Source organism: Lygodium microphyllum, chromosome 8 (assembly GCF_053477565.2).
Source record: "Lygodium microphyllum isolate KBCC chromosome 8, Lygodium_microphyllum_v1.1.10, whole genome shotgun sequence".
In the NCBI taxonomy this organism is placed as follows: Eukaryota; Viridiplantae; Streptophyta; class Polypodiopsida; order Schizaeales; family Lygodiaceae; genus Lygodium; species Lygodium microphyllum.
In genome coordinates this window covers 36,990,089-37,134,267 of record NC_141142.1, presented here as the reverse complement: position 1 = coordinate 37,134,267, position 144,179 = coordinate 36,990,089, and the positions used below count along the sequence as shown (strand labels likewise).

General features: G+C 40.5%; 1 protein-coding gene and 1 pseudogene across 1 annotated transcript; both read left to right on the top strand.

Moving 5' to 3' along the window:
- Positions 1-7,149: 7,149 nt before the first annotated feature.
- LOC148032162 (uncharacterized) lies at positions 7,150-7,764 on the top strand (annotated as a pseudogene).
- Positions 7,765-55,348: 47,584 nt separating this feature from the next.
- On the top strand, positions 55,349-140,599 carry SKB1 (SHK1 binding protein 1). Its single transcript, XM_087682800.1, has 23 exons — positions 55,349-55,652; positions 79,960-80,071; positions 81,025-81,134; positions 81,255-81,344; positions 81,459-81,536; positions 82,126-82,235; positions 83,160-83,235; positions 83,328-83,414; positions 99,178-99,262; positions 102,908-103,002; positions 103,143-103,178; positions 103,688-103,756; positions 103,942-104,010; positions 121,400-121,453; positions 123,785-123,859; positions 123,944-124,036; positions 124,148-124,251; positions 138,105-138,153; positions 138,270-138,356; positions 138,458-138,563; positions 138,649-138,736; positions 139,428-139,521; positions 139,613-140,599. The coding sequence occupies exons 1-23, from the start codon at positions 55,518-55,520 to the stop codon at positions 139,694-139,696; spliced, it is 1,986 nt and encodes a 661-aa protein (XP_087538926.1). The 5' UTR covers positions 55,349-55,517; the 3' UTR covers positions 139,697-140,599.
- The last annotated feature ends 3,580 nt before the right edge of the window (positions 140,600-144,179 follow it).

The following is a 144,179-nucleotide window of genomic DNA, read 5'->3' as shown; positions in this document are numbered from 1 at the left end:
TGACTTCTTGATCATGAACCATCTTCCACTCATACTAGCTTTAGAAATTCATCCTTGTAGGAGGTCACTTAAGGAATCTTTCTTTCAAATCATGGCCCTCTAGCAAGAATACTAATGCTCCTAATAAACTATATTCTTCATTGTCTAAGACCTTTAAGTATTCAACTTTAGCCCACCCAGGACATGCTTGGTAACCTAAGGTGATTAACCTTGCAACAACCATCGTATCTAATCCACATTATCATAAAAGTATCATATTAGAGAAAGCAATGATAAAGGAAACTCATTTACCTAAGCACTCTCCTAAACTCCAAAAGTCATGCATGGTTCACATAAGAATGGCCCTTATATCAAGAGACCGCATTTGAGAATGCTTGTTCATGCACAGAGTGAGTTTCTCATGTTTTATGAGAGCAAAGCTTATTCTACCAAAGCCCCGATATTTTCTTAACAAAAATTACAAGTATATTGTTCTCTTCCATGGATGTTCTAGGGTAAAGTTTTATCTCGTTTGGAAAAAAGCTTTGTAAGTTATGTGCATACTCTAACATGAACTTTTATTTTATTTTGGTACTCTACAAGTATCTCACAGTCAAGAACAATGACCTTTTAAATACTCAACTTCTCCTTCAACATCTTTGGGTTTCTCTATAAACAAAGTTACATGCATTATGTCTTGTTTTTTTATTGCTCTATAGTTAAATTTCATATTGTTCAGACAAAGTATGTGCGAGTTATATGCATACTAAGCTTTTCTTTGCTCTTCTACTCCAAGAATCTCCCACAGTGAAGAACAATGATTTTTTAAAAACTCAACTTCTTCAACATCCTCCAAAGAGAGCCACATGTATATTGTCATTTTTTAATGCTTCTCCATGGTTAAATTTCAACTCATTTGGACAAAGCCTATGTAAGTTATATGCATGCTTTGACCTGAGATTTCTTTTTTTTTTATACTCCATGAATCTCAAAGTGAAGGAACAATGACCTTGTAATAACTCAAACAACATCTCTGGGCTTCTTTGTGAAAAGAGTTACAGGTACAATATCACTTTTTGAAAACTACTTCATGGTTAAATATCATTGCATTTGGAGAAAGCATTTGCAAATTATGCATATTCTAAGTTAAACTACCTTTTGCCATTGTATCCTAGGCTTCCATCTTAGCAAGATACACCTATTATCTAGAAATTGACTTCTTTTTAAATAGCCTTAAGATTGAGGGCTACCAAGTTTCTTAAGTGCATTACTCTGTACAGTGATTAAATATAAAATTTTGTTTCATCTGTAAGTATTTTTATATGATATATTGTTGTTGACATCTAATTACGATCAATGGAAAGAAATATCTAGTATAGATTTGAACATTAAGTTTGTAACATTAACAATTTTTATATTTAGAAGTCCACAATTAAAATGCTATGAATAAGAAAAGATTTTGTTAGTTTTTTATCTCATTAGGATAATTTTATTTAGATTCTAAAACCATGGAATAGCATGAGATAGCATCAGTGATACAGTCTCATAGCATTACATAATATTAGAATTGTCTATGTGAAATGATAAAGGGATGCTTGTGCATGAAAATATTATTATACTAATAATTCTATATATGGACAAATTTACTTATATGTAATAATAAAAGCTCATAAAAACTTTCTCATAGGTAACTTTTGTATTTGATTAATATAGATGTCTTCATAGAGGAAAAACATCAGTGACATACTTGCAATGGAGGTCTTCAACAGGGAAAGATAGTAGCGTATTGAATGCTGAAATGACTAGGTTTTTTTGTTGATTTTTGTTGTTTTTGAGGTCTGAATGGTTGGTTTTTAATGAATTTTTAATGATTATTGATTGTTTTGAAAGTGTTTGAGAGTGTTTTTGGATGAGGTTGATTATGTTTTGGAAGCTTATGAAGATTTTTAGTAGAGATATGAAGCTCTGTGATGTTCTGATAGTAGGTTCTGTTTTGTTTTGATTTTCTTATGTATGGAAGCATGAAGTAATGATTGATGAAGGTTGAAAATGTTTAATAGCTCATTGAATGGTTTTTGATAGTGTGGAATGGTTTTAGTATGAGTTATGTGGTTCTGATGTTTTCTGTTGAGCTTCTGTAAAGCCTATGTTCCTGTTCTGTTCTATTCTATATGCCTCTGTGAGTGTTCTGTGAAATGTATGTGTAGCTTTGGAAAAGTTTTCTAGCCTTGGAAAGAGGTGAATGTAAGTTCAAAAGAGCTTAAGGGAGTGGAAGAAGCAGCTGATGAAGACTCAACAGAAGACTGAAGTGAAGTGACTGTAATGAGCTATGAAGAGTCAATGTAGTGGCTTTGGTGACCTTTCATATCAAACACACCTTTTGTAAGAGGCATCCATGACCAAAGAAGAATTACTATGAGTGATTATTGAGTATTTTAGTGAAGATATGATGTATTATTGATAGAGAGAGAGAGTCAGAGATAGCCAATTCTATGCAAAACAATGTATCTACATATGAGAGATTGTGAGAGAAAGCTATGGAAACTTTGAAGATGAATCATATGTGATATTTTTCCATTCAAAGTGGAGTATTCTTTTGTGTTTTCTATGTCTATCAAATAATTCTATGAAGAACATTAAGAGAATGATGGATTTTGTTAAAATTAAAGCCGTGGGAGAATTGTTTCTATGAAGTTGCGCAAATATTTCTTGTTCTTGGTGTTATTTTCTTTGTTGAGATCATATAAAAGATGAAAGAGATGTTTGTTGATGATACAAGATATATTTTCTTGCAATAGAAACCCTATTCCCTTGGTGTTCCTTTTGGGGCTCCATTTTTTTGTGCATAGCCGAGGACATGAAGGAAATGGCATTGCCAAGAAGAGAAGAATTCAATGGATGCTTGCAAAGCTTCTTCTACTACTAAAGAATTGGATATTCTCATTTCCAAAGCCACTTTCCACAAGAAATTTATCCCACAATGGCAAAAACATATTACCATCATGATGTAGACTCTATGTGGTGGACTATTTCCTCTTTCAGTTGAAGCTATAGAGACGTGTATCTTGGTGGCAAATTGTTTGGGAACAAACCAAAGTGTAGAAACAGAGAGAATGACCATCCATGGAAGATCTGGCATTCATTGAGAAGTTTCCAAAATCATCAAATGGGATATCGTGAAGAAGCTTTAGGAGTCATGGTCAATGGAGGTTCACAAAAACAAGAAAGAAAAGAGTTGGTATTTGTTCATGGTTGCTCAACAATAGGACACATGGGACGTATGGTGTACTGGCAACCCATTGGAAGTTGGTGGATAGAGTATTCTTCACAACATACACTATTGAAACCATTAGAAGCTGGCATTACTATAATGATGGCACAACAACGATCCTCAAAAGAATGAGTTTTGATACCTTCAGAACAGAATACCTTCCTCTCTATGTTGGTTTGAAAGTTGAATTTAGAGACGTAGAAAAGAAGGAAGTAGAAGATATATTGGCCAGAGATTCCTTTAGAGACTGAAGCCTCTCTGATTCTATTCTATTGAGTACAGACCAGCTGGTTGGAGCTAAACCCCTGATGAATGATGCAATCAAGAGGTAAGCACTAGAATACTAGAGGTACATGAGAAGAGAGAAGGCAAAAATCAAGGTCGAGAACGAGCTTGTAGTAGAAGCCTCCTTTGACACCTTAAAAGCACTCTTTACAGAAGTCCCCATAGTGACTCAAGGTCCTCTTCCCAGTCAAATCTGCCTTGGAAATATTGATGACAGGCCAGCAAATGTAGTCCCACTGCCCATTTTTTAAGGGAGAGTACAATGAAAACCCTGATCTTCATGTAGCAAACTTTATGGTAGTATGTGTGGCTAACAATGCCAGAACCCCCAAGCATATTAGCAATATTCTCCACCACTTTCAAAGGCATGGCATTTCAATGGTATGAGAGACGAGCAGCAGGAACTTTTGACACATGGGATGACCTGAAGTTGGCCTTCCTCACTAAATTTAGGCGTGAAGGTTTTGAAGAGCAAATGCAAGAGGAGTTCATGAACCTAAGCCAATCCTCTAGAGAAAGAGTGGAAGCTTATATCTCATGAATAGAATCCATCCTGACAGTGGAAGATGCAAGACTATATAACGAAGTTGAAGCAAGGTTGTCAATAACCTCAGGAAGAGAAGTCTTGCATCCCCCCATGCCAAGAATGGTATACCCACCAAATGCAGTCCCATGGACAATTCCCTACCCCTACCCCCAAATACGCAAACAATTCCGCAATACACTACATGTAATCCACAGTGGCTACAGACAATAGTGCCTCAAATGATTGTTCAATCACAATAGCATTGGCCTCAAATAGATCCTCAAATGGTAACTCAACAACAGTAAAATCCCGCCCATTAGAATTAACAACCCCAAGGCTCAATAGGAGCTCTCAATCAGAACCAAAGCAACAGAAGACCCTCCGAATCAACCCAACCAATGTATGTAGTAATAATAGAAGCTTCCCAAAACCCTACTACAAATACTCCAAGAGGTAGAAACTTGAAAGATTACCTATCCAACTCAATCACAAGTATCAAAAATTATCTTATGGATGTGATTACAAAATAGCTACAAGCACTGAAGTTGAATACTATCAATATATCCACTCCTACAGGGGATGGGAGAGGTGTGATGCGTTCTAATACATGGTGTGAAAAGTGCCATCAAGCGGGACATTTGGCCATTGAATGTACCCAAAAACCAACCATTCCTGGAGCCTTCTATTCATACTGTTTGAGGAAGAACCATATAGAGGATATATGCTCTCCAAAAGAGATGCATGAAAGAAGAAAGAAAGATGAAGATGGAAGATTCAACTTGCTAGAATCCAAAATGACAATGCAAAACATTGGACCAAACCTAGGGAGTTCGGTCCTAATTTTGGTCCAAGGAGATTTCCCTCCCAGAGTTACAAAGGACGACGGCAATCTGACGGTGGGCAAAGATCAGAGGTGGAGTTTTACAGGTGTGGAGAAAAGGGTCATATCTCACCAAACTATCCAATCCCTAAATTGTCAATGGACTACAAGTTTTTATGCAATCGATGCAAAGGAGAAGGCCACACTGGAGAAGATTGTCCAAGTCCAACTCCTATGAAAGCTACTTCTAATACCCAACAAAAGACTCAAGAACCTGCTTTCAATTTGGTGGAATTGGAAGTGGCCGCAATAACACATGCAAAAAAAGGAGAAACAGTAGTTCCAAAAGAGAATGTTCCCTTTACCAAGACTATGAAGTTCAACCTCCCTAGGTAGAAATAAAATAGTGCAGTATGGAACAATGTAGTCCGTAGCACTACAGAGCCACAGAAACAGTTGCAACAGCAGGAACAGAGGTCCGGGAGATAGAGGATGCCGAAGTATCTCCAAAAGGAGAAGAAGTGCAGATTTGTCACTCTTAGAAGAATAAGGGAAGATAAAAGTGGGCATGGCCCCATTCCCCAACCAATTGAAAAAGCCTATGGATCCTATCAAAGAATATGATTTGGTCAAAGACCCAGACACTTTTAAACCAAATTTAACATTCTAACAACTGTTGATGTTGTCTCCTAGTTGTCGAAAGAAATTCAAAAGCATACTAACAAGAAGAAGAGGCCTAAGAAATACTCCCTCAGTGGCAACCAAGTCCAACAGAACCTTAGAACCCATGAAGGAAGTAGATGTGGCTAACACCTTCTTAGATCTAGAAACCCCAAAGATTGGCTTGTGGATTGAAGGATGTTTTATAGCAGACACATTGATTGATGGAGGCTTGTACAGGCAAGCACAAGCTCAACTGCCAAGACCCATGGACCGTTTATTGTTCAAATGTTCCAAGCCAAGCACTAATGTCTACCTCTCACATAGCTAACACACTATCCATCTATACGAGTGTGGTGAGCTTATCTCCATGCCCGATCAATTTGCCTCCTCTCTTGAGCACTCACGTCCACCAAGACCCACAGACCGCTTATTGTTCAAGTGTTCCAAGCTGAGCACTAATGGCTATCTCTCACATAGCAGATGCACTATCCATCTCTACGAGTGTGGTGAGCTTACCTCCATACCCGATTGAGTTGCCTCCTCTCTCGAGCACTCTGGTAGCTCCACGATCCAAGTGTAAGCTTCAAGCAAGCTCCACACTCCAAGCTCCATTGCCGTGAGCAAGACAAGAGAAGAGAAGAGAAGAGAAGAGAAGAAGAGAGGAGAAGATGGAGAGCTTCTCTACCACGGTGTCGTATTGCTGCGCATTCGAGGTGTGAAATCCACCCAAAAGTTGTGTGTGGGAGTTAATATTTTGTACATACTTAGTTGTCATGTTTGCATCTTTATTCTACGTGGTAATATAGTAAAGAGGGGTCTTTTCCTACCTTTTCTTTCAACTGGGGTTGCACCTGATAGGTCCTCCTTCAATAATGGTGGGCATGAAGGGATGCTTTCAGCCTAAGTTGAGCATGGCAGATTGGAGAATGCCTTGCGATTGTATAGTCAAATGCAAGAAGAAAAGGCTTAGCAAAGGCGGTGTGTTTGGAAATAGGAAAATCACTTCATGCTGATGCCAAGAGGCAGGGTTTCACTTTAGATACTTTTGTTGGCAATGCTCTCATATATGTGTATGGCAAGTGTGGAGGGCTCACAGAAGCAGAGAATATGTTTATTGGGCTATTAGACAAGGCTCTGCAGCTTTTTTCTAAAATGCAAGATGAACAGGTACCTCTTGATGATATTTTAACAAACTGTGTCTTACAGGCTTGCTGTGAAACAAGTAGGTTGGAGACATGTATGGAGTGTCATTTTCAAATAATATGTGCAGGATATGATCATAATTTACTCTTGGAAAACACTCTCATACGTGCATATGGGAGTTGTGGAAGCATGGAAGATGTACTGGCGGTGTTTTGTATGATTCCTCAGTATGATCTTGTTTCATGTAATGCACTCCTTTCTGGTTATGGATAGGAAGGAAATATTGCAGCATGCCTGCAAGTATTTGAGGAAATGCAACCAGCAGGGATTATGGGTTAACTCCCAGTTTGAAACACGATTTGGTTATCTTAGATATTTTTGGGCGTGAGAAAGAAAAAGCGAGGACTATTTTTGAAAGGGGAATTTTGGAGGCAAAAGGACGACGAAGAAGAAACAATAGCTATGGACGAAGAGGAAAGGAGAAAAAAGCAGCAGACGAGCCAGAAGGAGTTTGGCAGAGTCAGAGGTGAAGAGGAACAGGTTGTAGTGGTTCTACGCGAAGGAATATTGTATTTCAGGGCCATCAGTGATAGTGAACTTAGTTTCTGTTAACTTTTGGAGCTCAAACCAGGTAGTGCTGTTGTCTTTTCAAAGAAACTGCACCATGCTCTGGTTCCTTTGGGATGTGAGACCGCTTTCATCTCTTTCCGCTGGCTTGGATATGAGAGAAGTAGGTCTTTGGGGGAGCCTCTTTTAGTTAACAAGTCATATGGCTACAGCTTTACAGCAGCAACGGAAGGACGGACTGTCTTACTTTCAAGTGGACAGGCTTATGATCCAGATAATGATGATAATTGTGATGTCTTAATCTTCATAGTGGAGGGTTATCTTCTACAGGTTCTTCCATCAAATTTCACACTGGGAGCTCCAAATGTTTTACTCATCCCTGCAGGGCAATCCTGTGTACTATGGAATATCGGTGGTCTGTCTGTGAAGTTTTTCGCCATGCACCTGTGCAAGTTCAAGGATGGAACAGTGATCTCCACATCATTTGGAGCAAGTGGCAAGATTTTTTGAACTTCATATTGTATTTTGTTGACATTGGGTATTCTTTTCATTGCGTCAGGGATCTATTGAAACAATCAATTATAGTGGCAATGACTTTTAACAGGAGCCATGATTTTTGTTGGCCTCATCTCCTTCAGTGTGGTTTCGTTGCTGCTCATGGCAGTACTCCAGAGGAGATTTCTGAATACACTATGCATTCGATCAACGGTTCTTTACTGAGAAGCTGTTCCATCTTAAAGGCAAAATAGGCGTCAGATGAGTTTTGGATTCCATGAAGTGATGCCACTCGTGATGCTGCTCTTGAGAAATTGTATAAAGACTGGAACTTTATTGACCTGAAAGTCCTCTGTTTTCTGAGGTGAATGTCTGTAACAGAGAATTGACACCCTACATCTGTACATAAAAGGGAAATAGGGACAACATTCTGGACCTGGAATCTGTGACTGAACAGGGGCTCTGTGCCAACAGTTTACAATGGAAGTCATGCTCAATTTTTCCACTTGAAATTCTTATTCAAATCATGTTAAAAGCAAGGAGAGTTCAGCTTGATATTCAAAAATTATGACCTGTGTAAATCTTCACATTTTGCTTGTAACAGTGTATTTCATATAGCACTGGAGTTCTCTCTGTCACAAGGAAAATTTTCTATAGGGTTCAAAACTGTTCAAAGGATTCTCAAAGGCTGTGGATGTGAATATAGACAATAATTACCTGTCTGAATCAAAAGAATAAGCTGTTATAACAGAGTTCAGCTTCTCTGATGTAAAAGAGAGAGTTGCTAAGCTAATAAGCTGTTTGTCTCATCAGTCTTCTGAAGAGTTGTTGAAATATAAATATGATTCTTTGTGGAGGCCGCCACTATTGACCTTCTATCCTGAAATTATTCAAAGTCCTCTGTGGTCGCGACTCTGCTTTCGAAAACCCTTCGACAACGGTCCCTCACCTTCACACACTCACTCCCTCACACTCTCACACACTCTCTCTCAAGCACAAGTTCAAGCAAGCACGAAGAAGAAAAAGAGGAGGAGGAGGAGGAGGAGAGCTACTTTTGGCCACACACAAGAATGAGCTTCTCATTCACTTTTCAACTTTATATACAAAACCCTAAATCCTTTTTGGGCAGTCATCCCCTTATCCCCTTTTTTATCTAGCCGGTCGTGGCCTAGGCCCTTTTTTCCATTGTCCTTCTATCTTCCTAGCTTCCTTTCCACCGTCCATCTACCTTTACAATTTGTACGGGTGAGAGCCCGGTGCTCTTTTACAAAAGTATTGACTTGTCCTTTTTCTTGTACATCTTTCTTCTTGATTTAGGACTATTTTGCACTTCTTGTGTTTCTAAATTCTTCTTGGTGTGCCTTTGTCTTCCGTCTCACTTTTACCTTGGCCTTGTCTTCTATTTTTAGATTTTTTAGATTTTCCACCTTGTTCGTTTGAGAGTTAACAAGGCTCATCAATGAATATAATGATGGACATGAAAATGAAAGATCTAGGCTTGCAAGGAATGCAATCTACATAGTGGTTTATCAGATTGACCAAAGGAGAATCAAACCTTTTGGCATTCTTCCATACGTAAAGACCACCCTCACAGGAAGGGATTATTTGTTGACATATCTGGTGGTCAAACCAAATTCCTACAGAACCTCATATCCTCCTTTGGAAAGACCTTGGCTTTTTGAAGCAAGGGCAAGGATGGACTAGCTCAAAGGAACCCTAACCCTAGGCAGAGGACCCAACAAAGTGGTGTTGAAGTTGTATGGATCACAAAAAGGCAATGGATCCATGTCCATGGAAGTCATAACAAACTCCTCCAATGAAGTAACAAATGGTACATCAAGAGACGAAGAGGCTATCAAATACATCTTTTCCAAGAAAACTGAGGCATAGTCCCTAATAGTGGCCACTGTAAGCCAACTACTGAAGAAAGCAAACTCTTTGTCCATGGGAATATACCTCTTGCCTGAACCCGAATTGACTTCTAAAATCTCCTTTGACAATGAGATAGAAGCATGGATGTATTGTTCTCCCTGTTACATGGTAGTCACAAAGATAAAGCCAGAGACAAAGACAGAGACAGAAGTAGAGACAGAGACAGACACAGAGATAGAAGCTGAAGAAGAAGCAAAAGACATAATAGAGAGCTTGTTCTTCTCTTGTAGAGCATCCACAGATGTAGAAACAAAATCTGAAGAGGATGAAGGTGATAATGCAGACAAAGATTATAAAAGTGAGCTAGAAGAGTCAATCCTACTCGCAAAAGGTAAAAATAAGGAAGAAGTTCCTAAAGCCTCAGAAACAAAAGATCCCTTTCTGTTTGATAGAATGATTATGGTACCCTTTGGACAAATTGATGAGTCACGTCATAAGCAAAAGCCTTTATAAGAAATGGATTAAGAAGAATCGGCTTTCTTTCAGCAATGGCTCTGGTCGCCCAAAGTTACCCTTCCTAAGAGAAGATGATGACAATGCACCTTGCCAACAATCCCCAGTTTAGCAGCTCAAATAGAGCACACAAGGTTCTTGTTATGTGACGTTCTTGGATGCATCTTGAGAAGGCAAGTCCTTGAGCCAAGAAGTAACTCCAAGAAGTAACTCATCCCCAACTCAAACCTGAAACCTCAATGATATCGTTTTAGCCTCCCAAAGAGCGAGCTAAGCCTCCAATAATAGTTTCAGTGCATCATTAGAAGAGGAGACTACTCCCTCGAGAGAGTCAGTGGATCTTTACCCAGAAGCAATCTATGGGACATTTGTCCATGAAGTAGAATGTGAAAAGCAATTGATATTTGTGGATGCTCACGGTACTAAACGTCACCTGAAGGTGGGTCTAAACCTTCCAGAAGAAGAACTACTGGTCCAACAAGACCTACTAAATGAGAACTTAGACGTATTTGCATGGTCATACAAAGATTTAAAGGGGATTGATCCCACAGTATGCCAACACCATGTCGACCTAAAGCCTAATACCAAACCCATGAGGCAAAGACAGAGGTGCATGAATCCAAATTATTCTGCCCTAGTGAAGGCCTTATTATTGAAGCTCCTTAAAGCTGAGTTTATTTATCCAATGGCTAACAGTGAGTGGATTTCACCCATTGTGGTAGTACCCAAGAAGAACAAGAAATTGTGAATTTGTGTGGACTTTAAAAAGCTAAATTCCAAGATAATGAAGGATCATTTTCCTATCCCTTTCACATACCAACTGTTGGACACAGTGGCAGGCCATGAGCTTTATTCCCTCTTGGATAGATTCAGTGGATACAATCAAGTCCAAATTGTAGAAGAGGACCAATCCAAAATAACCTTCACAACAGAATGGAAAATCTATGCTTACAGAGTGATGTCATTTGGGCTCTATAACGCTCTTACTACTTTCCAATGAGTGATGATGGCTACCTTTCAAAACCATCTACATGATTTCATTGAGGTGTATCTTGATGACTTTTGTGTCTATAGCCTAATCCGTGAGCATTGGGGATACTTAGAGCAGTGTTTTGACAAATTTTGAGAGTATGGGATCTCTCTCAACCCTGTTGACAAATGTGTCTTTGACATCTCATCCGAAGTTCTTCTAGGCCACATTGTCTTTGCACAAAGGATAGCAAAAGATTATGCTAAGATTGAGAAGATTTTCGCCTTGATAGCCCCAACCAACCTTAAGCGATTGAGGGGATTTCTTGGCCTTGTGGGCTATTACAAAAGATTCATTGTGCACTTTGCGACAAAGGCAGCCCCTTTGCATAAATTCTTAAGAAAAGATGATAAGTTTACATGGACCACTGATTGTGACGAGGCATTCAACACCATGAAGCAGTGTTTGATTGAAGCGCCCATCCTACATCCTCCTGATTGGACAGAGTTTTGTGGGAGCTTTCGCTCAACCGCCAAGACCCCCGGACCGCTTATTGCTTCAAGCGTTCCAAGCCAAGCACTAATGGCTACCTCTCACATAGCCGACGCGCCATCCATACCTATGGGTGTAGTGAGCTTACCTCCATGCCGATCGAGTTACCTCCTCTCCCGCGCACTCCAGTAGCTCCACGATCCAAGTGCAAGCTTCAAGCACGCTCCATCCTCAAGCTCCACACTCCAAAGCTCCATTGCCGCGAGTAAGACAAGAGAAGAGAAGAGAAGAGAAGAAGAGAGGAGAAGATGGAGAGCTTCTCCTCCCCGGTCCCTCACCCTCACACACTCACTCCCTCACACTCTCACACTCCCTCTCTCAAGCATAAGCTCAAGCAAGCAAGAACAAGAAGAAGAAGAAGAAGAGGAGAGCCACTTTTGGCCACACATAAGAATGAGCTTCTCATTCACTTTTCAACTTTATATACAAAACCCTAAATCCCTTTTGGGCTCTCATCCCCTTATCCCCTTTTTTACATGGCCCGCCGTGGCCTAGGCCCTTTTTCCCATTGTCCTTCTATCTTCCTAGCCTCCTTTCCACCACCCATCTACATTTACAAATTGTAAGGGTGACAGCAAGGCGCTCCTTGAATTAGACCATGATGCTCTTGCGTTCTTTTACCAAAGTATTAAGTTGCGCTTTTCCTTGTGCGCATTTCTCTCTTATTTAGGACTTTTCTCATTGTGCGTCTTTGTCTTCCGTTTCTGTTTGCCTTGGCCTTTGTCTTTGTCTTCTGCTTTAGCTTTTCCAGATTTTCCACCTTCATTCGTTTGAGGGTTAACAAGTTCCATGTGTATACTAATGCATCAGTTGAAGGCCTAGGTGCAATCTTATGCCAAAAGGGCCCCTCTAAGTTAGATCGACCTATTTATTATGCAAGCTAAAAAGTAACCGACAGAGAGCAGAACTTCACAGTGATGGAGATTGAGTGTCTAGCAATGGTATTTGCCTTGGGAAAATTCTAACATTATCTACTATCGACACATTTTAAATTCTATGTGGACCATGAAGCCATGTCCTTCCTAATGAACAAAGCTAATTTGAAGGGAAAAATGATGAGATGGCTCCTTTTGTTTCAAGAGTTGACTTTGAAGTGGTTACCAAACCCGGTTGCTCTCATGTCCTGGTTAGCTGATCATCTTTCATGAATCCCTCAAAGCGATGATCAAAAAGAGCAAGATGATCCAAACCTTCCTAATGCTTCCTTATTTCTAGTCGAAACTGTTACCCCATAGTATGCAGACATAGCCAACCTCCTGGCAACCCAACAGTACCCCTCGAGTATCTCGAGCCATGAGAAGAAGAAGCTTTTGTTGGAATCAACCCCCTATACCCTGTTAGGTGGTGCTCTGTACAAGAAAGGCAAGGATGAAGTCTTGCAAAGATGAGTTGCAAGAGAAGAGATCAACATAGTATTGAAAGCATGCCATGACGAGTCTTGTCGTGGACACTTCACGGGAGAGGCGACAGCTAGAAAGGCCTTACTTGTAGGATATTGGTGGCCAACCCTCCACAAGGATGCTTATGATTACTGCAAACAGTGTGATGCTTGTCAGCGAATGGGAAAAGCCTACCAAATTTGGTGACGTGCCACTGCAACCTATTCTTTCCCTAAAGTTGTTTCAAAAGTGAGGGATTGATTTCGTAGACCCCATTGATCTGCCAACCAGACTAAAGCAAAATAGATACATCTTGGTCTGTATAGATTACGTGACAAAGTGGTGTGAAGCCAAAGCTCTAGAAAGCGGAATGATGGCAACAGTGTGGCCCTATTCCTATACCAAAACATCATCACCTATTTTGGTAGTCCCCTAGAGCTCATCAGTGATCAAGGTACCCACTTCCTTAACAAGATCATGGAAGAGTTGACAGAACTGTATAAGATCCATCATTGTAAGTCCATACTCTATTACCCTAGAGCCAATGGCCAAGTCAAAGTTACCAATCGCATCCTCTGCTTGATTCTGACAAGAACAATAGTCGCACATTGTTGTCATTAGGATGATCGACTTACAGAAGCCCTCTGGGCATATAGAACCTCCCATAAGGTGGTGATAGGACAAACCCCTTTCCAGTTGGTGTATGGAACAAAAGCCATCTTTCCTATTAAACTCGAGCTACCCTCTTTGCACGTGGCTATCAAAGAACACTTGGGAAATGACGAGTCAATGCAACGCCGTCTCTTGTACTTGGAGTGTCTCGATGAGACTCGCAAGATGGTCCTATAGTGCATGGAAGCCATACAAGCTCGCAGAAAGATCTATCATGACAGCTTCATTAAGTAGAAGGAGTTCAAGGAAGGCGACTTATTCCTAGCTTATGATTCCCGATTTGGCAAGTTTCTAGGCAAGCTTCAACAACACTGGATGGGTCACTATAAGGTACTTGCCATCAATCCTAATGACTCGGTCCAAGTCTAACAGTCGATACTTCGGATGATCCCTTCCTTATTAATGGCTATCGCCTCAAGAAGTATTACCCTCCCTAGGAATCCTGACAATAACCATCAATAGCTTCCTCATTCCTTGCATAATGGTCGAGACAGTTTTACCTAATGCTCCAAATAACCCTCTTACTAATCCTGATGATATGCTTTCATTCTAATAGCCCCTTGCAGCCACCTTCTCCTTCTCCTTGGTTTTCCTTCCGTCCGATGCAGTAGAGGTGGTGAGGATGGTTCTGATACATGGTGTTCCCGCCAGTCTACTCTTCAACAATAGGCCAAATGATATATATATATATATATATATATATATATATCATGGGAGAAAGGGACTTTGGTCCCTGTCATGCCTACTTATTCTTCGAGAAAAGGTGGAAACACCCTCTGGAGTAGGGCAAAAGAAAAGAAAAGAAAAAAAAAGAAATACATAAAAATAAAACTATTCTAGAAGAAAAGAAAGCAACTCCTTGTCATAACGTGCCTCATTCCAAAAAAAGGTGGCATATACCATTGGGCGAGAAGTTGGCTGTGGAAAAGGTGGTAACATCCCACAGTCCAAGATCATTGTAACTGAACTCTTGCAAAAGAAGTCTTTGAGCCACCTCCCTTGGTGCGTTGAATCCTATAACCTCATTAGTGCTTCCGATTCCTACAACAAACTAAGTTTCCAACATGCAATCTGAAGGGGAGCTACGAAGCTCTACCCCGAGACCTACGGACCGCTTATTGATCAAGCGTTTCAAGCCGAGTGGCCATGGCTACCTCTCACATAGCCGACGCGCAATTCCTACCTTACAGGTGTAGCGATCTTACCTTGATGCTCGATTGAGTTTCCTCCTCTCTCTTGCACTCCGGTAGCTCTATGATCCTTGCAGCAAGCTCAAGCAATCTCAAGCCCTCTCAGTCAAGCTCCATCCTCCATAGCCGCGCGAGAAAAGAGAAAAGAAGATAAGAAGAGAAGATGAAGAGAGAAGATGGGGAGCTTCTTCTCCACGATCCCTCACTCTCACACACTCACTCCCTCACACTCCCTCAATCCTCACTAAGCACAAGCAAGAAGGCAAGAAACAAGAGAAGAAGAAGAAGAAGCTTTGGCCACAAACAAGAATGAGCTTCTCATTCACTTTTTAACTTTACATACAAAACCCTAAATCCCTTTTTGGGCAGTCATCCCCTTATCCTCTTTTTACATGGCTGGCCGTGGCCTAGGCCCTTTTTCCCATTGTCCTTCTATCTTCCTAGCTTCCTTTTCACCGCTCATCTACATTTACAAATTGCACAGGTGAGAGCCCGGTGCTCCTTAAATTAAATCATGATGTGCTTACGCTCTTTTACAAAAGTATTGACTTGCGCTTTTCCTTGTGCGCCTTTGTCTTCCGTTTCACTTTTCCTTGGCATTTTTCTTCTGCTTTAGCTTTTCTAGATTTTCCACCATGTTCATCTAACGGTTAACACAATCCAAGCACCGAACTTGTTGGTTACCTCCCTGGGTATTCCTCTTCATCAACCAATCCACATTGACATCATCAACTAGACAAAGCTAATTCTCATTGACAAACCTAGAGTATTGTGAGCTTTCATCCTAACTGGATGGGGATGTGAGTATAGGTTGCCCTCTGTATTCATCAACAGAGTGTGAGATAGAGGGTGAGGTGAGTGATTAGTCTTTGCCCTTAATATTCAACATAGATGTGAGATATGTGAATGGAGCACTGCACACATGGGATGGGCCTCTCAATGCACAAAGCACAAACTTGTTCCTATGCATGGCACTTTAAGGCTACTTTAAGGCTCCCTGGCCCTTCTTCTCGCACCATATGCCAACACATGGCGGGATGCACAGTTTCAGCATCAATTTCGCACAAGGCATATACCCTCTACACAAGTGAAAGTGAGGATTACATCAATGGGTTTCAAGAATGGGCTTCTCTCCTGTATCTATCAAAAAAGAGTGAGAAAGAGGGGGGACTAAGTGTGACTAGTGTTTCCTCAATCAATTATTGAGAGATGAGGATTAAGGGATGCTACGATACTTGGAGTCACATATGTTATCGTTTTCCTATGCACACACATGATGGATTTCTGCCATCACCATAAGACACATCACCTTATTTTGTACACTGCACAATAAGGCTCCCTAGCCTTCGTGCTTGCACCAATGCCAGACAAGATTAGATGCATTGATGCACCATCAATTGTGCACACTAGCATACTCCCCCTAAACCATCTCCCTTGTGATTTCTAAACTAGGTGTGAGATTTGAGTTTTCATCATTATTCAAATCAAGTGATGTTCATAATGGGGTCAGTGACATTTTCTTTCATTTCATTTGAGTGATCGTGAGCTGACTGCACTATCCTTCACCATCGACGATTTCCCACAATTTCCTCAAAAGAGTTATCTCCTTGGGTGCTTCCGTGTGGTCCCGATCCCATTGGACGTGTGTTGTACACCTTGGTACCTCTTGCAAGCGAGAACGACACAAGACACGACATTGATAATCGAATTCACTTCTTGGCAACATGGGCCAAGTTTTTCTAACCCTATATATTTTGTTTATTAGTGATGGTCATGTTTTAAGTGTGGGGACGTCAATAATTGGTGGGGTCCTAGGTCCCTATTACTTGATTCACCCTTCCCGTAAGGTCTTAAGTGTAGGGACCCATCCTTGCGCGTATATGATGCATACCCTCATGCATATCCCGATTCTGATCATGCATCTATGCCATGACCTAGTTTTACCCTGATGGGGTCTCTTCCCCACCCACCCATCCTCTTTCCTCCTATTCTCGAGGGCGTTCCTTCTCCATTTTCTTTTATCCCTTGATTTTACATTTTTTCATGTGAACCACTACAAGGATTTGAGCTTATAGCTACGGCGATTAGCGACACGGGTAGTGGCGTCGCTATTTCCCTGTGGGCCGACGCAAATAGCGACGGCCCACAAGGAAAAAAAACGGGCCGAAACCGAGCGCGGCTTTACTTCCCGTTTTCGCGTTTTGTGTTTTGAGAGCGAGAGCGAGGGAGAGAGCGACCATCGTGAGAGAATGAAGGAAAAAGACTTGCCGCCGCCGTTGTTCGCAAAGGAGAGGAGGAGCCTTCATCACAAAGAGGAGCCGCCCCACACTCGCCATAACTCATCAGTGAGTCTCCCTCTCTCCTTCTTTTGCTTGTTAAAGGTTTAAATCACTTTCTCTTTTACTTGTTTAGGAGAGGAAATGAGAGAGAAAGAGAGGGAGAGGGAGAGGGAGAGAGAGGGAGAGAGAGGGAGAGAAAGAGAAAGAGAGAGAGAGGGAGAGGAAGGGGGAGGAAATGAGAGAGGGAGAGGGAGAGGGAAAGGGAGAGTGCATTCTCTCTCTCCCTCTCCCTTTTGCTTATTTAAGGTTTAAATCACTTTCTCTTTTACTTGTTTAGGAGAGGAAATGAGAGAGAAAGAGAGGGAGAGGGAGAGGGAGGGGGAGGGAGGGAGAGTGCATTCTCTCTCTCTCCCTCTCCCTTTTGCTTGTTTAAAGTTTAAATCACTTTCTCTTTTGCTTGTTTAGAAGAGAAAATGAGAGAGAAAGAGAGGGAGAGGGAGAGGGAGAGGGAGAGAGGAGAGAGAAAGAGAAAGAGAAAGAGAAAGAGAGGGAGAGGGAGAGGGAGGGAGAGTGCATTCTCTCTCTCCCTCTCCCTTTTGCTTCTGGAGAGTGTTAGGATACATTGTGAGAGGGAAAGCAAATGCGAGAGAAAGAGAGGGAAAGGGAGAGAGAGGGAGAGAAAGAGAGAGACAGAGGGAGGGAGAAAGAGAAAGAGAAAGAGAAAGAGAGGGAGAGGGAGAGGGAGGGGGAGGAAATCTCTTTCTCTTTCTCTCTCCCTCTCCCTTTTGCTTTTGGAGAGTGTTAGAATATATTGTGAGAGGGAGAGGAAATGAGAGAGAAAGAGAGGAAGAGAAAGAGAAAGAGATGTATACTCAAATGGATAGCTTTATGGAGATGTATGTCTACTCAAATGGATAGCTTTTGTCTACTCAAGATGTAGTCCACTTGTGTGTGTATATATTGGAATGATAACATATCCATGATTATGGTAATGGTATGCACTTTGCTTTTTTTATGGGTACCATTACATCGACTCCTTAAGAGGGCTAAAAATTAGTCATACACTTTATAAAGTCTAATTAGGAGATTTAAGATGCACGATAATAGACTTATCGATAATGATATGCAATGTGCTTTGCCATGGGCCACGTACATTGGTGACTCTTTAAGATGGCTTAAAATTGGTCATATCCTTCATAATATCCAAGTAGGGGATCTAATTGTGATATGCATAATTCATTGTTTTTGTATTAACTTTATAGGCATAACAAATTAGTAATCATGCCAACTAGTCAACGGAAGGACTAAAAGAAAATGATACCCTAGCTAATGGTCATTATGGTACTTCATCAAAATGAACCCAAAAGTATTGCTATAGAAGAAGAATCCCTTAAATTGAGCATAGGATATTTTCTTCAAATGTTATGACTATGAGTAGAATTGATTGGAACAAATTTTATAACTATAGTTGATAAATTTCATAGATGGCATTAATTTTTATACATGGACCTAGGACAAAAAAACCACATTACTAAGATGCTTTTTGTTGAGACTGATTTATTATTAGACTAAGAGATCCTCAATGATGCTCATAAATGGATTACTTATACTCAAAGCCCTCTAGTGAAGTTGTATAAGTAATCCTAGTAGAGCCCCTTTAAGATACTCAAAGTACATAACCTAGAGACAGTAGCTAGGTATATAAGGTATAATGGTTGCACAAGAAGACACCTCAATAATTAATTGATCACCACTAAATCCCAAAGAAGAATCGTGTTCCATCCCCTTCAACTCTATATTCACCTCGTGAAGAACTTCATTAATCATAGCATCCATGTCACCAATCTTTTTGTTGCAATGATGAAGTAATATATTCATCACTTTTCCTTTTAGCATCTAAGGCATTATCCAATCTTTTAGTCAAGTCCAAACATTTAGTCTTCGACTCATGAACCTTATGAACCAATGCTTTTTTTTTTACAATAATGAATAATTATCTACCAGGACAAACAAATCCTTGAGCATGGTATATGGCCGAGATATAACATCAATAAATCTCTCAACTATTATGTCCCATGCATTCTTTACATCAATCAGTAAAGCATTTCTTATATCTTGAAGTTTAGATTTCAACACCATGGATGCATCAATATCAATCTCAATGTTTTACAAAATTTGCTTCTCAATCTCTTGCAGAGGCTAAAACCTCTCAAGCAAGAGCTTATGGTCAACTTGCAAGTTGACATACATCTCCATAAAGCTATCCATTTGAGCCTCGTTTGTTGTAATGTAGATAAGATGGAAAACGAAGAAGGTCTTATTGTTCAAGATCGCGAGGCGTATCTTAATCAACGTGTCCCATGTCCTTGCTCTCAATGCAAGTTGGCAATTAGACGAAAACACCGATTGTCTATAGAACACGTACGACGATTTGGCGAGTTTCAATCTGAGATCATTGATCAGGCAATTGTGGATTTTCAGCAAACGGTAATTTGAAGTTAATATTAATCATGCATTGTACTTGCAAGCTAATTGAAAACCATATACAATAAGATTGGGTCTTGTTGGCAAATTTTCTATCCAGGGAGGTGATGTCTCATCCCAAGGGGGAGTGCACCCTTTGTGGCCAATTAGAAGAGTTCGTGGGCGTGCGATGGATGGAGTGCAGGAGCCAATCTACCACTCGCAAGGCCAATCTATACCGTCAATGCCAGAGGAGACAGACAACCTTCCAAACCTACCTACAATCTTGGAGCCTGAGATGGAGGCAATGATCGATGCATTGATTCCCATGGATGTCGAGACTTCTGATCCGCTTAGAGAGGAAGCATCCATACCATTATATGATGGGTGCCAAGTATCTCGGTTGAAGACACTGCTTGCACTCTTAAGTGTACAAGCAAAATACGGGTGGAGTGATACGAGTGTGAGCGAGTTATTCAGGTACCTTGCATATAGGCTTCATTGATTTTTTTTTTACACTATTATTACAAATATTTGTGCTTTTTCAAGATGTTTTATGATTTTTTTAGGTTATTGAAATATCATATATTACCACCTGCAAATACCATGCCTGAGTCTCGTGATGATGCATGACATGTTTTACGGAAGCTTGGCATGGACTACAATAACATCCATGCATGTATCAACGATTGCATACTGTTTCGAGAAGAATACGAGACTATGGAGACATGTCCAAAGTGTGGTGCTCACATGTATCGACAGGACTTGCAAGGGCAAACCATCCCTCAAAAAGTTCTCAGACACTTTTCGCTCATCCCCCGCATAAACCACATGTTTCATACGTCCAGCATGGCGAGCTTAACAACGTGGCATGTGCAGAATAGGTCCACGGATGGAGTTCAACGAATATCAGCAGATTCGCACACATGAAGCCACATTGACTCTACCTTCCCAAGCTTTGCGCGAAAGCTAAGGAATCTTCGGCTCGGTCTCGCAATGGATGGCATGAACCCATTCGGTCTGCGCACTCAACTTCTTATAGTGTGTGGCCTATAGTCCTTGTCAACTACAACATCCCTCCATGGCTTTCTACGAAGAAAGGACATCTCATCCTTAGCTTGCTTGTCCTAGGCCGCTACAAAGTAAAAAATATGGACGTGTATCTTCGTCCATTAGTCGATGAGCTTAAGATTTTGTGGGAGGAGGGGGTCATTGTGCAAGGCGCGATGGTCGGCGATCAACCAATATTCGAGCCATTCTCATGTGGACGATGCATGACTTTTCGGGATTGGGAGAGTGCTCAGGTGAGTAAGCCTCCGTTCTCGCTGGTAATATCTATATTTTATCTCATTCAATCAAGTATTCACTAGGTCGTGGTGTTGGAACAGGTCTAGTTACCTCAGGTTATCATGCATGTCCATTGTGTGGGCCACAGTTAGACTCCCGAAGGTCACAAACCATGAAGAAGATGGTATATCAAGGACACGCCGCTTTCTTGCCAGAGGATCGTGAACTCAGGGAAGGTTTCCTTGGACGACCTCCAACACGTATGAATGCCACAAGCTGGTACGAGCTGAAAATGCTCCACGTGGAATCACATCCAAATGGAATGCGACGGTTCTTAGTTTTCTACGAGTTGGCATATTGGACCCACTTACAGGTCAACCACTTGTTGGATCCCATGTATATTTTCAAGAATGTGGGCAACTTGCTATGGGACCACATCACAGGAAAGAGAGACACTATAGGGGCATGAATGGATTTGAAGGAGATAGGTAAGATGGAGGCGCTTTGACTGCAGTTGAGTGCTGATGGTCACGTGCAACTTCCTCGCGCTCCTTGGGTTTTGTCCACTAAAGAAGAGCGCATTGTGAAGCAAGTAATCAAGTCTATCCGCACTCCGATGGGTATGATGCGTTCTCTCAGGTTCGCATTTTCTAAAGACGACCAATTGTCAGGGCTAAAATCCCATGATTGGCATAAGATATGTCAGGTTTGTGCTACGAATAGAATGTAATTAGCGTGGACATTTTGCAATTTGGAAAGTGACCATTATTCATAATGCTTTCTCATTTGTGGCAGTTTGTCCTACCGATCGTGATCGTAGGATGCCTTACTCCAAAAATTCGCGGGGCCATTTACAAGTTGTCGACTTTGGTGCAATGGATCTCACAGAAAGAGATTAAGACGTCCTCTATTGAATCCGCGAGGCGGGGAGCAGTGGAGACGGTCTGTCTCTTTGAGAAATACCTGCCCACTAGCATGCTCACGATACAAATCCACCTTCTTGTGCATGGACGAAGTGGAGATTGCTGGACCTATCCATACGTGATGGATGTTCTTCCTGGAGCACTTCATGAAAACCCTGAAAGGCTTTGTGCGACAACGAGCTCGACCAGAAGGTAGCATGGCCAAAGGTTGGTTGGTGTCAGAGGCATTAGTGCATATTTCACAATGGCTACCAATGATGGAACCAGACAATGAAATGCTATGGACACTGAAGGATGATGATAGACTGATTGGAGATGTGGTGGTTGGAAATGGGGTAGAAAAAAGAATGGATGCCTCAATGGAAGAGAAGGTGAATCGCTTTTGTATGTTGCACCATGCCTCCATGGAGACGTGGCTCTCCAAGTACCAGATTGCAAGGCAAGATCGAGAGGAAACGCGAGCTGAATTCCGACATAGTACGCGTCATCGACCGATTCGATATCCTGAAGGCATGGAGGAGATGCCGCGGTTTATGTCAACGCGATGGTTGCATGGAGCCTTGACCGCAACATCCATCGAAGGGACAGAGGTCTCAATGGAGGAGTGGGAATTCTCGAGGGGATGTAGTCCAAAGGTGATGAGGGGTTTAGAATCTGTCGTATCTAAATTTTATATGTGACATCTAATTTGAGTGTTTTAATGTACAGTACAAAATATATAGTGTAGCGTGGTGGCGCGGACGGCATTTTCGGGTGGAGCGTATTGACAAAATGCGCTACACAATGGACTGTGGTGTCATGGCAAGGTTTGAGCAAGAGAGCCGACGACAAGCAACGGATCCAAACATGGTTGTGGATGAGATAGAGTATTTTGGGAACTTGCAAAGTATTATTACAGTGGATTACCGTAGCTTCTCCATGATACTATTCAATGTGCAATGGTTCAAAGTGGTACTTGGAGAAGCTGGAGCAACAGTTCGACGAGGTCCATCGGGATTTCTTGAAATAGATTCCGAAAAAAAATGGACGGATTTGCGTGACACCTTTGTGTTGCCGGCCCATTGTGAACAAGTGCATGGAGTCATTTGCTTGCTAATTATATTACAACATGGTTTATGTCACAATGGTTAATCACTCTCTTGTGCGTATTTGTGAATAGGTAATCTTCTAGCCAAACCCCCGACAACCTCGATGGTGGTATGTTATACCTTCAACTCCCTGAAGTGCGAGAGTATATGATCAAAGCGATGTTCCGAGCATAGATGAAGATAATATGCAAATAGAGGGGTCGATATTACAAGGGGTGGAGGCCGTCGAAAGCTTGGAGACAACATCGGCTAACAATGATGGAAATACAGGAGTCCAAGAATTTTTTGAGAACGAGGCGGACTCATTCTTTTGTGGTGACATGTCTATCGACCTTCCAGTGTATGCGGAGTTGTGTCAAGAGATTAACATGGGACCATAGAATACTTCATACTTGGAGCATCCACTTACTCAATCCGTTGACCAATCTCTTATAAAGGTACATAAGATATGCATTTTAAGAGAGATTTTTTTAAAATGATTTATATTACTGTGCTTTGTATGATTTAAATTGATTATTCTAACATCATTTTTTATATGTGCAGGTGACATTTTCAGGATGAGTCGAGGGATGAGCGATGAGGAGTTGTAGGACATCTTCGCACGCATGTCTCCAAACCAGCTCACGAGATTCAGAGAGATGGCAGACCAGGAGCTGTCTCGTTTTTCGTCAGGGCGCTCTGCTAGATCTGCTTCAACGCGATCAGATGCTTTGGCTTCGAGCAGACGATCTCGACGCTCACGACTTGGGCCAGAGGGAGGGAGTGCATCGAGATCAGGGGGATGCTACTGTGGAGACACGGATGTGGTGTCTCCGTCTCGTCGTTCAGCTGGAGCTGTGTCACCTCCAAGATTTGTCATACCTGTGGGGACGTCTACTCCAATTACTCCGGCTTTTGTGCAGCCGTCAGTAGGTGCCACCCCTTTGGATGCCACTCCGAGAGAGATTACCCCCGTTAGTACACGGGACGTAGAGGGGTCTCTTGGATATGCCCAAGAGCGTGGACGCAGATGGGAGAGGACCCATCTTAGGCAGACTCCTAGGGGTTATGGATATGTGGTCGATAGTAGGTCAGGAGCCATCATCATGAATGATGAGGGGAGGAGGGTGATGGCTCGCATGAGAGAGTTGTGCCAATAAGTTTTTCGGCACAACGTCCTGGATCATTGGAAGAACATACTGGAGGGAAGCAAGGACTACATAGTAGCATCCTTGCACTAGGAGTTTCCGGTGCTAGCCGCAGTAGATAGATTCTCTACGGGCTGGATGATGGATTGCATGCGTGCATACATGTCACATAGACGATCCGACGCACGCAAGGCAATCAAGAGTGGGGCTCCAAAGCCTGAGTGGTTAGATGCAGACGACTGGCACCGACTGAGGGAGGAGGCTACAGATTCTTCAGGACGTTGGAGTCAGCAGCGCGAGGCGGCAAGGGCACGACTCGAGGTCAGAGTGGTCCATCATCTTAAGAGTAGCGGCCACATGACATATTTGGAGGACTTTGTAGTTTTTCTTTTATTTTGCTTGTTTGTTTTTTTGAAATATTCTTTGTACTGACAATTATGTTTCTAACAGTTAGCATTTTGTTTTCTTTGCAGCACTCCATTACAAATCGTGATCTGATAGGCCTTGAGACTCAATATGCAGAGAGGCACGGTCTTAATGCATTGATCGACCGATTGTATAGACGCGGCGGCCCTGTAAGTCACTCATCTTTCTTGTCCGTAGTTACCATGAGATATTTGAATGCATTATTGTATGGTGGATTGATGTGTTGTTTCTTTTTCTGCAAAGTCCGTTCGATGCTCCTTTGCGGCAGGTTGAGCTTTTGGGGGACGAGGATTTGTAGCTCGCCCTTGGATCCTTGGAGCTCACACACCTTTATTTTTTAGTCGCATGATCTATGTAGACATTTTCTATGTATTAGTGATATCCTATCATGATTGTACCGATCGCTTTTTATACGATCATGTATTTATTTCATGTATCAGTTTTATGATTTCAGTATACATTCTTTTTGTTTACAAGTGCTTTGTATACAGTAGTGCAAAAACTATTTTGTATGCCTCTCATATAGCACACAATGCTATATGTGGCAGGGCAACTTACTGCCCTGCCGTAAAAAAAAAATTATCCGTGTTACCGTCACTATTAGCATCGCAAATTTACTGGTTGTGTCGCTATTGGCGTCGCTATCAGCGTTGCAATAGCGACCCTCATAGCGACGTTTCTATGGCGTCGTTAATAACGACGCTTTTTACGACGACGGGGGCAAATTTGTTGTTTGTATTTTCGTCACTTTAAACGTCGGTATAAGGTCTATATCTTGTAGTGAACGCACCCAATGTTCATTGAAACCCACATCCAACCTCTTAGCCTTGTTTGTCCCTTTGAATGGAACACTTTTTCTTTTTACAGCCTCCTATTCCTATCAATGGTTCAAAAGTTATTAATTTTTGAAGAAATTTGCATCACCTTAACGTATTCCCATGTGAACATATCTTTTTTGCTTCGAAACAGCCAATGGATGTGACAGCCCTCACCTATGCCTTCCACTCAACATTTTTCCTTTTTACCACCTATCATTTTGAGGTATGGTTTATCCATTATTAATCTTTATGGATTTTCGTGTCTTTTTTATACATCTTTTTGTCCTTTTTTCATGTGAACTCCTCGAAACTTTATTTTGATTTGATAGCCTTTTTCGAACCACCTTCTTGTCCATTATTCATTTTTACTCTACCCTTTTTTTACCTCTATATTTTTTGTTATTAATTTTTATATGTATTTTTGGGCTTTGTTTCATTGTTTCTTCCATGTGAACGCCTCCTCATGTCCCCGGAAATGCATTTTGACTTGATAATCCTGTAGCCACACTTGTCTTGAAATTTTTTCTTTTTATTGCCTTCTTTTTCGATGTATGGATCTTCAATAATTAATTTTTGAGTCGCGTTGCGTGTGTGTTTTTATTGTTTTTCCCATGCAAACATGCTTTACCTCCCCCAAAACTGTGTTTTCCTTTATCCATCCAATCTGACACCTCACTGTGAACCTTTTTCATTTTCATCTCACCGAGTTTCAACCCATGAATCTCTCCGTATTAATTTTTGCGTCATGTTTTGGGTGCATTTTTGTGGGGTTTTTGATGCCAGGAGGCATATTCCACGGTGGATTCCGTGCCACGGTGGATTCCGTGAGGTTTTACGGTGGATTCCGTAAACTTAGATGACCGGGGCTCATACACAAAGAGGATTCTTTGTGCGAGAAGTTGATGGGGACGCCTGTCCTTTTCGGGCGTTTCATTAATTTAGTGTGTACATGGGTGATTCCATAGCGGGTGATTCCGCAAAATGCATATTAAATTAATAAACGTTTATGAGTTTAGAGTGCGCACTCGTAATAAATCAACTGGTTAGAAATAAATCCTAACCTTAATTTAGTGATTCCGCAAAATGCATATTAAATTAATAAACGTTTATGAGTTTAGAGTGTGCACTCGTAATAAATCAACTGGTTAGAAATAAATTAAGATTAGGATTTATTTCTAACCAGTTGATTTATTACGAGTGCGCACTCTAAACTCATAAACGTTTATTAATTTAATATGCATTTTGCGGTCACCCGCTATGGAATCACCCATGTACACACTAAATTAATGAAACGCCCGAAAAGGACAGACGTCCCCATCAACTTCTCGCACAAAGAATCCTCTTTGCGTATGAGCCCCGGTCATCTAAGTTTACGGAATCCACCGTAAAACCTCACGGAATCCACCGTGGCACGGAATCCACCGTGGAATATGCCTCCTGGCATCAGTTTTTCCATGTGAAGGGGTCCTATCCCTATCAAACCCATGTTTTGATGTGATAGGCTGATCCAACATGTCATCCTACACAATTTCTCTTTTTTCTACACTTTGTTTCAGTGGACGAATTTTTCGAAATTAATTTTTGTTTAATATTGTGCCCCGACATCACACAGATTTGCGCATGAACACCTCCTTTTTCGTTTTTTGACCCGCATGCAATGTATGTTCTACTGTCCTATGTCCCTACATGTGGCTACACCCTCTTCCATTCCTGAAAATGCAAAATTTTTAACCCCCACCCGTGCCGACATGTAGGACGGGGGGCACTTGTATTTTCTTCTTTGGTTTTTTTAAAACAAAACTAATTTAAAAAACTTTTAATTATTTAAATTAAACAAAAAATAATTTTTAAAATACCCCCCCCAACCACCCGCGCCCCCACCCTCCATTTTCCCTTCTCTCTCTCTTTCTTTCTCTCTCTTCTTTTCTTTCTCTCTCCCCGATCCCTCTCCTTCTCCCTACCTCCCTCTACCCCCATCTCCTCTCTCCATGTAGTCCCCCTACAACCCCCCATCTCCCTCCCCTCTTTCTTCTCCCTCCTCCTCCCTTCTTCCCCTTTGCCTCCTCCCACCCCTGCCCCTTGCCCCGCCACATTGGAGCACCACCCTCACCTCAATCCGCCCACTGCCCCCGAAGCCCTCCCTCACGCCACTTGCCTTGTTGGCGTCTCCCTCGTTATCTGCTACCGGGCCCTGTGGGCCACCCTATCCCCTTCTCTGCCATTGCTACCGTTGTCATCCGCCCATGCTACGCTGATGTTGTCTTCTCTACCACCGCCGGCGCCTTCCCCTCCTTCGCGTCGTCTTCACACCGCCCTCGCTAGTGGATTGCCACCACTGCCTCCTGCAGACCTCCCACCAGCCACTTCTTCCTCCCCTTCCTATTCCAATTTCTTCCTCCTCCACGCCTTCTTCCTCCTTAACCACCTCCTCCTCCCACCATCCACACGTCCCCCAACCTACCACTCAACCAAACCCAACCCCCCATTCCCCCTAACCCCACCTAAGCCCCCCTTTCTCATCCACACCCGCAGAAAACCTTCCCCCCCCCCCCCCCCCCCTCCCCATAGCCCCCTTTCCCACCATTCACCCAACTCGCAGTAACCCTGCAACAAAAACCCTTTTTTTTTAAAACAAAAAACCAAACCCACCTCCTTGTGGCCCCCACTGCTGCCTTGCGTGTTTTGGTGATTGTGGGTATTTGTGTGTTCTTGCGCATAAGTGGGCATGCTCGTGACACGTTCGTGAGTTCAACAAGCGGTCACGTGCAAGGATACGTGTTTAGGTTTTTTCATACAATGGTGTGTGCTCAGCCATTTCCATGTACCTATTCACACGCAACCCAAGTACCTATTTTTTATTTCAAAACCCACTAAAAACTTGAGAAAACACTTGAAACCCCTTAAAAATTCATATCAATTCATATAAATTTAATTTAAAAAACAAAAAAATAGATTTAAAAACTTTGTCAAATTGAGAAATTTTTTGGATTATTTTTATGATTGCAATGCAAAAAAATTTAAATATTCAAAATTCATTGAAAATTGAATAAAATTCATTAAAATTTAATTTAAAAAATAAAAAATAATTTCAAAAATCAAAAAATACCACCAACTTATTTAAATATTTTTAAAATGTTCCACAAGCTAAAAATACTTTATCAAATTATCAAACTATTATTTTAAGGCAAAAATATTAATTGAATACTTAAATTTATGAAAAATTTATTTTAAATTTTGAAAATAAGATGGAAAATGCTTGATAAGTTTAGAAACATCGTTAAAACTTGACGATTCATTTTTCACTCATGGTCAATCATTGAAATGTCACCATTAAAATTTGGAATTTATTCATGTATGCAATTTAACTAATTTTTTAACAAAAAATAAAAATAATAAATAATAATCAACCCACATCCGAAAATTTTTCTTATGTTGGATTCACACTAGCATCTCCTAACAAAATGTGTTTTGCGTTGCAATATCCCCACTCAACCAATATATATCCCTTTTTTTTTAAACAACAACCAACAACAATAACCAAAAAAACCAAATACACCTACACTAACCTTGACTTGATTTTTTTTTACCGAGGTGTTATTTTTTGTTTTTGTATGCCCACTTTGTCACATCAGTTTTTAGTGGCATTTGTCTTTTTGGACTCACTTGCATCTCGGGACTGATATGTGCGCATTCAGCTTTATTGCATATACACCCCTGCCAAGTATTTCTTCTTCTATTTTTTTAAATTTTTGGTTATCCCAAAACCACAATTAATTATTAAAAGAAACTTTAATCACACACTTTTTCATATGCGCTCGTGCCAAACACACATTTTTCTAATAAATTAAAATAAACCCGTCGTTCACTTAGCATGCGCTTCGTGCGTTATAGACACATCTAAGTTGATTTAAAAATGAACCCATCGTCACAATTGCACGCACTAAACAAAAAAGTGTTAAACACACACACACTTAAATTTTTAATCAATGAATTTTCATTTAGAGACCAAAGTCAAGGTTTGAAGTCGAGGTTATGATAAAAAAGCATCGTTTCACACCAAATAATTTTTAACTAAAGGTTAAGAATGAACTGTTGTTTTCTTTTAAATGTTATAACCTAATAAAATCTCACCCATTCTTAATAACATTATTAAAATGAACCCTTCACTATATTAATTCCCCTACATTGCACATTCTCTTTTTAATAAGCGCGATTCATGGGAATAGGTCACAATAGAGTCATGTCTATAGTCTGTTGTTGTTAATGGTGATTACCAGTTCTAGTATCGTGGCAATGTGATTATTTCTTTTGAGATTTTCCTTTTTGTTTTGATTATCTGGACATGTAAGGGATACAGTATGTCTTATTGTTTTTCTTTTATGCCTGCTACGAGGATTCATGATGTTTAATTGTATTGCATTGCATGAAGCTTTTGGTTGCATGTATATAGAGGTCATGCGGAATTTTTTCTAGGGTGTGGATTGCTTGGGGTTGTCAATTAGTCGGTCGAGTCTATGTTCATTCATTCATATTGATATCTTATTCCTATCTTGTTGTTTTGCAGGCATTCGTTGTGATTGTCTGTGTGTGTGATGTACGTGTAATCTATCTAAATAGTGCCTCATACTTCTCCTCCAGCTCAATACATCCCATTGGTTTCTCATAACTACTCTTTATTACTAGAGTCAGATCTTATTAGCAAAGTGGGCCTAGCTAAGTTCATAGCACTCTCATTGCCACTCATCCTCCCGAAGGATACTGATACTTGTGATCAGTTTCTAGACTCTTATAGTAAGAGGTCTAGCCCTGTCCGCCTAAAAGTTTGGGCAAGGCTCTATCTTTACCCTATTAGGGAGACTCTTTTCCTACTGATAGACAATTGTTCTCAAACGAGGATATCCTTAAATTGTTGTAGAAGTAGACAAAAGATGTGTTGGATCCCAAGAAGGTTCTTACCACTTCTAGCATTAGTATCTCCATGATCTCTAATCATGTGTGGAAGCAACTATGCCAATGTCTCCATGACAGGTTTATGCCTGCAAAGACACCCTCTAATTACCTTTCAAAGGAGTTGTTTATAGCTTCCAGAATGGTATTGAAAGGTGTAACTGTTGATTGGAGTTCCTATCTTTTGTCAAAGATGGATCAACACTTTGTCAGAGCCACAAGGGGTGATGTCACTAATGTTACATTTGGTTCCTACCTTTCTGTCTTCTTGACATATGCCACCCCTCCAAAGGAAGTTTCTACCTTTATAGTTGATCCACCATAAGCACCTCCTCCTATACCGAATACTCTAATGTTGTCATTGAGGGTCTTGATCCTATCCCCCCTATGGTAGTTCAGAGGAAATGCCTAAAACAAGTGGCTAAATCAGCCCCAACTCCTCCTCCAGTCTCCATTCCTGTTCAATTTAGTAGTAAACTACCAGCTTTCCTCATAATGTCGAATCTTTTCAGAGCACATTGTGATGGTACTGTAGAGATTTCCATCCCTTTAGTATAATGCTTGGTATCTGGAGATGCAATCGCCTTCCTATGTCAAGACATTTAGCGTTCTATTGAGCTCTCGGTGACTGCCTGTATCTAGTAGCTCTATTCCTCTTGCTATGACAAAGTCCAATAGACCAAAGAAGAGCTAACAAAAGTAAATGAGGAGCTAGCTTCTACTCATGAACGTTTTTCCGATCTTTGTACCCAAATGGAGTAGCAAACTAAGATCATCGATGCTCAAAAAATGGAAATTTCTATTTTGCACACTAAGTTCGCTGACACTAAAACCCAAGTGGTTAATGTGACTGAGGAGAGAGATAGATTGTTAAAGGAATCTCAAGAGCTTCAAGCTTTGATAGCTGCCCATACAGAGGAGCTTAAATTAGCAGATACCACCCTAGAACAGAGTAGCATCCAAATTCAACAACTTAATGATCAGTTGGTCCAGTCATGTTCTTCTTTACAGAGCCCTATTGTACATCCAATTTCTTCTTTGTCCCCTGTAGACTCGATAGTTCTCCAACAACAAGCCACATTATGCCCTTTGTTCCATGCTAAAGTGGAAAGACTTCAATCCAAGATGGACTTATTATGGTCTTCATTTAAGCAATTTCAGGAGTATGTTCCTCTAGATCACTCATTTTTTGTGCACTATTAGCTACAGAAGTTGGCCTTCTATATTAAGCTCTCAACGATGGATCTACCTCTTCCAGAGGATGGATGGAGTGGAGCTTGGTCTTTTGATTTATTGAGTGAAGTAGTCCGAATGGTTTTTGAAGACTCTGTGACTTTGGATACAATGCTTATGTCTTATATGTATTTGAGAGGTGATATGTTGATTCCAGATGATGAAGATCTAGCTTAATATGTCGGGGATGTGGTCTTACTATCTTCCTTATACGTCAAATATTTGGAGTTGCTGCTAGATGAAATGTTCCAATGTCATTCTTCCAAAGTGGCTGCTTGCCTGACATTTCATGGCATCCAATGATTGATTTTGTAATCCTGAACCAAAGACAGAATAAAGCCTCTATTCATGTGCAAAACATTAACCAACTGAGGGTTGATCTTTTAGCCTATATTTCCAAACAATATCCATTTGATTCCTCTTTCCTTGATGCTTACCATCGATAATCTGCTTTAGGTCCATCCGTTCCTAGCTTATCATGTTATCAACAAATGGCCCATCGATATGATGCTTATTTCTCCCTTTATAATCCAACTCAACAATCATTTTACTTCTCCTTTTCCAACCTCAGGGTACCCCTCAAATTCTGATCTTTACCTATTGTTCTTTCATTGAAGATTGAGTATTTTTCCCTTCTCCGTCTTGTCCTTCCCCATCTATACATATTCCTTCCACATTTCCTGCTTATCAATTAACACCTTTCTTAATTGATTCACCTAAATACTCGGCTAATCCTTCTTTAGCTTATTCCTCATTTTATGATTTTGCCTACCCATCTCTTCATCCTCCTGTACATGTTCCTCTTCCATCTCCTACTACTTTTATTTCTCAGCCCACTCAGTTGGTTAGTGGATATGCAAGGTTTGATCGGAAGATTCCAACAAGAAGAAGATGGAGCTCAGCTAATTCTTTTACTGTACCATAGATTAATTGGCCATTAATTCCAAGGGTGTGGATGACTGTTAGTCAAGCGTATCAAAATTATCTCCATTTTTCCCAACAATATCACAATCTCGAGATCCTTCAATGTGATTGACAACTCACTTTACTTGGTACCTAGCATATATGCACAGGCATTCACATAATGATCAAAAGGCCATTCCAAAGTTATGTATAAATGCCAATGTGAACATTGATTCCCAACAACTAGATGTATTGCATTTTCATGTCATTTGTCTGTCTAGCAGATACCTTGTTTTATTATAAAGGATGAGTTGCCTTCAATTCTTTCAGAATCCTTCACAAACTTTTGTAGATGAATACTTATCCATGGATCGTTTTCGTAATCATCAAGCCTTCAAGAGGGATCATCTTCACTAATACCTCTGGATGTATCTTTTATGCTTCATAATGATATATCTCTCTTTTGGAGGTGCCATTCAGATGGTTGTTTTGTGTTTTTGCTGTGTTAATTTTTCTATGTGATGAGTTTGTGGTGGTTGAATATTGGATTTGTTTGAGAGCTCTCTTTTTGACTATTTGCAGTGATAGTGATGGTGGATAGAAAGCTTAAGAAACAAAGATGTAGAACCTCTTATATCCTTTACTAATTTGTTCTGATTTGCTATTGTTTATAAGATATGTTAATGGATAAAGATATTTTCCTTTCATTATATTCTTTATTAGATACATTTTATAAGTTGGGGTCATGGTTGGGTGGATTATTGAAGTTGATAAAGAAGATCAAGTTGAGCTCTTTGATGAACTTGTATTCTCTTTTTCTTAGGTCGCAAGGACACTCCCTTATTAAGTGTGGGGATATGTTGAATGCTGAAATGACTAGTTTTTTTGTTAATTTTTATTATTTTTGAGGTCTGAATGGTTGATTTTTAATGGATTTTGAATGATCGTTGATTGTTTTGGAAGTGTTTGAGAGTGTTTTTGGATGAGGTGGATTATGTTTTGGAAGGTCATGAAGATTTTCAGTAGAGATATGAGACTCTGTGATGTTTTGATAGGTTTTGACTGGTTTTATTCAACTTCTGTTTTGTTTTAATTTTCTTCTGTATAGAAGCATAAAGTAATGATTGATGAATGTTGAGAATGTTTAAAAGATCATTGAATGGTTTTTGATAGTGTGGAATGGTTTTAGTATGAGTTATGTGGTTCTTATGTTTACTCTTGGCCTTCTATAAACCTTTGTTGAGCTTCTGTAGAGCCTTTGTTCCTATTCTGTTTTGTTTTGCATGCCTCTATAAGTGTTCTGTAGAATATATGTGTGAATTTGGGAAAGTTTTCTAGCCTTGGAAAGAGGTGAATGCAAGTTCAAAAGAGCTTAAGGGAGTGGAAGAAGCAACTGCTCTGCTAAAGACTCAAGAGAAGACTGGAGTGAAGTGATAGTGATGAGCTATAAAGAGTCACTGTAGAGGCTATGGTGACCTTTCATATCAAACACACCTTTTGTAAGAGGCATCCACCACCAAAGAAGAATTACTAAGAGTGATTATTGAGTATTGTAGTGAAGAGATGATGTATTATTGATATATATATAGAGAGAGAGAGAGAGTCAAAGATAGCCAATTCTATGCAAAACAATGTATCTACATATGAGAGATTGTGAAAGAAAGCTATGGAAACTTTGAAGATGAATCGTATATGATATTTTTCCATTCAAAGTGGAGTATTCTTTTGTGTTTTCTATGTCTGTTAAAGAATTCTATGATAGATTTTGTTAAAATTAAAGTCGTGGGAGAATTGTTTCTATGAAGCTACGTGAAGATTTCTTGTTCTTGGTGTTGTTTTCTTTGTTGAGATCATATAAAAAATGAAAGAGATGGTTATTGATGATACAATATATATTTTCTTGTTGTAGAAACCCTATTTCCTTGGTGTTTCTTTTGGGGCTCCATAGCGGTAATTGGACTTGTAATAAATACTATAAGCTAGATTGGATTTTGGTACATCTAAGTACTCGAGAAAGTTTCAAGGTCAAGCATAAGGGTATTTTAGACCTGAGCAAACATTGAAAATGTAGAATTTTAGAGTTCAAAAAAGTGTTTAATGGGACAAGTACAGTAACAGAAGTGTTGATTCAACATGTTTATATGCATAAACAAATTTTTGTGCACGATGAGAAACACATTGCAAAATATAAACAAAATAGTATGTTTCTAAATTTTATCATTATTTATTCTTTTACATTAGATTTGTTTTTTATAATCTTTTGCAATGTTCTAATTCAAATGTGTTTTACTAACAACTCTATATCCATCAGGTCTATATGAATGGCAGAATATAGAATGTTTGAGCAGCAAGATACATGTTTGGCATGAAGATATAGATTCTTTGATCTATGATAATAACTTTGCAAGTCAACTTGCAACTCAAAATATCTTTTTTTATAATTCATTGTATGTAGTAGAAAATTAAAAGATTGCAACATGTCCCATTGCCACCATTATCTAATTGTGAATGGTTGATTGATAGCTTGGAGTTATTAGGAGCATGTAAGTCGAGGATTAAATCTAACATCAATAGTGCTATGAAACCTACCACAGGCTCCAAAGATGTGCATCTTAGTTGGTTTATTCCATTTTCATTGTTTGCACATTTGTTTGGTTCATATGAGATTCTGAAGAAAACAAAGATTGCTTATCAATGCAAGTATTTGTGTGAGAAATGGACGAGTCAACCATTGGGCGAGTCATGGCAGGACAAAAGAACACATTTTGATAAGATGATCAAGTGTAGGGTCAACCAATCAAATCTTACATTCAAGTAGATATTTTTTACTAAATTGTATGCCTTGATTTAATTGATATAGATATTGCTTAGATGAATTGTTGTGTTAATCACTTTTACTTACTATTTTTTTTAATTACAAGTATTTCATTGCTAAACAAACTATGTGCATTAGATTTCGATATAGAAGATGGCGACTTTTATGAGGGGAGTGGATCAACTTGGATCAAGATATCTGAGGTGAGACACATACAGCTCTCATAGAGGTGGTTATCTTGTGGAATAGTCATAATTCTTTTGTAGTCACCGTAGAGAGTCACTTGCCCATCTCTTTTCTAAGACAAGAAATCCAATTAATGTCCAATAAGCCCTTGTGCAACTTCTAATTCAAGTTAGATAATAGAAAGGTTAGGACTTATAATGAACAATCTGTGACATGTAAGCAATCTTCTTCTCTACATATCCTTGAGATAGTGGAATCCTTGTAAAAATACTTATAAAGAGCAAATACACATTTTTAAAATACTTTTGTGTACTTTTACTTTTGATAATTTTAGTTTACTATGATCCAAGTATGTGAGCATATATGTTGTAATCAGTCAATCACGCTACTTAAAATCACAATTAAATTGTAGCTTGGAGTTTTGTAGCCTTTGAAATATTTTCTTTGCATAACGATATATTGTAGCTCATCTCTTCTACTCATTTTTTAAGCACTCGCTCTATTGTTGAAAGGAATGAAAATAAGTTTTGGAAGTATTTAGATTTCTAGCTATTATGTTTGAATGTCTTTTAGGTTTTTTCTTTTAAAAATCTAGTATTTTCTCTAGAAGTTAGACTTGAACATACTCAGTGATCCAAACATATTTAAGGATATAACAAATTATAATGAAGTGTTTGTCTATTTGAGTACATTTTATGGTGGATTTCAATTATTGAAATAAAGTGTTTATGGTTAGGGTTTAATTTGAAACTTTAAGTTTAAAATGTTTATAAAAGCATTTATTTACAACCCTTAATACATAAAAGTTAGATCTCCAAACTCATTTTTACTTTCATGCCATGGCTACTACTCCTACCTTTGTTGCACGGATTAGCTCCACATGCTATGGACCTATAGGAGACTAGATTTACCCAAGCTTTTGCATGATCATAAATCTAGAGAGCTCACTTTTCATGGTAGATCCTAGCTTTAGCATATTGTCATCATTTTGTGATGAGGTGAATCCTCTCACTTACTCCATCCCAAACTCTGCTCTTAGGTGGATTGTAATAGATTTTTTGTATAGTCTATATGCCAAATCGAGCCATGCAAAGGTAATAAATTGAGCTCTAGTGCATGTGGGGCAATAAATCTATACTAGAGCTATACCCACCTCATCCTAGGACCACATCACGATGAATCTCATCAAGCATAATGTAGCTTTTTCCATCTATGTTTTGGTGTGTTGATGTGCAAGAGGACATTGGGAAAGATACCAATGCACCATCTCAGTTGGCATCTACAATATTTTGAGAGGGGGCCTGAGGAAATCACTCTCAATCCAAGTGAGGAGGTAGCATAGAGCTTAGCTATTATATACCTACCTCCCTACCCTAGTGAGATGTTGAGCAATGGGCCACCCCTTACTTCTCTCCATTCTGTCACCATCGATGAAGCTGAATAGCTATTCATGCAAGATGTGTTGGAGATTTTGGAGATAAGAGAAGAAGAACTATATTGTATCATGGTGCGTGATGGACCATATGATTTTATAGATTTTGATGTATAGGATGCCCCATCACATATGGATGAGGTAGCTTGATATGATGTCATGAGCATCAATGACATCTTTGCCATTGTGAGTATCTAAAAGTAAATTAAGGATGTGGTGCCAAAGTATGATATCTCTGACTAGGACTTTGAGCACAGGGAAGCCTTTTTGGTCCTCAACCCGACTACACAGTATCTTCCTAGGAGAGAGATGAGGGTGGCCCAATTGTAGAAGTAAACACAGATGCTCCATTATAGCCGCAAATAGATGATATAAAGAAGGTAATGTTTTCACTTTTTAGCGTAACTTCACCCATAGGGCCTCTAGGGCATGTAGATCCACAACATGAAATTTGACCGAGATCAAACCCTTGCATGATCCCTAGACACAAGCTTGCGAACAGAGCTCTTGTAGGGGTTTGCCAATCCCTGGTCAAATTTCATGTTATGGATCCACATGCCCTAGACGCCCTATGTGTGAAGTTACATCCAAAACTAAAGTATATATCTTTAACAATCCATGAATAGCGAGTCTGATGCTCAACTTATGTGACATAGGACATTATCTATATAGATGAGTTTTCATCTAGGCAAGCTGGCCAATCTAGTGGCCAAGAAAGGGTACAAGACTCCATATTGAAAGAGTACATTAGCCAGCTTGTCAGCGACATAACAGTATTTCATAAGACATGATCTCCTTCTTTCACTCTAAGAACTTCCTAAAGCTGAGGGCGTTGATGAAGGCTGGTCCCTTCAAGATCATCCCGACCAACTCCAACTTGGAGAAAGTAGTGTTGCTTCGATGTTTGAAGCTGCTCTACTTGTTCACAAGTACTAGGTTTGGCCCACTTTTCTCCATGGTGTCCATGGTATGGTTGCCAAAGTTGACGATCCCACTATCATTAGATAGGAACATCTAGGGCAAAATGTATTGTTGCCTATGATAAAGAGTAGCTCTAACCACGAGGAGTCTAGCTCCAAGAAGCCTAAGACACATTAGATGTACTTACTACCTAATGATGTCTCTTTTGCAATATAACACAGTTTGTAATATTCTCTTATATTAATAAAAATTGATAGTGTTGGATTTATATGCAATGTAGTTTGTGATACATATCATTTATTATTTTTTGTATTTGAATGTAATGCTTATTTTTCATATTTATACACAACATGATTTTTTATTTAAATTTAATATGCAGTGCTTTATTGAATTCGTACGTAACATTTATTTATCCAAAGGCACATAAGGATAACTTAAATAAATAAATAAAACAAATAACAAGTGACTAAATAAAAATAAGATGTACCAAAAAATTTGTATTCATATTCATAACAATTTACAAAGGATCCAATACAAGCAGGGTTTTACAAAATTATTTTAGAAGCTAAATTCCATAGATGTTTCATTAGTAGACCCCTATTGTTGATGCTCTCCACCAAGATTGTCCCTCCATCATTGAAAGAATCTCACTATCCATAGATCCCTATCAGTGATAGTGACTCTCCTTCTATGCATTGTTACATAGACCTAGTCTTTGAATAAGTCAATTTGGAAGGCTTCAGCAGCTTCCTATAGTGCAAGGAGGGCCTGGGTAATCCACTGATTAGGTCGATTCACACTTAAACTATTGGGGAAGTGCCTCCTACTATTTCTAATCAATATGTTTTGCATTGTCTTCTACACCACCTTTTGGAATGCAGCCTTGGTATCAAGAGGTGTGTGGTCTTATGATAATGGTAGATCTCTTAGAGGACCATTATGTCTGCTTTCCATCAACGTTTGTGATGATGGCATAATGGTGGTGGTGGTGATGGTGGTGGAGTAGGAGTAGGGGGAGATGGCCTCTACTCTAAAGTTCTTGGGGGGGAATCTCCAAGGAGCTACTTGCTTGGTGTGTGCCATGTCTTTTAGGAGTGAGAACTTGAAACACAGAACTCAAATGGGTAAAATCAGGTGAAACTTTCAACTCATAGCCAAACTTTTTAAAAATCCATAAACTTGAATTAGTGTATCCAAATTTTCAAAAAAATATGACAAGTGATCAAATTAACTTGAAATCTTACATGTGGACTCTTCTAGGACACATCAACCACCCAAAAAAAAAGCCCCACCAAAAGCCTTTGGGACACCTGGATGGAGGCTCACATGTGGGGCTCTAAATCTAAGAAATCAAGGCTCCATATGTGAGCCTCCAGTGCCAAGTGTCCCAAAGGCTTCTAATGGGGTCCATTTTCTAGTTTTCACGAGTTTTTATCATGCCTAGCACGTGGGTGAAGTTTCACCAAATTTTGATTTATAAAATTGATGATTTAATATTTTTTTAGAAATATATTAATTGGAAAATACTTCATTGAGAACAGTAAAAATTCACCGAGTGTGCATACTTGCATAATAAATGTATTCTCGACCAAACTATGCAAATCATGGAAAAAATAGAATATCATATATCGAATATAGTATTGCCAAACCATAAAATATAGTAAAGATATAGTGCATCGACCCAAGTATAATTGTTCACCGACATTTGTGTATGCCACTAGAAAGTGTGGGAAAACCCTTCTACATACAATGTGGCAAAGTAAATTTTATGATAACCTGCACCCCTTAGGAATATATCAAAGCATGGCTCCAATTTTGCAATCCATGTGACAATGCAATAAATTTATCTCTTACCTCCCATTAATGGATAGCTTGCTATCCAATAATAGGTTGATCATGATCTATACCTATTTGATCGCCAAATTTCGATGACATCCTTCCATAGGCTAGCTGCATTTTGATATTGAATTCCATAAGTTTATTGATTGAAACCTTCATTTTAGTTGTTGTTTCAACAATTTATCGATGGAAAACTTCATTCGGCTATTGGATATGACCATTTGTTCCACTCTTAAAAGCAATTATGCATGTTTATGAGCATGTCTAGTTTCATATTCACATACCATATAGTGGAGTGTGCTAAGCTCTCCTTGTATTTGAATCCCTTTAGGGCTTCCTTAGGATGTATTATCCAACATAAAATCCCTAATTTTCTGTGTATACTCCTCCTATGCCTTACTTTTACCTTTGTGATCTATCATCATTGGTGTAGTCCTACATGACCCCTTGTTAGTAAAATGGCTGTAACTTTAGCTATGTAACTCTCATTTCCAAGCTTTCTTGTTCAAATTTAATACTATGATCTCCTCTTCAAGATGAGCATTTTAATGGTATAACTAATTCGAAATAGAAAATCTCACAAACCAGTCTCTAAAATCAAATTGTCTAGTCTTGCACCTTGTTTAGACTTGTAAGTACCCTATTTCCCATTGTATAAGCCCTGTAAGTGCTCTTTTAAGCTACCAAACCCTGTGGAGATCTAAATAGGACATGTGTTGGCAACCTATAACACATGTATCTCACCTTCAATAATAAAGGACATATCTGTAAAATGACCTATGTAAACCTTGCAATGTCTTGTAAATGCCATGTTCTACACTATTTTAATCTTCAAGAGGGTTGAACCTTCATGATCACTTGAATCTTCAATCCACCATGTCAAGTATCTATGTGAGGGATAAATGATAGGATGGGCTTCAAATCACTAGTAGGTGGGCAAAGTTTCCCTTGGGTTTAGTTATTATGCCCCTTTGGGATCTTTATAATGAAGGAGGGTCACCTCTCTTTTATCCCACTATCTCCCTTAGAATCCATTTTGTTTCTCAGTATATTCTCATTATGGCAGTACTATGCAATTCTGATCAACGAAGAATTGAATGTTGGGGGTAAAGGTGCCTCCGCCTAGCTGCCTGTGTATTACTACACTGACAATCACCGCCACTGCACACTACAAGTGGCGGGCGCCCATCACCATCACTTTATTCTTTATTCTTTTAGTGACAGTTTGAATAAAGGAAGGCCCGATCACACATTGTGATTGTTGGAGTTCCCATCTCTCTCTTTCTTGCTCTTGCTCTCCCGCCATATCTCTCGAGTGCAAGCTTCGATCCTTCTCACCTTTCAACTGGTATCAGAGCACGGCTTCCCGACTCTTGAGCTTGGCTCGTGGCATTCTCAGCTTCCCATTGACTCCCTACTCGCATTGGGTCTCCTTCCTGGCAGCCATAGCTCATTTTCTTGAGCTCCTGTCACTCCCCAGCTTCCTGAGCTTCTTCCCAACCTATTGAGGCACCATCAGGGCATTGACATTGAGGTATTGCTTTATTATTTTAGAGATTTATCTCAATCCATAGGTATAGGTAAACAAGGTTTTCACAGGTTGTGGGCAGCCATAGCTCACACCTCTTGGAGCTTCCTTCACCTGGAACTTGCTTCCAGCCTATCAAGGCTTGCTAAGGCTTGGTGTAGGCCTTCTTTGGTCCCCCATTTGTGCCCCCCTTTGGGCCCTATTATTGACACATGGGACAGTAGACCCCCCCAGCCAGTTCACGTTTTTTTTGCGCGTGTTTCAAAATCTGGCCTAAAAATCACTCTTTTTATCATATATCGGGCATTCAGAACCCGATTCAAGCAAGATAAGAGTCTAAGTTGGGATTTTGACATGCTCTGGATGTGATGGTGATGTCGGATTTGCTAAATTCTGATGATAGAATATTCTGCAATAGATTTCAGGTCTGAGACAGCATGTATTTGTATCTACGGCTTATGTGATGCTTCTACTGATGTCTATTGATACCGGATCACTTGTGGATGTTATGCCTCTTATGTGAGACACATTTGGAGTTGATTTAGCTCAGCCATTGACTATTTTGAACAATCCCAGATCTGCCCAAAACAAGGCAGCCACCTATTACTTCAATTTTATGCTTACAAGTCTTGGCATTTGATGCTTGATTATGTCTGGTTGGTGCCTATACATACGGGAATGTATGCCTATGGTTTGCCTATGGATTTGAGCTTGGATTGAGCACTAATTTTTTCAATTTACAGAGGTTATATGCTGCTGGAAACTTTAGGACCGAAGCTATTTATGCTACAGTTGGATTATGCTTATTGGTCACGGGGTGCTCCCGGCTACTCGGTATGATGTTCTGATGTATTTGGACTATGCCACATGTCTTGTTTATACTCTAGAATGCTTTTGAGCTGAGATTAGAGCTCGATTTGGCTTTAACTATCACTTCTTTGCAACTGGCATTTCATCTATGACATGGTTTATGCCTAGGCTACCTGGTACGGGTTATGATGTCTTAGTGAATGCTTTATGCTTTGGCTGTGGATGGCAGTTGTTTGAGCTCGTCTCGACATTCATTTGAGTATTCCCTTGAGCAGTTGGACATTGACTTGGATTTTTCCATTACGACTTGGCTTTTTCCATTATGACCTTGGATGCTATTGAGGCATTGTCTTGGTTACTTGTCTTTGGTACTCTGACTTGGTTTGATTGAGCTGTTGAGCTCGTTTATCCATCTTTTGTGCCAGTGGGAGCATCTTGTATGCTTGACCGACATTGAGCAGGAGGTTTATGCTATTTTGAGCATTTTGCATATACTTGAGACTTTGGGATCTCTTACACTAAAATATTGCATGGTTCATGCACTTATATCTTGGAGTTGCTTTTGACATGAGCTTGGGCTTTGCACTCTTGTGAGCATACACCTATTGGTGTCAAGTCTTGCCAGTGTTATGTATACTTTGCCCTATTGTCTAGGGGGTATGCCTACTCAGTAACGGATGCTTTGGTAACATGTTTGGGTGTTTGCTCAAGATCTTGATGACTGTTTGGTGCTGATTTATGTCTGTTTATGGCTGGTTATATCTTGGTTGTCATTTATTGACTTGGTGCAGTGATTTGGTCAGAAATTGACTCTCATAGTACCCTGCTGTCATTTATTACAGCAAGCATATAACTCTGGATTGACATGGATTTTTCATGCTGAAATATTCTGAAATGATGTACTTTCACTAGTACTTGGTGGGCAGCAGCTTTGGTTACACTTTTCTCGCCATTTTCTCTCGATTTTGGTATTTTTTGGGTCATTTTCTGCAATAAATAGCAAGCAGTTTTAAATTGTCTGCGGTCTTCCAACCTGCATTATGGCGAGTTCGTCCACTAATCATGCTATTTTCAACATCGCTAAGCTTGATGGTACGAATTACTCTTATTGGAAGAGCCAAATTTGGCAGGTGTTGGTGCAAAAATCGTAGATCAAACCATTGAGGTTGAGCGGGCATCCGCCTGCAACTATGCCAGATGAGGAATGGCTTGAGCTTGATGAGTTATGCAAGTCCACTATTGTATTATCTCTCACAGAATAGGTTTATTACAATGTATTTGAGGAAGAACAGAGTGCATGGTAGTTATGGGATAAAATCAAGAATCTCTATGACAAGAAAAATCCAGCGAGTCAGATGTATTGGCTGAAGCAGCTTATGGATCTGCGCATGAAGGAGAATGTGACTATGTCTGCTCACTTGATCCAGTTCCATGCTATACTCAAGAACTTGACTTCGCAGGACATCACTTTTGCATAGGATGTCACTCCTCTTTTCTTGCTTGGTATTCTTAATGAGTCATGGGATGTATTCCGCACTGCATTATGTGCCTCTACTGCTACCTTGAAATTATTAGATGTTGAGTGGCTCTTCTGCAGGAAGAGGTTAACCGTAAGAATGTGGATGCCTCTCGTATGTCGCATGCTATGATAGTTAGAGGTAGGAATGATGGATATGGAAACCATGGCAGTGGCAATAGCCGTGGACGAGATTCTCAAAAATCTCGGTCCAAGTCTCGTGGGAAGTCACGTAGCAAATCCCGTGGCAGGAATGCAAATGTTACTTGTCACCATTGTGGGAAAAAGGGCCATATTAGGCCACAATGCCATGAACTGCACAATGAAAGGCACAAAGATAAAGGGAAAGACAAAGTGCAGGATAAGTCTTCTGATCGCAGCATAGTGCCTGCAAAGTCCAATGTTAAAATTGAAGAGATCAATGTTATGCAGCCTGAGGATGTTGATGATGATTATATCCTTGCAGCTCCTTCTAGTACTTCGTAGATGATAGAGATACACTCTATGTATGCATAGTGTTGGCTCTTGGACTCAAGTGCGTCCTTTCATGTGACACCTTGCTGAGAGTGGTTTCATTCATACCGTACTGTTTCGGGTTCTGTGCGCTTGGGTGATGACAACTCTCTTGATATTGTGGACATTGGTGATATTAGGCTGCAATTTCCTTCTGGCAGCAGTTTGGTTATGTAGGATGTACGTCATGTACCTGCTTTGACACACAGTCTCATGTCAGCTGGATAGCTTGATGATGCAGTTATCATGTATCTTTTGGAGACTCTGCATGGAAGATCACTCATGGCAGACTTGTGATTGCAAGAGGTGCCAAGGTTGGCAGCCTCTATCCCTTGATTGTATCCGCTTCTTCCCTTGATCATGTTTTGTCTGTGGGTTCTATCCCACATGTATCTCTTTGGCATGCCCGTTTGGGCCATATGTCTTTGAAGGGAATGAAAATGCTTTCTGGTTTGCAGTACTTACTGCCCCTTGATTATGCATGTTTTGATTCATGTGAGCATTGTCTTTATGGTAGGCAGACTAGGTCTACGCATAAGAAGTCTAGTAGGCCACACATGAATGAGCCCTTGGCATTGGTATATTCGGATGTCTGTGGGCCCATGCCTTGTCAGTCTATGGGTGGTGCAAATTATTTTTTTACTTTCATAGATTATTTTTCACGAAAATTTTGGGCTTATCCCATTAAGCTGAAATCTGATGTCTTGGCTATGTTTCAGAGATGGCTTGCATTGGTTGAGAACCAGTCTGGGTATAGGCTAAAATGCCTAAGGACAGATAATGGAGGTGAGTATGTCTCACGTGCTTTTGAGCAGTTATGTGATGAGAGGGGTATTAAGCGTCAGTTGACCACGCCCTACACCCCCCCCAGAATGGTTTGGTTGAGCGAATGAATCGAACCATCTAGGAGCGTGTACACAGTATGCTTAGCCATGCAGGCCTACCACAGAGCTTTTGGGCTGAGGCAGTTAGTACAGCTGTACATGTCATAAACAGATCACCTTCTAGTGGTTTGGATTTCCAAGTTGCAGAGGAGGTATGGACTGGAAAACCTCCCTCTTATGTGCATCTCTGTATCTTTGGATGTGAGGCATTTTGCCATGTGCCCAAGGACAAGAGAAGTAGGCTGGATCCTAAGAGTGTCAAATGCATTTTCTTTGGTTATGGGGATGCATGCGAGATGGGTTACCATCTCTGGGATCCGCAAGCGCGGAAAGTCATCCGCAGTCATGATGTAGTCTTCCATGAAGACAAGATGCATCGGCAGCCAGAGATAGTTGTTGAGATCCGGAGGGTCATATTTTAGGAGGAGCCAAGAGCTCCTACACAGCTAGTTGGACAGCCTACAGCTAAGCAGATACTCGTGATCAGGCTATTGGACAGGCAACTGGGCAGGCAACAAAGCCTGCCATGAGACGGTCTACTAGAGACGGACGTCCACCTGATAGATTTCAGCCCCGATGCATTATGTCTTGGTTATAGATTCCGGAGAGTCTAGCACCTATAATGAGGCTATGCCCAAGGGTGATAGTCACTCCTGGGAGAGGGCTATGTAGTGTGAGATAGACTCCTTGCATAAGAATGAGACTTGGGATTTAGTTTCCTTGCTTGAGGGCAAGAAGGCTTTGCCATGCAAGTGGATGTACAAGCTGAAAAGTACCCCTGGATACCCCAAGCCGGCATACAAGGCTAGACTGGTAGCAAAGGGTTTTAAGTAGGAGCATGGTGTGGACTTTGATGAGGTCTTTTCTCCTGTGGTTGAGATGACCACCCTGCACTTAGTCTTGGCTTTGGTTGCTCAGCTTGACTTGGATTTATGCCAGATGGATATCAAGACGGCTTTCTTACATGGGGACTTGCATGATGAGATTTATATGGAGTAACCTAAGGGCTTTGCAGAACCTGGCAAGGAGCACCTAGTGTGAGAATTGAAGAAAAGTATTTATGGCTTGAAGCAGGCACCTAGGGAGTGGTATCATAAGTTTGATGCCTTTATGCAGTCACAGGGCTACAGCAGGAGTGCTATGGATTCGTGTCTTTACACGAAGAAAGCCCATGATGGTTCTTTATTGATTTTAGTACTCTATGTGGATGATATGCTAATAGCAGAGAAAGCTCATGATGAGCTAGATGCTCTTAAGGCTCAACTCAAGAAGAGCTTTGAGATGAAAGATTTGGAACAAGCTGCTCACATACTTGGTATGCGCATTAGATGCAACAGGCATCAGGGACTCCTCTACTTGTCACAGAGGGAGTACATTCATAAAGTCCTTGAGTGCTTCCGCATGCAGGACATAAAGCCTATTGGCTGTCCATTGCCTTCTTATGTGAAGGTATCATAGGCAGATTGTCCTTAGACAGATGAGCAGAGGGCCTAGATGGCCAAGATTCTCTATGCATCTACAGTGGGCAGTCTTATATATGCCATGATAGCCACTCGTCCAGATATTGCCTTTGCAATTGGTGTTGTGGCACGCTATATGGCTACACTTGGCAAGAAGCATTGGGATGTCATGAAGGGTATCATGAGGTACCTGAAGGGCACTGCAGATATGTGCATATGCTATGGCAGCCAAGATACAGGAGTCATGGGGTACACTACCTCTGATTATGCAGGACATGCAGATAGTAGGAAGTCCACTTTCGGCTATGTATTCACCTATGCTAGAGGTGTTGTTTCTTGGATGTCCAGGGTGTAGAAATGCACGGCCCTTTCTACTACAGAGGCTGAGTATGTTGCAGCCACTGAGGCTTGCAAGGAGGCCATTTGGTTGGGTCGTTTGGTTGCTGACCTTGGTATTGATGCTATCCCTACACTGTTCGGATTCTATGAGTGCTATTCAGTTAGCCAAGAATCTGGTCTTCCATGCAAAGACAAAACACATTGAGGTGAGGTATCACTTCATACGTGGGGTCGTTGAGGACAAGTCTGTTGATCTTGTCAAGATCTCGACTGACTAGAATCTTGCAGATATGCTCACGAAAAGCCTCTCTATAGAGCGATTTGCCTTCCTCAGGAGGTTGATGGGCGTGAGATGAGATGACGTCTTTCCTCATCCTGTTGTACATGTATACATGTTGTACTGTCTTTATCTTTTTCTTTTCACTCCTCACTAGGGCAGATTAGCCTTTAAGTGGGAGGTTGTTGGGGGTAAAGGTGCCTCCGCCTAGCCGCCCATATATTACTACACTAACAATCACCACCACTGCACACTGCAGGTGGCGGGCGCCCATCACTGTCACTTTATTCTTTATTCTTTTAGTGACAGTTTGAATAAAGGAAGGCCCGGTCACACATTGTGATTGTTGGAGTTCCCATTTCTTGTCTCTCTCTTTCTTGCTCTTGCTCTCCCGCCATAGCTCTCGAGTTCAAGCTTCGATCCTTCTCACCTTTCATTGAAAGTGCAATATAAATTGGAAAAGTGGAATCAAATGGGACAAGGATTAGGGATTGAGAGTATCTCTTAGACTAGTGACTCACTATCCATTACATTACTTAATTTTCCATGAAGAATAAACCAATCACAATTAGTTAGTACCAATTTTTTTTTTGCATAAATGGATTCACTCATACTGATGCCACACCTTGAAAGTTCCCCTTAAGCAATTATAGATTTCTAGTGCATCTAAGTATTATTGTTAGAATGTTAATAGGCTCTCAATTGAGTATTTGCAGCCTTTTTCTTATGGCTGGCAAAGAATACATCTATATTGGTGCTAACATATTTTGATTCTTCTTTCTTAAGATTCATAATCCAATTTAAGCATTCTAAAAAGACTAACCGGCTCGTTTTCCCTATCATATATAGGCACATAGAATTATTAGGATCTATTACTCTTAGATATGCAAGTAAATTTGTTCAATTTTATGTATGAAAGTTATGTGTGTCTTATGCTCATAACAGGCCCAATACTTACATCCCAAGTCTAAGACACATGGTGCAAATAAAGCAAAGAGAAAGCCATCTATGATATATCAAAGAAATATAGTACAAAATGATAAAATAACCTGGTAAGCCCTATAATTTACTAATAGATCTAAAATTATTGGCTTATATCTATGATGCATATGGCAAAATGATAAATCTATTGATCCATTGAATGCTTGGATCAATCTTGATATGCATGGTCCATCTACTTTTTAAGATTGAACTTATGAGTAAACATGTTTGCACCTTAAATAGTAATATATAGTTTAATATTCAATTCAATTATATTTATTACAATTAGAATCTATCTTACATCATGATTATAGTTCTTTTTAAGCTACTACTCAACTTTATCCCAAGTCTAGTAAACTTGATGTGAAGAATATCAAAACCTAATGCAATTGTTAAATGCACCTTATTAGTCATATAAAATTTGTAATGCAATAAAATCTTTGGAAATTACTTGCTTTCATCTTAGTATCCATATCCCAAGTTTACCTTGGCACAAGAGAATACCAAGATTGAATGCAAGTATCTTATACTTACATTAAGCTTAATATATATGTCCCAAGTCTTTTAGAGTTGACATTAAGACATAACAAGATTGAGTGTATGTATTTAATGTTTGCATTAAGTTTAGTATATATGTCCCAAGTTTTATAGATTTGACACTAAGGGATACCTAGATTTAGTACAATAATTTATGTTGTCTCAATTTAATCATGAATCAAATGACTATTTTCGAGCTTAGTGCATATAGCCTTTGTCATACAATTGAATAAAGGTACTCTAAATGACTTAGCATCAAAGAATACTAGAAACTATTTCAAGCTTATGGAATATGCAAGCTAGTAAAAATATGTTGTAATCTAATCAAAGTATGCACCCAGTGTTTAAAGTTATCAATCACTTTTTATAAATGCTAATTATATTTCAATAATTATATCAAATTTTACATATAAGAAAGGGGTACAAAATATACTTTTGATATATATCATATAAGTGTAAAAAAGGGGTTATATTACTCTTATACAAGTCATAAATAGGGGGCTTTTCAAAACTCTTCGCTAGCAACTAACATGTCTTCTTAATAAAGAGTGATTCCCCCAAGTTACTATAGTGGTATCAATGAAATTAGTCCCCCGATATAGTTTTGAATAGCTTAATGCTATCATGTTGTTATGTTTGTGAGAAGACTCCTTGATATAACAATACAATGTATTTATTCTATGTAGTGATTTGCATAGCTTTTGGGACAAATGTAATCTTTTTTGAATTTGATGGTTACTTCTATTTGATAGTTAGTTATTATCTATAAAGACGGCATCATCATCTATTATAGATAGGGAACTCTATAACATGAGAAAATTTTATGGCAACTTTAGTTTGTGAAAAGTTTAAACCCAATATGTTCTAATACGAAAGAAGCGGTTAAAGCCAAAAGGAGTTATAGATGTCAAACCTGTAAATATATCAGAAGAGGACTAGAAAGAGTTGGGTGCCTTATTTAAGTCCACTACACTACTCCATGCCTCGAGTGCTTCACAAAGAGGAGAAGATGAAGAAGAAGGAGAAGAAAGAGAGAAAAGGACGGTGGTTGATGAAAGTCACACAAGGATGCCCTCCACTATTGTATGAGTTAGAATAGGTCCTATCTACTTATGAAACATAATAAAAGCACACATAGTGTTTTGCTAACTCCTTGAAGATGATCAATAAATCTATCTACAAAATAGTTGACATTGGCTCTATGACATCTACTCCAACAAAAGCCACAATCATTGATAAGAGTGTTGGCTTCACAAGAGGTCAAACTATTGAGCCAGATCCAAAAACTATATAAGTCCCCACACTTAAGCAAACATAAAACCAATGTAACAATGCCATGTCTTCCATTTGGCATGAAGCCTAACACAACATGTCAATCAATCTACCAAATGGCAATAGCCTTGGTTACAAAGACTAATCTTCTAACCAATGATTACTTTGTCTAGTGTTAGAGACTACCTTTGAAATGCTTGCAAGAGCTTATAAGATGATTGACTTGGGGATTGCGAAAAAGAAAATGCTTGAAATTGTTTCCCATTGTCAAACCACACGGGAAGATCACGAACATATCTTTTGTAAAAGCATATCAATTCAAAAAGACTTGCTTGAAATGTTATCTAAAAATAATGGCAAAGCATTGAGGCTAATTCCTAGTTGGTGGTTACGAAAATTCAAGATCACTCAGAGGTTATTGAGCTCAAACAAATGTGTAACTCTCAACACAACTATTGACATTGCTTGTAATGGCCATCAACTCATGACCAATGTAGAGCAATGAAATGCCATCAAAGCCCTATAATATGACCCCACCCATTATGATGGTGTCTTTCTTCAATCCATCATTCTTTCATGAAACTTGATCTACCCTCTAGAGCTAAAGAATCATCCTCTCTTAGATAAGCTTCCCCTAGAGCAAGAGTTACATGTCACTAGTTGTTTCAAAGGATAATCCAATAAAACCACTCACCTTTTGCATATATCTAAATAAATTTATTCTCCTTTTATAACACACACACCAACACCACAAACCCATACTCCCAACTAGGAAGTTGTGCACCATTGTTGTTGACCTACAATAAGTCAAATTCATGCAATAGAATCCCAAAGGGCCTCATGGAAGGCATCATGTTACGGGGCATTACAAAGCAAAATTTGAATGATCTCTATATTAAAATTTTCATGGAGTTGATTATAAGGGCCTAAGGCATACCTCATAGGCCATCGAGAGAGCCCACAAGCACGAAAGCTAAAGCTGGCATGATAGAATATGGTGCTACCCTCACCCAAGTCATGCATATACCCTTGCAAGCATCACTTGTTGTAGTTTCACTATTGCATACTCAACAATCATAGAGTCTAGTGTGCATGAGGGAGGTGCGACTTTAACAACATCCAATGTAGAAAAAGGCAAGAAGCAAGGCACAATGGAGCAAGGGAAAAGACAAAGAGGAGAAGAGACAGATACAAACACAAGTGAAGAAGAAATGGAAGAAGAGACAAGCATAGAAAAAAAGAAGAAGACACACTTGACCAAGTAGGAAAAGGATGCAATCAATTCGGCCTCAAAAGGATCCCCAAAGGAAATGCAATGTGAAAAGGCTACTCTCTTAAAGGAACAAGAAGGCATAATCATACCTATGTGTCTATCATCCATGAGGACATGCACAAAAGATATGAAGACCTACACAAGGGAGACAATGATATAGTTATAAGAGTTAAGGCACAAATGGCAAGAGGAGCAGAAAGCTCTAGTGATGAAGGGAAGGAAAAGGCAAGAAACGAGACCACAAAACCATAGTAGGTGATGATCACCATACAAATTGAGTTGTTAGAGCTCAAGAAAGGGAAATCCACTAATGAGGCCATGTCCAAAAGGGATGGAGATTGATCAAATGTGTCAACAATTGATTCCTATGAGTGGGGAAGTTGAATAATACACATAGGATAAGGCCTAGGTAGTTAGGGAAAAGTAGGAATTGAAGAGCATATTTGGATGAGGTCACAGAGGCTTATCAAAAGTTCTTGAGACAAACTGCCCAATAATATCAAGACATCCATGGCTAGTTAGAGAGTAAGGATGAAGAATAAGAAATAAAGGGAAAAGAAGTAGAAGAAATGATGGTCCATATCCAAAACCTAGTAGAGATATAAAAGCAAAAGGATAATGTTGAGACATAGATGGGTAAGTATTGGGCCTAAGTGAACTAAGCAAGATCCAAATTTGCCACATTGACAAGGGAACTTGCAAAAACCCAACAAGTTTAAGCTTAGCTTCAAATTGCCTTCATTAGCCTTTAAGCTACACCTGAAGTAGACCTAACAAGAGCTGTTGCCAAAATTAAAGGGGTAGTTGAGCAGGCTCACATCGACACACTCCATTGTATGGCTCCAAACCTAGCTAGCACTCTTTTCCATGAGAGCCAATACATGGAATAGGTAGTGATATGCAACATGTCATATCCCTCCAATAGAAATGACCAATTTAAGAGCCCGAACAAATCAAGTGGAGGAGCTAAATGCTCAATTGGACCTCACCACTACTACATTGGAGCAAGTAGACTTTAGCATAGAGTTCAAGCTTAGAACTTGTGAACCACCAAGGATAGCTTATTGGATCACCTCTGCCACTCGGGCTATGATGAGCAGGACTTAACACAAATGGGCCTTTGAATACCTACTTCTGCTTTCTCCATCTATCACCACTAGCCCACCAATGGAACTTACCCTAGAACATTCATTAGTCATGACATTCCCAACTAACATAGTAGAGCATCCAAATTTCAATATACCTCTATAAGGAGCAAGTGAAGAAACTATAGACTCAAGTAGGCCATGGAGGTCAACCCTAATGACCAACCAACTTATGAAAGAATGGTGAAGATCTTAGGGGGCCAAATAAAAAAATCAGAGATCCCCCAAGAGATGCTAATGTAGGAAGATTAGGAAGAGGGCTAGGAGGAGATGTTGCACTAGTACTACCAAGAAAAGCAAAGAGTATTTTAAGGTCTACAAGGATCAACAAAATGAGGAAGCTCTATATGAAATGCATGTCAACTTCAAGGCAATCAAAGCAATTGCCTTAAAAGGAAGTCCAACCACACTTGGCCAAGAAAACTAGAGTGGAAGTATCACATCCTCGAATTTGATGAGCAAGTATGGTTTTCCTTTATTACTCACCACCCAGTGAATGAGCTAACCTACTACATTACCCATATCCAAAAAGCATAGCAACTACAATGAACAAGAGCATGGAAGGTATGAATTTTCCAAGATCCCCAATATACAAGCAACTGACCCCAACGTCATCGAGATCTAGTTTCCTCATCTATCAATTTTGTGAAGAAATTCAGTAATTACCCTAGCCCAACATTCATGACCACATACAATTACTAATTCTCAACAACTAAATTTCTTGTGTGATTTGTTGTCACTAAATTTTGGCTATCATTATGTTGCTAATACTTTTGATTCATTAGACCACTTTGCTTGTGCTTTTCTTTTGTTAGTTTTGATTTTGGTTAGAACCACGTATTATATTGCAAGAGTGTAAGATAATCATGGGCATATTTCTATGAGAGCTTACTCTCTCTCTTCCCCCTCTCCTTATTGTTTCATAAACGCATTGTTTGCTATCTAGACACTTGCATGGTTGCTTATACTAATTTGGGGTTGATCAAAGCCAAGTTTATGTTGAATAAATATCTCCAAAGCTGATGTATATGTTGTAAATGTATTGGATTCTTACCTTTATGGAATACAAGATGTTGCATACATGCTTTATGCATGTTTGTCTAGCCTATTTCTACTCTCTCATCTCACCTCATATTTCCTTATCTTTAAAATGAAACTCATCTCCTTCAAACCTAAACTCTTTTATCTTGAGACTTGGTATCTATTGGCCATACATGACAAATTTATTGAAAACACCTTAATCGTTAGAGTTAATTAAAACTCAAAACCTATTGTAAAAGGCAAAAAACATAGCCTTTTCTCTTTCTTTAATAGCAAAACCTAAACAAACACAACAAACTCTCTTCCTTTTCCACGTCTCTGCTTGCTTTAGCCTTATGCGGATCTGTAGCCCTCTTGCTCACCCTTGAACACTAAAAATGCAACCTTAATGTCACACTAAAATATGCTTTTTAGATTTTCCCAATCTCATCCGGCCCTTCAATGTTGCTCTAGTACCATGTCAAAGTAGTGAATGAGGAAGTGTATGACTAGACTGAAAGAAAGAAGTGAACATATAGAGAAGAGAAAGAGACTATATATTGTTGAAGACAGTTGAGTATGAATGTTGAATATTGAAGGTAGACATATATAATGGGTTGCTGGAGTATCACCAACAATTGAAGTTCTCTCTCAACTTGTAGCAAATTGAAGTGAATGTGACCCCCAAGCAAGGTAGCCATACAAAGACCGAAAAAATGAATAAAATAAATTAGGCTAGCAAATTGAAAATTGGTTGAAAGGTGGTGTATTGCTCAATTGCACAATTAAAAAATAAAAGAGTTAAAAAAATACAACAATATGTTTCTTGCTATGTGGCACAACATGTTTGCCCAATCTAGGCTGCTTGTCCTACCTAGAAACGTGCCAAACTGCTGGTGGCTACATAAACTACTACCTAACCTACTCTTGAACATGATCTAATTACTTAAACTGCCCTATACCTGCTTGTGCCCATCCTAGGGATGACCAAATCTCTAATAAATGAAGCATTGGATAGCTTTACTAAATGCACCATTTTAAAGATGATCAAAATGCAATCACATAGATTATGTATACAATAATTTATTGAGAGCAAAAACTTTTAAAAATTTACTTACTGTGCATGGGTAGGAACTCTAATCCACATCGTTACAATGACTAAAACAATATTTGCAAACTCTTAGGCTTCCTAAAAGATGTTGCTTGGGGTGAGCTTGGAGGATGGGCATTAAGAGAGTTGTTGCTACCAAATAATGGATTTTGGCATCCTTCTACTCAAGGCAATCAAAAGAACGATGACAATGAAGAAGGGGAGTACGGGATGGCTGCACCCTCATAAAAATGCAAGTGGCATAGCATTGTTATGGCCTACATTGTCTCCGTCACCTCTCATTTGAGAGAGAGAGAGAGAGAGAGAGAGAGAGAGAGAGAGAGAGAGAGAGGAGCATTTACACTTCAAGATCCTTTAAAGGAGATTGGATGTCGATCGCTATGTCGCCCCCCACCAAGATGATGTTGGTGGCCCCCTATGTACACTTAGCTATCCTTGAACATCGACTCCCCCTCCAACATTTGTTGCCTTACATCTTGCATGCCTTACTCTTGAACACAGGCTACACCTAAGCATTGCATCCTTCATGCTCAACAACTTTTGCATTATGCCCCACCTCTTGTGCTCTATTCCCTAGTGCATACAATATAATATTTAAAATAATCAAAGTGAAGCAGTGATCATTTACAATAATGAACCCTAGGGGGTAAGGGCCAGCATTTGAATCAAATATCCAAACTTAGATAGTAGGGCTAGAGTGAACATTTGATATCAACAACCAATATTGGGTTTTGTGCAAAATGGGCTAGGGCTAACATTTGATGTCAATAACCAACTTTGCATAAGAAGAGTGATATATTTGCACATAATCAACCCTAGGGGCTAGGGGCCAACATTTGGATTCACTAACCAATCTTAGATTAGGTGCTAGGATTAACATTTGATGTCTACAATCAACCTTGGAAAGTGATACATTTCGTGCAATAAAATTAAAGGGGCTAACATTTGATGTCTACGCCAACCTTGGGGGAGCTATCATTGGATGTCCAGATGATGAACCAACCTTAGGGGAAACTAATATGTGGGCGATAATCAACCGTAGGGCTACGAACCAACTTTAGGGACACCAATACATGGGCAATGATGAACCTTAGGGGCTAGGGCCATGAGCACCCGTGTTTGCAATAACCAACCTCAAGAGGCAGCTATGTTAGTTTGATGCGCGACCTTGCGAGATAGTCAGGACAGGTTTTAAAGTTAACGCGCAGGGTTTTAGCGCGCGCGCAGAGAGAGAGAGAGAGAGAGAGAGAGAGAGAGAGAGAGAGAGATGCCTCTCGGTCAGAGAACCGGAGACAACAGCGAGTCCCGCTACTGTGGAGCAGTGATCGATTTCGATGCCGACATCCACTCTGCCCTCACTCACAATCTTGCCGGTGGCTTCGACTTTGTCATCGCCCCCCTGGTAATGTAACATATCTCTCAATTTACTCTCGGTATGCTACTAGCGCTGGAGCAGTGGATGAAGCTGTAGCTGTATGTGTACCAAATGCGTGCGTGTGTGTGTGTGTGTGTGGGCTGAAAGAAAACTGAAACTCATAGTTATTTCCAGAAAAGGACTATAGGTATTAGGAATGATGCAGTATAGTTCAATATAGATAGCAACAGCTCAAAAAACATTGTCAATTAAAATTATCTTAGTCTGAAGGAGTCGACATTTGCCAAATCAGCAAGGGATCAGAATGTGTCAAAGAGATATCTGTATTATGGATGACATTGAGTAAAATTTACAAAAACCAGCAAGCTGAAGATGCGTGTCTGTGTTCACACTTTGGACTATGTCCTTATGACAAGGATCATGGAGGACTGGTAGCCCACCACCATTCACAAGGCTTTCACACAAACGACCTGGCATTTTGCTATAAAAGAGAAGCTTCATTCTATTGAACTAGATCAGACCAGGCAGTTGGTTCCTTGTCCTCCTAAGAGGAGGAACATTGGTGTTGGTTTGCAAGAGGAGCTTGATTCTATTGAGTGGAATTGGACCTAGCAATTGGTTTTGTGTCCTTCTACGAGGGATATCATCCGTGTTTGTTCATTGTGTTGAAGTTCCTTGGAGAAGCACAAGCCAGGAATCCAAGGGATGCCTATAGAAGGTGGGCTTGGATTATGCAAAGCAATTTGCTTTGACCACTTGGATATCTACCATCAGGATGAATATACACGTTGAATAAGTGCAAGGCTATCTCACATATGAACATGATCATTATTGTTTCATAAAAGCATTGTTTGCTATCCAAACACTTGCATGGTTGCTTATACTCATTCATGGTTGATCAAAGCCAGGTTTATGCTGAATAAAGGTATCCAAAGCTGATGTATATGTTGTATATTATTGGATTCTTGCCTTTATGGAATACAAGATGCTGAATACATGCTTTATGCATGTTTTTCTAGCCTATTTCCACTCTCTCATCTCATCTCATCCTTCCTCATCTTCTCCCTTGCAGTCCATCTCGATTAGCCCTTGCATCAGATGGCTATCAAATCAGCATCCCTCCATGTCCTAGTGGAGGAGATCTAAGGTTTCAATGCGCTAGGCAAGGAGGATTATGTCTATAGTGTGTGGAAGGCTCTCTATGGCCTTAGGAACCTAGGGCTTAATATCAACAAATTGACCATTTCTTTCTTTAGCATGGCTTCAAGACATCAAATCATGACCCTAACCTTTACTTTCAGTTGGAGGTTGGATAGTGTTTTATTATCATTTTGCATGTGGATGACTTGATTTTGACAGAGAGCCATAGAATGGCGGTTGAGGGGATGCGGGAGATACTCAACAAGGAACTTGATATGATTGATCTTGGTCTTCTCTATTCCTTGCTAGATCTTGAGGTACACCAGCTACCCCAAGTCATCTTTATCTCACAACAACATTATATCTCCAAGGTACATATTGCTTTCAAGATGCTTGCTTGGGAGACCATCTCATGCCCCACAGACCTTGAGTCTAAAGTCTCCTTTGAGGGTGGTCTAGAGTTGGCATTGGCATCATCCTATTGCTCTTATTTCTTATTTCATGAGAAGCCTCTTTTGTCCCATTGGTAGGCTACTCTTCGAGTCTTGTGGTACCTATAGGGTACCCATTCACACTAGGTACTCTATGGGGAGGGAAACACTTTTTTAGGATGGTTATATTTTGACCAGGCAGGTGACATTGGCACTAGTAGATCCACCATAGGCTATGGCTTTTCCCTTGGATCCATTGTGATGAGAAGAACTCATTGAATTAATTGTTTGGTCCCTTCCTCTCTTTGAGTCGAAAAAAGTGGCCTATTGTTGCTGTTTCTTCGTCAAAGGCAAAATACCATGTAGTCTATTCTTTTGCTTAAGAGGTAGTTTGGTTATGAGGGTTATTAGTAGACATTGGCTTTCCTTGAGAGGGACCTACTTTGTTTGGTAGGTGAATCAAAGTGCTTTTCCCATTGCGAAGATTCAATGTTTAATGCTCATACATTTTATATATCTTGGCTGAAAATGGCAAAAACTTAGGCCTAAAATCTGTAGGACAATGGGCTAAATGTTCACAGTTGAAGCTTACCTTTTGAGAAGAGAGCTTTCAATGTTGTCAAGGTGACCATAGGTTGGTGTACAACAATTGGTGTAGGTTTATAGCAGTTTGAGAACTTGTAACAATCCAAAATGTGTAGGGAACAAGTGACCAAAACACACAGTTCGAAAGAGGATTTTATCTTGCTTGTTACTTAACCTACCCGAAACGCCATTTCCAAGAAATGGAAATGGCCAAAAATAGCCATCTTGTTTCTGTAGATTCAAAGTGCTGTTTCTAGAAACTATGCTATGTGCCAAAAGGAGCAGGAGTAGATAATGTAGTTGTTGGAGATATAGCCTTGCTTAATTGTCCATGGTTGCAATTGCGGCATGCTATGGTTTCTTAGTTGGTAAATCTTGGCCCTTAGTATGACACTTCTTGTCTACATGGCATGAACACTAGCATTGTGTATAAAACGTATTCTTTTAAGGAAGTTGTTGCCAAGGGGATTTGGTTTCATTGATTTTGTTTGAGGAAGGAGTGACGCTCTTGTTTTGGGTTGCTTTTCCATCTTGAGAGTTTTTGCTAGCTCTAGATTTCCCCTTTAAATAAGTGGTTACTAGAGTGCCCTTTGAAAGTAAGAATAGGACTTCTTGTGGATGTGATCATGTAGCCTTGTGGAATGCAAGAATTAGCATTTAAACTCATAGAATCTTGGCAATTGGAATAACGAAATGATGTGATGTATAAAGCAGAAGTATTCAGAAGGCAATTGTTTAAGGAAAATGTGACTTGATAATCATTTACATAGTGTAAGAATTAGCATTTAAACTCATAGAAGATTGGCAATTGGGATAATGAGATGATGTGATGCATAAAGTGAAAGTATTTAGAAGGTGGCTTGTTTAAGAAAAATATGATTTGATTGTCATTTGACTTTGGTGAGCCAAGAGGCGAATTCAGCAAGTAAGTATCTATATTCAACCAACTTGACTTTGAGATCATCCCCTTTGTAATAGAAAACTCTTGCAACTCATAATCTAGATTGATGTGTTGGATTTGATCTCTCCATGCATAATAGTCAAGGAGATGACTCCAACGATTGGATGCCTGGGGAAAGTGCTATAATTGCAAGTCAAACCAGGAAGCAATCCGTGCATTAACTCGCTGTTTGCTATAGGATTGCGAGCTCTCCATTGATGAATATGGTTAGGATTGGCTAGTGAGGGTCTAACATAGGCTCTAAACAAACTACTAGGTCTCAAAGAACCTGAGACTCAAGCATTTGTTACATAAGGTTAGATCAAGTGGTAAAACTAGACTTGTTGAAACAAATCTTATTCATCAAGGCATTCTTGGTCGTAGCAAATTGGAGTATTACTATTAAATGAGTAGGTTGGGTAGGATCGGGGAGTGGAGTATACTTGGGGAGAGTAAACACAGAGTGCCCATTGTGCAAGTGAAATGTGTGTACAATGGATACATTGGTGGGTGTGGGTAGAATGGGCATGGCATGTAATCACACGAATAGCCCAAGGAGGGGAGATGGGCAGATTGCAAGCAAAGGATGGCTTGAATTAGAGTGACCCATGGGTTGTGTGATCATGCGCCATAAGCAAAGGATGGATATCCCTACACCTAAAAGATTGATAGAATGTGTGGTGCATGTCCAAGGGGAGTGAGGGGGATATCCGATACCCAACATAGCGGTCTTAGGATAAACAAATGTGCTCACTTGCAAGTGGAAGGTACAATGCTAGTGGGTGGTATGAGAATAATGAACCAAGGTGTAGAGTGGCATTCATTTGTGGGTAGCTAACATGTGGAATTAGTATTATGAACAATGATCCTAATCCTATTATGCTTGATGCATATATTTCTACCCAAAGCTATTGAAAGCACATGAAAGAAAATCCAAGCTGTTGTAAGGAGGTGAAAAATCTAAGTGAGGAATAAAAGAGGAGGAATGGGATGATATTGTGAATGAGTACTACCAACTCCGGCTCAAATGAAGCAGGCTTACTTGTGGAAGTACATCTACTTTAAGTTGCTCCTTGATCGAAGTTAACAAAATCAAACCTTTCATGATTTGGATTGTGCACACCGGATGAAGAAATAGGGAAGGGTTTTGTTTCATACGACTCAAAAGGCATACAAATGCGATGCTTCTTGGTTGTGATGAAGAAGATGGGTTGTCAGTCTCATTGCGAATGCAACATGTCCTTGAGTGGAGAGGTGGCTAATCTCACCGACTTATCCAAACTCATGTGCCAAGCTCCTAGGGGTGCCTTGAGAATAGCGGTTTGATATGCACGAATTCTTTGAACTCCACTTCTTTCATGAGCCCTATACCTCATAAGGATGAAGAAAGAGATGATGCATTGTCCTTCTTATTGATAACATAATGTCTTCTTAGGGCCTCTAGTAATGGAGAAATTGAAGAAGGCATTGTAGCTTCCTAAGAGGGAGGAATCTTAGAAATTGTGAATTGGTGTTAGAAGTGGGTGTAGCAACAAAAGCGCAGAAGACAGTTGAAGGTTGCAGAACATAAGAGAGAAAAAAGAGAGATTGCTAGGAAAGAGAAACATAAGAACATTGAAAAGAGAAAGCTCAAAGATATGCTCAGAAAATGGAATCCATATGCCAAGACATGAGACAATCGAGTACAACATAGGGTCAATGGCTGTGTGGGCATTGGCACTAGCTCCCCCTCTCCGATAGGGCTTGCTTTGGAAGTATGCAAGTGATTAATAATTGAAGCAGAGAGCCTAGATAATAATAGGCCATTAATGAGGAAAAGTCAGCCATTATAAAATAAGAAAATAATGACTAGTTGGCTAGCAAAAAATGACTAGCGGGCCATAAAACAAGGGCCAAAAACTAATGCCCATTGCACAACCCAAAAATACCTAGCCCACGGTACATGCATAGACTTATTCATGAGTTGACTAATTGGCTAACACACTCAGATCATGGGTGATTTAGTGGTACAGTATAATATACAATGATAATGACTCATCATAGTGCATACAATAAAAACCATTAGAGTAGGACCATGGATACCCGAGCAATGAGTCACCAGCCTACCACCAAGGTGCCTTGGAGCAAATTTGATGTCGATGTCAATTGTACTAGCTCTTGAAAACAAGAAGAATCATAGCCGCTCTCTATGTCTATTAACAATGTCTCTCCAATAGCATACATGGCTATCCTGTTAGCAATATCTTTGAGCATATGTGACCATGGATTCGCCACCTTTGGCTAGACTGATATCAATCCCAAGTTTAGGATTTTAAAGCTTACCTACCTCACAGTCAATGTAGAAGGGAAGTCCCTCTCTAGATCCTTTGCATTCATCACCCTCTCACTCTCTATGGCATTGGAGAGTTGAGTGATGATCACATCTCACTACCCTCTCACATTGCCTCTCTGACATTGGAGGCTTACCTACCCCATATCATTATCCTCTCACACTTCCTTTGTGGCACAATCGCATCTTGGATTTTGCCTTTGCCTTTGCCTTGGCCGGAGGATTGGAGTCAAAATTTGAGGATGAAGATGATGAATCATTGGAGGAGTTCATATCCTTTTTCTTCTCCTTTTTCCATAGAGTTGCTAACTCTTGGTAGTCCTTTTGTAGATATCCCTTTTTCTCATAGTGATAGCATTGTGCCTTTGTTTTTTTTTTGTGCCACCCCTCTCTTAAGCTGCAAATGTCTCATCATGGCCACCATGTTGAGATGAAAGCCTCCCTTGTAGCCTCAAGGATACCTCATGCTTAAGTAGCATCAAGGTTATATGAGTGAAGCTCATTGGTTGTGAACATGCCTAGGCCCGGGAAGCATTGGTACTCCATTAAGCTCTAGAGGGAGCTTATGGAGTACAATTTTCACTAGATGAGCCTTTGTAAGAGTGGATTGAATTAATGTCAGTCTAAGGGTCAATAATTGCTCAGGGATACTTGGAAGACTAATTGGCCTAGCTAATTTAATTGTTGGTTGGTGAAATTAATTTATTGAGTATTAGAATAATTATTAATTTAATTTTTAAAATTAATATTTTAAAAAATTAATTTAATAAATTGGATAATACTAAAAAATGGAATTAGAAGATTGCACTTTGCAAAACTTGCCCATGCAAGTGGGAAAAACGTTTTTGGGGATTTTGGAAGTCTCTTCCAATCATTGTGAGAAAAGAGAAGGCTATTAGAGAGTAAGGAGAGGCTGGTGATGTGATTTGTAGCCACTAGGGATTAATACTATAAAAAGTGACAACAATTTGAAGTCCTCCAAGAGCAATGACGTCATATAGAAGGAGGCAATAGTTGTTTTGGTGGTCCTAAGCTATAGGTGATAGCTTCCATGGTTGTTTGAGCAGGGCAGAAGTAGCTTTTCAACGTTTTTGTAATAAAATTTTGCAATCTCTCTCTTTATAACATTCTCTCTTTTCTCCTAGTCATCTCTCAAGTTATCTCAGTATCTTCCAGTAGTTTGAGCCATGAGAGGAAGAGATTTTAGTCAATCTTTGTTGTAAACCTAATTTACAGTAGAAATTAGGGTTTGACAATGACCTTGGGATATGTGCTCAAAATTAAGGTCCTAGGACTTGAATTTTAATAGTTGAAATTAAGAAATTTCAAGGAGATTCAAAAGGCTAGCCAATCGATATTAGATGTGGGGCTAAATTTGTATTTTAAGAAGTTGGGTGAAGGCTTATTTCCAAGTAAACCAAGGGCAGATTGGTTTGGAGGCTTGTTGGTCATTTTTGACATTAAGAGGCACTTGGATTAGTGGAAGAGATCAGAGGATCTCAGTTGTACTCCATCCATTTGCAATAAAAGTTAAAAAAGTATTGCAAGTGGTGCCAATTTTGGGGTCAATAAGCTATTCATTATTCAAGATTAAGTGGTAACATTTGCATTTTGAGTTTATGTGAATTTTATGTTTGTTGTAATTAGTGTTAAATCAGGTTATCACCGTCCTTTCAAAGAAGGAAGGGTAGTTTCAATGGGTACATTTAATTTTGGGTAGAGCCAAAAGGGTTGAAATTAATTTTTAGATTTAATTAATTTAAAATTAATTTAATGTTGGATAATTTTGGAAAATGGGTTTAGAAGATCCACTTGGCATAAATATCCATGCAAACTAAGATAACATTTTTTGGGCTTGGTTTTAGCCATTGAGTTTAGTCAATGGCTTCCATTTTCTAGATCATGACCCCAATCTTTATTATAAGGTTGAGGGTGATAGGTGTGTGTTGGTTATCTTGTCTGTTGATGACTTTATTATCACAGGGAGTGACTCATAGGAGGTTGATCGGACTTTGAAGATATTGCAACAAGCGTTTGACATGACAGATCTTGGGATCTTACACTTTTTCCTTGGTTTGAAAATTTATCAAATGGCATAGGGCATCATTATTTCCCAGCATAGGGTACATCTTGGAGTTATTTTTGAGTTTGGTATGGCTGCATGCTGGTCTATTTCTTGCCCCATGGACCTTGAGTCCAAGTTATTGGCAACAACTGATCCCCTTTCAGATGCTACCCTACTACAGGTGTCTTGTTGCCTCTTTGATCTGGTTGATTCACACTTGCTTGGATATATCTTTTGCGGTGGATTCATTGTTTTCTTCATGAATACTCCTGCTCAAGCTCATTGGAGAGTTGCTTTGTGCATTTGTCTATCTATAGGGGACTTGATCCTATGGGATCATATATGGCAAGGGAGACACTCTTTTTGGATGGAGCGACTTTGATTGGGCAAGTGATGTGGATTCCAGATGGTCCACTATAGGTTTTGCTTTCTCCCTTGGATTAGCCAAGAGCTCTCTCGTAGAGCAGTAAGAAGTAGCCTATTGTGGTGTTCTTCTACATACATAGATTACCATGCCCTTTGTTCTACTATTATGGAGGTAGTGTGGCTCCGTTGGATATTGGCGGAGATTGGCTTTTTCCAAACAAGACCCACTCAACTACGTGTTGACAATCGAAGCGCTAGCTTTGGCTAAGAACCTTGTGTTTCATGCTTGTAGAAGCACATTGAGATTCGGTACCTTTATCCTCAAGAGCAGACCATGGATTCCAAGGTGGTTTACTATCCCACGGAGGACAATGCATCGGATCTCTTCACAAAGCCTTTGCCCAAGGCTTCCGTGCTTCATCACATGAGATTGTTGGGCCTTCAAACACTCTCAGGATCTAAGAGGGGGTGTTAGCTTGCCTATTTTGGGTTTTTTGAGTTATTCATCTCTTGGCTTGAAGCTTTTGTCAGAGTGTGGTGGAGACATAGGAGCTCTGATAGTTTAGTGTGTGTGCACATCTTAGTGCACACTTCTTGTGTCAATCAATCATAGTCTGTGCTGCTTGCTAGCAGTCCTTTCTGGCCCAGGATGCTACAATTTTGCTCAGGTAGCCACACCAGCATTTTTTGTTTTGTTTATTGCTGCTGACTGCAGTTATTGTAGGTCGAACAACATTTATGACCACATGGACAGCAGTTGGTTAGTTTTTGGGGACTTTGGCTGTATATAGCTGTCCCCCACACTTGCCTGGACACATTCTTCCGTAGATTGCTGATTCTCCGATATTCTTCTCCGTCTTTGATACTTTTGTTGGCATCATCATTCTCAGCATGATTTGGTGCCATTATTGTATGGAAATGCATTTCTCAAGGTAGGAAACGGCTAACAAATGTTTCTTACCTTTTTAGGCATTTCTTATAAACTAGAAAAAAGGTAAGTGGTTGGAAAGTGGCTGTTTGGCCCAAAAAGTGAGCCCTATCATGAAAGTACTTTTTTTCTTTGTGAAAGCACTTGAAAGTGGTATTTTTGCCTTGCAATCATGCCTTCTACTCAAAACCTTGGGATTCATGAATTGTGATAGGTTGCAACCCTTCCAATTAGTTTGTGATAGTTTACACTCTACAAACTTGCGAGGAGCTTACGATGCCTTTTCGAGCTACAAGATACAACTCCTCGTACTTGTAATGCAATAGGCAAAAGCGCCTCTATAGCTACTAATGAGGATCTAAAACCAACCTTCCTTCTTGGAAAGGGTGGTAATTCCTTGATTAAGCACTTAACTATAGCAATCGGCAAATGATATGACTTGAAATGCACAAATTACCTCAATAATCTTAGATATTGGACACCCAGTTGGCCCCAAAACTAGCGTCCCTTTTGGTATTTTTTAAACTTGATTGCTAATGGAATGAATATAAGTTGAGATTCACAATCTCCTTTGCTGTTCCAAAAATCCTTTTTGTTGTAGCAACAATCAGCAATCAATTCGAGTCAATTGCTCCTTGATTTTTCACCGAGGATTTGTACGAATAGAATCTACAGTTGGCCAAATGCTGTCCCAAATTACAATGAATGGGCTGGCATATGAATTCTTGTCAATTACACAAATTTCAAGTGCTGAATTCAATATACAATGCCTCCACCAATTGGCTTGGATTCTGAGCTGGCTGTCAAGCCCTAATTTTTGCAGAAATTCAGGGTTTATAGTCGAGATCTTGTTGCCATCCACCAAATTTGGCCGAGATCTACTCAAAATGGCTGAGAAATGCTGAGAATTCTAGAGAATGGGTTGGAGAAGGTGAGAGAGAGCCAAGATAAGAGAGAAATCTGATTTTCTTCGCGAGAAAACTCTAAATTTTGCCTATTGCTTGCTCCAGACTGCATTTAATGCAGTTATCTACTGCCAGACATCTTCAAAATGCTGTCACTTGATTAGCAATGCTATTGTCAATCCTTGCAAGGTGATTCCTTGTTGTCCCCTACTTGTTGAGGCCCCTAGATGGCTGTCGTTTGCAGCAATTTGCTGTTTTTTGATGAGAAAATGGACCAACAGTTCTCTTTCTCTCTCTCAAGTTGTAAATGAATTGAATGGCTGATACCCAACCTCCAAAAACGTTTTCTCAGTTTGCATGGGCATTTTTGCCAAGCGGTAATCTTCTAAACCGATTTTTTATCATTGTTTAGCCATTTAATTAATTTTTAAAATTAAATAATATTAAAAATAAATTTCAAGCCTTTTGACCTTGTCCAAAATTAAATGTGCCCATCCATAATTAAATTGGCTAGGCCATTTGCAATCTGGAGTGGTTTCTTACCTCTATCAACCCTCAAACTAGCATTAATTAATTAATTAATGCTAGTCAAATAATCCTGAAAATTAATTTCGGCCCTTTTGACCCTGCTTAAAATTAAATGTGCCTATCCATAATTAATTTGGCCAGGCCATTTGCAACTTAGAGTGGTCCCTAACCTTTGTTGATCCTTAGACTATCATTAATTAATTAATTAATGCTAGTCCCTAGTGTCGCCACCAACACTTATCAACCAAGTAATTGTCCAGGGTCAAAAGCGACACCAGCTGACCCCCAAAGCCCAGCTAGCATACGTTATCACAACTTTTGCCTTTGACATCCACTGCATCATTGGGATCCTTGACTTGTTACCATGAAATAACAGCAATAACTTAATCAAATGTTATTAACAAGATTAAAGCATCTCAAAATTTCACGTCCCCTTGATAGGATCTACTTAAGAGCTCCAACTTTAGCAATGAGAGTGATGAGGATGAGGATGAGAACATTGAGGACAATGAGGAGGACATTTGCCATTAGTCATGACTCATGATACGTTCTCTAGGACTTAGGATTTACTTTTAGTAGTTTTCGTAATCCATTTATGTATAGAATATTGGACAAGATTCATGAAGCTTGGGGCTTGTTTGACAATTAATTCTATGGTTCTATTCATATTTGCTACTTTTAATGTCTCCTTTTAAATATTATGCTGACAATCGTTGATAATTATGTTAGTAGTAATAAATTAAAATGTGATTTAGAAATGGTTAATAACATCTATTTTCTTGAAGATTTGACATTGTTTACATGCTCATGGTATACAACTTGATCATCGGTCATGTAGCTAATGGATAGGTAGGATTATTGCTTTGATTAATTCATGTATATGGATTTTATAATCCATTGTTGATAATTATGGTGATAGTTATAAATTGACATGTGATTTAGAAATGGCCAATAACATCTATTTTCTTGAAGATTTGACATTGTTTGGATATTCATAGTATACAATTTGATCATTGGTTATGAAGGAATCGATAAGGTACGGAGATCAAGGCAGACAGTCATTACGCGTAGTGAGAGAGACAGAGAGAGTGCGAGAGAGCAGAGTATAGAGTGAACACGTTTTTTGGTACAATGACAAAAGTGTCCCACTTTAGGTTTTAGATAGATATATGTATGAAAGTACAATGTGCTAAGAGTGTGTTCACACCCGTGCACATATAAAAGGCACGATGGTCCTTTATTCCCAACAATCTCCCACCTAAAGGCAATGTGCCTTAAGAGGAGAAAATAATCAGCTAAGTCTAAGTATGTACAAAGCTGAAATAAATATATCTATCCAACTCCCATCATCTGCGGCAATGAGCAAACCGCTCTGTTGAAAGAACCTTCGTGAGAAGGTCTGCAGGATTATCATTTGTATGCACTTTGACAAGCTCAATGCTCTTGCTGTCAAGTACATCTCTAATGAAGTGATACTTCACCTATATGTGCTTTGTCTTTGCATGAAAGGTAGGAATCCGTGCTAGCATGATAGCACTCTGACTATCACAATGGAGAACATGTAACTCTGTGATGTCAAGCTCTCCCACCAGACGTGAAAGTCATAAAGCCTCTTGCATGCCTCAGTGGCAGCTACATACTCTGCCTCTGTAGTAGACAATGCAATACACTTTTGTAGCCTGGAGATCCAAGAGACCGCTCCTCCTATGAAAGTAAACACATACCCAGAAGTGGACTTCCTGCAGTCCGCATGACCAGCATAGCCTGCATCCATAAAGCCAACAACAGATGCCTTCTGCTTTCCAAAGCAGATGCACAACTCCTTTGTGCATTTGAGGTATCTCATAACACCTTTCACTGCATCCCAATGCTTCTTGCCAGGGGTTGCCATGTATCTGCTAACCACTCCCATTGCAAAAGCAAGCATACATCAAACTGCCAACAGCTGAAGCATATGGTATCTTGGTCATTTCAGCCTTCTCATCATCAGATGTAGGGTTGTCCTCTGCAGTGAGTTTCACATATGGAGGCAATGGAAACCCAATTGTTTCCCCCCTTCCATATTGAAACGCTGCAAAACTTTGGAGATATGCTCTTGCTGAGATAGATAGAGTAAGCCTTTAGATCTATCTCTGAGTATTCGCATGCCAAGATTGTGATTTGCATCACCTAGATCCTTCATGTCAAAGCTGTTAGCCTTCTCTTTATCATTCTCAGTCTGTCATCTCCTGGTTGTGAGCTCCTGTCAGAGTCTGGCAGGAGACAGAGGAGCTTTGTCAGTTCATTTTGTGGCTGCCCTGGTTAGCCAGCAGCCTTGGGTGTCATACAGCCCAAACTGGGCTGTTTTTTGTGCAGTCTGCCCATTTTCTGGGCAGTCGGCCAGATCTGGCCAAAGTCGGCCAGATCTCGCTGGTCGGCCAGTTTTCTGGCCTGGGGCTATAAATAGCAGCCCCCCCAGTCATTCCAGCATTATGCTCTGCAGGTTCAGCACTGCCTCCGTCATCTCCGTCTCCGGCATTGGTGCTGCCACTGCTTCCAGTCTGTCTTGGTCCCCTCATTGACGCTCCGGGCTGCGTGCAGGGACTGCTCTGTCCATTTCAGTGTATTCAGTATTCATCTCAGTCAGTGCAGACTTTCTTCCTTCATTCTCTGCTTTCTCTCTCCTCTCCTCTGTGTTCGTGTTCTTCTTCCGTTGCGCACTCTCACATGGTATCATCGCCTGATTGAGAGCACGGAGGACATACCCTCAGGAGTGAGATACTCTACTGCTGCTGCCAACAGATCAACAACTGCCAGGCAACTGCTATAGGAGGCTTTTCAGCCTGCGTTTTGCTGCCCACGCTGACTGCAGAGGCTGCCACGTCATCCAGCGATGCAGAAACCCTGCGTTTTCCACGAGGCTGTCCCTCCTGCTGCTGGGCGACCTCCCTACAGGCTGCATTTTGCTGTTCTGCTGGTCGCTTCCACTCCAAGCTGCACTTCTCCTGCTGGCGACTTCTATCCGGGCTGTTTCCTGGTGCTGGTGGTCTCTTCTCTGGTGCTCGACATCAAGTTATCTTTGCGTTTTGCAGATCCAGGTGTTTGTAGGCACTCTCTGCCTGCCTCTTGGTGGTTGGTGACCACATTGCTGGTCCTATTTCGACAGCGGCACAACTTTTTTGGTATTTTGCAGATTGGAAGATGTCTTACCAGTTTTCAGACTTTGAAGACTCAGAGGATGAACTTCTCTCTCATCATTCCTCTGAGCGGAGGCGGGATTATCGTGAAGTTCGACATCGGGAAGAACCTCCTCGCACTCGTCCTTCTTCAGTCCATGCATCTCAGAGGGTTCCATCTACCGCGAATTTTTCTTTAGTGAAGACTGCTTCAGATGTGTGGATGCCTTCTTTGATTCCCTCTATTCAGGTGCCGATTCTCCCTTCCTTTCCAAAGGAAGATAAGTTGGATGGTTCCAACTACTCCCTATGGTCATGCAAGGTGGCCTGCATCCTCGATACCTTTGACCTTTGGGAGCTTGTTTCTTCGCCTATCGACCGTCCCCTCGTGGATTCGTCCGATGGCACCTCGATGGATCGTGCCGCCTTATGGGATAGGCTCAACTCTCGAGCCCGTTCCTTTCTTTTTATGAGTCTCCATGATTGTGTTCTTGTACATGTTCACAGGTTACAGACCGCGGCGGAAGTGTGGACGAAGCTTGCGTCTTTGTATCAGCACAAGACATTTGCCCACAAGATTTCCTTGGAGAAGAAGTTGCGGATGCTCAGTCTTGATGGTTCTTCTTCCATGAAGGAGCACATCACGAAGATGGAGGATATGCGAGGCGAGCTAGCCTCTCTTGGTCATCTGATATCGTTTGAGGATATGGCGATGATTCTGTTGACTCAGCTGCCATCACCCCGTTATGATGTCTTCTACACCAGCCTCATCACTTTGAGGACCCGTGAGACACTCCTATGGGAGGAGCTTTCCCCGCTTGTCTTGGAGCATGACGAGCGACTCAAAGAGGTGGGAGCCAGTGGCTCCACCAAGGCATTTACAGCCGGCACAGGTGGCGGCAAGAAGAAGAAACAAAAGAAGGAGAAGGCCAAGGACAAGGAGGAGGAGGAAAAGAAGGATGCGAAGGAGAAGAAGCCCAAGTGTCCCCATTGTGGGAAGGGCACTCATCTCGAGGAGAAGTGTTGGCAGAAGTATCCCCATTTGAAGCCTAATGAGAAGGACTCGAAGGCGGCCCCAGCCACAACAGAATCTGCGTTTGTGCATGTCTTTGTTGAGGAGGACACTGCCCTAGCTTCTACCACACAGGAGAAGCCTTGGCTCGTCGACAGTGGAGCATCTTCACATATGACCTTCCGTCAGAATTGGCTTCAGGATCTTCGTTCCAGAGGGGGTACAGTCACCATTGGTGACAATTCTACAGTTTTTGTTCGAGGCGTGGGGACTTTACCTATGTTTTCTGACAGGCGGTCTTCCTCCGCCAAAGTTCTCTATGTCCCTGATTTGGGTTTTAACCTATTATCTGTGCATGGCCTTACTCAGTTAGGTACTCGAGTCATTTTTACTTAGGATGCAGTCACAGTGGAGGATGCTTCTACAGGTGATGCTCTTTGGACAGGTACACAGGGGGGTGGGCTTTATACGCTCACAGCCTTGGCTGCATGGACTTCCCATGAGCTTGGGCATGCTTTGGCATGCTCGGTATGGTCATTTGAACCTCGATTCTCTTCGCCAGGCTTCTAGGAGGAAGATGGTGGAGGGACTTCCTGATTTCCCTCCTCTTCACACTTTGTGCCCTAGCTGCTTGAGGGGCAAGCAGCACCGGCAGCCTCACCCGCAGGTTGCTTCTAGGCGGGCTACTTCTCCGCTTGAGTTGGTTCACACCGACCTTTGCGGACCTATGGGCACGGCCTCCCTTGGGAAGGCCAAGTATTTGATGCTGCTTGTGGATGTCCGACTTTAGTCGTTATGTGTGGCCTTATTTCTTGGAGTACAAGAGCGAGGCGTACTCCCGTTTCTGTGAGTGGCAGGTGTTTGTGGAGACCCAAACGACTTCCAAGGTTCGTGGCGTTCGAGCTGATCACGGTGGTGAGTTCACTTCTCACCTTCTCTCAGTTTTGCAGGGATCATGGTATTCGGGTGGAGTATTCCCATCCGAACACACCATCAGAGAATGGTGTGGTGGAGCGTGCGAATCGGACCATGATTGAGATGGCCCGATCTATGCTGGAGCATAGGAGTCTTTCTCATTTCCTTTGGGGTGAGGCGGTGGCTACAGCGGTGCATATTCGCAACCGCTCTCCGACTTCGGCGTTACAGGACATGACTCCGTATGAGGCTTTCTTTGGGAAGAAGCCTTCCCTGTCCCATTTTCGCATCTTTGGGTGCGATGCTTTTGTCCATGTGGACAAGAAGAAGAGGAAGATGAAGTTCGACTCTAAGTCGAGAAAGCTTATCTTCGTTGGTTATAGTACGACCACGAAGGGATATCGGCTCTATGACCCAACGACGCGGACGGTTGAGGTGAGCAGGGATGTGATCTTTGATGAGGCTTCGGCCTCTGAGGATCCGCTTGATGGTTCCATTACAGATGTTTCTTCATCATCAACGGACCCCCCCCCCCCCCCCCCCCCCCCCCCTTCTCTCCCTTCACTTCCTTCCAGGATGCCCCTTAGCACCCCCCCTATTCCTCCTCCTTCGGCTTCCCTTTCCCCTTTGGTGGATGTGCCTCCGTCTACTACGAGCTCTTCTACCGCCACTTCGGGATCTTCACGGGATATACAGCCTTCTTCAGATGCGGAGGATCTACCTTCACTCGGTGAGGGGAAGTCCCTCTCCGATTTGGGTGCTTTGCAGGTTTCGGAGACCCCCCGGTCTCCCTCACAGCAGCAGGAGTCTCTCAGGATTCCTTTATGGTATCGCTGGCTCATGCAGGATTCAGGTGTTACTCACTTTCCTGCTTCTTCTACAGGTCCACGTCGATCAGCACGTTTACAGGCCCAGCGGGACAGTTCACTATGTGTGAACTATGCTCTTATGTCACAGATTCTTCAGGATTGCGAGCCTTCCACTGTGGAGGAGGCTCTTGCACAGGATATTTGGAGACAGGCTATGCAGGCCGAGCTCGATTCCATCGAGCGAAACCATACGTGGGAGCTTGTTCCGTGTCCTGCGAAACGGAAGGTGATTGGTGTGAAATGGGTCTTTAAGACCAAGTATCTTGCAGATGGCTCCTTGGACAAGCATAAGGCTAGGCTTGTTGCCAAGGGTTTTGCACAGCGTGCAGGGTTGGACTACTTCGAGACTTTTGCTCCTACAGCCAGGATGTCCACCATCCAAGTTCTTTTGGCTGCTCTTTATCATTCTCAGTCTGTCATCTCCTGGTTGTGAGCTCCTGTCAGAGTCTGACAGGAGACAGAGGAGCTCTGTCAGTTCATTTTGTGGCTGCCCTGGTTAGTCAGCAGCCTTGGGTGTCATACAGCCCAAACTGGGCTGTTTTTTTGTGCAGTCTGCCCATTTTCTGGGCAGTCGGCCAGATCTGGCCAAAGTCGGCCAGATTTGGCTGGTCGGCCAGTTTTCTGGCCTGGGGGCTATATATAGCAGCCCCCCCAGTCATTCCAGCATTATGCTCTGCAGGTTCAGCACTGCCTCCGTCATCTCCGTCTCCGGCATTGATGCTGCCACTGCTTCCAGTCTGTCCTGGTCCTCTCACTGACGCTCTGGGCTGCGTGCAAGGACTGCTCTGTCTATTTCAGTGTATTCAGCATTCATCTCAGTCAGTGCAGACTTTCTTCCTTCATTCTCTGCTTTCTCTCTCCTCTCCTCTGTGTTCGTATTCTTCTTCCGTTGCGCACTCTCACAAAAGCTGCCATGAAGACTTTGCTTCAATGAATCCAAGGCATGAGTATCCTTGCTAGCAATCAGCATGTCATCAACATACAAAACCAAGATAATCAGGCTGCCATCTGCTGCCTTCTTGGTGTACAAGTAGTGATCCACTTGACTTCTATGAAAGGCTTGGGATTGCATGAATGTATCAAACTTATGATACCATTCTCTTGGTGCTTGTTTCAGCCCATACAAACTCCTTTTGAGTTTACATACCATTTTTTCTTTCCCTTGTTCAACAAACCCTTCAGGCTGCTGCATGTATATGTCTTCATGCAAATCACCATGTAAAAACACAGTCTTTACATCCATCTGTATGAGCTCCATATCCTCAACTGCAACCAAGCCCAAAATGGTTCTCAATGTAGTCATCTTGACTACAGGAGAGAAGATCTCATCAAAGTCAATTCCATGCTTGTGTTTGTACCCCTTTGCAACCAATCTTGCTTTATACTTTGGTGAGGAGCCAAAAGTGACTTTCATTTTGTAAACCCATTTGCATGGAAGGGTTTTCTGCCCTTTAGGCAACTGCACCAAGTCTCAAGTGCCATTTTTTTCAAGAGATTCCATCTCTAACAGCATGGCTTTGTACCATTTCTTGCTGTCGTGCCTGTCCATTGCTTCCTTGAAGTAAGACGATTCACCACAGTCTGTCAATATGACATACTTAGCCACATTAATTGCACCAAGAACAAATCTGTCAGGTTGTCTAGTAGCCCTAGACGATCTCCTAACCCAATGATCATTGTTTGCTAGCTGTTCCAGCAAATTTTCATTTTTAGTATGCTGTCTTGGCATTTCGCCTGCAAATCAGCATTAACAGCTTGTTGTCTTGGCTGTTCCTGCACACGTAATGGCTCATTTTCATGGGCAATAGCTGGCTGATCATTTCCTGCATTTACAGGTTCATTTACAGTAGGTATTTGTTGCCGTACAACGGGCACATTTTGCTGTCCAAAAGGTATTTCTTCCCGGAATACAACCCTACGGACCTCCTCAGTCTTTTCGGGTTGTTTGTGCATGCGATCTTCCCGGAAGATAACGTCATTGCTGCGTATTATTTTCCTTTTCTCGGGATCCCACAATTGATACCCTATTTCACCCTCGTCACCATATCCTAGGAAAATGCATTTACAGGACTTTGGCTCAAGTTTGTTGTGTTTTTCTTTACGAATGTGCACAAAAGTCTCGCAGCCAAACACTTTCAGATGAGCATATGAAGGTGGCTTGCCCGACCACGCTTCTTGGGGAACTCCCCCCCCAAAGACCTATTTGGTGACGGATTAATCAAGTGAACGACTGTCATAACAGCCTCTGCCCAAAAACCATGGGGTAATGCAGCATGAGACAGCATCGTACGGACCTTATCCTGTATGGTCTGATTCATACGCTCTCTGCAACTCCATTTTGGAGTGGATTATGAGGGGCAGTGAGCTCCCTCTTTATCCCTTTGCTGTCACAAAATGCTTGAAAGGCTTTGGACACATATTCCCCACCATTGTCAGAGCGAAGACACTTAAGTGTCTTATTTGTCTGATTTTCAGTCAATGCCAAGAATTTTTTAAACTTGTTAAGCACTTCATCCTTGCTACGAATAGGGTAAACCCATACTTTCCGTGTAGCATCATCGACAAAGGTGACAAAATATTTCTTTCCCTCTAAAGGTGATCTTGGCATTTGACATACATCCGAATGTACTAACTCTAGAGGAGAAGATTTCAAAGAAAGAGACTTTTTGTGAGAAGTTTGTGCATGTTTGCTATAAATACAATGATCACAATGCTCAAAATCAACATAACGAAGACAAGGCAAGTAACCCAAACGAGAAAGCACTTTCATTCCTGTTTGACTCATGTGTCCCGACCGGCTATGCCACAAAGAAACACTTGGCTGCTCGGTCACGGCAACAACATGGTTACGCACACTAGATACATGAAGTGGATACAACGTATCACTCTTGCAACCTTTGGCAATAACCCTAGATCCCTTACAGATCTTCCATTTTTCATCACCAAAGGTGGTATGAAAACCATCATCATCTAGGTGCCCATGCTGATCAAGCTTTTCTTGAGCTGAGGTACATGCTGTACATGCTGAAGTGTAAAGACAGAGCCATGCTGAAACTATAACTGCACACTGCCAATACTTGCAATCTCACATGCATAGTTGTTCCCAAGATGGACAACACCATGTCGACCCCCTGTATATGCGGAAAACCACTCATGATGAGGGGTGATATGAAAGGAAGCACCTGAATCAAGAATCTAGGTATGCATGTCATCATCTGTATCTGTAAGTAGAGCATGTGCACCAAAATGTGAAGAGACAAAGAGTACATCACTCCCACTGTCACTGTCATGAGTGACTACATTCACCTCTTCAATTTTTACATTGCTCTTCTTAGGCTGATTGTCCTTATTCTCTTCCTTGCAATCATTTGTCTTCTTGCCTTTTCCTTTCTCTTTCTTCCATTTGTAGCAGTCACGTTTAAAGTGACCCTTCCTGCCACAATGATGGCATTCAACATCTTTGCCACGTGATTTACTGCGTCCCTTGCCATCATATTTGCCCTTTTGCTGTGATCTGCCCCTAGTATGCAAAGCACTGTAAGACTTACTGGATGCATTGTTCTGCTGATTCATCTTTTCTATAAGTAGAGCACTCTCTACATCAACATACAAAAGGATCACATTAGAATTGCTCATAGCAGTCTTGAATGTATCCCGACTCTTTGGTAGAGTGCAAAGCAAGAAAGTAGCCTTAAATTCCTCATCAATCATGAACTTCAAGGCAACCAGCTGGCTGAAAATGGAGTTAAACTCACTCAAGTGAGTAGACATTGCTGTACCTTCTTTCATACGCAAATCCATAAGCTTTTTCAGCCAATACATTTTACTTGCAGCGCTCTTCTGTGCATATAGTTCTTCCAGTCTAGTCCATATAGCATATGTAGAATCCAAACCTTCAATGTTGAAGAGCAAGGCATTAGAAATTGATAGCTCTATGGTTGAGCGTGCAAGCTCATTCAACTCATCCCAATCGTCCTAATCCATGTCCACAGGCTTTGCCCCTTTAGTTTTGATCGGCTTTGCCTGCTTCTTTTGTAACAGGATATTGTAGCATTGTTTTTGCCACACTGCAAAATTACGTGCGCCTTCAAGCTTCTTTATATGCATCAAATTACTGCTGTCATTGCTGCCAGCCATGGTTTTCAGCTCAAAAGTGACCAAAAAACCAGTAAATGCAGGCCCAAATTGTCACCCAAGTGACCAAGGTACAAACAAGTACCAATCGGCAATAAATGACCACACAGAAGTACAGATTTCAGATCTGTAATTCAGTTTTCAGAAGCATCAAACTAAGTGCTACAGCATCATCCAACTGATTACAGCTGTTCCAAAGGGCATGTGCATCACATTACATGAGAAATTCCAAAATTTCAGCTGCCATTTCTGTTGTACGTGTACCCACGGGCATAAAATTTGACATGAACGGTCAAAAGCCCCAAAATTTTGTGCTCAAAAGCGTCAAATACACATCTGCTTTTCCTCTGTCATGCATAGGACTGTCCAATTTTGCCAAAATAAAGCAATTTCAGCAAAACCCCCAAATTTTACCAAGTGTTGATGTCCAAATTGCGTGGAATTCAACCTGCATATACATAAAATGACCAAATGCTGCACAAATATTGCCCAAATCGCAAAAGCCCCATATTGCATGGGGTCCAATGTGCCTCAATGTCGAGAAATTGGGTCAATTTCAGCCCAATTTGTGCATGTACATAAAAAGCCCCAAATGTCGGGGACAAAATGTCACAAATTCCTGCAATTTCTGAGATAAATATCACTGTTGCATCTTGCGTGCATGAAATCTGGACAAATCCCCAAATTTTCCAAGTCCTGCGTCCACTAATTTCAGTGAAATTGAAAGAATTTCACTAAAAAATGTGAAAAGTCCCAAAATTCTCGGACAAATGTGCACCGACTTTGCAATTTTTGAGTTAGATTGTCCAATTTTGTGTTGGTATCCCCAGATTCGAGAAAAGCCCCAAATTTTTGAGCTGATTTTGCACAGATCTGAAGTCTTGTGCTTACGCGCGTGAAACCCCGTCAGTGGGTGAAGCAATTAAAAAAAGAAGATTGAATTTTGAAAAAATCTGACGGGGACGGGTCTGTTGACCCGCCATTCGTCGCTTGACCGTCATGCCCGCTGGTTGGTCGCGCTCGTCAGCGCCCGATGCAGTCCTGTCGCGTGCAGCTGTCGCCTGTTGCGTGTCGCGCAGCAGTTGCTTGATGAAGCTTTTACATCTCCTGCTGAAGCCGTCATGTGCTGAAGTCGTCAGCGCCCGCTGAAGCCGACGACTGCTATCCTCATCGGACTCCTGCAACACACGAGCCTGCCTGCAACTGCTACTCGTCGACTGCCTCAGCTTGACTGACGATCTTCTGCAGCACCTATAGCACCTTACGGTCTGATACCAGTTTGAAGGAATCGATTAGGCATGGAGATCGAGGCAGATAGTCATTACGCTCAGTGAGAGATAGAGAGTGCGAGAGAGCAGAGTATAGAGTGAACCCATTTTTCGGTACAATGACAAAAGTGTACCACTTTAGGTTTTAGATAGATATATGTTTGAAAGTACAATGTGCTAAGGGTGTGTTCAGACCCGTGCACATATAAAAGGCACGATGGCCCTTTATTCCCAACAAGTCATGTAGCTAATGGATAGATACAATTATTTCTTTGATTATTTCATGTATATGGATTCTATAATCCATATTGTTAGCTATATAAGTAGGAAACGTTTTTTAGACATTTCCTATAAATTAATACTGCAGGAAATTGGAAACCTGTTTCCTACCTTGCCGTTTCTGAAACTCCTAGCTACTATGTTTGGTGCTCTCGCTGACACCTCAAGCTATGTGCAGGGGCTGATTAGTCCACACTGTTGTATTCAGCATTCATCTTCAATCAGTGCAGATTTCTTCCTTCTTCTTTTTGCTATCTCCTTCTTCTTTTCTCATTGTGCTCGTGTTCTCCTTCCGTTGCATACTCTCATAGATCTTGGGCTGTTTTAATGCTTTTCCTTGCAGTTGTCAACATCCTTTGCATATTGTGTAGGAAGATGACCACACGGACTACTTTTTGAGGTCGATGGCAATTAGTTGTTTTACTTCATAATCGTACATCAATATAAATGGACTCTAGCTAATAGCTGAATGCTTAGTATTGTTATAACAAAAAACTCAATTTTGAGAGATATAACACTCCCATTTAGATTGCCTATGGGAGACATGCATGTAGTATATTCTCCATGATGTGATTTGTTCTCTCGGTGTGTCCATTAGTCTCAGGATATTATGAGGACAACATGGACAATCAAGTGTCCACCCTTTGGAAGACTATTTGCTAGAAATGGCTAGTGAACTTAAAATCATAGCCATTAACTATTTCTTTAGGCAAACCATAAAATTGGTGTAAGCGCTCAACAAAGAGACTAGTTGTCTTTGCCAAAATGAAGCGAGCCATTTTTGTCAATTGGTCAACCATGACCCAAATTGCATCATGACCTTGATTGGTACATGGCAATCCTAGTACAAAGTCCATAGAAATGCTACCCCACTTCTTATAGGGAATTTGTAAAGGATGTAACATCCTTGTTTGTTTGTGCTACTCAACTTTATTAAGTTGACATTGCATGTAAGACTCACCCAAAGTCTTCATGAGCGGTTCAATAAAATTACTGAGCAACCAAGGCCAAAGTTTGGTGTATACTAGAGTGTCTTGCGCTCTGCGTGTCATGACTCATATAAAATCTTTTTGTGGATATCCTCATCATCAAGTGCACACACTTTGCCTTGTTTAAACAGTGATCCATTACAAATGGAATACATTTGCATCATCTTTCTCTCAGTAGCCATCTTTCAGGTGTCTAAATGGCTGTAATAGCTAGATTTAATGGCTGAAAGGGGGGTGTTTTAATAATTAATGATATTTTCTAAGGTTCGTTAAACTGGGCAGCCCAGTAGCATAGCTGTCCAGTTACAGCAGCCCTGAATTGGGGACATGCTTTAATTAAAATGTTTGATTTGTCAAAAGACTGAAATTTCCTTGTTTCTTTTTGGGCAGTTTTTAATGTACATTTTCCTTGGAATGCTGTCCTTGTATCGAAATAGGGAGAGTTACATCCCAAAGTTAGGGAATGCCTGCAGTCACATTCCTCACTTTGTTATCCCCTTGTTTGAGATGGTTAGGGGACATTTGTAAGAATAAAATGGTTAATTTTTACAAACAATATGTTCTTTTCCTGAGTTTTTGGGCAGTTTCAATGCACCAATTTCCCTCCTTTTGTGTGTGCACACATACACAAAGCCTGCCTGAAAATTTTGATTTCAAACCACCACATACACAAGTTTTTGATGATTTCACATTCTCCACTTTAAATTTATTTTGAAAATTTGCTGTTTAAGTATAGTGATTTATTTTTTAATGTCATCCTTGTTACTTGTCTCTTGGCTGTCCCTTGTCATGTCCCTGTTCTTGTCCCCCATTAGTTGGTGACTATGATCACATGGTTGGCTACCTCCTGAGGAATAGTTTCAATTGTACCTTGCTTATGAGCAATCTATAACTCTTGCATGAGCAAACTTCTAATAGCACAATGCACATGCCATTAGTTTCTGAGCTACTAGCAAGTAGTAGTCAAGTGGCACATGTCATATGACATTGCTAAATGTTCTCACATGTTTTGCATAGAAACCTCTTTGTATGATACATAATACATAACATTACAGCTTTATCATATCATATTGGTGTCATTAGTAATCAGGCTTAGGGTTTTTGATTGATAGTATGGTTATTGTTTTGATGAATGTTAAGACTTGTGTATATGGCAAACCCTTCTTCATATGCATGAAAATGTGAATGAATACTTGGTAAATGCCAATGCCTAATGCATAGTGAACCATAATGCTTACACAAAATTTGTGAAACATGCTTTAATTGTGTTTATATTGATATGGTCTGAGCCTATAAGTTGTCCTCTTTGCCAACTGAAATTTACTTTTGTAAACTTTATAATTTTAAATATGGGAGGTGGCATAGAGTATGAATCTATTTTATGAGGCACTTATGTTTACCATCCTTGAAGTTGTAAAATTATAGTTGCTTTTATGAACACTCTTATTTGTCTGAATGAAGTTTTAGTAATGTATACCTTGTTTCTTGCTGTGCAGATTGATCCTCAATACAGACCAAGCAGAGACCTATACAAAACAGGAAGGATACCACCATTTGCAGGATCAGATTTGGTTCTAACTCCAGCTCAATGGAGCAGCCATGTGGTAGGTATGTATCTTCTCAACAGGAAGTGTAGAGGAGATAAATTATACAGGTGAAAGTCAGTCACATCTAAAGAAAGCAGCTTCAAGTCAGGAAGTGGCAATCACCAGGTGTATTGAGCATCGGATCACCTTTGCTGTACATGATTTATGCCACTGTGATCTTTGCTCACATTCTCTCAACATGATCAGATGCTTTAACCAGTGGTGACCAAGCTGCCCATAAGAAATCTTGTTGATAAAGTTCCAGTGGGGAGGAGGCAGTTGTAATATGACATTTGTGTCCAGGTACCAAAATGCTGGTTGAAACTATTGACTCTGAACTATCAACTGTCTTATTGTAGTGGAAAGCAAGGTATCCTTTGTTAACAGCTGCTGCTATCTGGGACCAAAGATTCTTGCTATGGATTGTGTGGAGGGATGACTGGAAAGCACAAGTGAAGGCAAGACAAGATTGGAGAATAACCAATTGATGTACACAATTGTTATGACAAACATATCAAAGGTCCATATGTGGATAAGTCACTGGGTTTGTATTAGAATCAGAATCATCAGAAAGTGTGCTATTTCGTGCATGGAAGGACCAGGCCGGAGAACTCATGTTGGTTCTAAAGACAGGATTGGAAAATAACCAAAATGATGGACACAACTGTCATGACAAACATATCAAGAGTCCATACGTGGATGGGTCCTTTAATTCCTATTAGAATCACAACCATCGGAAATTGTGCTGTTTCTTGTAGTTTTGGCATGTAAGGATCAGATCGTCAGAAAGTGTGCCACTTCTTGTAGTTTTAGCATGGAGGATCAGGTTGGAGAACTGACATTGGTTCTAAAAACTTGTGATCAACTGCCCTGTGGAAAAGCCTGTGGTCATTGGATGTTATGCTTTTGCTTTTGATACTTATCATGGTAAATGGTCCCCATAAAATTCAGTAACATTGTGATGTATTCTGACAGGAAAGATTAGCTCGTGGATAGACCTGGATGCAAGTGATGAGCTTACAAGTTCAGACAGTGAAACTGCCTTGAAACAAGAATTGGGTTGGGCAACACATCTTTCTTTGCAGGTGGTATTCTGACTCTCATTTTAGATGTGAAGATGAAGGATGCTTAGGAGCCTTGGGAACAATTTACTCTGTGAACTAAAGTGATGAATATTTTTGGTGTTTATTTTCTCTGTACTCTAGGCCTGTCTACTACCAACACCTAGACCTCTGAAATGTGGAAATTATGCCCGCTGTGTGAACCAGAGTTTGCAAGGCTTATCAAATATGCAGGTGGGATGGTTTGGTAGATTTTTATTTGTTCTTTTAAGTAACTTGATTGTTTTCAGCTAACTGTGAAGTTAAATCCAATTGCTTTGTATACTGAGGATTGCTGATTGCTCTCAGCTGTGGTTGAGAATACCACTTGTGAGTCCGGAATTGCAAGAGGCTGAGGGAACACCAAATGAGGACACCATATTTTTGGTGAGGAAACTGCTCTTCATTATTTTGATTTTGAAATTTTTGTTATACGCTTCCGAGGTTCAGCATGTAGACTCAATGACCAAATGTTGTGTAAGATTTCATCTCTCAGTTTTATTCAATATTTGATTGATGAACATATTTAAACACTGTGTTAGCAATTTTGAGCAGCCTAACTCTTAATGAGTCAAATCACACTCTGCTAACCCAAAAACAAAAACATAGCCATAAATGCATTGATTTCCTGGAAATGAGGGCTATATTGCCGTGGAAAGCAAAGAATTTATTGCAACTGGTCTTCAGAGGCTTGGCGTAAATAATTGGTTTGCATGTTTGTTTGCATCTGTACACTGGGCTTCTGGGCTTGGTCACTGTTCATGAAGTTTATCTCAGTGCAGAGTGTAAAATATTTGGCTACAGTATGCTGGGGCTGGGTTGAATTACACATGGCACTAAGTTATTTTCAAATTTCCCTTGCTAATACTTTCTTTGAGTTCCATATGGTGTGTTGTTAGAAAGAGCTTTATAGAAGTTTTAAATATAGTCATTGCTTCTATCCAGTGACACATTATGTTTGTATCAATCGATATAGAAACGAGATCCTGTGTCAGGAAAGCTTGTTAGCGACTCATGGGAGTGGTGGAACATGTTTCGCTTGCTATGTGAGCACCACAGCCATCTGTCTGTTGCTCTTGATGTAACGTAAGTGTCTCTGCTTGGACATATAAATTTGTCTTGCAAGAGTGGTATATTGATGATGTTTGTGTCATTGTGTCATACAAAACAGATAAGTTAGAACTGTAGCAGGAGCTGGAAGTTTTGTGTTATTAATGTGGTCGACAGTGTATATGGTTAATGTGGAAATCTTTGAGATGCTGAAGCTGCCCTCTAAAACTAAGATGTAGTATGATGTAAAATAAGTAGCTTATTGACTCACTCTCCCCAATGCATTCATTCTTATACTTAACAGTTATCACAATTAATGTATGTTTTGTCCATCTGTAGCTCACCTATTGAAAAAACTCTGTTTTGTCTTTGCCCTAGATACTGTCATCAACTACTGGCATCTCAAGCATCTTCTGATGTCCTCCTCTTGTTGTTGGCTCTACTGTGGCTGTGATCTCGGTTAAATCTCATGCTTAAGAGCCTCAGCAGCATAGAAAAGTCATTATAAAGAGAGAGGACAGGTTTACTTTGTGAATCTAAGAGATGAAGCTTATTATGGCCTTGGATGATCCAGATTATCATGGCTGTTCTTACTTATTTAATGATTTACAGAATTGCATGTACACGAGATGATTTGTGTGAGTTTTCCTTTTGTTTGAGACTGTTGACAAGAATATTTCAATGCAGCATAATTGATGCACTGTGTTGCATGTTTTTGATTGACAATGAATGCATGATTTTTGCACACTTTGCACATATGGTCTTACACGTCTCATTAATTGCTTGCCTGCAAGGTGCCTTGGTTTATTAAGTAGATAAGCTTCTGCCTGCCAAGGTGAATCATTTGTTGAATTATCTGATAAGGCGGTGCAGCCTCTATTCTAACACTGCTATTCAAGAAACTTAATGTTTTTTAGGCTTCTAGCCAAAGACTAATTGAAGTGCAATGTGAACCTGCAGAGCTTCTTTACCTTCTCCAGCATCCATCAAACGGTGGTTAGGGGAACCTGTGAAGGCTGCTATCTTGCACACAAGTGTATGGCTTGAGATGCTTTATTTGTTGCATTGTCAGGGGCGAGTTCCAATGACCACAATAGTGCTTTAACTGTGGGTAATTCTGTTAACTAGGCATTTTTAACAAACAAGAAGGGGTACCCTTGCCTTTCAAAGCGTCATCAGAATTTTCTTGCAACACTTTTTGACCACTCTGTGCAGGTCAGTGTCTCTAAGCTTTATGTTTGCTTCATGCTTCATGCTGTTTTCAGATCCTTTTTGTTCATCACCTGTATAATATGAATTTGAAAGTGACTTTTGTATTAACTTTGAATTTAGGATTTGGAAGTTGAAAATTCTAGCTTGAAGTAAAGTTTTTTTTACATAAAAGAATTACTGTATCTGAGGAAGCTAAAGAATTTGTACAAGAGAACACTGGATGGGTCAGTATACAATACTTAAAAAGCTTGTTTCTTTTAGTCTGATAACAAAAAGATCTGCATTTCAAGACTTTCTTATGTTAACCTACATGCAGGTTACCTTGCATTTGAATAAAGTGCAACTGACTACGGAGTCAGATTTCTCTTGCATTGTTAATACGTCCAATTGCAGAGTCATATGTCCCTTGCTTTGTCAGTTTGACCAATTGAGAGTCGTATGTTCTCTTACTTTGTTAGTAGACATTGCAGTGTATCTACCTTTGGAATAGTCTTGTGGTGCTCATGAGCACATAGGGACCTAGCTCCTGAGTAAGTTGGGGGGAATGTTGAGTAGAGTTTTTGACTTGTAATTGTGCATATCTTTAAGACTAGCCTCCATTTAAGTTGTAAACTAGTCCAGCAAGGGCCTCTTTAAGACAATGTGAGTTACATTTGTGACCAGCTTGTAGTGTTCCCTTGATCTAGCAGGTCTCCAAAATGCACTTGCACATGTAATTGAATTCTAGTGGATGGGGGACTGGCTTAGCACCTACTACCTAGTCAGTGAGAAAAGCCTTGCCTAAATTGGAGGGAGTTTGTGTGAGGGTGTTTTGTTGGTTTCTAAACAGATACTCTCCGTTTTAGGGTGCACCAAATGAAGCTAGAGCTTGTTACTATCCATCAAAGGGTGCACTGAATTAAAAGCTGGAGTCGGTCCCTATAAAAGTTGTTCAAGGGAGGTGAGAGAGGCGATGTGAGGCTAAAATGCATTGTTGCAAAGGTAGCATCTTTTTGAATGGTCTCCAAAGAATAAAGGGGATCTTGCGAAACATAGAAATCCTGGATGAACATACCATCAGAAAGAGAACTTTGGACTGGTTAGTTGTCTGAGGCCTCTCTTGAAAGTATCTGGATGCTGCTCTGATATTTGCATTTGCAATGCTTGAATTTTTCTTAGCCAACATGATAGCAACTTGTGCCCCCATCTTGACTGCCATTACAGATGGTCCAATGGCCTTAGCTCGCTGAAAACAAGACCTGTCTACTGATCCAAAAATTTCAGTAGACTTGCAATTGACTTAGAGATTAGCATTATCTGATGTCCAAATCTCCTTTGTGAGATCAGCAGTATGTGATGTGAGGAGAATACCTTAGGGTTTGCAGAAAAAACTCAAAGGTTGATTAAAACCACTGAACTCAAGGAGACTCAAGAAAACATAAAACACAAAAGTGCAGAGTGAAGAACTAACTCAATGAACTGAATAAAATAATAATGTCCAAAGAGGGGAAGAAAGCTCAAATCACTATCTCTGTAGGAGTGGGCTGAGCGAAGGGAGTCAATGGAGACAGCTTCCAGATGATCCTGGAGCAGTACAACACCAAATGGTGGAGGATGCCACCACAGTTGGAGAAGAAGGAAATGCCGCTGTAGCAATTCCCAAAGTGGGCACCAGCAAACATAGCCTCTGGAGGAGAAAACACAGCTGTTTGGATGGTTGGGAAGCAGACAGTCTTAAGCTAGAAAAGGAGCACTACTGCCACACAGCCCTTTGGAGGAGTCATAGTGCTGCATTTAGCTGTCTCCAGCTGATGGCAGCAGGCTACTCACATTCTACAGTGTCTGGACAGACTCCATGATGACATCAGCTCCTGTTCTGCCCTTTCCAGCTATGGCACTGATCCGATTTGGTGATAGCGGGTTGCATACAAGTGTGTCTTCACGATGACATCAACTCTTGATCTGCCCTTTCCAGCTATGGCACTGATCCGATTTGGTGATAGTGCGTTGCATACAAGTGTCTTCCATGTCATGCTTAGTTTCTCCCATTCTACACTGTTTAGGGAAGGTTTGAGGGTGGAGAATTGAGGCTGAAGTTGAGCCATCAGGGACAGCAAAGGGACCTGATCTACAACACTTTCTAGGCTTGGAACAATAAGGCAATTGCTAGGTCATCACGAGAAAGTGAGAGAATTTTCTCTGATTTGTTCTCTGCAAAAATTAGGGTTTCTCAGCTGTCTAAGAAGCATGGTGTTAAATCTCAGCCATGCAACAATGGGATTTTTGGAAATTTGAGAAATTATAGCAGATTTGAGATGGATTGCTAATCTACAGCTAGGGTAACTCACATGCAAGTGTAAAAGACCCATTTTGTGCCCGCTTGGGCTAAAACAAGGTGCAAATTTGGGGATTTTGATGTTGGTCATTGTTTAGGGTTAGAAATGCAGAATTGTCTCTCTTTAGCCATTTCTTTGTTTGATAAATCCTCAATCATTCTCAGCCATTCCTACTAGGTCAAGGGTGGGCAGCAGTGTATTGACTGGCAGAACCCTAATTTACATCAGAAATTAGGGTTTCTCAACCACCTCGAATTGTGTGCCCATTAATTGAAGATCTAGTATCCAAAGTAGGAGCTATATGTTGGGAGTAAAGGGCCATTGTGCCTTTTATATGTGCACGGGTGTGAACACACCCTTAGCACATTTGTACTTTCATATATATCTATCTAAAACCTAAAGAGGTACACTAGTCTTTTGTACCCAAGAACATCGTGCATCTCTCTCTTTGACTCTCACTCTCTACTTTGCACTCACACACACACACACACACTCTCTCTTTGTGTTGAGAGAGAGCATTGCGTGTCTCGATCATCGCGCTTTCTGTCATAAAAAGTGGTATCAGAGTAGGCAAGGAGTGCATGCTTCTCGAGACAGATTTGCCGTTCTGATGTGATCGTGCTTCTCAAGGTGTAGTCAAGCGTGAGCTGGGTGAGCAGGTGATTGCCATGTGGACAGTTGACGGGCTGTTGGAGAGTAGCCGGGCATGCATAGTGGTCGTGTGCAAGGAGTGACCAGGCGTGCTGGTTGGGTGCAGTCGGCTGCTGCAAGAATGACGACTGGCGATAGGCAGGCGACCAGGCGACGACGGGCAGATGCTGACAGGCAGGTCAACAATTTTTTTCTTCAGAAATACCCTTTTCTCTTTTCTCCCTCATCAGGCGTTCACATGCAAAGGCACAAAGTCAAATTTTGCCAAAGGAATTTGGGGCTTTTCTTAGATATGGGGACTTTAATGCAGAACCGGACAATCTGACTCAGAAATTGCAAAATCGGTGCACATTTGCTCGGGAATTTCGGGGCTTTTCACATTTTAGTGAAAATTTTTCAATTTCAGTGGAAGTTGTGCACACCAGACGCGAGAAATTTGGGGATTTGTCTAGATTTGATGCGAGCAAGACACAATAGTGATATTTGTCTCAGAAATTGCAGGAATTTATGACATTTTGCCTTCGACATTTGGGGCTTTCATGTACATGCAAGAATTGGGCTGAAATTTACCCAATTTCTCGATATTGATGCACATTGGACCCTGTGCAATTTGGGGCTTTTGCTGTTTGGGCGAAATTTGTGCGCATTTGGTCATTTTATGTACATGCCTGTTTAATTCCATGCAATTTGGACACCTAGCTCTTGGAAAAATTCGGGAGTTTTGTTGAAATTGCTTTATTTTGACAAAATTGGCCTATTCTATGCATGTCAGAGACAGTGCAGATTTATGGTTGATGCTTTGAGCACAAAAATTTTGGGGCTTTTGACCGTGCATGTCAAATTTTGTACCCGTGGGTGCATGCACAACAGAAATTGCAGCTAAAATTTGAGACTTCTCATGTAATGTGATGTATTTGCCCTTGGAATAGCTGTAATCAGTTGTGGAGTGCTGTAGCACAAGGTTTAGTGCTTCTGAAAATTCATTTGCAAATCTGAAATTTTTGCTTTTATGTGGTTATTTATTACTGGTTGGTACTTGTTTGTACCTTGGTCACTTGTGTGACAGTTTGGGCTTGCATTTGCTAAATTTTTTGGTCACATTGGACTGAAAATCATGGCTGACAGCAGTCATCTCATGCACATTAAGAAGCTTGAAGGAGCACATAACTTTGTAGTTTGGCAAAAACAATGCTATAATATCCTGTTGCAGAAGAAGCAAGGAAGGCCGATTAAGACCAAGGGGAAAAACCCTATAGATATGGAACATGAAGATTGGGATGAGTTAAATGAGCTTACACGCTCAACCATCGAGCTATTGATTTCTAATGCCTTGCTGTTTAACATTGAAGATTTGGATTCTGCCCATGCTATTTGGACTCGATTAGAAGAACTGTACGCATAAAAGAGTGCCGCAAGCAAAGTTTATTGGCTAAAAAAGCTTATGGATTTGCGTATGAAAGAGAATACAATAATGTCTACTCACTTGAGTGAATTTAACTCCATTTTTAGCCAGTTGGTTGCCTTGAAGTTCATGATTGATGAAGAATTTAAGACTACGTTCTTACTTTGCACTCTGCCAGAGAGTTGGGATACATTCAAGATTGCTATGAGCAATTCTAATGCGATCCTTCTGTATGTTGATGTAGAGAGTGCTCTACTCATGGAAGAAATGAATCGGCAGAACAATGCATCCAGTAAGTCTTCCAGTGCTTTGCATACTAGGGGCAGATCACATCAGAACGGCAAATTTGATAGCAAGGGACGCAATAAATCACATCGTAAGAATGTTGAATGCCATCATTGTGGCAAGAAGGGTCACTTTAAACGTGACTGCTACAAATGGAAGAAAGAGAAAGGAAAGGGCAAGAAGACAGATGATAACAAGGAAGAGAAAAAAGAGAGTGAGCCTAAGAAGAGTAGTGTCAAAATTGAAGAGGTAAATGTAGTCACTCATGACAATGACAGTGGGAATGACGTACTCTTTGTCTCTTTACACTTTAGTATACATGCTTTACTTGTGGATACGGATGATGACATGCATACTTGGATTCTAGATTCAGGTGCTTTCTTTCATGTAACTCCTCATCGTAAGTAGTTTTCTTACTATATAGGGGATAGACATGGTGTTGTTCATCTTGGGGACAACTATGCATGTGACATTGCAGGTATTGGCAGTGTGTGGTTGTAGTTTTAGCATGGTTCTGTCTTCACACTTCAGCATATACGGTATGTACCTAAGCTCAAGAAGAGCTTGATTAGCACAGGGCAGCTAGATGACGATGGATTTTATACCACCTTTGGTGATGGAAAATGGAAGATCTATAAGGGATGTAGAGTGTTTGTCAAAGGCTGTAAAAGTGATACCCTGCATTCTCTCCATGTATCTAGTGTGCGTGACCATGTTGTTGTCATGACCGAGCAACCAAGTGTTTCTTTGTGGCATGGCCGGTTGGGACACATGAATCAAATTGGAATGAAAGTGTTTTCTCGTTTGGGTTACTTGCCTTGTCTTCGTTATGTTGATTTTGAGCATTGTGATCATTGTGTTTACGGTAAACATGCACAGATGTCTCATAAGAAGTCTCTTTCGTTGAAATCTTCTCCTCTAGAGCTAGTACATTTTGATGTATGTCAGATGCCAGGGTTATCTTTAGGGGGAAAGAAATACTTTGTCACCTTTGTCGATGATGCTACATGGAAGGTATGGGTTTATCCTATTCGTAGCAAGGACGAAGTGCTTGACAAGTTTAAAAAATTCTTGGCATTGGTTGAGAATTAGACTGATAAGACACTTAAGTGTCTTTGCTTTGACAATGGTGGGAAATATGTGTCCAAGGCCTTTTAGGCATTTTGTGACAACAAAGGGACATAATCCGCCCCAAAATGCTATTGCAGAGCGTATAAATCTAACCATTCAAGACAAGGTCCGAACAGTGCTATCACATGCAGCTTTATCTCATAGTTTTTGGGCAGAGGTTGTTATGACAGCCGTACACTTAATTAATCGGTTACCAAATAAGTCTTTTCGGAGGGGGGAGAGTTTCCCAAGAAGCGTAGTCGAGCAAGCCACCTTCGTATGCACACTTGAAAGTGTTTGGTTGCGAAGCATTTGTGCACATACGTAAGGAAGAACGCAACAAACTTGAGTCAAAGTCCTGTAAATGTATTTTCCTAGGATATAGTGATGAAGGTGAAATGGGGTATAGATTATGGGATCTCGAAAAAAGAAAAGTAGTACGCAACAATGATGTTATCTTCCAGGAAGATCGCTTGCACAAACAGCCCGAAAGAATAGAAATACCTTTTGGACAGCAAAATGTACTTGTACAACAGCAAATACTTGTTGTAAATGAACTCGCAAATGCAAAAAATAATACTGTAAATGATCAGCCAGCCATCGCCCATAATGATGAGCCATTGGATGTGCAGGAACAACCAGGACAACAAGTTGTTAATGCTGATTTGCAGGCTGAAATGCCAGGACAGCAAGCTAAAAATGGAAATTTGTAGACTCAACAGTCAACAAACAATGATCATTGGGTTAGGAGATCGTCTAGGGCTACTAGACAACTTGATAGATTTCATAGCAGCTAAGAAACCCATTTCTTTGAATTTGAAACTTACGAAACGTTTCTTAAAGTACGAAACGTTTCTGAAAGTAAAAAACGTGGGCGTTATTATTATTATTTATTTTTCTGGTGAGTTGGAATCCAAAACATGGTTTTTTTAAACAAAAACTATTGGGCAATGTTAAACATGATGATGATGATGTGTAACAACTCGTGAGGGTCTCAAGATTTTGAATGAGAGACTCATTTTTTTGTGATTTTATTTAGTTATTTGACTTTGTCAATCTAGTATCTATTCTTGTCTCGAGATTTGAATACTATATGACTTTAGTCTCATTTATGACTTATTTATGATATATTATGATTCATTCTCGATTTTGACATTTTGTCAGTTCGTTTTGAAATGAGAATCATGATGTTGCAACTTGACTCAGTCCATATTATAGATAGGCTATTTACATGTTAATTTTAATTTTCTTTGTATGATATGTATGAATCATAATGTTTGAGTTCTAAACCATAGTATAGCTCGTCCAAAGACTAACTTTGACATAAGTGACAAGTCAATAATGGATCATGGATATGTAATGTATAATGTATTATTCTCAATTGACTTTATTATCACTCAAGCTCAATCAGCCATTCTTTGTTTAAGAGAGAGTTCCATAGAGGTTTAGAACCTCTTTTTCCGGTCAAAACTATTAAAAATCCCTATTAAAAAAAACACACGTTTCTTATTTTACCCCCTCTTGAAAGAAACTTATGAAACACGTTTGTGACGTTTCGTTTCTAAACGTTTCTAACGTTTCTGGTTGCTATGATAGATTTGTTCCTGGTGTAAATAATGTGGCTGATTATGTCATGTTGACAGACTGTGGTGAACCGTCTTGCTTCAAGGAAGCAATGGACAGATATGATAGCAAGAAATGGTATAAAGCCATGTTGTCAGAGATGGAATCTCTTGAGAAAAATGACACTTGGGACTTGGTGCAGTTGGTTTAAGGGCAGAAAGCCCTTCTATGCAAATGAGTTTACAAGATGAAGGTCACTTCTGGTTCCTCACCAAAGTACAAAGCAAGATTGGTTGCAAAGGGGTACAAGCAGGAACATGGATTTAACTTTGATGAGATATTCTCTCCTGTAGTCAAGATGGCTACATTGAGAACCATTTTGGGCTTGGTTGCAGCTGAAGATATGGAGCTCATACAGATGGATGTAAAGACTACATTCTTACATGGTGATCTACATGAAGACATATATATGCAACAGCTTGAAGGGTTTGTGACGAAAGGGAAAGAGAAGATGGTATGCAAACTCGAAAGGAGTTTGTATGGGCTGAAACAAGTACCAAGAGAATGGTATCATAAGTTTGATACATTTATGCAATCTCAAGGTTTTCATAGAAGTCAAGTGGATCACTGCTTGTACACCAAGAAGGCAGCAGATGACAGCCTATTATCTTGGTTTTGTATGTAGATGACATGTTGATTGCTAGCAGGGATACTCATGCCTTAGACTCACTGAAGCAAAGTCTTCATGGCAGTTTTGACATGAAGAATCTTGGTGATGCAAATCACATTTTGGGCATGCGAATACTCAGAGATAGGTCAAAAGGATTACTCTATCTATCTCAGCAAGAGTATATCTCCAAGGTTTTGCAGCGTTTCAATATGGAGGGGGGGGGAAACAATTGGGGTTCCATTGCCTTCATATGTGAAACTCAGTGCAGAGGACAACCCTACATTTGATGATGAGAAGGCTGAAATGGCCAAGATACCATATGCTTCAGCTGTTGGCAGTTTGATGTATGCTATGGTTGCTAACGTTGCATTGCCTTTCCAGTGGGAGTGGTTAGTACATACATCTCAAACCCTGGTAAAAAGCATTGGGAAGCAGTGAAAGGTATTATGAGATACCTCAAAGGCACAAAGGATTTGTGTATCTGCTTTGGAAAGCAGAAGACATCTGTCGTTGGCTTTACGGATGCAGACTATGCTGGTTATGTGGACTGCAGAAAGTCCACTTTTGGGTATGTGTTTACCTTCACAGGAGTAGTCTCTTGGATCTCCAGGCTACAAAAGTGTGTTGCATTGTCTACTACAGAGGCAGAGTATGTGGCTGCCATTGAGGCATGTAAGGAGGCTTTATGGCTTTCATGTCTGGTGGGAGAGCTTGGCATTATAGAGTTGTTCTCCATTGTGATAATCACAGTGCTATCATGCTAGCACGGAATCCCGTCTTTCATCCAAAGACGAAGCACATACAGGTGAAGTATCACTTCATTAGAGATGTACTTGATAGCAAGAGCATTGAGCTTGTCAAAGTGCATACAGATGATAATCCTGTAGATCTTCTCACGAAGGGTCTTCCAGCAAAGCGGTTTGCTTACTACCGATAGATGATGGGAGTTGGATAGATATACTTTTTTTAGCTTTGTACATACCTAGACTTAGCTGATTCTTTTCTCCCCTTAAGGCACATTGCCTTTAAGTGGGAGGTTGTTAGGAAATAAAGGGCCATCGTGTGCCTTTTATATGTGCACGGGTGTGAACACACCCTTAGCACATTTGTACTTTCATATATATCTATCTAAAACCTAAAGATGTATACTAGTCTTTTGTACCCAAGAACATCGTGCATCTCTCTCTCTGACTCTGACTCTCTACTCTGCACACACACACACAGACACACACACACACACGCACACGCACACACAGTCTCTCTCTCTCTCTCTCTCTCTCTCTCTCTCTCTCTGTGTTGAGAGAAAGCATTGGGTGTGTTGATCCTCGCTCTCTTCGTTATAACACTATGGTTAAAGAAATTGTAGTTTATCTGGAGGAGAAAGCTCCAAAGAAGGATGATAAGCATAAAAAGAAGAAATCGATTTCTAGAGCTTTAGGACAGCATGAGTCACCAAATGGTGAGGGGATTGAGCCTCAAATGACATCAAATACTAACAATGAGTAGAAGCAAATGTTGTCTATGAGGCAAGCACATAAAGAAATACCGCAAGGCACTAATTGTTGGGCCCAATCGAGTGTTAGTTGTCCAAGATTTGTGATAAAGTAATTGTTTCACATTTGTGAATTTTATGCTTGTTGTAAATTTTGTTAAATGAGGTCATCTACCACCCTATTGGAGAAAAAAGGTTGAATATGGTTCTATTGCAAGATCTATCTCATGGGGACGTATATTTTTTATTGCCTAGCTTTGGCATAATTATTTGTTCACATGTGAGGTGCACATGTGAATTCAAATGAAAATTAGAACAACTTTTAAGTTCAAAGGGCTTAGCACATTAAACGTGGATGGATTGTGGCCGTTAATAGGTGGGGACAAGAGAACTACTTATTGCTAGCCATTAATTAGTTGTTGAAAATTAGAATCTCGAGGCTGAGTTTGCATTAGAATGTTGCCACTTGTCATTCAGAGAGAGAACTTGCAATGCAAGCCTTTGGGAGGTTGTGTGGGGTTGGCTGAGTTTAGAAGGGTGACCATTCCAACCAGGCAACAGTCGAGAGAGAGTTTCAAGTAGGGAGGAGTTTGCAAAAAATCAAGCGATATCAGATTGCCCATGCGCGATAGGATAGAGGTAACAACTTTCCTTCTCTGCTTGAGTGAGAGGTAGTGCTAGAAGAGGAGGGCTCACCAATTGCATTGGGGTTTTACTCCCCTTTTGAAGCTCTCGGCATGTATTAGCCTATATCTCAATGTACCACATATTGGAGTAATACAAGATAAAGAAATATAGTAGGAGCACTAGTTGTTTGGGCCAATCAAGTGTCAGCTGTCCAAGATTTATGTGCTAAAGTAACTAATTCAGATTTGTGAATTTTATGCTTGCTGCGAATTGTGTTAAATCAGGTCATCTACCATCCTATTGAGAAGGAAGGTTGGTTTCACACACAATGCCAACGCTCGGGCCATGGTGACGAGGAGTGTCGTACTAAAGGCTTAGGGTCTTCCAACTAAAAGCAAGCCTTTACTGCATTTGAATTCATGGGTGATATTCCCCTTGGACAATCAAGAGGATCCTCCTCCAACTAGTGCACCTACTGCTCTTGCTCATGCTTTTGCTCCTTCTTGGCCACCTTAGTGGTGCACTACCTAGGTCCCTTAAGATACTTTAGGCTAGTCTAGCATTACTTGTTATTAGAACTCTGAGTTCATTTCATTTTAGCTTTCTTTACTTTTATTTTCAGCATCGAAGTATCTCACTAGAAACCTTAATTTGCAGCTTTTGATCTCTGTTTGGTACATATGTTTTGGGTTTTGTATTCTAGTTAAGAAATAACATGCAGGTTTGCATTGGTTCTTCCTAGGTCGGAGACATGGGTTGATAGCCATTCCTTTGTGGTTTCATCTTCTTTTGAGATTAGCTCTTCTACTAGCATAGATATAATTATTTCAACAAAAAAAAAAGTCAAAGTGGACTTACATTGCCTTTGTAGGTCCTGGTAGGCCTAGTTGACAAACTTTGGGGTGGCCCCTTGGACTCTTGAGGTAAGATAACTAATGTCTCCATAGTCTTGGTAGGTTCTTGGGTAGTTGATTTTCACCCATAGACTAATGCATTTGCTTTTTTTGGATGGGACGTCTCAAGGTATAGATGGGGTAAGCTACACTTGAAGTCCCTTTTAGGTTCCAGTTTTGGGCTTGAGAGGGGGTGTTAAGATAAAAAGGAGCATTTCACATTAAAATTTTATTCGCTCATTTAAATAACCCCAAAACTAAAACTTAATGCTAAAAAGAGTTTTTGTGTTCCATAAGCAAACTCCACAACTTGGTTGATTCCTCATCTATAAATAGGTGGTGTGATCAGGTACTTGCTATCTTGGTTATCAAATTCTAGCCCCCACCTCCTTCCGCATGGTTGTCTAGCCTCTCTAGCCACTATTGCTCCCACCTTCTCCAAACACTCGTGCCTTGATTCCAAGTGCCCCCTTGAAACGTCCTTCTAGGATCCAACCTACACACGAGAGACCACACAAGCCATATCCACACATAAAAGGGAGTGGACACTCACCTCCTGGCCATAGAGCCTACCCTTGAGCTTGGAAGCTAGCAACACGTCAGGTTATGACCACATCCCAAGGGTTGGTGTCCCATACCACCAGCCCACACCATCCCAGTGTACGGATGCGTTGGCCAATGGGGCAAGAGTCCAAGAGTGGTAAACACACAATGAATGTGCGCAATAGGGCCTTGAGTCCTATCAATAGGACTCGGCTGCCCTAACCCGAAAGTGCCCTTAGTGCGTTCTTACTAAGTCACTTCATGACCAGTGTGATCAATGCTACTAGTGCCCATTGGGATGTCCAAGGATGTAATAGCCCCAACCCCCTCGGATGAGTCGTATTGCTGCAATTCGCCGTCTCCTACCGATGCTTGCATCTAGTTTACATTTTGCACTGCCCAAACAAACTCCACGGTGATGTCAGCCCTTGTTTAGCCCTTGTTCAGCTACGGTTCTAGTTCTGGTGCTGGACAGCTGCATTTTTGGTTGAACAAAGTTATATTGTTGCTGCCTGCCCTTGAGGTCTCCATTAATATGAGATCCTACAGGCTGCATTTTGCTGCTTGCTTGCTTGAATTGGTGGTTATAGCACTTGGGATTCGTCTTCAATGGACATCACAGTCCGACTACTCACTCAGTCCACTTCCACAATAATCGGCTGTTGGACAACTCTGCATTTGAGCATTTTGTACACAGATTCATTCATTTACTTGAGAATTATCTTTCCTCTATATCTGCATTTTTGTGTTTTTGTTTGAGTTATTGTATTTTAGTCATGCTCATACATTCTGTGTTTTCTTAGTGCAAACCCTGGCATATCTTCATAGACAGCAGCATGAATAGGTGAAAACGTCGGTAGTGAACTGTTTGAGGGATGACATCAGCCAAGCTGGTCCTAAGAACATTATAACATAGTAGTTTTGATGTTGGAAATACCAGCCAGAAGGCTGCAAACAGGTTGCCTGCAGCTGGAACAGATTGTGTAGCAGGGTGGCAGTTGGCCGGCAGCAGGGCAGCCTGTTGATCAACAAAATACAGCAGTTTGGAGTTGTGGCAGTTGGCAGCAAGTGGAGCAGTCAAGAACAGGTGGACAGCAAGGGTGGGGGTGCAACAACTATAGAATATGGATGTGGGGTGTGCAAAGTGGCTGCACAGACCCCTATTTATAGACACATGAGTCAACCAACTAGCTAGGGTTGTGCTTGGACCCTTCGGGTATACAAAAAATTGGCACCCATACATTTCAGGGATATTTAATATTTAAGTTCCAGGGATGTTCATGTCAAAGAAGTGTGGAGCAATGGAAGCAAAGAGACATTGCTGATATAGATTTCAATGAACACCAAGCATAGAAAAGAGAAGTTGCAACAAGAATACAAGAATGCAAAGGAGAATAGACTCAAGAAATGGAATCCATATACCAAGGCTCAAGAAGAGTATCAGATACCCAAGCTATGCACTCTACCAACAATTTAATGAGCCGAAAAAAGGGGATTAAAGTTAATTAGCCCTTTGTTGCTTGATGTGTGATCTGCACTAGTATTTAAGATCTTGCATGGGTGTCTAGCGTGTGTTTGCTTTCCTTTTGGTGGTAAAGGTGCTGCTGTATTCTGATTTATTTATGGATAGATAGACAACTGGTTTCACCAAAATCCAAATAAGAAAAAGTTACCGCTGGTAGATTGGCAAATGTTGATCTGACGTGCCCAATCTATATGACTTGTTTGTTTGTAGTTTTAGAAAGCACACCCTTGTGGTAAAATACATGAAAGTGGAGACTACCTTCTGAGATGTCTGAAAATGCTTTAACTGCCATGTATCCTGGGTTTGGCATGAATGTACTGCATACTGAAATGGCATGCTGAATGTCAAGTTTTATGTTGCAGAAATACAAGACTGCCTACTGCCTGTGCCTGCTGCCTGACCGTAGAGAGTGGGGTCAAAAGATTCTCTAGGGGTTTTGGGCACTGAGCTTGATCTCGATCTTCATGGGAGTGCTTGTATGATTGATTTGTGCAGTTTGATTGTTTCTAGTATACGTTTGAATGATGTTTTGATTCGAAGAGATTTAAAAAATTGGATGCCTAGGTATTAGTTAAGTAATCGGAGGTCTCTAACATGAAATGTCAATTGCCACTCATCTTCATGATTGTGATCATATTGGAATTGTTGCCTACATGAGTGTGCCATCTATTTCTAGGACAATAATGAATATATGGTCCATTGCTGTGTGCTCTTCTGGCTTTAAGTCTTTGCTGTAACCTTTTTTCTCAAGACAATGCTGTTTTTAAAACTTCTTGTCCAAAAGAATGCTTTTGTGGTGAAATATTGACCTTTTTCTATTTCCTCCACATTTTTCACTAAAAGCAAAGTCTCAAAGTCTCCTCAAATTGTTAAACAGCCAAAAAATACCTTTGTTCTGGCAAAACACGAACCAATGAAGTGTTTCATTCTCGTGTTGTCAAACAAAACTTTTAAGGCGAGGTTTTTAAATTTAAAAAGGATGTTTCTGGGGATATGTTTTGTCTTGAACCATCCTGCAGTTCTATCCAGAGTGTGTATTGGTTTGTTTTGCTTTCGTTTTGTCTTACTTCTCTCGCGGGCTATCCTATGCCCATTGGCTGCCTGTTTCAATTGCAGCCTGTGACCTTGTCAAGCCTGATTTGGCTTCAGTCTCCTCCATCATTTTCTCCATCACTTTCTCCTCCTCCTCCATCCCTTTCTTCTCCTAGTCCATTGTGTTGTCCTCTTTCTCCTCTTTGTACACTTTCTCCTTCATCTCTTTCTCTTCGAACTCCACTTCCAAGTCCTATCTCTTACTTTTTCTCATCTTTCTTCATACTCTTCTCGTGGCTCATATTCCTTCGTCTTACTTCCCTCTGCCTTCAGGCTTGAACTTGGATCTTCATGGCTCCACACAATGATTTTACCCAAGATGTTTGGGAGGATATTCATCCACCATTATGGAAGATGCGAAATCAAAATTGTGGTTTTACTTTTAGTTTGATCTTTTCACTTTTACTTTGAAGTTTGCATTTTGTGAAATGTATCATACATGTATTACAATATAAAATGATTCACGAGTCTTGGTGTTATATGTACATGTTTGTGATTTGTGAATCACGAATGCTAATTTCTAAATGAGTAGAAGCTAGATGAAATAGATATTTATATTCTAGGCTCTGAACTTTTAACTTTTGAATCAAGGATCTAGGTCCTATGTACTAATAATTTTAATATAATTATAATAATTTAATTATTATACTTAATAGTTTTCAAAACCTTGAAATGTGGAAATCTCGAAACCTCAAGGCGGTCAGCGAAATGAAACCTTGAAATCTTGAAACACGAAACAAGATGCAATGTTTCTGGTGTCTATGATTCAAACTCTAAAGTGCCTTAAAACTGTAACAGTCCATGGTTAAAATAAGTGGATGCAGCAGCAAATACATCTATCTAGTACATTAGTAGCCTCAAAGGTTTTGGGATGGTGCAACAGTCATTAGCAAATGCAAAACTGTTCAATCTTTGAAGATGGGCAGCCCTGGATCAATATAATAGACTTTTGTGTTCAAAAAATGGGAGTTATTCTAACTTTTGGGGAAAATACCTCAAGTAATCCAAGAGTACAAAATACTGACACATAATGCAGGTGACTCTTACATAAAGATACACGTGCAATTGCTGCTAGTTGCTGCTACGGAGGTTATCTTAGCAATGTGCTTATATGACTGTTTGCTTGTTTTGTTTGAAGAAATGTACCCTCCTGAAAAAGTTGAAGTGTGATGATATAGTCCAAAATCTCAGATAGATGGGCGAAGTGTAACTAATTTTGGTTGGCAATTTTAGTGATCCACAAGGTCGACAACCTTCACTCATGGGGTAGTGCTTGAAAGAGATTTCTCCTGGTTTGGAGTGTCTTCATGGGTAAGGGTGGAATAATTCATGTGAAAAACTATCTGGAGCTTCATCAATAATATTGTGGACTCAGAAAGCAGAGCAGTGTTTGTGCTAAGAGTTATTGGTGGCAGGTTCTTATAATGGATAAAAAGAAATGGCAGAGGCTTATAAAAGGAAAATTTGCCCTTAATGCTCAATTGTTTGTTTTGATAAATTTTTCTTCACATCCGATCCATCTCCTAATTTTTTTTTGAGTTTAGTTAAGAGTGTTGGTATTAGCTAGCTACAACGTACCCTTTTCTGTTGTTCTGCAGGTTGCAATAGTTGGAGAATGTTTTCATCAATTGGATGAAATGGATTATGAGGCTCCTCATTCAAGTCTGACCAATGGATATGGAGGTACAAAGCAATTCCCAGATGAAGTTTTGCAGTAATAAATTTTTATAAGAGTTGGCATTTAGATATGTAAAACATCTCAATGTACCCGTTTTGTTCTGCAGATAAAATACTTGCACACACTTTGATCTTACACTCAAGCCAAATTTTTGGGCCTGCCCAAGGGCCCACTATTTGTTTGTTGTAGGGCTAATTCTCCTCAAGGAAAAGGGCTGTGACAAGCTGTGACTGCATTTCCAGCCATCAGTCATGGCTGTGTTTGGCTTCCATCCAGTATGCCTGCTGCTGACCAGCTGTGCCAAACATCGTTAGTTTGCTGCCAGCCACCGTTTCCATTGCTGTGGTTACAAAATTATAGCTCAAACAAATCAAGCAAACATGGAAAAACATCAAAGAGATGAAAAAGTCTGAGACGAAGGTTGAAGATCTAGATGAGACCCTTGACAACATTGGCTATTAATTGATCATGGTGTGGGAAAGAGTGCAAGCTGTGGTAAACAAAGTAGGCCCAAAATCTTAACATGAAGCTACAAGGAGATATTGCCCTTAGGTGGGACTAAGAGGTTGCCTTTGGATTTGAAGAAGCACAAGAGAGGGCCGACCCGTGCCTAAAGCAGATGAAGGCTGGCAAAGTCCAAGAGTTGAAGAATGGAGACAAGTCAATTAAAGAAAAAAGAAAACATAAGCAAAGCCAAAACTAGAAGAAGGTAACATTTGAAGATGACTTGAAGAAGGTAACTACCCAAAAGATTTTTCCATCTTCTTCCATGACTACAACCTGGAAGGAGAAGAATGCTACCTAGAAGACTACCCCATCAATGACCAGCCTGAAGAAGGAGCCAACCCAGTTGAAGAAGAAGAAGAGGAAGAGATGTGCAACTATGTGAGAGGAGAAGGATGGAAGCTAGATGATGTTGGGTTGAAGTTAGAAGACATCATGATGAGCTTAGGATATAAGAAGGATGAAGATGGATGGACATAGAAGGATGAGCGCTCACACCCATAGGTTACGACCCAACTTGAAGACGAATTAGCCATAGGAGTAGTGTTAGAGAAGGGAGAGGAGATGCGTGATAGCCAGAGTCTAGAAACCCCTCTCCTTGTGGAGATTGGGGGTGAGGCTAGGTGGCCCCCAGTTCCTTTTGATAAAGATGAGGATGAAGTAGATGAAGAGTTACACTTGGAAGATGAGAATGGAAGGGTGATATCATCTTGGGAAGGGAATCCTCTACATGGAGCCAACAATTCATTGTGCAGGGGTGAGATCCCAAAGTTAGAAGAAAAGATAGGTGATGGAGAAGAGAAAGGAGAGGAAATGTCGGATCCTAATCATGAAACACCTCATCCCCATGAAGAAGAGGTAGATGTAGAATAGTTAAGAAAAGAAGATGAAGACAAGAAGAAGGGAGAGGAGATGCTCCATCCAAGTCAAGAAACACCTCATCCTCAACAATCCCAACCTCAACAATCAACCAACCCAACATAGTTCAACTATGATAGACTAGAAGGAGAGTTTGTTGATAGGATCTTGAAGACATGGGAAGAGATAGAAGAAGACCAAATAGACAAAGGTGGAGGAGCCAAATTGGATGAGAAAGTTGGGAGAGCTAGAAAGCCAAAAGAAAAAGAGCAAGGAAAGATAGAGCTAGGCATGAAGGCCAAGGAAGAGAAGATAGAAACAACTAGAGAAAGAAAGAAAGAAAGACAGAGAAAGAGGAGAAAGAGAAGATAAAGGCGAAACCAAATGCCAAGAAAAAGAGATAGGCAAAGGCCAAGCTGAAAGATGAGAAAGAGAATTCCTCCACAATCCCCTCAAGCCACACAAGCGGTTAAGGATGAAGAAAACCATTTGTATGGTCCAAAGCCACACACTCCACTGAATTGGATAAAGATAGCATCAGTTTCAAAGTTCAAACTGATGCACTTCAACCTTGAAGCTGCAAGTCACTTCCTTGACACTGAAGTGGTCATCCCAACCAAATCGGATGAAGCAAGGAAGCAATTGTGCTTCAACAATGGAGTCACCAACTACTCCTTTGAACCCCAAGAGGTGAACCCTTGTGTATTTGAATTGATGGCGCCAGAGGATGAATCCTCCAAACTATCGACAGTGCATATAAACCCTAATCTGCAGGTGCCCGTAATGAAGGCAAGTGTCATATAAGAAATACTAACATTGAGAGATATGCTGCCTTTGAGCTGTAAGCTAGCATAGCCGTTGGCATTCCGAGGCAAGGGGCTGTCCCCTAGATGGCCGGGTAACAAGCCCTTGCTTCCAATTCCACCTGCACACAAAGATGGCACCCATGCTGAAGTTTTCTCAAGTACTTACCCCACCCCTGTTGAAACCCACCACTACGCCTACCCCTCGGGAATGGTACTTGATGGACATAATATGACAGCTACAAGAAGAAAATTGAACCCTAGAAGAAGAGGTTTAAAAATTGGAGAAGGAGATCACCAACTCAACTAACTAGGTAAATGCTGAATTGCAAAAAGAAAGTTTAATACAGGAAGTCATTTCTCAAATTCTAGAAAAACAGCAACAAGAATGGATTGCCATAGAAATGAGAATAGGAGGCCCAAAGAAAGACTAGTATAAGGTTGAAGTCTTTGAGAAAGAGGAGATAGATAATGACATTTACATTAGGAGCATGCAATGTTACAAAGAAAGGTATGTTGAGGCATCCCATTCATTGACATCAGAGGTCTTGTGATCTTGATATAAGGAAGGCGTTGGTATTGAGATACACAGCTGTGCAAGAAGAGATTAATGTGATGTAACAGACCTATTTATTACAGGTCACTAAAATGTGGATGGTGGATGAGCTTACACACGCAGATCAAGAATGGGAAGCCCGAATTAGCCAAAGTACATGAAGCAAGGAAGCAAGGAGAATGGGGGGTCTACTGACGAGGTAGAGCCATCATTGCAGAGTTTTGGGCATCCAAATTGGAAAATGATTGAGCATCTATGAGTTTCTAGGTGGAAATTCTAACATCTTGTATTTTCATCCTAGTGAGGCTGGATGACTTTATTTTGGTGTTTGCTTTCTATTTTCATTGTGATTATACCTCTTCGCACAGGCACAAACACTGATGTATCTGATCTTGGCACAGGTACAAACACTGATGTATCTGATGTTTCTTTTAGGTCACTTTGGCTCTACAGGATGTTAATATAAAAATGGCACCACACACATACCCCACCCCCACAATAAAACCGACAACATATGGATACATGACTCTGTCCCAAAGCTCTTAAACAGCCAAACCTGTCTACTATCACAGTGTAGAAGATTTTCAAATGTTATATCACATTTCTTTCAGTTAACTGTATAAGCATGAAAAGCTTGATGAAAATCTTTGTAAGAGTTGTCCAAGTTAAGTGTGAATCTTGAATGCATGGCTAATTGTACGGTGCATTATTCCTTTTGCTCATGATAATTGTAAACATTCAAACATGCAACTCATGGCTGGTCTCATGAGCCCACAATTACATACATTCATTGTTCCAAGTAATATCTAACTTACTACTTGATTTACTGATAGGAGTTTAACTGTCATGCATATAAGTGTTTGCTATGTTTTGTGCATTGAATTATCGTTATGTAATGCTCTCATTCTTTGTGTGTTTTTTCCTAACAGGAGTCTTGCCAAAGCATCCACTGAAACTTTACCTGGAATATGTTGGCCATCTGTACCGTAGGATGCCTCCTATCAGTGAACAAGAGAGGTTTGAGGTAAGGTTGCTTACAAATAGCTGCTGTTTTGATTGTGTACTGTCAACTACAGATGCTTAGCTTTCTTTAGCATGAATGTGAAGAATTACAATTCAAAACCTATGTTTTCATGGAATTTCTGAAATGACATTCTCTCTCAGCTAGGATATCGAGACTTTTTGCAAGCTCCACTTCAGGTACGCTGGCACACACTCCTACCCTTTTTAGTTTGCAGTTGTGATACTCGGGCTCTCATTTAGTGAAAATTCATGGGCTTCATACTTGTTTGCATAGTATTTGGAAAATGTCATGACCACTTGCATTTCATCTACCACCTGCCTGTCACTGTTTAGAAGTTGGATTGGTTCAGTGCAGTCCACTCCATTACTTGTATATTCATTGCCAGAGTCAAATGAGACAATTGAATCCTGTATTTATGAATTGAAATAACCTGCTACACTATAATTATGATGTCTTTGTCACCCATAAATACTTATTTCTTTGTACATCACTAGTGGACAAACTATGCTCTACCTCCCACACCACCACCACCACCACCACCACCACCTAAGTGTTATTAGGTTGTGGAAAGTATTGGAAGAGTTACCTGTGAATCATAAAGGTGTAAAGGTATTCACCAAAAATGATGTACAATGTTATCGTTGAGAACTTAGTCATGCTGCATTTCATGTTTGTTTTCTTGCAGCCACTGATGGATAATTTGGAGGCACAAACATATGAAACTTTTGAGAAAGATACTACTAAATACAGTCAGGTATTGTATAGCATTGGTTGCTTGCTTTAATGACACAGATATGCATTTCTTTTGACTCTTTTTAAGACTACGGTGTTATTGCTTCATAGATGTCATGTTTAATATTGGTCTGCCTTGTAGGTAGGGTTCTAAAATTGTGCCCACCACAAAGTCTAACATGTTTTGGGACTTGGAATTTTGGACAGTATCAGAAGGCTGTTCATGCAGCTTTGCTTGATCGTGTGGCGGACAAGGATGCTTCAATATCCACTATTGTAAGATACAACAAGTGTCTCTTTGCCATCTTTTGAGTGTGTATGTGTGCACCTGTGCGTGCGTGTGAATGCGTTGGGGGAGGTATGAATTGGGCCTGTTTCTCTGTACATTGAAGTATCGCTATACTGATTTCAGCCAGAAAATATGAGTCAAAGGGCTTGTGACTCGTTTGGTTAGGTGTTTGAAGGTTGAAGTAAGCAGCACATTACAATCCTGCTTGGAGATTGGGTGTAGTTTAGTGGCTGCCAGGAGTTTTGGCACCGTTTGTGTGGATGAATCTAGAAAACCTTCATCAGTGATATAGTTTTCCTTGCCTTTTGTGTGAAGTATCTGGTTAGGACAGTAAGGCTGCTTTGCATTGAAAAGTTTTTTGTAGGGTAGATTGACCAGATCATAATCAATAACCAACTGTAATCCCACAAGTTCATTCTCCAAAATCTTACTCAAGGGCTTAGATTGGCCTGCAGAAAACCAAATACTGAATTCCATTGACAACTGTTTATAGATTTTTCTCTCCCTGTATTAGCAAAGCATTGAAAAACATTTTAGTCAGTATAAACAGTTTAACTCTTTCTCTGTGCAAGAAATGTAATTAAAAGAGAAGCACTAGAATGCTTGTGGCTACAACATAACAATTAATCTAGAAGACATTACATATCTGGAGTATTTGGAGTTGTGAATGTCTCATGCTTAATTCAGCGAAAATCATTTTCAAGTTGACCAATAACAGAAAACAAAATGAAATCAATCAAGCAAGAGGATGTGATCTTGTAGCCTTTACCATGCATCTTGCAAGTTTTCTTGCGGTTTTGCTAACTTGTTTGTTTGATTGAATGTGCAGCTGTCAACAGAATGTGAATGACCTCTTAACATTTTAATTAAGCTCACATACAACATTGACTAAAATACTTCAATTCTCCCACCCTTAACTCTGGGCATGGTGACCATTGCACCAGTAGTGACGAATACGGGAACTAGGCATTCAGCAGACTATATTTTTGTGGCACAAGAGCAGGGCCAAGAATCAAGTTTAGAACCTAAGAAAATTTTGGACCTTTGAATTCCCACCTAGTAGCTTCAGTTAAATACCAAGTCTCATGGTGATGACTCAGTAGCTTGTCATTTAGAAATCTCAATAATACCATTTGCAGCTCTTCTCTCTTAGTTTTGGGGTAGCTGGAATTCATTCTTGGCTGTGCATTCAGTTTGATAGCAGATTTGAAGAGTTTCAGCTATGAATGATTCAATTCAACCTTGTAATGGCCTTGGCAGCAACTGATCTTCTCTGACATGCATTATTAACACTAGAAATATGAAAGGCTCTGAAAGGTAAGCTAAGATTTTCAAAAAAGTTGAAACTACCCAAGGTAAGAACTGCACATTGTGTATAATTTTCCTTCCAAGAGATGTGGCTTAGCTCGACGTCTTGTTATCTAAGAGTTCTGAATTTCAATAGCAAAAAGTTGAAAGAAAAGGCTAGCTTCTCTTTTTGAGTGCCTTACTTTCTCCATGTCTCAAAAATTGGAAAAGTTATCCATTTTGCTTTTGTGCCCTGAATTGGCAATCCAAAACTTAAGACCTAAACATGAATACACAAGCTATACATGATCAGGAAATGTTTGAATTGTTCTTAGCTCCATGGGCACCAAAGAATTTGGTGTTATTTGGATATACTTCCCCAAAATATTTGTTTAATATGTTTAACTTAATCATGATGGTAGGTACTCAAATGAATTTACTAATCTGCATGCTCAACGGAATTGAAGTTATGCATAAATCATATCATTGATCCAATATTTGATCACTGCTTATATGATCTAGCTCCAAACTCAAAGAGAATTTTAATGAGTTTGGCAACATGGCCAAGCTCTCAATCTAAGAGTGATTTTGGTTGAGCATGGCTAGATGGCCAATCTTAAACTCCCCTTCAACAAGCTCAACCAAACTTCCTTTGAGATTGAGCTTTGCCATGTGGCTAAATCTTATGCCCAAAGAGTTGAAATGAGCTTGGCCACATGGCCAAGATTAATCTAAAAATAAATTAAAAAATAGAATGAGAGTTTGATTAAGCCACATGGCAATGTTTATGTCAACTCTCTTTGAGATTAAGCTTGGCTATTTTAACTCTCCTTGGGTTGTAGCTTGGCCACAAGGCCAAGCTCAATCCAATTCTCTTTGGATTTAGAGTTTGGTCTCTTGGCCAAACTCATTTTAGTTCTCTTTGAGATTGAGCTTGGCCACATGGACAAGCTTGAGTTTTAAACAAGGCATTCTAGTTCAATTTGAACTAATAGGAAACTTAAGGTATTTACTCTCATGTTTATCTTAATTGTTTGTTCATCCTCTTTCACAAAATAGCATTAAGTTTTGCAAACAAAAGAATTGCAAGTAACCTTGATGGCATAGTTGTCTTTGTATGTCGTACGATACTCATTGTACCGTACGATCCATACCATATCGTACGATAAAACATGGCCACTTTTGCTGCTCTGTCTGCGCGTCCTTCCACATTCTGCTGCACTTTAATCCAGCGCGTTTTGCTTGCGTGGCACTTTTTGGGGGGGTGGGGTGGGAAGCCTTAGCCGGGCCCTCCTTTAATTCCATCTAGTTGGCAGCCCTCTTTGACCCCCTTTTTGACTATTTGACCCTTCTCTCATCTACAAAAAGATGCTCCTCTCCTCTATGCTTCCACACCAATTCAGCAAGCATTTACCATTCCCATCTTCCTCTCTTGGATCTTGAATCCACTTTTCATTTGTTATACTCATCTCCCATTCCCTCTTTCCTGCACCCTATCAAAGCATTTGCCATTCTTAAATCTCATCTCCCATCCCCTCTATCTTGCACCCTATCAAAGCATTTGCCATTCTCATCTCCCATTTCCTCTCTCTCACTCGCTCTTTCGACTTTGCCCCAACTCTCAGGTCTCTCCCTTTCTTTCAAGTTTCAAGTTTTAAGAGTTGGGACTCAAGCATCTCACTCACTCTTTTTTTTTTTCGTAATTCACTCACTCACTCTCTCTCTCACACACACACACACACATACACACACACACACACACACACTCTCTCTCTCTCTCTCTCTCTCTCTCTTTTCATCCGTTATCAGTACCATGACTCATGAGAAGCGTGAGGCCTTTAATTTGCATGCGATCCATGTGGAGAGGGACACAAAGAAGTCCAACACTCACCATTGGACATGCAAGTATTGTGGGAAGTGCTATATAAGTGGTGCAACTCAGCTTCTCCAACATCTTTGCAAGACGGGGGGGCAAGTTGCTCCATATAAGGAGATCCCTCAAAATAAGGAGATCCCTCAAAATATTGCGGAGGAGATTCTGTCCAAGATGAAAGGGGGATCCACAAGAGGCGGAAGTGGCTTATTGACACCAACTCCTATGCTTACTATTAACGAGGAAGTATCGAATGTCACAACTCTATAGAAACAGAATTTGTATCCTTTTTCATTAATTTATCTATATAATGATTTATTAAATTTATTTCCTTTGCACTAATTAGATATAAAGAAAAGTGCATTGGAGCTGGCCACTGATGAGTGGTCACAGATTATGGTGGACCCACACGGTGGGTTAGAGAAAAGATAGTTTACACTTCCACCTATATGACCCAATTGGGCGCCTGTGACTAGAACTCACGCATATCAGGGTTAGACTCGCACACAGAAAGGATTGATGCCTTGAAGTGTGGGCTAGATCCACCAGAACAGATAGTTACAATCAACAAGATGGCATGATCATGAAATGCTTGTATAATGTGCATGTGTGGGTTGAAAGCTTGAAATGCACATTTCTCTGCATAGGAAAGTCACATGAAGATTCGGATACCCTTTTTGCGATGTACACGGAAAAAGCTTTCATATGATACCCATATTGGGGGGGTCCCTAAATTCTAGGAGATCCCTAAATTTTAGGAGGTTCCTAAATTTTAGGAGCCTCGAATTAGCCTAAAAATGCTAGTCCTAAAAAATAGGGATGTCATTCTAAAAATAGTAAGTTCTGTACTCTAATTGTGCTTACTAAATTTGGTTGTTTCTATTCTTGACAGTATTCAACCCAAAAAGGAAGGCCATAGAGAAGAGACAAGTGTCAAGACACTTGTCACACAAGTTTCCAAGTGTCCCACCACTTGTCACATCTCATGACATGTGGCTGGACACTTGTCTTGTGCTACTCCACTTTCCCCTTTTGTACTAGCTCTCCCCTCTCCTATAAATAAGAGCTCGTTTTTCTTCATTAAGCATCATTTTTCTTTGCTGTAAACTCATGTACAACACCCACAGATAGCTAGAAACTGCCCCCATCCATCCCCATCATCATCCCCCACTTCTCCATTATCAAATTCCTCCATATTCCCTCTTCTATCACTGCTGTTTTACAAGACAGCAAGCCTGTAAATTCATTACAACACCTCCTTCTTGAGCTCTTTCTTCCATTTTAGCTACAAGAAGTAAGCTCTATCCTTGTACTGCTTATCAACGATGGAGAAAGGCTGAATTCCCCTTTTTCTTCTCTCATACTGTAAAGAAATCAGTTCTTATCATTGCATAATAGATAATGCATGTGTGTTTGTACATCTTTGCATGATCTTGTGAGAGTGAGAATTACTTCTTCTCACTCTCAGGTTGATTGTAACTGAGCTCTTCCCTAAGGGACTTGGGTTGAGCAGAAATACATTCCTTCGGGGGGGGTTGCCCATCTTCAACCCTCAATCTTGTCTCCATTACTTTTACATTTTTATGGCTGTAATTTTGTGAGTAATTTTCATTTTCAGCTTTAAGTGTTCATTCTCTTTTCTATTAAATCTTGAAAACAAGCAAATATCATAATTGTTAAGCATACTACGTTGTTCGGGGCGTTTACATTGAATGTGGGCGTATCTTCAACCGATGCTTGAGAGGCCTCTACCATTGGTGGTGGGAGACTCCGCATCCGCATCCGGCTTCGGTAAAGGACAAAGAGTGAAGGCTCATGCGATGCCGGAGAGACAATCCTCTCTCTCAAGTTTCCGATCATGTGCGTGAATCAGTTGTTTTTCTTAGAGAAAGGCAACACCTTGAGGACATTGAAATTGCACACATGGTGATTCAGTGCAACCTTGCATTCAATGTCCTAATGCAAGAGCAATGGAAGAAGATGGTAAAAGCCATTGCCAATATGGATCGATGTGAAGGATGGACCGGTGTTAATACAACATGAGGATGAAAAAGATTCATGAAGAGAAGGAGAGGATTGATAGAGCCCTTGATCTTATTCGGGCCGCATGGATAAATTATGGTTGCTCCATTCTTATCGACGGATGGAGTGATCGTAAGGAGCGGTGCATCATCAATATACTTGTCTCATGTCCACTCGGCACTTACTTTTTGCGGGCTGTAGATATTGGCAAGAGGGGGAGGAAAATGATGGGCGCATTCATCTGCCGTCACATTTGGCAAGCTATCATTGAGGTATATATTTGTCATTGCCTTTTAAATTTGTTTCACTTTCTTTCATTATTATAATTGATTTATGTATAACTATCTATCTCCCTATTTTAATTTCTCTCTAATATTTATCTCGATTCTCTCTTTTTTCTCGGGCCCCAACCCCATCTCTCTTTATTTTTGAATCTTGAAAGTCGAAACTTGAAATGCTAAACTCTCAAGTTTCTCTTTCTCTCTCTAACATCCAAGTATTGTTAGTATACTTGTAATTTGTAAGTTGTGGTTGTAGGTGGGCCCCTTAAATGTGGTGTAAGTTGTTACTGACAATGTATCGAATTGTTGGTGTATGGGTTGTCTGCTTGAGGTTGAGTTTCCCATGATTATGTGGACTCCATGTGCAAGTCATTGTTTGAACTTGCTCATGGAGAATATTGGGAAACTCAAGTGGGTGAAGAGGGTGGTGTGCAAAGCCACATTAGTTGTTACCTTTTTTACGGTAAAGGTAAAGGTACTTGCGATATATCGTGAGCATAGCATACTGGAGTTGAAGACATGTGGTTATTGCTAGAGTATCTTTATGAGGTGCAGTCCACCTTATAGTAGACAGTGGTGTCTACTCTATGAAATGAGTGGGATGAGCATGAGACAAAGGAGGCCAAAGCCATACAGTGTGAAAAAGCCTAAAGTGTGTTATCATCCAGCTTTCTTATTGATCTACAGAGTCAATGCCATATAGTCATCAATATTAGTGTCCATAGTATGGATAGTTGCAAAATATGGGATTTTTGGATAAGTTTAGCTTATTTTTGATATTTTAGATATTATTTCTTGTAAATATCCAAAAAACGCGCATAAAACTTCTAGAATAGAGTGACATTCAAAAAGTAAGTTTTTCAATGAGCTTTGGAGATCTCATGAAAAAAGAAAGGCTTTCGAAATCGCGTGGCGGATGATTGCAGTTTACAGATAGCAAGCAACACTCGGAATGTGGAGGAGTAATCTGGAAGAATTTGGACCAGGTGTTTCGGGGTTTTATCCCTCCTTTCAGAGTCAACAAAACCATCAGCTTTGCCGTTTGAGAAACAGAAAAGAAACTAGTGTTTGATGCACGTTTTTGGTCTACCAGGGAGCTCCAAGAGATCTAAGGCTTAGAGATTGCTTCTGAGTAGTCCCAGACAAGGATTTTGTTTATCTTCTCAGGTTCTATCAATATATAGTGTTTATATTCATTGAGCTTTGTTTTTATTTTGTGTATCTCTTGTCTATTCTTTTTCTTCTCTTCTATCTCCTATTCTCTACTTTTTTCTCTCTTTGATTCTTTGTGGATATGACCTTTTACCTAAAATTCCTTCGACAACACTTGTGCCTTAATGAGCAGTTTTGGCAAAAAGTTCGTGTTGTTGTCATTGTCATGACTCCCTTTTATAGGGTATTATGGATGAGTGATTGCAAGGGGTTTATCATGGGTCTTCTCGTTTACTTCTTTAGAGCAATATTGGTAGAGACACGTACTTGTACAGTGATCATAGAGATATAATGTGCACATGCTTTAGAGATAGCAGAGAGGAGATGGATATGGATACATAAGCCCCTCCATGGTTTTGTTGCATTGGTACATCCGGCCTACAAGTCGGTGGCGGTCATGTATGATAGAGAGTTCCGTTCAAACCAGCTTGCTTATTTGACTCGTATAGTCTCTATGGATGACCACAATGCAGTGCTGGAGAAGTTAGCATGCTATGCAGATCAAAGAGAGCATGTGGCTTTTGCTTTTTTCACTTATTGGAGCAGAGAATCACTTGTGAAGCCTTTATTTAAGTGGCAGAACTTTGGATACACATTGGAGACCCTTCAGTCCTTAGCCACGAGCGTCCTTGCTCAGGATTGCTCTTCGGGTGCATGTGAGAGAAATCGAAGTGTATATTTTCTCATTCACATAAAGATTCGCAATCCGCTTAGCACATGACCGTTAGAGCAGCTAGTCTATTGCTGCACTAACTTATGCATGATGAGGGCTATGATGAGCATGGTTAGTCAGAAGTAGGTAAATATTAAACTCTTTCGCATGAATGTTAATATATTCAATTTGATATAGGTGATACTTTTTTGCGTATACATTAGGAGGTGAACGAGGAGGAGGAGATGATTTTTGTAGAGCTTTATAGAGAGATTGTAGCAGCAGATACTCTTGATACTCACAGTCAGCGTGCTTGTGGGCGAGGAGTTCAAGTAGGTGGTAGTAGGGGCATGGTCATTCGACGCCCTCCAACATTAACAACAGGTGGTTCGAGTGGCTTGTAGACATATGTAAAGTGAGTCTCTAGTAGCTCACATGTTGTGCCTTATGATGACATTCCCCCTTGTCTATACAGTCGCCACTAGGGAGCCATTATTTGATGATGATGGTAATGTCATCTGTGAGGATGCGTATGAGTGTATCTTTGTATCCGATACTGAGGAGTCATCTTCAGATTCTCTTGATGAGCACTTAGATGGTTTTGATGATGATGAAGATGATGATAATGATAGTGATGCCTCATCATAGATTCATAGGTCTCTCTCTTTTTTGTATCTACTATCATTGTATCCATATGCATGATGCCACTATGATACACTAGAGTATAGAATATAGTTGTATTGCATCTTTTGTATAACCCATACGACTGCGATATCTATCCTTATGTATTCATTTTATTTTGTAATGAAATGACTCTTTACATTTTAAAGATGTATTCTATCATTTAATGATTTATGGTTTTAAAAAAATCATGTTAATTTTTTTCATACTAATATCCTATCGTAACTTATTAAATCATAATATACGATTTAGTATCATATTTTATCGTATCGTACCGTATTGTATTGATCCGGGTTTTTTACAAACCAGATTTCTACCACAAAATTTTGCCAAAATCCCTATCAAAAGCCTTACCTATAGCTTAAACTTTGCATCTTATCACTTTGGGTTTACTCTTCAAGTACTAGGTATGCTACATTGCTTCTCAATTATGATAACTCTAGCAAGTGGAAAAACAAGTTCTTAGAAGAAATGTTAATGTAAAGGGTAAAAGGGATGTGTTATCTTAGTGATGATGGAAATGGATTACAGCTAGGGGTTGAGTGAGTGCATAGATTTTCTCAAAGGACTAAGCTCCAACTACACTTGGATTCCATCTGCATCACCAAGATTTTGGATCTATCACTATCATTAGAAGACATCTTACTTTTGTACAAAAGTCAATGTCCATATCATGGTGTCATTTGGATCTTACACAAAAGCTTAGAAGCATAGACTCCCTTTGTCAGATTATATATAAGGAACTAAAGTCAAAGCAGCTTTTGAAAGCTGTTTTTAATAATTTTAATAAATCCCAAGGTAAATCAAATTTCAAGAAAATTTTCACGTTGCTTGACTGGTTTCGACCTAGTTTTCAAAGTTGTAGAAGAAACTTTTTTCAGATTCTTCACTGATTTGAAGTTAGAAAGGTGTAGACCGTTGGTTGGAGATAATTTTATCGTATCGTACCGTATTGTATTGATCCGGGTTTTTTACAAACCAGATTTCTACCACAAAATTTTGCCAAAATCCCTATCAAAAGCCTTACCCATAGCTTAAACTTTGCATCTTATTACTTTGGGTTTACTCTTCAAGTACTAGGTATGCTACATTGCTTCTCAATTATGATAACTCTAGCAAGTGGAAAAACAAGTTCTTAGAAGAAATGTTAATGTAAAGGGTAAAAGGGATGTGTTATCTTAGTGATGATGGAAATGGATTACACCTAGGGGTTGAGTGAGTGCATAGATTTTCTCAAAGGACTAAGCTCCAACTACACTTGGATTCCATCTGCATCACCAAGATTTTGGATCTATCACCATCATTAGAAGACATCTTACTTTTGTACAAAAGTATAGACTCCCTTTGTCAGATGCTTATATGTATTTATATATATATATGTGTGTGTGTGTGTGTACATACACACACACACACACACACACACACACACACACATATATATATATATATATAAGGAACTAAAGTCAAAGCAGCTTTTGAAAGCTGTTTTTAATAATTTTAATAAATCCCAAGGTAAATCAAATTTCAAGAAAATTTTCACGTTGCTTGACTGGTTTCGACCTAGTTTTCAAAGTTGTAGAAAAAACTTTTTTCAAATTCTTCACTGATTTGAAGTTAGAAAGGTGTAGACCGTTGGTTGGAGATAATTTTATTCTCTCTTTTATCCTTATCACATCAATTTTTCATTTTATCTTTTTTGTAAATATATTATAATAATGTGTTTCAAGTACCTACCTCTTAAAATCTAGCTTTCTTCCTCTAGCTTGTATATTATCACTCTTACCTTATTGCATGATGATTAAGGTAGAGACTTGTCTCATCTACTATTTTTCATATTATCAAAGATGCCATACATAATGTAAAATTATGTTAATCAAGAAGATAAGCTTAATCTAATTTCTCATGGAGGCTATATAAAATGTCCATGGAAATCTAAAGACATACAATCACAAACACATGAGAGCACTCTAGATTACCAAGCCCAAAGGAGAGTCACTAAGAGCACATTATGCAACACTCTCATACTAGTCCATTTCTTTGAGGTAAGCTACGAGTGAGTCTCTTTTTTTGTATAGCATTCCATGAATACATAATGAGAAGCTTCCTCTATCTTTTTTTCTCTTGTCTCTCTCTCTTCTCATCTCTTTCCCGCTCTCTCATATTCTCAATATGACGTCTAGATCATATCGTGTGCAGATCATATATACTCTCTTTTAATTCTCGCTCTACATTCATACTTAAAAAGTAAGACTTGCCATATGCTCTATTGATGGGTAATCCTTATTTTCTCATGTTATATATATGTTCATATGAGAAATTAGTAGCCATCATCTCTCTTAATCTTCCATCATCTTCATTTTCCTTAGGTTACAAATTCTCTTTTGTGAAGTAATGTTTTGGTTCTTTCCATTTACTTAGGAAAGGGATGTCCTAGCCCATCCTCCCTTTGGTTAGGTGATGCCATTCTTTAGCTTTCTTAGTGAGGATTGTAGGTTGGGTGGGAAAGAGACAATTCACTTATCTTTTGAGCTCTCATTTTAGTGTCTCCGTTGAGAAACTTTTGAAGCTACACTCTACAATTTCTATGATGTAAGAAATATCTAAGGAGTTGTCATCTTCTTCAACGAGTCTTTGTCAAGGGATTACTAAGAAGGAATGTTCATCAAATCTTATTCAAGGGATTCATTGCTCAAGAGTACCACTATGGTCTTTAAAAGAAGCTCAAGAGAAAAATAATCTGTATTGGTAAACGACACGTTTGCGGATAAAGCAAGTTAATTATACACACTCTTCTTTACTATAAGAGAAATCTTGCTCTCATCAAGTCTCTAAGTCAAGGCATTGTATTGAGTGTTTTATGTCTAGTGTAAAGACACTTTCTAAGTAGCCTCGTCTTGTATGCGGATAAAGCAAGTTAATTACACACACCCTTTTTTACTTCAAGAGAAATCTTGCTCTTATGAAGCCTCTAAGTCAAGGCATTGTGTTGAGTGTTTTATGTCTAGTATAAAGAGACTTTCTAAGGAGCCTCGTCTTTAAGTGGTGCAGATGTTTTCAAATTCTGGGATTAGGAAGTTTTTGGAGAGAGAGTTACACATCAATGGTGTGCAATATTGGCGAGAGACTACATATGATGATGCGCTTCAATTACTACTAGTAAGAAGGCTCAAAGTACTTGAGAAAGTAGCTATTAAAGCCTAAGAACTTTACAAGGCTGATGATGGTAACACCAAAGGTAGGCTAATCACTGGTGAGTGAATCCTTCGCATTTCTCGAGTGGTGGGATCTAAGAGACCAGAGCTTCAGCAATACGCTTCATGAAAGTTTGTAGTGGAAATTTGTAGTTGATGGATACATGAATAATCTTATTTTCTACAACTTTCAATTGGTTCAAAACATTAGGGTGGATGTTTGTATTAGTAGTAAGATAAGTTTTTAGCAAAGGTTGGTCTTTTATTTTCGAGCCGAGAGGTTGAGAGAGATCTTATTGTTCCTTGACCGCATAATATTTCATATTTTGGATTATAATATCTCCTTTAATGTGCACATATTCATTCTACTCTAAGTGTATTTCATGAACCATAAGAATTTGTACGGATCTATCTGTTTTTTTGCTACGCAAACCGTGCACATAATAGCTAGCATAAAGCTCAAGTTCCAAAATATCATAAGAGACTTATTGAGTCCTCATCGTCTTGCTAAGATTAATGTATCTGTGAATCCATTTATTCTATCCTTAATAAGATATGACTTGGGCTTAGACGTGTTCATCTTTGTTTTGTATTAAGGTAGATGAATATCTTCTTATCATGGCTTTTTCACACTTTTTTGGGTATAAAGGATAGAAAACTCTAGACTTTTTAGATGACTTAAAAATGACATTCCTGGTAACAGGTCCGGATGATAAAGCATTCAAATTACAGGCCTTCTCTTTAGTTCTAAAGGGTGATTGTCGAGTGTGATATCAAGTTCTTTCGGAGGGTACAAGGGGTAACTGGGAGGATATCAAGACGACATTTTTGCACGAGTATCAAGATACAGAGTCTCCTTAAGATATTTGGAGATAACTCCTAGATCTTCGCTAAATGTTACTAGGGGAGTACCAAGCATATGAAGGCCTGTTTATAAAATTGTGGGATAAATGGACAGTCTCTTTAGCCGAGGAAGATAGAGTACCTGATGGCCTTAAGAAAGATTGTTTTCTGGCCGGACTCAACCCTCTACGAAGGGAGAAGGTCAAAGGCAAGTTTCTCACATCATATGAAGAATCAATCACTCATGCTAGGGAGAGAAAGAGAATTGAAGTATCAAGCTCAATTTAAGAGGGCAATTGAGCCCATGCAGGGTTTATCAACCATGGCAAGGCCCAGAGAAATAGTAGAGGCCTCACTCAACCAGAAATGCCACAGTAAGAGTTCCTATAACGCATTATTAATCAACTTGAAAGCCTTTCGTTGAATTTAGTGCAAGGAGTATGACTCTCTTCCCTCGCAAATGAAGGCAATCTTGGCTCAAGGAGACAAGAAAAAGAGTATGTTTGCTATAATTATGGGGAGAGTGGCCATGGTATGTACTTTTGCTCTTATCCGAGATGTCTGCTTGGAAATGCGTTTCAATCAAGGAGAGAACATGTGCTACCACCTAGGGAGAGGCTTCTTCTATCGAATCCAAGGCCTTCACTGCGGGTTTAAGTTCTCCAGCATGCTCGACCGCTTGTAGAGGTGCCGCCCTTGCCTGTCCAGCCGCCAGAGAATTGTGACCTTAGGATGATCAGTTTGGATAAGAGTGATATCAAAGGGAAAGCCAAAATAGCAGAGGATGAAGCAATGCTGTTGAAGAAAGCCCGTAGAATTGAGAGAATAAAGCCTACACCACCAGAGGAGGTTGAAAATATGGAAGAAGAGGCAGAGTTTTCTAAGGCTTCAAAGACAAACGGCAGTAAAAAAAGGAGGGCTCGCTGACGTTGATGCATTGAGCTAGATGATTTTTCCCTGGGTAAAGGTACTAGAGCTTATTATTTGCTTGCTGATGTGAGGGATCAAGGGCCAAAAATTTCATGGCCACAATCACTACAGCTATCTCCAAAAGTGCGGCGACAATGGTCAAAGATGGTAAATATTAGATCCATGAAGAATAGACACGTGAATGCAATCAAGGCTAGAAAGACGAAAGATATTGTGCCTTTAGTAAAAGCCGAAATCAATGGGTAGAGAGTATCAAAGTCATATGTGAATGGAGGTGCAGAGATTTCTGGCATAACGGAAAAGTTGACACATCGTTTGGGATTAGAGGTAAGTGAAACTACTGAATTTGGAGTCAAAATGGCCAATAATGTAGTAGTAAATTGTTTGGGAGATATAAAGAAAGTCAAGGAAAAGGTATGTGGAGTGCAGTTGGAGCTTGACATGTATGTGATGCCAGTGAAGGGGCACGGCTATCCACTCGTTCTTGGGCGACCATGGCTAATGGGAATGAAAGCTAGACATGATTGAGAGACATGGGCTTTAGAGCTAAGGCCACAAAAGGGGCTACAGAAAAAATGGAAAAGCACTATCTACAACATGAAGGAGGACCGACAAGAGGATCTTGCGTTAGAGACTTCCGCTTATGGAGTTTGAGCGAGGATTGGTCATCTACGATAGAGAGGGAGTCTTTTAATGAGGAGAAAAAAAACTCTCTAAAAGTGATGGGGATTACATTGAAAGAACCTTTTAGTGGTAAAATTCCGCAGCAGCTTCGAAAGGTTGAAAAGGAGGGGTTAGAAAAAATGTTGATTAAGGATCTATCAACTGAGGAGAAAGCAGCCTACATGGAAGTGGTGATAAAACACTCTGCACTTTTTATTTTTGATTAAGAATACATCACAGGTGTGACGACAGTACAACATTACATTAATCTAAAAGATGGAGCAAGGCCAGTGGTGCAGCGGCTATGACGGTTGGGAGTAGTTCAACAAAATGCTCTACTTATTGAGGTGCATTGACTTTTAAAGGCATGGTTCATCTATCCAGTAGGGGACTTAGAGTGGGTTTTTCCTATAGTGGTGACACTCTAGAAGAACAGCAAATGGCGGATTTGTGTGGTAGTATTGAAGGGAATACTTTTAGGATGGGAAGTGATCTCTCTTTGTGACAGCATTTAAGGGAATAGAGATATAAAAGGGAAGAGAGAAGTGATATCTCTTTGTTGCAGCATTTAGCGGTTTGTAGTCCATACAAATCCACCATTTGCCGTTTTTCTTGGGTATCACCATTATAGGTGAAACTTATTCAAAGTCCATTACTGTATAGATGAACCTCGACTTCAAAAGTCACTACATCTCAATGAGTAGAGCGTTTTGTTGAACTACTCCCAATCATCGTAGCCCTTGCACCATTGGCCTTGCTGCATCTTTTAGATTAATGTGATATTGTTCTGCCGTCATACTTGTGATGTGTTCATAATTAGAAATAAAAAGTGCAGAGTGTTTTATCACCACTTCCATGTAGGTTGCATTCTCCTCAACTGATGGATTCTTAGTCAACATTTTTTCTAACCTCATCTTCTCGATCTTTTTAGTAAACAGAAGTGAATTTACTATCAAAAACCACTTTAAAACATGTCATACATGCTCCAAACTTTCCCAGACATTTGCTAGTATATGTAGGCAACTAGACATAGTCATACGGGCACAAAACAGTGCATATCCAGAAAGTACAAGTAACATAAATTTGCTCACAGATTGTATACAGCCAACAAACTGTCAAACCAAGATGTATTTCAACCCAAGAGATCCTCAAGCCACTTCATACATATGCCACTGTGTGTAGGGATCAATACATAACCATACGGGCATTCGCAGACTCTCTGTCTTTAAGAAGTAATGTCAAAAAGTACATGGATTGTTTATGACCAGCCAATACACTGTCAAAGCATTTGTTCTTTGATTCAGATTTCAATTTTTAAGAGCGAAGCTGCTGTGAAATTTCACTACGAGAAGGTCCTTTCAATGTAATCCCCATCACTTCTAGAGAGCTTTTTTTCTCCTCATTAGAAGACTCGTCCTCTGTCGTAGATGACTAATCCTCACTGGAACTCTATTCATCAGCGGTGGTCTCTTACGGAAGATCCTCTTGTCGGTCCTCCTTCATGTTGTAGACAGTGCTCTTCCATTTTTTCTATAGCCCATTTTATGGCCTTAGCTCTAAAGCCCCTGTCTCTCAATCTTGTCTAGCTTTCATTCCCATTAGCCATGGTCGCCCAATAACGAGTGGATAGTCGTCCCCTTCACTGGCATCACATACATGTCAAGCTCCAATTGCACTCCACACACCTTTCCCTTGACTTTCTTTATATCTCCCAAACAATTTACTACTACATTGTTAGCCATTTTAGCCCCAAATTCAGTAGTTTCACTTATCTCTAATTCCAAACGATGCATCAACTTTTCCGTCATGCCACAAATCTTTGCACCTCTATCCATATATGTCTTTGATACTCTCTATGCATTGATTTCGGCTTCTACTAGAGGCACATTATCTTTCGTCTTTCTAGCCTTGATGACATTCACATGTCTATTCTTCATGGGTCTAATGCTTACACTCTTTAATCATTGTTACCGCACTATTGGAGATAGATGCAGTAATTGTAGCCATGAAATTTTTGGCCCTTGATCCCTCACATTAACAAGAAAATCATAAGCTCTAGTACCTTAGTAATCCCATGAAAGCAAATGAACGTATAAAGATTTGGATAGAGCTCAATAACCTCATATAACTTCTAAGCCAGAATAAGAACAGTGCAAGCTATTGTTTAGACTTCAAGATGGTACTACAGAAATAAAAATGTTGGTGAAAGCAATGATAAAAGATTCGGCAAAGAAAGAAAGTGTTTTATTTAGTAAGTACATCTTTTCACTTTTTTTCATAGCCTTATTTCTTTATGGCATGGATAACATTTTTTCTTATTTTGTAGCACATTTTATCAAGGCAAAAAACATACTTTGTTGATAGCTATGGTCCAGATGAAATGGGAAGTTGATGTGATAAGAGTGAAAGAGAGAAGAAAATTGCTTGCAGCAAACAGTTTATGTCTTTGTAACTTCTAATCGGTGATGAATTTTAAAAAAGTTTCTGTTGTAACCTTGTAGACCAGGTTGAAACCGGTTGGGTAACGCGTGAATTTTCTTGAAATTCGATTTCTCATGGGATTTATTAAAGTTATTTAAAACTGCTTCCTAAAGTTGCTTTGATTTTAATTCTCTCTCTCTCTCTCTCTCTATATATATATATATATATATATATATATATATAGAGAGAGAGAGAGAGAGAGAGAGAGAGAGAGAGAGAGAGAGAGAGAGAGAGAATTAAAGTCAAAGTATGTGTCAAAGAGGGTCCATGCTTGTAAGCTTATGCGTAAGATCCAAATGACACCATGATGTGGACATTGACTTGTGTACAAGGGTGCAGTGTCCTCTAATGATGGTGATAGATCCCTAATCTTGGTGATGCAGGTGAAACCCAAGTGTAGTTGGAGTCTAGTCCTTTGAAAAAATCTATGCACTCACTCAACCTCTAGGTATAATCTACTTCCATCATCACTAAGATAACCCATCCTTTTTACCCTTTACATTGACATTCCTCCTAAGAACTTGTTTCTCCACTTGCTAGAGTTATCATAACTGAGAAGCAATGTAGCATACCTAGTGCTTGAAGACTAAACCCAAAGTGATAAGACATAGGGTTTAAGCTATGGGTCAGGCTCTTGATAGGGGTTTTGGCCAAATTTTGTGGTAGAAATCCGGTTTGTAAAAAACCCGGATCAATACCTTTCGTACCTAATAACCATGCTTCATGGTATTGACCATTTTGTTGATGGCTTTAAGGCCTAGGCTTGCAAAGAAGCGATTAGAAACAAGGTCCTTGGGTTGCTCTAACCTTCATGGGAGCTTAATCTCTATGTCTATCCTCTTTTGTGAAGCAACATTCTTAGGTTTGGAAACAAGGAATTGTAAGTAAGACTTGTGAGCAACCTTCATGAGATTGATGCTTGAGTTACGATTGGAAATAGGTTTCTTGGGTTGCTTTAGCCTGCATGGGACCTTAATCTCTGACCTTAATCTCTTTGTCCATCCTCTTTTGTGGAATAACAAGGTATTGTAAGTAAGTTTTGTTAAGTAACCTTCTTGGTATTGATCCTTCAATATGAAAATGGTGAGTTCAATGGTGAAGTTTCTCATCGCTTTTCAAGGGTCTTGTTTTTAGAGAATACACTCTATTTTAGGCTCTTTTTACTCTTTTCCTTTGTATTGACTTTTAGTTGCAATATTTATCATTGTGGAAAAGTGTTAATGTTGTGCTTTGGGTTTTCATGAATAATTAATTTGATAGGTACTTATGGTGGTGGGAGCTGGTCGAGGTCCACTGGTTCGTGCATCCTTGCAGGTAGCATGCTTTATTTGAATACAATTTTTTGCTTTTCAAAATTTATGTTTTATAAAGTCTAATTCTTTGCATTCTTTACCTTGTTAAATTTCTATTATGTCTGCCTCTTATCCATGATATAAAGGGTGTTGAAAAGGGGTGGGAGGGAAAGACTTATCTTATGGAGATAAGGGGGTAATTCATGGATATTAGTGGTCTAAGAAGAGCTTGCCCATCAAGCAAGTATGCTTTATTTCTCTCAAGGTGTTTTATCTAAAGACAATGCTGAAAAGAGGGAGGGATGAAAGGGAAGGTTGAGGTTTTGGAGGAAGAGGGTTAGAAGAGGTAGATATTAGGGGGCTAGGAGAGGGTGCGAGTAAATTGGGGAGAGAGGGATTGGATAAGGGGAAAGGATGGAGAAATTTAGGGGTTGAGGCTAGATTAAGTGGGGACATTCGAGGGGAAAAGATTAGGGGGTTTGTCTACAACTTTAGATATGGTTTACCTCCTTCTTTTGGGTAAGGCTTGTTACTGCTACTTCTTTCAGTAAGTAAGGAGGGGTGAAACATCTTGAAGCATCACATTTTTGTTGTGGCAACTAGGCTTATCGTGTGCATCATAAGGTTGAGCTCTTTAGCATTGTGTAGGTTGTGTGCAAGCTTGTGTATGTAGATACATGGTATAGTAATTCTGAAAATAAATTAAATGACAATGCAAATTTTGGCCATTATATTCTTCAATTGAGAGTACGAAACCGTTGGACACCCTTCAACTTCAACCCAGATTGGACATTCCTGTCAAAGTAGACTCTGAAAATGAGCCATGGACAGCCATGGCACAACATGAACCAACTGTTGGTCAAAAATCAGAGCCAGCTTTGCCAAAAGATCATCTTGATTCTTAGCTGATTTGAGCATAACTTAATAAAAACCTCATGTACCAATGAAAATCTATTCCACACAATCCTGTTGCAAAACAGAGTGCAACCATTGGTGGATTCATGAGAGCACAGGAATCTTGGCTATGAAAAAGAGGATAACTCCTCTCTCCTGTAATGCAGAGGAAGAACACACCACTTTCTTTGTGTCCACCATGAGTCTCTAACACATCCTTATCATTGCAGCTTGGAAGGTTATTGTGATTATGATCTACATACTCACACAACAATACAAATGCTCCCAATTCAGATCTCGAGAATCATCTGATTGGGCAGTGAATTGAGCATATGAGTGCACTAAAGGCATTGAAGAGTATGGGCTGTGAGAGCCCTGCATGGGATCATCTTCAGCATGCTTGCTGCCCTGCATAGGATCAACTGCAGGATGCTTGTTGTGTTTGACAACTGTCCGCAAGTCAGTGCATGTATGATTTCCTCCTCTTCATCAGACTTTGGTCCCATGGTCACTATTGCTTGATCAATGAAGGCACATTGAGCTCAGGCATAGTGACCATAAAAGCTGAGGGTCCACTCAAAATGACTAAAGAGTACACAAGTCATGACTAAAATAGTACAAAAATCATGGCAAAGCAGCAGCAAAAATTGCCGTATGACCACGCGTGCGTGCACACACTCTCTCACCCTCTCTCTCTCTCTTTCTCTGTTTGCTTTCAACCTGCAAGCACTGCAAAATTGTAGCCTGATACAGTCTGCTATGGCTGCTGGAAAGCTGGTATGGCTGTGTGAAGGACTGGAGTTGTTCACTCTCTCTGTGCACAACTCTGCAGGGTCACTATCAGGCTGCAGCAGCTTGCTTCAGTTACCTGGACTGTGCCTCTGCCAGAACAAAACCTTAGTGACTGCAGCGGAAGGTATGCTGCCCTGCAGACTATGCCTGTGCCTTACATCCCTGTTTGCAGTCCACATCTGAGTCTACAGCAGCTCACTTCAGTTACCTTCACTGCACCTGTGCAAAACGAAACCTCGCCATCTGCAGCAACAAGCAAGTTGCCCTGCACTCTCTCTCTCATAATAGGTAATTGTATTAATCATGAAAAAATACAAGTACAAGATTGCAAGATTACAAGATGCAGGATGGCTCGAGTCCATTGTGCATAAAAGATACAAAGTCATGGCAAAGGAACAGAGGAGATTGCCGCATGCCAGGGAACTCAATCATCTATGACCAAGATATCAGCATGTTGAAGAAGGTCAAGCTGCCACTGGAGAAGTCCCTTGAGCTTCACAACACACACACACACACTCTCTCTCTCTCTCTCTCTCTCTCTCTCTCTCTCTAAGTGTTTCCTCAAATTATTGACATCAAGTCTTAAGTTTATTAGTGTGCAGAGAAGGCCTAATTTGTTAGTGTGTTAGTCTTAAGTTTGTGTGGTTATGGCATCGACTTCTTTTAGGCTGCAAAGGAATGTGGAAGAAAATTGCGGGTGTATGCAGTGGAAAAGAATCCTAATGCAGTTGTTACACTACATGTAAGTCAATAACAGTTCTCTGTCATTTCAAGGAAGAACCTGACTGATTTTTAGGGTTAAGTTTTCTGATGGTGTCACTTACAGAATCTGGTGAAGATGGAGGGTTGGGAAGATGTCGTAAATATAGTGTCTTGTGATATGCGACATTGGGCTGCTCCTGAGAAAGCAGACATTTTGGTATGATCTCGCATCTGCCTACTGGAATTTGAGTTTTTTATTTGGCAAATATGAGAGCATACCAACGTGCTTTTACATGCTTGCAGTTCTAATTAATGTTCGATAAACCAGGTAAGTGAACTGCTTGGATCATTTGGAGACAATGAACTTTCTCCTGAATGTTTGGATGGTGCTCAACGTTTCCTAAAAGATGATGGAATTTCAATTCCAAGCTCGTAAGTCTATTTCTTTGCTGTTGTGGTTCAACTGTTTTAGGTTTTTAAAAGTGGAGGGTTCCGGCCACAGTTGCATATGAATGCTCATGAATGACCTCTAATAATTACACCGATATTTCTCTTACTTTGACCTGATGTACTTTATAGTACCATAGAACACCTTTTTGAAGAAAAAGCTCATGGGTTAGACTTTTTAAGGCCTTTGGTGCTGGGGTAATGATATGCATCTTATTTGTGAAAAATGATACGATGATTGTCACTGATTATATTGTCTTTTCCCTGTCTCTTCTTTGAAGTCTTACCACTTCTTTCTCCTCGTCCTTGGTCAACATGTAATCCAGCAAAGCAGTTGTATCACTAACCAACCAAAAAGCTGTTTTATTGAAACCTCCCTGAGACATTTCTTTATTGGGTATAAATACGAGAACTTAAGGCTACTATTGAGGGCTTATTTACTTTTACTGTTCACACTGAGGGCATTTCCATTTCTGAAAGGAGTTGTGGTTGTATTTGGCCCAAGGAAAGAGGGTTCCAAAGGCTTATCAAAACATCACTATTTCTCCTTGTGGGCCACCATTTTTTCTCTCATCGATTTTCTATTGTTTCTTCTGTAGGTGAACAAGCAAAGGGACTTAAAGAAAGGTTGTTTGGCATGTGTAGAACTAAGAGCTTATAAGTTTCGGAGGGACCTTTTGCAACCTGGACTAGCCATAAAAAACTGCTTATGTGCGTAAAATAAAAAATTATTTGAAACAATGAGTTTGAAAATGATTAGCTGCGGAAAATACTTAATATCATAAGAAGAATACCGGAAGAAAGAAACCAAATCAAATGGAAATTGCATAATCTTGTTACGGAGAAAATAATGTTCAAGCGAGCTTGTTTTATGTTAAAAGAGAGAGTTGGTGAAGGGCTTATCTCTACAATATGCAAACTTAATATGAGCTATGAATGTTGCATGTATTAAGTGTGAACATACATAGGACTGATTGAGTTTTTTCCCTCCTGACTTGGCATCCATGGAATCTCTCTGAGTCATGTGCTCAATCTTTAGTTGCACAAATAGGGTGCACATGGGCTTTGTTGCACACCTAATACAAAAAGGCAAGTACATCCCATGTTTGTTTGGCCATGGTACATGACCAAATGTGTGGAATGACAGATCTTTTGTATGAAAGTGCAATCTATGCATGGGCTTGGGCATCTCCCCCATCCATCCTCAACTGTTCTATAGTGGGAGGGGCATTGGATACATCACTCCAAAGTTGGTTTGTGATCAACATATGGTGTATCATATACGCCTACATCGGATAGTTTGAACTAACTGATCATAATCGCCAAACGTCTCAAGTAAATCATTTTCAATTGCCATGGTAGCACTTGCATTGTGTGTGGGCACAAATGTGATTGAAACACGAAGCATGAATGCCCTAACGAGGAGCTAACTTGCTGTTGTTCAAGTACCTGTGTGAGAGAAATACACGAAGAGTGAAGATGAGAAACACCGAAGCTTATATATTGAATCGGTGGATGACAATTATATTGATATCGATGAGCTTGTCAGAGTGCAGTGATGCTGAAACATAGGACAAAGACTGAGAGAGAGTGAACACAGAGAGAAGAGAGAGAGAGGAGACAGTGGGCTCCTTCTGCCTCCCGTAATCAGTCTACGAGGAAAGTATATACAGACGGGCCCAAGGGCCCGCATACTAAGTTGGCATTTGATTCTAAAGGCAATGTGATTACACCCTGGGATCGTCATTATCCCCGCGCCACCCCTAAGACAGTGGATATCCCATCTACTTCTAAAGCTAGCCGGCCGAATTCTTTTGCAGTCTTAGCTGATTTTCTGGATGATGGTGTCCTTGACATTCTAGCTGACAAGGTGAAATCGAGGCAAGCGGTGTCTCCTTCCTGATTTTTCTTTTTTCAGGATATATGAAGATGGCAACGTGGAATGTGCGAGGCATTTGTTCTCGCCATAAGCAACATGCCATGTGGACTGTCTTGCATGAGAATCAGTGGGATGCCTTGTGTGCGGTGGAGCACAAGAGTCACGGTGATGCAGGAAAAGTGGTGGATTGCCATGGTTTTCGCTTATTTTATGCAGGGACACATGCTGGGCATTATTCTGGAGTGCTTATGCTTGTCCATGAGAAATATCAGCCTACTCTTATTAAAAATGATGTGCAGGTCCGCTTTGTGCTAATTGAAATTTTATTTGACGGAGAGATCTTATGGCTGCTGGGTCTCTATGCTCCGAATGACCCTTTATCTCGCCGGGATCTTTGGAAGACCTTGCAGAGCTCCATGTCACTTGGCAGAAGGGGTTTCTTGATGGGAGATTTCAATATGTGTGTTGACGCTTCCCAGTCCACTTCAGGGCATTCGGTGATGGATGCTCCGGAAAGGCAGGCGTGGAATGCCTTTGCTCTTGCGGCTCTTAAGCAAGATCCATGGTCGTGGTTACATCCGTCCTCTCCAGGGTTTACTTTTCATTCAGTGCAGTATGCATCTACATGGTCGCGGTTGGACCGAATGTACATCATGCACGATGATGACTTTCTTCTTGAGATGCTGGAAATGAAAGTATTGCAGCAATATGCATTGTCTGATCATTTCCCTCTCCAACTTGAGATACTGGCACAACCTATTGCACCCTTTATGTAGTTGTTGGATAGACTCCCTTTACGCTTCAACTCTTCTTATTTGAAGCATTCAATCTTTCAGGGCTATATGCAGCAATTGATTGAGAGATTTTTATTGGACTTTGCATTTGAAGGCACAGTTTCTTTTCAATGATTGGTCTCTAATGTGCAACGGGTCGCTCGCCAATATGGGATACATCATGGCTCTCTTTGTCGGAGGCGTCGCGATGCAGCGGAAGGCTTACTGGCTTTGGTTCGTTTGCTTCTGGTGGATACCCCAGATGATGATTTTCTATTATCACTGGCACAGCGTTTGGCCAATCTCATCCAAGAATTTCAGTTGAAATCCTATCAGCAGGCCAAATTACACAATTTGACTGGCAATTTGCAAGATAATGCTTGCCAGACTCATAAGTTCTTTCGCGCCTTGCATGCTTCTCCTGCTCGAGAAAATATGACCAGACTTCAGGATTCAGAAGGTTGCATGGTTACTGATCCGCACACCATTGTTGATATGTGCAGGAATTATTTTCGGAATCTTCTTGGTTCTTCTTCGTCGCCTTCTGACCAGGTTACGTATGCACTTTCAGTTTTCTATGATTTGGTCCGCCATCAGGTTCCACTTGATATGCGAGCTACCTTGGAGGCAGATATTTGTGAGGAGGAGGTTTTGGATGTTTTGTTACATTTGCCCAAGGATAAAAGCCCTGGCTGGGATGGCCTCACCAATGAATTCTTTGAGTGCTCGGCTACCCAACTGGTGAAGCCATTGGTGGCAATGTTTCAACAGGTTTGGGAAACAGGGGTCATGAAGGCCTCATGGAAAGAAGGCCTTATCAAATTGCTTCCAAAGGTTCCTTCGCCGTCAATGTTGCAACAGTGGAGACCAATTTCAATGATGGGCTCGATGTATAAAATCTTTTCCAAAATCTTGGCTAGAGTGCCTTGCATAGTCAATGGCCATTTGCACATTTAAGATATTATCCAGAATGTTGCGTCCCTTAATGAAACCATATTGAAGCGGTCATGCCTCTCTTTGTCGGAGGCATCGCCATGCAGCGGAAGGCTTACTGGCTTTGGTTCGTTTGCTTCTGGTGGATACCCCAGATGATGATTTTCTATTATCATTGGCACAACGTTTGGCCAATCTCATCCAAGAATTTTAGTTGAAATCCTATCAGCAGGCCAAATTACACGATTTGATTGGCAATTTGCAAGATAATGCTTGCCAGACTCATAAGTTCTTTCGCGCCTTGCATGCTTCTCCTGCTCGAGAAAATATGACTAGACTTCAGGATTCAGAAGGTTGCATGGTTACTGATCCTCACACCATTGTTGATATGTGCAGGAATTATTTTCGGGATCTTCTTGGTTCTTCTTCGTCGCCTTCTGACCAGGTTACGTATGCACTTTCAGTTTTCTATGATTTGGTCCGCCATCAGGTTCCACTTGATATGCGAGCTACCTTGGAGGCAGATATTTGTGAGGAGGAGGTTTTGGATGTTTTGTTACATCTGCCCAAGGATAAAAGCCCTGGCTGGGATGGCCTCACCAATGAATTCTTTGAGTGCTCGGCTACCCAATTGGTGAAGCCATTGGTGGCCATGTTTCAACAGGTTTGGGAAACAAGGGTCATGCCTTCCTCATGGAAAGAAGGCCTTATCAAATTGCTTCCAAAGGTTCCTTCGCCGTCAATGTTGCAACAGTGGAGACCAATTTAATTGATGGGCTCGATGTATAAAATCTTTTCCAAAATCTTGGCGAATAGGCTCCACAAGCACCTTCCAGCTATTGTACATCCGCTTCAATATGGTTTCATTAAGGGACGCAACATTTTGGATAATATCTTAAATGTGCAAATGGCCATTGACTATGCAAGGCACTCTAGCCAGGAAGTGGTATTGATTCAGTTGGATCTGGAAAAGGCCTTTGACTATTTAGATTGGTCTTTCATTGCTGAACTTATGTCCGCTATGGGTTTTGGTGCGCGGATGTCCCAGTTGATCTACACTATCAGTGCTGAGGCTTCTTCGCGTGTTATGCTCAATGGTGGGGTTACAGAGCCATTTATCCTTGCACGCTCGGTGAGACAGGGTTGCCCTTTGAGTCCTCTCTTCTTTGCCTTGGCGACTCACCCGGTTCTTTCAATGTTATCTTCAATGGCAGCTTCTGATCAACTAGCCGGATTGTCTTTTCCTTTGGGGCAGCACTTCATTAGCCAATCTTTGGCTGATGATAGCTTTATGATTTTGCGTGCTGACAAGGAAAACATTCGCAAGGCATTGGATGTCTGGACACTCTTTGGTCATGCTTCGGGTCTTCGCATCAATACCTTCAAATCAGCCATTCTCAGCTGCACGGAGTCGGATTTAGAGTCATTGGGTTGGCAAGGTTAGGTTGTGTCTCGTGGCTCCATTGTCAGGCATCTTGGGTACCTGTTGGGTGTTGATGTTCAGCTAAAGAAGCTACTGGAATGGATTTCACAGAAACTGGCAGCTAAGTTTATGTATTGGAAGTCGCAAGCGTGGCCCTTTCATGTCTGTCTCAAAGTGGCGCAAATAATTATGCTGCCAATGCTCACATATTTCTGGCCATTGCTGCCCTGGACTCCTACTACTTTGAAGGCTCTCACTCGCCCTATTCGTTTCATGCTATGGAAAAAGGATTCATTGCACGCTGGTATTTCGTGGATTTCGTGGTCCCATACATGTATTCCCAAACGCTTGGGTGGAGGGGCTATTTTGGATGCTGAATCTCATATGCTGGCCCTTCGCTGGTCACTTTTTCGCGCTATGTGTGTGGATCATCACCCGTGGACCATTATAGCCCGTTATTTTCTGGAGGACAGCGGGCTTCGACATGGCAATACGCAAATTCGGGGCTCCTGGTGGCATGTCCTTAATGCCGACTCTGGGTTTTCCAGCACCGCCTCCTCTCTATTATTGCATTTGGTCGGCTCGTGGAAAGCGGTGCTCCAAAAGGCGAGCTGGCATCCAGCGGAGGACCGCTTGGATGCTAACTCCTTTCAATTGGAATTGTTGGCAGTCTCAAGATTACTTTTGTGGGAAGACAAACATGAGCTTCGATCAAAATTTAACCGCATGGCCCGTCTGGGGGGGTCTTCAGTTGCGGACGCCACCCTTGCTAGTCGTAATGTCTTCGCATCGTTTCGTACGGCCAGGAGACTTTTCAGGATCCCGTGGGGCTACCATGACTTATGGGAGCAGCTTCGGCTGGTACTTTAGGCCCGGCAACCTTTTCCTGCCCTTGCGATGGATCGCCCTTGGCAGGACTGGGACCTTGCAGGCCGGTTGAGTCTGGAAAAGGCCTCTGCTAATAAGGTGTATCATCTTCTGATGAAAGATCATCAATGGCTGGCTGTTAAAGCTAATTCTGTATGGGGTCTGCGGAAATCTCAGTCATGGTGGAAGGCAACGGTGATGGAGGGCTGGTTGAATAAGACACCTTTCAAATCCAAGGTCTTTCTTTGGCGGGTGATGATTGGTGGTCTTCCTCTTGGCTCGGCCCTTTCCAAGCGTAGAATCTCGAATGGCAATTGTTTTTTCTGTACCACTACTGTGGAATCGGCCTAGCATCGCTTTATTTCTTGCCCGCTGGCCAAGAGGATCTGGTCGCTCTTGTCACAGGTTTGGCGTATAGTGGTGGGGTCCGCGCTCACCCCTTCCCCATGCCGCCATAGTTGCATATGAAGATCTTGTTTCACTTCTTCCGATTCTGGGGATGCTGGCACAATTGGACCACTCGGAATGCCTTTCTTTTTGATTCCGCCTCTAATGTACCGAAACCCATTGCCCGACTTTAAGGTCTCTTGCATTGGCAGTTAGATCTCATTCAGTACTCGGACTTGCTCCCTCGGGAGGACTTGCTTACCTGGCATATGGCAATTTCCGCTGGGTCTTTGCCATCACTTGTGTAACTTTTGTGTAGCTTAGTACTGAGATCTTACACGTTGGCTTAGAGTCCTTGTGTAGCTTGTAATCATGAAAACTTGTACTCTTTTTTCGTAATTAATACAATTACCTTTTATGAAAAAAAAAGGAGAGACAGTGAAACACATAAAATCTGCAGTGTAGTATGCTGTATAGGAGTGCAGAAATATACACGGGAGTATAGAAATATCTATGTGTGTCTCCTCTTTGAGGACCTAGATCTCTGTCAGCCCGCATGCTGTCAATCACAGCAGGTTGTCTCTCTCAGATCTCAAGATCAAGATATGTCCAAGTGCTGGACCAATTTGCTATAAATAGAAAATATCACGAAAAAATAGGCAAAAACAGGTCGATTGCATTTAATGCAGCCGATTGCACAGAAAACTGGCCGATTGTAGTTGTTCCATGTGGCACCTGTCCGACCTGTTGACGTGGCATCCTCTGCTGCTGATGTGGCACTCTGGCCGTACTGCTCTGCACACTGCTGTCCAGGAAATGAATCTCTAACATCCTGTCTCAAAGCCTCGAGAGGTCAAAAGACTTCTTGGCATGTTGCCGAAGAAGAGCCTGGGGAAGTGCCTTTGTGAACAAATCTGCAAGGTTATACTCCGTCTTGCAGTACTCCACATCAATGGTCGTATCTAGAAGCTTCTTCCGAATGAAGTGATATTGGATCTCAATATGCTTCGTCCGGGCATGGAATACAAGATTTCGTATCAAGGCAATGCAACTCTCATTGTCGCACCGCAGAAGAGTAGGACGAGGTTGGGGGCAGCCAAGCTTCTCTAATAATCTTCAAAGCCACACAACCTCGCATGTGATGGAAGACGTGGCCCGATACTCTACCTCAATAGAAGAAAGGGCTACCGTGGGCTGCTTCTTGCTACTCCAAGAGATAACACCTGTACTCAAGGTAAAACAGTAACTTGTAGTAGACCGCCGTTGGTCCACATCGCCAGTCCAATCCGAGTTGCTCCAACTTGCAAGAACAAGATCGGAAGCATCTGTACCTGCTAGATAAGAAATCCCTAAGTCAGAGGTCCCCCTCAAATATCGAAAAATCCTCAGGGCAGCCTGCCAATGCACTTGTTTTATACTCATGAACCCCGCCAAAAGATCCGCAGCAAAACAAAGATCAACATGAGTGTTGAGAAGCCAAATCAAGAATCCAATCTACTGACGGTAGTGAAAAGCATCTGTCAAGGGAGAATTTGAGTGTGAAGTGGCCTTTCAATTCGGATCCATAGGAGTAGAATTGGTTCGACAAGTCTCCATCTCAAAAGTCACCAAGAGCTCCTGAATGTATCTCTGCTGAGAGATAAAAATCTACCTGTGAGACTGATAAATCTTGTGATCCAAGAAGAAATGAAGAAGCCTCAAATCAGTCATCTCGAACGTCTGATGTAAAGCTGTCTTGGTCTCTTGGACCTTTTGTGCATGATCCTCGGTTAGAATCAAATCATCAACACACAATACAAACAACACACGACCAGTCTCGAGAGTGTGCACATAAAGCTGCAGATCGGCCTTGGAGCGCCGATGTCCCAACTTCGACTGAAGAAACGAGTTAATCTTCTTGTTCCATGCACGCGGAGCCTGGTTGAGGCTATACAAGGCCTTCTTCAACCTGTAAACTTTTCCATCCGAGGATCCAAAGGCAAGAGGCTACTCAACATAGATCCCCTCGTGCAAGTTACCATTGAGAAAGGCTGACTTCACATCCAACTGATAGACAGGCCATCTCCTATGGCCAGCCAAGGCAAGAACAACTCGAATAGTCGCCATACGAGCAGTGGGAGCAAAAGTATCATGGAAGTCAATGCTTGGGCGCCGAGCAAAATTTTTAGCAATAAGATGAGCCTTTTGCTTGTCCAAAGAACCATCGCTAAGGTACTTGGTCTTGAAGACCCACTTGATGCCAATCACCTTCTTGTGAGAGGGACGAGGCACAAGAGACCAAGTGCCATTTCTCTCAATAGCCTCCAGCTCGGCTTCCATAGCCTTCCACCAATGGTTAGATTGCAAAGCTTCCTTCACTGAAGTGGACTCTCGATCTTACATACATGGGTCATCAAACAATAGTTAGAGCAAAGAAGCTTCGTAGAATGTGCTTGATTTCTTTGTGACCTCCGTGGTTCATCCTGCGGTTTCCACTCCTTAGGGATACCCTCGATCCCTGAATCTCAGAGTGTGGCACGGGCCTAACGAGGAGGAGGCCGGACCTCTCCCTGTCGCTCTCCATCTACCGAAGACTCGAGAGCATCCACCGGCGGAAGCTCCACTGGGGTGGCCGGTGGAGGAGAAAACTCTGAATCAAAAGAAAAATCTCCATCAAAAGGCTCTAGCTTCAAAGGAAGTATCTCGGGAGCCGAACTCTCCCCTGGATCTCCAAGCATGGGGTGCTCCTCACTCCCCTTTGTGGCTGGCACTTCCACGAACCACACATCTCGGCTCGTGTAGACATCCTGCTTGACGGGATCAAACAGATGATAGCCTTGGGATTGGGAGTTGTAGCCAATAAAAACCTGCAATCGGGAAGCCGCCTTGAACTTGCCACGCTCGAAGGCACTCATAGTTCAGGTGGCCAAATCGAGCATGCCAGAGCTCGGACTGTGTCTGAGAAGTAATAAGAAGTAAGAGCAGAAGTAGACTTCAATTTGTAGATGCCATTCTCCTCATAACTTGTAGAGAGAACCTTCCTCGATCCACGATCAAGGACTCAAACAACATCATTGTCAAACTCCACCAAGAGGCCAAGAGAACAAATCTTATGGACCGAAAGCAAATGATGCCCTAAGCTTGGCACATGCAACACTTTGGAAGTGTCCATTTGGAATCACCTGCATCTCATTCCACGCAACAATAGACATATAAGAGTTGTCTCCAATGAGAATCAGCCCACGTGAAGCTCACAAATGGGCAACACCAAAGGGAGGAGTCATGTGCCGTAAGGCATCACTGTCCACGATCCATTCTCGAGCCTGGGGAGCTATCATTGTAGCATTAGAAGTCATCGGCGTAGGGTCCTCAATGACTACTAAATGTAGAAAAGCAGTTGATGAGGGTGCAACCACCGCTCCAGAATCCTTCGTGTCCTTATTGTTGTGTCAGGGCAATTCTTCTTTCAATGACCGATCTTACCATAAATATGGCAGGTCGATTTTTTCTCCTTGTCCTTCTTGGATTTGTTGTCCTCCTCCTCCTTCTTTTGGTTCTTCCCCTTCTTCTGAGAGGCTTGATCCTCCAAAGCCTTCGATTTGGAAGCATTTTGTCCCTTCAATTGTTCCTCTTGGCCCAAGACCACACGAACCAACTTTTTCCACCGAAGAGTCGATGCCCGCCCTTATGCGATAAGAGCGGAATAAAAGGTATCGAATCGTAGCAGCAACTGGGACAATAAAGTGATCGCCATGCCTTTAGAGGAAATAGGCTTCTCCGCATTTTGAACTTGCATCTGAAGTTGCCGAGGCTTGTTGATGTGTTCTTGAAGCGAAGAAGAATTATTCACGGACAAGGTGTGCATCTACACCTCCAAAGAAACCCTCTTTATCAGGGTCATTTGGTTATACATCTGGTCGAGCTCCAACCATATCTCTCGAGCCATCGACAAGTGCTCGATGTGAGCTATCACTGCTGTAGTACAAGACAAAAATAAAAGAACGAATATTGGCATTCAGTTTGTCCCAATGAGACTGGGCCTTGGTCAACTCCGCACGAGCAATGAAAGAGAGTTTGGACTCATCTCTTACCGAGGGCCTGTTAATCTCCTCCATCACAAGCTTCGCCAAATCATAAGTCTCCAGAACAGCCAATATCATCACCCGCAAGATGCGGTAATTGTCACCATCAAGCTTTTGATTCGATGGAAGAGCCAGTAGGACAGGCACATTTTTGTCTATGATCGCCTGGAACTCCAATTCAGTCTCTGTAGACACGATCACCTGCAATGCTTGCACAAACGGAAAAGCAACCCCCTCTTAACTTTGTAAACGTAGCCTGTTAGGGATGTTTCCTTTGCTTCCCGAACCTTCTTCAGCCGCCGGAGGCGATGAAAAGGTAAAATCTGCAATGTAAGGCCTAAAACACAGCCTTCCTCCCTTTCAAACAGCAATAACCTGCAGCAAATTCACCAGCTGGACTCCTTTCCCACACACCCACACTCGCTCAGCCTTGTTCCAATGCGTAGCCCTCCCGCTTGCCCTTGAATGCTGAAAACGCAGCCTTGTGTCGCGCTGAAATCTCCTCTTTAGGTAGGTTCTTCAATCAGTCAGTCTGATTTCACCGCTCTGATACCATGTTAGAGTGCAGCGACATAGAAGCGTAGGACAAAGACTGAGAGAGAGTGAACACAGAGAGAAGAGAGAGAGATAAGGAGATAGTGAAACACAAAAAATCTGTAGTGTAGTATGCTGTATAGGAGTGCAAAAATATACATGGGAGCAGAGAAAATATCTGCGTGTGTCTCCACTTTGAGGACCTCAATCTCCGTTAGCTTGTGTGCTGTCAGTCACGGCAGGCTGTCTCTGTTAGATCTCAAGATCAAGATATGTCTAAGTGCTGGACCAATCTGCTATAAATAGCAAAAAATATCACGAAAGGTTGCAGGGCATCGCAATGCTAGAGAACTTTTTGGGCTGTGATGCTGGTCGCAAGTGCTGATGGTGGTGCAAATTAAAATGGCAATGTTGGAGCTGGGCAAAACATCCTCAGGGCAGTGCTGCTGAGGACAAAGGCGGCACTTTGGACACTAGTTAGGTTGCGATAGGCATAGTAGGGGCATAGACAACCTAAGGTGGTAGGAAGGAGGAGATGATGGTGAGAGTCTTGGTTGAGGTGCATACAAGGATTTTGGCACAATTAATATGGTGATTGCAAAGAAAGAACAATTGTAAATAAGTGCAAAACCATACAAGAGAGAGTGATAACTAAATATCATCTCTTAGTTCCTCTCCTCTCTATCTCCCTCTTTCTCATCCATGTCGTAATCTTTAGTTGCTGTAGGCAAATGCTCTTCATTATCATCCTCCTTATTAATGAAGAAAGTTGAAATGGATATAAATGACTCTAAGCTTAATCATTTTAAATGATTAAACGTAAAATATTTAACAATTTAAGCTAAATTCATGAAACATTTAAGACACTAAATATTAAATGACTATTTAACATTATGAGTTTTAAGGAAAACACAACATTAAAACATTAAACATTTAACAATAAAACATTAATAATGCTTGAAGAAAATGACAAAAAAAGTGTAAAGAATATGAGAATAATAAGGCTTTAAAGCTACGTATAAAAGGCAATGAACATGACGATTAATAAGGCTACGCTTAACAAGCATAACAAACACGACGATTAATAACACGACGATTAATAACGCTATGTTTGAAATGAAAACAATATACTATGTTTTGCTTAAAACGTTTTGGTCTTTTTGAGAAACGAAGTGAACTGAAACATTTCCCCAAGGGGAAACGCCATGTGGCAGCTGTTTCCCCAAAGGGGAAACGCGTTTCGGGCCCTCCTCCACATGTTTTGGCCTTTCGGGTCCTGTAAAGGGGCATTTTCTGCTTCTATGATGCTGTTGCAGCTTGCAAGTAGTGTGATCACCAGGGTCCATGCCGAAGGCAGAGGGGCTGCAGTAGACGTTCCACTGCTACAACAGTTGACAAGGAGATGAAGGTGGCCAGGGTGGTGGCAAAAAATGGAATCAGGGGGCCTAGCGTGGTTGGACAGAGGTGGCTGAGGTGAAAGCTCAAGGGTGGGTTTGCAAGGCAGCGAGGTGTGGCATGTGGAAAACACCTTTCTCCAACAAGAATGTAAAAAGTGCCCGTGGGCATAGGTAGCATTCACACTAGAATGATTGGAGGAACATAGTAAGTGTAACATTGGTACAGGAGTTGGGGATGACAGAAACCGCTACGAGGGAGTGTTTTACCAGAGAAGGATCTTGCATGCAGCAGTAGCAGTCTACCAATGCTTGAAACCCTGGAAGCAGGCCTGCAAGAGTTAAACGCAGGTATGTAAAGACCTCGGGCAGGCAGCAACCGCAGCGCATCAGTTGGTGATGACAGCAGCAGGGCTAGGCCTGCAAAATGCAGCAGTAGACAACCTCCTGCAACAGCAAACAGTCCTGAAAATAGCAACATTGATGATGGCATCAGCTTGGAGAGCAGCAGGTCCTCTTTGTGATGGAGTAGATGTGAATCAGGCTGGAACGTCACTGTGCAGGGCTGGATTGCAAATGCAGCAGGAGAGATGGCAATGCTTGCAAGACAGGAGAGAGGGTGATGAAGGGGAAAGCAAAATCTGATGACAAGGATTAAAGTTGGGAATGTCCGTGACTGGCTTTACAAAACATTTTGAGTTTTTTGCTTATGACTTCTGAAGATGTCTTTTCCTCTTAAATAAATCTTTTGGGGCTGTTTTAAGTAGTGAATTCAGGCCAGAAAATTATGATGACATAGAGATTAATTTGGGCTGTGATTTTCCTTGCTCAACAACATTTTCTATAGAGTTTGGTATCAGCAACATATCACGCAGCATTTAGAGCAAGATTTACACTGAACTTGAGCCTACCCACGTATCCATCAGTTCCTCAATGTATTGTAAAGCCCAAAAAGCTAAGAGGGGCCCTTGCTCCACCCAATAGTCCTTGTGATGTGTGGACTCTCTTTCTTTCGTACTCATAAAGTGTAAGTATGTAAGATGCTACACCTTCTTTTGAGTCTGTAAGGATCCTTCCAAGGTATGTAACATGCTACACCTTCTTTTGAGTCTGAGCTGACAGGTTGGATACAGAAATGTGGACAGAACTCCTAATATCTGCACATTTCTCTATGACAAGGACATGGGATGTCCTTTTGAGAACTCCAGTCCGACCTTTAGCAATGGCTTGGATTGTTTTCTAAGAACTTGCAGAGTGGTCATATGAAATGACCTGAATACCTTTGTAGGAATTGCAGCATTATTTGAGACTTCATACCACAGACCTTTTAGGAACGGATTGTGCATTATAACCTAAATTTCTTGTGTTGAAAGAGTAGACATGATGCATAGGCAAAATCTATCAGTGGTGTACTTCCACAAGAACTGTGGTGTGAACATTGAGGCCTTTCATGTTATAGAGGACCTTGTTTGTGTGTACTGGTAGTTATTGAGGTAAAACATTGAAGGTTTTCTTCTTTTGCTTCATGGAACTCTAGCTTGTCAATGCATCATGAATTGATAAGATTTTGATGACTCTTTTTGACAGGTACACAAGTTTTGTTGCCCCCATCACTGCGTCCAAGCTATATAGAGATGTATGATATTGTGGATTCTGATTCGGTATTTTTAGTGCTTTGTATTTGCTTATTGTACAAGTTTATGGATATTCTTTTATCTCTTTTTTTTTGGTGGGGTGTGGGGGGGTTTGCAGGTCAAATCTTACAATGATCTCACACATTTTGAAACTGCATATGTTGTGAAGCTGCACAGTGTGGCAAGATTGGCTACTCCACAGCCTGTGTGTTTTCGTACTTTCAGCCATGTCATGGAAATGTGTCTCGCTAATGGTGTGTTATAGCTCCATGCTCTCCTGATATTTGACTTGATTGTCACCAACAGGTCTTTACTTTTAATCATCCAAACTTCTCTACACATAATGATAACAGACGCTATAAGAAGCTGGCTTTTGAGTTTGCACCAGACACTGGTTCTGTCCTAGTCCATGGTAAGTGAGCTTGTCAGAAATTCTGAGTTGTGTTTCATCAGTTGTTCTGATAATAATGAATCGTTTTGTGGGCATTTTCTAAAAGGCTTTGCTGGATACTTTGACTCGACATTATATAAGGATATTCACTTGGGCATTGAACCTTCAAGTGCAACACCAGACATGTTCAGCTGGTAAAGTCCTGATGCTAAAATGTCCATGCTTTTTGACATATTATTCCATCCAAAATTTCTTTCTTCCACCAAGTAGCTTCACTTCTCTGCTAGTTAAGTTGTATCTTTTGTGCATTACATCGTTGCATATAGAAGATGTTGTCTCGACTAGTAAACAGGCTTTTGGAGTAGGAAAACTTGGATCCCGTGTGGTTTTAAAGTGGCTGGTAGAGGTGGGAGGTATCTTGGTACTGTGCTGTTACCGTTGCTGCCACACTCGCACCTACCCACAGATGCCCACCTGCACATGCAGTTATCATGTACACTGTAGTGCACTCTGTGCACACCACATCCTCGCGTGCATTTACACAGGATAATTATCAGAACTGCTATGTTATGGGTTCTCTTTTTTGGTTTTGTCTTTTCACACCAAGTGAATGGACACTTGCAAGTCCTGTAGATGTCATTGATGGTGATTTGTGACAATACACTAGCTATCAATATTCTTAGAATAGTCAAACTAGCCATCGAGTATTCTTGAGCAGCTTCAATGTGGTGAATCTGTGATCAAATGATGCGAAACCAAGATGGGGGAACTTATATGGCCTCCATAAGACAACTTGCAGTATATGTGAATTGGTGCTTTTCTTTGGGAGGTAAGTCGTTGGTCCAATAAACTTGTTTTGATTAAAAATCTTTTTGCACTGTGAAGGTTTGCAATATTTTTCCCACTTCAAAAGCCTATGTATGTCCCAGCTGGGTCCTTGATGGAGGTACATTTTTGGAGGTGTGTTGGCCCAAGCAAGGTATAAATATTTCGTATAACCTAATCTCGTGTTCTTAATGTTTGGTTTTACCTCCAGTAGTCAATTAAATTGACGTTCTCATTGATTCTAGGTCTGGTATGAATGGTCGGTGACTTCTCCTGATGTTTCACCCATTCACAACCCAAATGGGCGCTCTTACTGGGTGGGGCTATGACAAAAGTTTGGTTATGTTGGCATGGAATGGGGATGCCAAATACAAGAAAGCTGCTGCTTTAAAACACCTGTACCTCAACACTGTTGGTACTGGGCTGTCATGCACAGTGGAATTGCTGCTTTGAAATGCTCACTCAGTAATGCAAATGATTCAAGGTTCAAGAAGAGTATAGGTGCCATAGCATCTGAACCTCCAGAAAGGTTTCATCACACAGTTTTTCTCCAGCAAGGTGGTTCTTCAAAATCAAGGTGCCTTCTTGTATATTGAGTCTCGTTTTTATAGTCTCTGGTTTTATCTTGGCATTTGAAGGTTGCCATACGGATTTCCTCTTGTGCCAATGTTCAGTAACCTTGTGTCTGTGAGCTCAAAAATTGGTCCATACTGAGCTTTTAACATCACACCAAGTTTCTAAATATATCTGATTGGAGCTAGTTTTTGAAATTTGGATTACCCCAGTTTATATAATTCATGGAGAATCCAATGTTATAACTGCCAAACAGCTGATGCTTGTAATATTTGGAAGGTTGCCATACAGATTTCCTCTTGTGTCAATGTTGAGTAACCTTGTGTCTGTGAGCTCAAAAATTGGTCCATACTGAGCTTTTAACATCACACCTAGTTTCTAAATATATCTGATTGGAACTAGTTTTTGAAATTTGGATTACCCCATTTTATATAATTCATGGCGAATCCAATGTTATAACTGCCAAACAGCTGATGTTTGTAATATTTGGAGGGGATTCCATGAAAGATTTATCATTTCAGTACCCTGGCCTTCTCATCTGTTCCATCTTTACATGAAATGTAGGAAGTGCCAAACAACTGATCTTTGTAATGTTTGGAGCAATTTCCTGAAAGACTTATCATTTGAAATACTTTGGCCTTTCCATGCGATGAAGACTTTATTCTAATGACACTATGCAAGGCTAAGCTAAAAAAATAATGCTCTTTTGTAGATCTTTGATTCTTTGTAGTAATTAATCCAATCAATTCTTCTTTACTTAAAGGGACTAACTTTTCATGCTTTAAGAGAAAAGCAATTCCATTCTGTAATCACTTTCGTTCTATTGCTTGATGGAACAGCATGTTTGAATTGGAAAGTAGTGGGCTTGCATAAGAGAGTATGCCCTTTGTGGTCATGGCTGTGCTAGTCCGATGGATAAAACTTGTCCTTTTTGGTTTGAGTCACTGGTTTCTATGTTTAACGCACAAGAAAGTGGACTTGCATGGCAAAATTGTTTTGTATATGTATTTAAAGGACTAAAGTTGGCACACACAATAATTATTAATATATATTACTTTAGTGGTGGTCAAGATTAGTCAGCTATTTTGCCTCAATTTGTTTTTGGTTACTAAATAATAGCTACAAGTAACATAGCTTTGGTTCATTCGAGTGGACATGTTTGAGGACTTGAGAAGGTACCTATTTGAATCCAAGCTTTGAAAACTTCGAATGTGTTCTTTGCCATGGCTAGTACAACATGAATATTAACCTTGCATGGTTAGCCTTTTTGTAGGGATTTTCCAATATAGTAGTTGGTGCTGTTAAAATGAATGATAAAATTGCAATGATAGGAAAGGCATGGAAAAAGTTGGAGTTTGTCGGAACTTGTGTTGATGGTCCTAGTTTGATACCATTGGCAAATCAAAGAAAAGCAAAGTTTAGATTTCTATAAATGTGGTGTGTAAATCTAGTGTGTCAAGCTTTATGTTTGGTTGTGAATTGATAATTCTCTAAAAAATTTGTAAGGGGGCATTGCTTGCTTACTCATTGAAGTGCACCTTGTTATAATACATATTGGCTCTTAAGCCTTGTTCTTACTCTCCATCTTTGATTAGAATTGAGTAGTACTTGACTAATATAGTTGAATGGGATTGCTTCCAATACAAAAGCATGAATGGTTGGAGCCATTTCTAAAATCCATAAGAAAACATTCTATTTTTGTCTAGTGTGTAACTAGATGCATTTACACGATTTTCTTTGAAGGTTCAAATATTAGACTCTATGCCAAATCTTATACTGGAGAGCTTTGAACTAAGGGATAAAAAAGGCATAAATGATTTGATTGCAAGGGGACATAGAAGGCATCCTTCTTATAATCCATGAATGAGTTGATATTTGTTCTTCACACACGGAAAACAAAACTCCAAATTTGTTAAACATGGTAAGAGAAAAAGATGAAGCAATGTCTTATTATATGTAGTGTAAAATACACAACGAACATGGGAGATCTTGTGAGCATGCAATACATTCCCAGTTGGAAGACATCCAATAAGCAATCTCCATATGAAAAACTTTACCTTGATTAGGAATCGTAGACTTACAGAGTTAGAGAAATCTTTATTGCCACTTTTTTTTGTTGTCTTGAATATGTCATGTTTTATTGGCCTTTTCAGTGATCTATCTCTTGATCTCGACTATTTGATGATATATCTGCTTAGCTAACTTGTTCTCGAAATCATTCGGTAGCAGAAATATCCAATCTCGTGAAGAGAGACGAGGGTTGTAAAGCAGGCAATGGAGAGTACCTCAAAAGTTGCTCTATAAGGATGACTAAATGTTATGATAGCCATGAGGCACTCAAAAATATTGACGAATGTGCTTGAAAGAATAAAGATGGGGTTGCCCATGAATGCCACCATCATGGATTGTCTACAATCCCAAGCGAGCCATTTAATTAAACTTCTCATTGCAAGTCTTTATCAGGCTACTCCAATAACTTGGAGGTAGCCAACACTTTTCCTTGCATTGAATTCTCCTCCTTATGAAGATTAGTAGGGCGTCAAATTGCAAAACACAAAATCTCTTGCTAGGATGCAATCAAATGAGAAATGAAAAAAGATTGGAAGACCTTCTTAATAGGCCTTGTGCAATTTAGCACATATCACTAAGAAACTTGAATATCCACACGTCTATGCGAGATACCTGTCTTTTCAATGAAAAAAATTGTAATATTCATTCGAGGATGACTTTGCACACTTAAAGCTTGCAAATGTGTTAATCTCAAAGTAATCGTATGGAAATTAAGATCCAAAAAAGCTATTCTCCTCATCCTTTTAGGAGTAGTCGCATGTTCCTAAGAAATCCACACTTGAACCAAACGATTCACTTTTTTTTTTTCACAATATGGCGTGGATAGGTTGAACTAGTTTCAAAAGAGACATTTAGTCCAACGAAGTAAGGGCAGAAAAAATGATACCATATTGGTTATGATGCATTAAGCAACTTTAAGTCTCACATGAAGAGGCCAGCCTTGAGATTTCTAATACATAAATTGATCATATATATGGTCCAATCAAGTAAGGCGTGAGAAGCTACATCCACACCAATAGGATAACCCAAGTGTCGGGTAATATCTCCTTTAGAAATTATAGCTATTTGCCAATCCAAAGCTTGCAAATTACTCCCCGTACAAGAAATATGTATAGAATTTTGAGCATTAGTATGAAGCCTTAAAGCTAAAGTAAAGAGATTCCTTGTAACTATTGCCTAATTCACATTAGTTTGATCAACCTTGAGAAACATAAAGGAATCATTAGCCACAGATTGACCCAAGAGTTGGGGCACCACTGGGAAGAGACAAATCAATAATCTTGCCTTCATCAACCAACTTAACCAACAAAGAGTGTTGAGTGAGTGAATAAGGAAAATAGCAAAGGACTGAGAGGACAGTCTTGCCGAAGAGAATGAGACAAGGTAATTTTAACAATAATCCCTCCATTAAGTATAATACGTGCCACATCACCCTGACTAATGGTATTAGCACGAGAAGTCCTGTGAGGACCAAAGCCCATATTAGACATCAGCTGTTGCAAGAAAGTCCAACTAACCTAATCAAATGTCTTTTCAAGATCAAGCTGAAGCATAATAACCTGCTAGCTCGAGGCTTTGGCATAATCAATCATCAGTTGAACATTCAAAATATTATGCATGATATTCCATTCCTTAATGAAATTATATTGACATGGATGAACCAAGTGCAGTAATACTTTTTGCAATCTATTGGTAATGATTTCTGAAAATATTTTATACAAAGAATTCATACCATAAATGGGCTTCCATTGTTTCAAGGAAGTGAGAGAAGGAACCTTAGGCAACAACCGAATCATTGCAATCTTCCAATCTGAAGGCATCAAACCAAAATTCCAAACTTGTTGACACAGGTGAATTAATGGGTCCTTAAGTTGCTCAATATGGACTGAAAACAACACATTAGGAAGTCCATCCCAGCCATGGCTTTTCCTATGTGGTAAATGGAACAATGCATTCTTCACTTCAACCTTAGAGATATCAGCCTCTATCAAATCAACCCATTCAGGCTTAACTTGATTGCTAACCAAGTCACAAATGTATTGACGAGTAGTGAGAACATCATCAGAAAGAATCTCTTGTGGACCTAACAAATATTTATAATAGTTGATGCACATTTGAGTGATGGAGACATGTTCAGTAACCATATCACCTTGCTCATCTAACAAGGAA

Excerpts from the sequence above, each read along its gene's own strand:
- SKB1 (XM_087682800.1), top strand. The coding sequence starts at position 55,518 with ATGCCTCTCGGTCAGAGAACCGGAGACAACAGCGAGTCCCGCTACTGT. Across the intron at positions 103,179-103,687 it reads TTTTGCAAGCTCCACTTCAG|CCACTGATGGATAATTTGGA; the intron begins GTACGCTGGCAC and ends GTTTTCTTGCAG. Across the intron at positions 138,564-138,648 it reads TGGTTCTGTCCTAGTCCATG|GCTTTGCTGGATACTTTGAC; the intron begins GTAAGTGAGCTT and ends ATTTTCTAAAAG.